Below are 123,503 nucleotides of genomic sequence, written 5' to 3'. Positions count from 1 at the left end.
TCATTTGAACAGATTCATAGCGGGGGCAACCGTCAGTAATTGGACGGAACCTACGTGGTGTTACATGTTCCAAATGACGCTTGTTGGGCCAGCTAGAGCGTGGTTCGATCGTCTACCGGTCAACCACATCTACGACTGGGCAGACTTCCAACAGAAGTTTAGCCAACACTTCAGCCAACAAAGAAAGTATACCGAAGAGCAATTGACAATCCTCAAATGCATTCGAGAGGAAGATGAATCTTTGCCAGACTTCATCACTCGCTTCAACTCAAAGAAGCTAAGTCTGGGTAATATTAGCGAAGATATTGTTCGCGCTGCTTTTATCCAGGGCGCGAACGACCCAGAGCTCATCCGCACCTTAACGGGTAAAGATGGCATGCCATCCACATGGGATGCCATCATGACAGCAGCTAAACGCTTTGCGGAAACGGAGAAGCAACTGGGTAGAGATCTCCCCCAGAGCACAAACCTCTACACCCAGAAAACAAGAGAAGATAACGTCCTTACCGCCCGACTAAACAAAAAGCGGAAGCTAGGCATTTGGCAGTCAAGGGTAAACTTTGACACCTCATCCGGCTTGCAACATCGGTTAGGCGGAAGGGATAACGTACAGTCGAACCAGAACTCCAGATGGACGCCACTCACCAAAAGCGTCACCGAGATATTCGTCACTGAGGAGCTCCCATGGCCAAAGGCTCCAATAATCCGACATCGTCACAATGCTGATCGGAGCAAATACTGTGACTTTCACAGGACAAAAGGCCACAACACTGAAGAATGCACAGACGTGAAGGACATTGTCGAAGCATTTGTTAGAGATGGGACGCTCGCGCACCTCGTGGCGTAACGAACGCTGAGCAGGCTGATGCGTGTAGAACCCCAGTTGGGGAAAACACGAATAAAATTGCAGCTTCAATGTTGGAGACTACATACTGCATAAGCAACGAGATCCCGAACCAGGTGCATATCGGCTCGATGGCACTCCCATCCCAACAACATGGAAGGGAGCTCAATTACACAGTTTGCATGTAGATCAATTCCAAACTTTTAAAGAAAAGGCCCAGAGCCACTTCTAATGGAAATGATTCTCCTTAGAACATTGATGCTGATGATCTTACATTTATACTTATGAACTTTCCACACTGATATGCCGGTCTTCACCGCATACATAAGTGGGGAAGTCGTTGCTTGTGGAAGGCGGAAAAACCCGCATAAACACAAAAAACGGCAAACCTTCAAGCAGGTCAGTCATAGGTAAAGTTTGGTCATCCCACTAAATGAAAGTGCCGGTCCTAACCGCACAAATCATAGAGGAAACCGAACTAACCTATTGACAACCGCGCGTCGAACGGTTAATTTATTCAAAACGCTGATATGCCGGTTTTCACCGCATAAATAAGTGTAAAGAAATCGTTGCTTGTGGAAGGCGGCAAAACCCGCATAAACACAAAAAACGGCAAACCTTCACGCAAGTCAGTCATAGGTAAAGTTTGGTCATCCCACTAAATGAAAGTGCCGGTCCTAACCGCACAAATCATGATAGAGGAAACCGAACTAACCTATTGACAACCGCGCGTCGAACGGTTAATTTATTCAAAACACTGATGCCGATTTTCACCGCATAAATAAGTGTAAAGAAATCGTTGCTTGTGGAAGGCGGCAAAACCCGCATAAACACAAAAAACGGCAAACCTTCACGCAGGTCAGTCATAGGTAAAGTTTGGTGATCCCACTAAATGAAAGTGCCGGTCCTAACCGCACAAATCATGATAGAAGAAACCGAACTAACCTATTGACAACCACGCGTCGAACGGTTAACCTATTCAAAATACTTAGAAAATTTCTAACGAAAAGATGAGGAAAACCTCCACGCAGGTCAGATATAGGTGAAGTTTAGCCATCCTACCAAGTGCAAGTGACGGTTTTACCCGCACAATCACGAAGGAGGAAGCAAAACTTCAACCTATTATCTACCACGTTCAAAGGTTAACTTATTCTAAACACTTAGAAAATTTCTAACGAAAAGATGAGGAAAACCTCCACGCAGGTCAGATATAGGTAAAGTTTAGCCATCCTACTAAGTGCAAGTGACGGTCTTACCCGCACAATCACGAAGGAGGAAGCAAAACTTCAACCTATTATCTACCACGTTCAAAGGTTAACTTATTCTAAACACTTGGAAAGTTGCTAATTTAAACTAAAGTATGCATGAGCAAGTCGTATGACATTTATAAAGCAAGTCATCCAGTGAAAGTAGCGGTCTTACCCGCACAAAGATTTATATTTCATAATAATCCATTACAAGAATGGCCGGGTAACTACCCGCCTACAAGAATATAAATCTATACAATGTAAACCTATCCTAACAATGGGAAGGGATCTTAAGGTTCAAGCTTCAGGACCACTCCCTCCAAACCCACTTGTACCCGCACCATCAGTTGGCTGTGGCGGTTCAAGGAAGGTCTTTAGAATGGCTAGCCCATCATCAGCAGCAGCAACTTCGTTCACCTTCTCCACCACCGGATGCGGGAAGGCGGCATACTGGTTCACTGCTTGGTCATATACAGCTTCAGTATCCACATCATATAAAGGGAAGTTGGAAGGCGGGATGCCTTTCTCAACGAACCCTAGACCAAGCAGGAAGCCGGCCTTTTCCCCATCCTCATGAGAAGCGTTGAGGGCTGCGCTCATGGCATCGTCGTATGATGTGTCCGTGAAGACTCGATGCACAACCTACAAGAAAAAATACAAGTATCAAAACCTTTTCTATTTACAAAGAAAAGCGTAAAGATATTATGAAATTACGAATACCTGAGACAACGCTTCTCGAAGAAGCCATTCCTTGGCAACTAGAGCCTCCTGGAGGGCGGCTTGAGCTTGGTTACGGGCGCGTTCGGCTTCACTTTTGTTAAGGTTGGCGAGCAACACTTCCTTAGCAGCAGCCTCTTCAACGCCCTTTAGCTTCCGCTCAGTGTGGTCAAGCACGCCCCTCTAGTCCAAGATCTCTTGGAGCTTCTTGGCGTCTTCCATAGCCAAGGCATCATGAGCCTGCTGGAGCCTCTCTAGCTTGGCTTTTAGCTCCTCATTCTCAATGCGTAGAGGCTCGGCAACAGCTTCAGCCTTGGTGGCCCTCTCAGTTGCGTTCCGTGCAGTTTCCTTAGCCAGCCGAAGCTGTTCGTTAACAGCCTGGGCAGCCTTGGAACGGGCCTCGAGCCGGGCCTGAACTTCAACCTCGAGGGCCTTGAAGGCCTTCTCCTTTTCCGCAGCCACTGCGGTAAGCCTCTTATTCTCCTCCCGGACAGCCCGCGCCTGAGCTACTTCTTGGATACGAGCTGCTTTTAACTTGTCGTTTTCACGACAAAGCAGCTCGACGCGCGGCTGCATCCGGGCCAGGAGAATCCGAAGCTCATTGGTTAGCCTACCCTCCTGGTAGCTAGCCATTGCTTCCCCCAACGCACCACTGGGAGCTGCGTGACGAGCCCACTCCACAGGCGTGCGAAGGGTTGTTCCTCGGCGGATGTTCCATCGTGGAACATACACTTCATTGGAATCCGACACTGCAAAAGCAAAAAGCAGTTAGGAAAAGATGATAAAGAAAAATATATATAAAATAAAGGCCAAAATAACCCTACGCACCTGTAGGGTCGACGACAGGCCTGTAGCCGTCAAACCCATCACCCGAACCTAACGGATATCCATCCAAGAGGTCAGGCAGATGAGAAGGAGGCAGAGATTGCCTTGACGCCCCAACCCCGGACATACCTGAAGGACCGGCCGTAGTCGCTGGCGCCGGAGGAGGCATAGCGGAGGCCGCCGCGGTAGAAACCAGCGGAGGTGAACTCACCAGAGGTGAACTCACAACCGCGGCCGTGGCTGCGGAAGAATCCACAGTAACATTCACCGCCGGCTCAGTGAAAGAATCAGTGAATATGGCACTGACAGCCGGCGGAGATGTCGTCACAGTTGGAACAGTTGGCTCAACTGGGTGAGCAACTGAAGCAGGCGTAGCCGCCTGGGTCATCGCCTCAGGTAGGTTGACCAAGCCTACCGTCATAGGTCCGGAGGTGCTCCTCCCCGCTCCACCCTGGAATGCGGTAGCATCCACGCCTGTACAAAGAAGATATAAGTATAATGGCGGAAAGATATGAAGTTAAAAGTAAAGGAAGTTTGTACTTACGGGTTTTCTTGAGCCTAAAAGTGCGAACAGGCGGGGACGAACCCGATGGAGCCGGCCTCTTCACGCCGCTCACCGTCGTCGTCCTGGGCTGCTCGGAGGTGACAGTCGTCTCAGCCCCCGGAGCAGTGGTCTTATCACCAACAGGGTTCCCCGCCACCTCCTCGCTTTCGGTCTCTGAATCAGACCGATGCACCGGATCGGCAGTGGAGGCAACCTTCGCCTTCCCCTTCCCGCCGGCAGCCTTCTTTTTCCGCACCAACGGAGGACCATCTGCGGATTCCTCATCAGAAGATGACAAGATTAGAAGAATTCCAGCAGAGGTTTCAGCATTGAGAGGTCGAGGGTTGAATAACTCCTTACCTGGCCGCGTGGCGCTCAGAATAGGGTGGCCTGGCGGGTAGACCTCCACAAACCGATCCCTCGTTTGCTCCAAGATGGGCAACTCGTTCTCATCGAGAGCACGAGTACCCATCCGAGCAGGACCATCACTCTCCCGCGGCTACAGGAGAGACTGCAAGTCGTTTCCCTCTGAAATAAAAAAAGAAACAGTTAGAAGAAAAACCTATATCAACAAAGAAGACAGAGCATACCGTAAGGGACAGAGTTCAAACCGTATTCGAGGACGATGGGAATCTGGGACGCCTCCTTCCACACCCGGCTCATCCCAAACATCACCATCCCAGACTCCGCAAAGCGGTACACCGGAGTCTGGATCCGGGTGGTTGAGGGCGTGAAGGGCGGAGAGTGCTCTCCCATTCTTAAACGTCATCGCAAGGGGGACGACGAGAGCGGAGATATAAAAAAACTCCCGCTTCCACGACCGAAGACTGCGCTCGGTTGCGCAGATCTTCAGACCCTTGATCCGATTGACCAAGGTATACCACCCCTGGATGCACCTCCAAGAATAGAAGGTCATCAGGCGGTCAACATGGGGCTCCACGCCCAGAATGAGGCACACCCACTCAAAGTGGCGGATCTTGACGATCGCCATCGGGTGTACCTCCGTCAGATGCACACCGTGCCTCTCCAAGACACGGTATACAAACTTCGTCAATGGAAACCTGAGATTCCCATAAACGAAGAATGCAGCGTACACCCCTATCTTGCCCTTGGGGGCATCGTACACCGTCTGGTGTGGCTCCGGAAACTCAGGCTCGAACGGCTCGAGCATGAACTTCCGGACGACGTACTGATAGAGGTCGGCCGGAAGAGCACACTGGCACTCGCCAGCAGTACTCTTGTCATCCTTATCGGAAGTGGACGACGGATTCTCGACGAACACGTCAGACTCCTCGACAAAAGAAGACATTCTGGAAGGATGAAAGGCAACGATTTCAGAGAATATTCGCCGGAAATCGCTTAGAAGGAGAAGATAGAAGTAAAAGTGTGGATTACAAAGGACCCTCTCCCCCTTTATATACTCATCGCAATAAATGAGATGAATTTAATGCGGAAGAGAGAGAAATCGCAGGTGCAATGAAACTATGACACGTGGCAAAGAGCAGGCTGGCAACAGCTGTTGAAAGGACACGTGCCATTAATTTCGCGGCCACGCGCCCGAAAAATCGCGCCCACGCACCTGAAAAAGCGTCTGGAATGACCATGTACTGTCACGTCGCCATAACTTCCTGCACGTCCTGACACAGTCAGAAGAAACCGTCGGACGACGTTTCAACAGTTTGGACTGTTCTTATCCTTTCACCAACTCTTCGAATTTCAAAATTTCAAAAAGATTCAAAAGTAAGCGGGAAAATACCCCTTACCTTGGCAACCAAGAAACTATAAGACAGGTGCGAGTACAGTGTTAAGGCAAAACCCTTCACATACTTAGCACCTGCAGGGAATTGAAGCCAAGAACACCTCGGCAACCAAGTAACCATAAGACGGGTGCGAGTACAGTGTCAAGGCAAAACCCTTCACATACTTAGCACCCGCAGGGAATTGAAGCCAGGAATACCTTGGAAGTAAAGTAACTATAAGACGAGTGCGGGTACAGTGTCAAGGCAAAACCCTTCACATACCTAGCACTCCGTAGGGAATTGAAACCAAGAAGGATCTTCTGGGCAGTGCTTGCGGAAACGGGAATAACATCCCCGCATAGCGGGAACGTCGAGAACTAGATTGTTTGAACCTCCAAGATGGAATTGGTTGTTTAAACATAATTGATCACTATGTTCAAAACTACCAAAACCTCATTGAGAATCTACACAAGTGGAACTCAACGCTCCTGACTTGCGAGGAGGTTACAGACCTACCCGCATCATACCCAAAGATCAAGCAGAAAAGTCGGGAATTTCTGCACGTGACATTAGGACTTCCGCGGGAAGAATCCCCATGGAAAACCTTAAAACTAAAACCTTTTCAAAACCCCTTGTTTAAGTCCAAAAGTTCACCTCACTTATTAACAATTCATGAGAAGAACATTGGACTGGGGGGACTTGAAGAGGTAGGTCCCAGCAGGCCCAGTTGGACCCGCAAGACTCACCTTGAAAAGGGACGTCTGCGCATTTGAACCCGCAAGACTCCTTAACGGACGTCTGCGCGGTTGAACCCGCAAGACTTAACTTAAAAGGGACGTCTGCGCAGAGACCAACTGGATCCGCAGGACCCACCATGCTCAGAGACGTGACGTCCTTACGCGCAGTACGCAAGCTGTTCCCGCAGGAAAAGCCTCCCAATGGTGAAGTACTCTGCCTGTCCCCGCAGCTGCGGATACAAGCCATCAGGGAAGGCTACCTGCGCAGCAAAGCTACACGCACAAGGCACTTAACTCATAATAATTCAGTAATGTCACCTGAAGAAGGAATGAGCAAAGCCGGGAATACTCCCGCCCAAATGAGCCAGTTCGTACGATACGGGAGGATCTTTTGTACTGTACCTGACGAGGTATGGACAAAAGATCTGACCAAAGATACGACAGCTCACTGACAACAGTATGACGAGCAACACGCTCTTGTACTGTATGTCACTATTAGCCGCTGCCTACTCACCAACCTGTCGGAGGACGTGCATAGCCTGCAGTTGGTGGAACAGGAATAGTACACAGCCGGCCTGGTCACTATCAGCCGCTGCCTACCCACCAACTACCAGCATAGCATGTGCGTAGCCCACAGTTGGCAGAACAGGAACACTATTCAGCCGGCTGTACCTTCTTGGAAACCTACCTTCGGCTATAAATACTCCAACACCTTGGAATGGTATGATCATCTCATCTTATATCTTATATCTTATACCTGATATCTGCTCTAGTCATTCTCTTAATATACACTTATATTCAAGAGCAATCTAGTCTGATTCTCACACCGGAGGGTGGTCACAAGGAGGTACCCCCCCCCCCTTCTCAGTGACGAGCTCACGGTGTCTGTTTTGCAGGTTGTCAGAAGAACCATCTTTGCCGGATCTAACCCCTCGTGGGAAACATCTATTTAACCCTCAGATTATCCGTAATCTACCCGGGGTCGACTAGTGTTTCTTCATAGACCTAACCACACATTTGCTTTCAATATTTGATCTTATCAAAAGGACATATTTCATTATCTATTTTACAAGAAAAGTATAATTTTTAAAACTTTTATTGATTGGTCAGCCAATAACAATAATATTTTCTTGTTGGTTTTTAATACTTTTGATATTATACTGTAATGACATTAAACGTTTTCCATGATACATAGCTGAATCTCAACAAATGGTGACAGTAACCATAAGAACCAGACAATCCGAATTATTAGTTTAGTTTAAAGAAAACATAAGAATTATGCTCTATGCATATTCTCTTTTAAGAAAGGCAAAACAACCGAAACTAACTCATCTCGGTGGTTGGTGTAACAATGGTCCGCCCCTTCGATGATTCTTAACTCATGGTTGGGTATGATCTTGGCAAACTCCAAAGCATCTTCAACTGGAATGATTTCATCAACTGATCCATGAACGGTCAACACCTTGCAATCTTGGTCAACCTTAAGTCCCGCTTCATGCATGTTTGTGTTCAGGCGTTCCATTAGACTTTCCTCCGTCACACGATACAACAATTCTCCTACATAAGTAGATAGACAGTTGGTGACACACGGATTTAAAATTACATGTAAATGGTTAACCTGTTTCGGATTTGATATCAATAAAACCGTCTTTTTTAGCTCTTTCCAAATAATCTTTTCCCAAACGCTCCTCCAAGCCCCTATCCATCCTATAACGACCAGACAGATTGACAACCGTCTTGATATCTTGATGCAAAGATGCATATAAAACAACCACATTCCCACCTGCAAAGTTTTTTTTCCAAAAAAATAAATCAAGTTAGGGTTTAACATAACCATAAAACTAATATTCATGACTTAAATCAATGAAATAAGCTATGTGAAGCTTGTTTGAGCTCAAGAAGTCAAATAAGCTAAAATGGCATATACCTTTACTGTGTCCAATGATTGCACTTACAGCACGATTTGCTTCAGTGAAATGTTGGATTACCGCTTTCAAGTCATCAACCTCCTTGCGGTAGTTACCAAATTCGAATGACCCTTCACTCTCGCTGAATAATCGTTAAAATAGAAACATTTTGAGTTGTTAGTTATACATTTTACCTTTAAACTAGAAGGTTTTTATAGTGATTTAGATACAAGTTTTATATGCATTGGTTGCTATAATCAATAAAATGTGTACAGAGTTCCGCTCTGATATTAATCTAGTTACAATGTACCCGTTTCCTGAAAAATCAAAGCGAAAGGCACTGATTCCCTGTTTCTCCAACGCAATACAGAGTTCCGCCATCATACTGTACTCCTGGAGACAACAAAACGTACCACAATTAATTAAGAATAATTACAAAGACAAAGATTTTGGATCAGGGGACACACTACCTAACAAAATCTTTTCAAGGGGTGCACTATAATAAAAAGATTTTTACTTTACATTAAAGACACCACAAAAGGCATATAAAGCGCACTAATTCGTTGTCTTTTTGATGCTGTGGCAGCTTAAAAATGATACCTTTGATGCTATATGTTTGTCGCTAATAGTGATAAGAAGCCAACTATTTATCTAAAATTTAATAAAAGCATTGAGTATGAAAAGCAATTAGAAAAGTTGCAGGTACCTTTGTGCCTTGGAAGCCATGGCATACGATTACAATCTCTTTGGATCCTGTTTCATGTAACAATCCCACAAGTTTCTCGCGGCAATTGTTTTTTATAACTATTTTCTCCTCTTTAATCCCTAAAAACAAGTAAATATGAAATGTTATCAGGGTAAAGTAGAAACTGCACTAATGTAAGCTTTAACAACCTTGTTAAAAATGAAACAGATCTAAACACTTAACCTCTTTAACCTTTTTGCTCAAAATAAACTAGATTAATATCTTAATTAAAAAGTTTTTAATCATATTGAAAACATTATAATTATAGTTCTTAACCATTTTCGCGACCTTTTAAGTCCTATATAGTGGGGGTATGCATGAAACCGAAAAAACCGAACTAAAAGAAAAACCGAGGTTTGGTTATATGTTTCTACAAAAACTGAACAGTAGATTGTTTATTTTTAGTAATTAAATTTATGTTAATAAATATGTAACTCAAATATATTAGACCATGTGTATTGGATGGAGTCCCTAATGTGCGCGGTTTGTGCCACGCCACCGGGTTTTTTTTTTGCTAAAAGTGGTGTAGTGGATGGAGCCCCTACAAATCATTACCTTATTATTATTTTTATTATTATATTTTATCAACCCCCCCCCCCCAACACCCAAAGCGCCCCGGGGGGAAGTGTTCCCGCGCTTTGGGGGCTCCATGGGGGTGGGAGGCGCCCCGCTACGCATAGTCTTAGCCATCATGTATTATAATCAATTAGTTACTAATAAACAAAATAATTTAGATCCAAATTCATCATTTTGGGCCAAAAAAAATATTAAAGCTCAAATGGCGAAACCAAAAAAACAAAATCCGAACCGTCCACACCCAACAGTAGTATTGGGGGCTACTCGTATAAAGTTGGTTGAATAAGTTATCGGTAGGTTTCAACAAGTCAGAAATAAATATTAAAAGCAGCAAGTGAATTTACTTATTTATAGGGAAAGATGGCCTAAAAACTAACAAAGATGAAATTTTGATGAAGGGTTCATCTTCAAATCAGTCATTAACCCTAAAAGCAACTAACTTTACTGTTAGTTATATTGAATAAAGATCGCCTGAAAACTGACCTAGGTTTGCAGAGGTCATCTTTAGCTTAATTCGTCTTCTGGTGTGAGAGTTATTATCATTGACGATGGAGATGGAGATGGAGATGGAGATGGAGATGGAGATGGAGATGGAGACTGCTTGGCTTGTTTGAGTGGACTTTTGCTTAAATTTTTCAAATTTGAGGGTATCTATCCACTGAACTCAATGCCCCCATTTTTTTTAATCTTTTTTCTGTAATGGATATTATTTTACTTTGATTTGATTATGGATTGTTTGAAAAGCCAAGCCAGTGGTTCGAAAACTCGGGCTTGTGACTGCTCAATAAAAGTTAGAATAAAGGTAGCTAAAAAAACTTGATTAGAACCAACTTGAGCTTAATTGGCTCATTTTTGTAAGTAAGCCAAACTCGTCACAAGCATAAGTCAAGTTATGGCTTGGCTCGCTGGCTCGATCTTAGGCCCATTTAACTTCAAAATCAAGCTCGAGTCTAGCTGAGTTTCCTTGTTTAATTTTGAGCTCGAGCTCCCACCCTAGCTCAACTGGGCTCGACTCATGAACAATCCTCGATTTAACAAAAAATCAGACAAACCGGAATATACACTTTATAAGGAGTAAATAATATTTTTTTGTCTCAGTTTTGATCAAATTAAAGATTTATCTCTTGCTCACGTGTTGTCAAACTGCTAGACGATCGCTCCACATTCGTTCGAAAAGTACGCGTTTGGTTTCAGCTCAGTTTGTAAACGAGTCAAGACAAGCAGACCCACACTCAGCTCGCGCACAACACTTAATTATTTTGTTAAACCGAAAAACCATCTTTTTAAAATAAATGTTGTCCGAAGAGGAAAACGCGTAAAAAACAATCATGGCCTAGGGACTAAATCCGTAAACAGACCAAGAATACAATCTGTTCTTTAATAGCAAATAAACGTACCCAATAAAATCTCGCACATAGTATAATGTATCTTCAGATTCAACTGGACACAAAATAACTACGCTACATGAACCAAATATTCCAAATTATTAGTTTGGTTTAAATAAAACATGGTTCTTCAGCACTATGAATATTGTCTTTTAAGAAAGGCAAAACAACCGACGCTAACTCGTCTCGGTGGTTGGTGTAACAATGGTCCGCCCCTTCGATGATTCTTAACTCATGGTTGGGTATGATCTTGGCAAACTCCAAAGCATCTTCAACTGGAATGATCTCATCAACTGATCCATGAACGGTCAACACCTTGCAATCTTGGTCAACTTTAAGTCCCGCTTCATGCATGTTTGTGTTCAGGCGTAGAGGTAGGTCCCAGCAGAGCCCAGTTGGACCCGCAAGACTCACCTTAAACAGGGACGTCTGCGCAGAGACCAACTGGATCCGCAGGACCAACCATGCTCAGAGAAGTGACGTCCTTACGCGCAGTATGCAAGCTGGTCCCGCAGGAAATGCCTCCCATGGTGAAGGACTCCGCCTGTTCCCGCAGCCTCGGATACAAGCCATGAGGGAAGGCCACCCGCGCAGCATGGCTACACGCACTAGGCACTTAACTCTCCCCAGTGTCACCTGAAGGAATGAGCAAAGGCGGGAGGGGGAAAACTCCCGCCTAAATGAGCCAGTCCGTATGATGGAGGATCTTTTGTGTGATACCTGACGAGGTACAGACAAAAGATCTGACCAAGAATGCGACAGTTCACTGACAGCAGCATGGCAGACAGCACGCCACAGCACTGTGACCAATAGCCGCCGCCTACCCACCAACTCCTGCCATACCACGTGCCTAGCCTGTAGTTGGCAGAAGAGGAAGAGTGCACGACACGCCTGCTCTGTGTCAGCCGCTACCTATCCACCACTCACAGGCAGGGCACGTGCATAGGTTACAGTTGGTAGCGTGTTGGGCCGGCTAAACCCCTTGGAAACCTACCTTCGGCTATAAATACCCCAATGGTATGATCATCTTATCTTATCATATATACCTGATATCTGCTCTAGCAATCTCTTAATATACTTTTATATTTAAAGAGCAATCTAGTCTGATTCTCACGCCGGAGGGTGGTCACAAGGAGGAACCCCCCCCTTCTCAGTGACGAGCTCACGGTGTCTGTTTTGCAGGTTATCAGAAGAACCATCTTCCAAGGGTTTAACCCCTCGTGGGAAACAGCTCTCCAACCCCCAGGTTACCAGTAATCTGTCGAGGGTTCGACTGGTGTTTCTTCATTGGCGCCATCCGTGGGACAAGCTAGAACTACAATTTTCTCCAGTTTTTTCAAAACTTTCTACAAAAGATGGTTAGAGAAATTCCGGTAACCACAACCCCAGCTATTGGGGGGAATACCGGCAACACAGTTTTTACAAACACTACTCCGGCTACCGAAGCCGGAGCAAGTGAAGTAAATTTTACGAACACTACCCCACTTACTAAAGCAGGGGCAAGAGCAGTAAATGACCGCCTACTGGGATCCACCGATACCCAGTTTGAAAAACGAAGACTCCCCCGCCAGACTCTCGACGAAGTCAAGGCATGGGCGGAGGCACGACAAAAGGAATTCCAGGCTGAGTTGAACGAACGCTTGCGTTCCGTGCAACAGGCCGACGAATTCGAATACTGGGAGGATGACTCGGAGGAATCCGACTCCGACGCGAACCCTCGTCATAAGGCAAAAGGGAAGCGTAAAGAAACGGAAACCCAACCGAAAAGGCATTTTGGACAAGCCTTCAAACCAAAAAGCATAGATGGAAGTCCACGAGACTTCTCTAAAACGTTCAGACCAAACGTTACAAATGCAGGAACGTCCAAATTTGCAAGGGACATTGCTGAAGCAATTGCCCCGAAGAGTGCTAAACAAATGCCTAACATAGGCACATATGACGGCCTATCTGATCCAGACGATCATTTGAACAGGTTCATAGCGGGGGCAACCGTTAGCAATTGGACGGAACCCACGTGGTGTTACATGTTCCAAATGACGCTGGTGGGGGCTGCTAGGGCTTGGTTCGATCGTTTACCGGTTAACCACATTTACGACTGGGCAGACTTCCAGCAGAAGTTTAGCCAACACTTCAGCCAGCAGCGAAAGTATACCGAGGAGCAATGGACAATCCTCAAATGCACACGGGAAGAAGATGAATCTCTGCCAAACTTCATCACTCGCTTCAACTCAAAGAAGTTAAGTTTGGGCAATATCAGCGAGGATCTTGTTCGCGCAGCCTTCATCCAGGGCGCGCAGGACCCAGAGCTTATCCGCACCCTAACGGGTAAAGATGGAATGCCATCCACATGGGATGGCATCATGACAGCAGCCAAACGCTATGCGGAAACGGAGAAGCAACTGGGTAGAGACCTTCCGCAGAGCACAAACCTTTACACCCAGAGGACGAGAGAGGACAACGTCCTCACCGCCCGATTGAACAAAAAACGGAAGCAAGGCATTTGGCAGTCAAGGGTAAACTTTGACACCTCATCCGGCTTACAGCACCGATTGGGTGAAAGGGATAATGTAAAGCCGCACCGGAACTCCAGATGGACGCCACTTACCAAAAGCGTCACTGACATATTTGCTACTGAAGAACTCCCATGGCCAAAGCCTCCAGTAATCCGACATCGTCACGATGCTGATCGGAGCAAGTACTGTGACTATCACAGAACAAAAGGCCACAACACTGAAGAATGCATAGACGTAAAAGACATGGTCGAAACATTCGTCAGAGATGGGACGCTCGCGCACCTCGTGGCAAAATAAAAGCTAAGCAGGCAGGCAGGTGCGTGTGGAACCACGGCTGGGGTAAACACGAATAAAAAATCAGCTTCAATAGAGACTACATGCTGCGTAAAGAACGAGATCCCGAAACAGGTGCGTGTCGGCTCGATGGCACTCCTGTCCCAACATGGAAGGGAGTTCAATTACACAGTTTGCATGTAATCAATTCCAATTTGTAAAGAGAAGGCCAAGAGCCACTTCTAATGGAAATGATTCTCTTTAAGAATATCGAAGCTGATGATTTTACATTTATACTTTTCTGGACACTAATATGCCGGTTTTCACCGCATAATTACGTGAAGTCAGTGAATGGGAAGGCGGTCCTACCCGCACGAACCCAATAACGTGACAAACCTTCACGCAGGTCAGTTGAAGGGGAAAAAGTTCAGCACCCAAAAATGAAAGTGCCGGTCTATCCGCATGAATCATTAAAGAAACTGAATAATAACCTGTCAACAACCGCGCGTCGAACGGTTAAAACTATCCAACACTGGTGACGACATTCACATTACGTGAAGTCGTTGCGTGGGAAGGCGGTCTTACCCGCACGAACCCAATAACGTGGCAAACCTTCACGCAGGTCAGTTGAAGGAGTTCATCCCATTAAATGAAAGTGCCGGTCTATCCGCATGAATCATGAAAGGAAAATGAACACTAACCTATCGACAACCGCGCGTCGAACGGTTCAAAACAAAATTCTTAAAAAGGTAAGAAAACCTACACGCAGGTCAGGTATGGGTAAAGTTTTGCCATCCTAAGTGCAAGTGACGGTTCTACCCGCACAATCACGAAAGAGGAAGCAAAACTTCACACCTATTATCAACCACGTTCAAAGGTTAACTTATCCTCAAAAAGTAAGAAAAACCAGCACGCAGGTTAGATAAAAGTTAAAGTTTAGCCATCCTACCAAGTGCAAGTGACGGTTCTACCAGCACAATCACGAAGGAGGAAGCGAAACTTTAACCCACTATCAACCACGTTCAAAGGTTCTTATTCTAAACACTTGGAAAATTGCTATTTTAAACTAAGTATGCAAGTCATAAGTTTATAAAGCAAAGAATCCAATGAAAGGAATAACAATCGTATATTTCAATGATATATTACAACAGTGGCCGGGTAACTACCCGCCTAAAAGAAATCTATACAAAGCGAAGTCTATCTTAGCAGTGGGAAGGGACCTTCAGGATCAGGCTTCAGGGCCACCTCCGCTTGGACCAGCACCGTCAGAGCGCGGCTGCCCAAGGAAAGCCTTAAGGATGTTTAGCCCATCATCAGCAGCAGCAGCTTCGTTCACCTTCTCCACCACTGGATGCGGGAAGGCAGCGTACTGGTTCACAGCTTGGTCATAAGCAGCTTCAGTATTAACATTGAATAAAGGGAAGTTGGAGGGCGGAAAGCCTCTCTCAGCAAACCCTAGACCAAGCAGGAAGCCAGTCTTCTCCCCATCCTCATGAGAAGAGTTGAGGGCTGTGCTCATCGCATCGTCATAAGAGGTCTCTGAAAGGACCCGACGCACAACCTACAAAAGAATACAAGTTAGAACATTTTCTAATTACGAGCGGAAAGCGTAAAGAAAAAGATAAAGATACCTGAGGCAACGCTTCTCGAAGCAGCCATTGGAGGGTAGCTTGACTTTCTTTGTAAGCACGTTCGGCTCCGCTCTTATCAAGGTTGGCAAGTTGAACTTCCTTGGCGGCAGCCTCTTCGACGCTTTTGAGTTTCCTTTCAGTGCGGTCAAGCACCCCCCTCTGGTCAAGGATCTCCTGCAGCTTCTTGGCATCTTCCATTGCCAAGGCGTCATGAGCATGCTGAAGAGCCTTTAATTTGCATTTAAGCTGCTCATTCTCTTCGCGAAGCGGCTCAGCAACAGCTTCAGCCTTGGCAGCCCTCTCAGTTGAGTTTCGCGCAGTCTCCTTGGCCAGCCGAAGCTGTTCATTCACAGCTTGGGCAGCCTTGGAGCGGGCCTCGAGTCGCGCCTGGACTTCAACCTCGAGGGCCTTGAATGCCTTCTCCTTCTCGGCTGCGGCAGCGGCCAACTGCCGGTTCTCCTCCCGAAGAGCCCGCGCTTCAGATACATCTTTGGCGCGAGCTGCTTTTAACTTGTCGTTTTCACGACAAAGCAGCTCGACGCGGGGCTGCGTCCGGGCCTGGAGAACCCGAAGCTCATTGGTTAGCCTACCCTCTTGGTAGCTAGCCATGGCTTCCCCCAACGCACCATGAGGAGCGGCGTGGCGAGCCCAGTCCACGCACTCCACAGGGGTACGAAGGGTTGTTCCTCGGCGTATGTTCCATCTTGGAACATACACTTCATTGGAATCCGACACTGCAAAAGAAACAAAGGCAGTTAGGAAAAGATGATAAAAATATACAAAGGAAAAAGAACCCTACGTACCTGTAGGGTCAATAACAGGCCGATAGCCGCCAAACCCATCACCTGAACCTAAAGGAAATCCATCCAACAGGTCAGGTAGACGGGAAGGTGGCATAGATCGGCGGGAAGCCCGGCGCGTACCTGATGGTCCGGCCATCGGTGCCGGTGGCGCAGGTATAGTGGCAGCCGCTGTGGTAGCCATTGTTGGCGCCACCTCCTCAGCAACAGTAACCGCCGGCTCCGTGAAAGATGCTGTAAAAATTGCACTCACGGCCGGCGGAGACAACTTCTCAGCTGGAACAGCCTCAGGAAGGCTGGAACCAGCGGAAGCAGGCACAGACGCCTGGGTCGACGCCTCGGGAAGGCTGACCGAGCCTTCCCTCATTGGCGGGGGAATACTTGCTCCAACTCCACCCTGGAATGCGTCAACATCCACACCTGCACAAGCAAAAGTATTAGAAAAATTTATTTGAAACAACAAATCTAGACAAGAATTATGGGGGCACTTACGGGGTTTCTTGAGCTTGAACGTACGGACGAGCGGGGGCGAACCCGATGGAGCCGGCCTCTTGACACCGGTAACCGTCGTCGTCGCTGCCTCCCCGGAGGTAACAGCTACAGCCTCCGGAGCGGTGGTCTCCTCACCACCGGGCTCCCCCGCCACCTCTGCACTATCTGACTCCGAGTCAGATAGGACTACCGGGTCGGCCGTAGAGGCCACCTTCTCCTTGCCTTTCCCGACGGCAGCCTTTTTCTTCCGCACCAGTGGAGGACCTTCTGCGGATTCCTCAGAAGAAGAAATGTCAACTCCAGCAGCAGGCACAGCATTGAGAGGTTCAGGGTAGAAGATAGGCTTACCTGGCCGTCGGTGGCTCAGGATCTCTTGGCCTGGCGGGTAAACCTCCACGAACCGACCCGCGGTCTGCTCTAAGATGGGCAACTCGTTCTCGTCCAGAGCACGAGTACCCATCCGCGCGGGACCATCTTCCTCCCGCGGGTTCAGGAGCGACTGAAGATCGTTCCCCTCTGAAATCAACAAGAAAGTTAGAAAAAATCGAAGTCAGCAAAATGAAACAAGACGTACCATAAGGGACAGAGTTCGAACCATATTCAAGAACGATCGGAACCTTATCCGCATTCGCCGCCTTCCACACCCGGCTCATCCCCAGCATCACCATCGCCGACTCCGGAAAACGGAAAACCGGGGACTGGACCCGGGATATCTTCGAGAACCATTCCGCCTCCTCGTAGTTGAGGGCGGGAAGGTTCGGAAGCGCCTGGCCATTCTTGAACTTCATGGCGATGGGGATGGCGCGAGCGGATATGAAGAAGAACTCTCTTCTCCATGAGCGAAGACTCCGCTCGGTGGTACAAATCTTTAAACCCTTGATACGGGTTGTAAGAGTATACCACCCCTGGATGCACCTCCAAGTGTAGAAGGTCATCAGACGGTCAACGAGGGGCTCAAGGCCCAGTATCCGGCACACCCACTCAAAGTGCCGGACCTTGGCAATGGCCATGGGGTGCACCTCTGTCAGGTGCACACCGTGCCTCTCCAGAACACGGTACACAAACTTTGTCAACGGAAACCTAAGGTTTCCGTAGACAAAGAATGCAGCATAAACCCCGATCTTGCCACTAGGGGCATCGTACACAGTATGGTGGGGTTCAGGAAACTCAGGCTCGAGAGACTCGAGCATGAACTTCCTGACGATATACTGGTACAGATCGACAGGAAGAGAGCACTGGCATTCGCCAGCAGTCTTCTGGTCATCAGCATCATGAGAAGGCATGGTGGAAGAAAGATGAAAAGAGATTTCAGGGTAATGCTTTACTGAACAGAAAAATTCGCCGGAAATTACTTGAGAAGAAGAGATGAAAGTGAAAAGTGTGAATTGCAAATAACCCTCTCCCCCTTTATATACTAATCGCAATTAATGCGGTGAATTTAATGCGAAGGAGAGAGAATTCGAAGGTGCAATGAAACTATGACACGTGGCAAAAAGCAGACTGGCAACAGCTGTTGACAGGACGTGTGCCAGTAATTTCGCCGCCACGCGCCCGAAAAATCGCGCCCACGCGCCTGAAAAAGCGTCTGGAATGACCATATAATGTCACGTCACCATAACTTCCTGCACGTCCTGACACAGTCAGAAGAAACCGTCGCGCGACGTTTCAGAGGTTTGGACTGTTCCTATCTTTCCACCAACCTTTCGAATTTCAAAATTCAAAATTTAAAAAGAAGCGGGAAAATACCCCCTTACCTTGGCGAACAAGTAACCATAAGACGGATGCGGGTACAATGTTAAGGCAAAACCCTTCACATACCTAGCACCCGCAGGGAATTGAAGCCAAGAAAACCTTGGCGAACAAGTAACCATAAGACGGATGCGGGTACAGTGTTAAGGCAAAACCCTTCACATACCTAGCACCCGCAGGGAATTGAAGCCAAGAAAACCTTGGCGAACAAGTAACCATAAGACGGATGCGGGTACAGTGTTAAGGCAAAACCCTTCACATACCTAGCACCCGCAGGGAATTGAAGCCAAGTACCTCGGCAACCAAGTAACTATAAGACAGGTGCGGGTACAGTGTAAAGGCAAAACCCTTCACATACCTAGCACCCGCAGGGAATTGACGCCAGGAATACCTTGGAAGTAAAGTAACCGTAAGACGAGCGCAGGTACGGTGTTAAGGCAAAACCCTTCACATACCTAGCGCTCCGCTGGGAATTGAAACCAAGAAGGATCTTCTGGGCAATGCTTGCGGAAAAGGAAATAACATCCCCGCATAGCGGGAACGTCGAGAACTACGTTGTTTGAAGCTCCAGGATGGAATTGGTGGTTTTAACATAATTGATCACTATGTTCAAAACTACCAAAACCTCATGGAGAATCCACACAACTGGGACTCAATGCTCCTGACCTGCGAGGAGGTTACAGACCTACCCGCATCATACCCAAAGACCAAGCAGGAAACTCGGGCATTTCTGCAAGTGACAAGGACTTCCCATGGAAAACCTTACAAAACCCTTTTCAAAACCCTTTTAAGTCCAAAAGTTCACCTCACTTTATTAAACACGCATGAGAAGAACATTGGACTGGGGGGACTTGAAGAGGTAGGTCCCAGCAGAGCCCAGTTGGACCCGCAAGACTCACCTTAAACAGGGACGTCTGCGCAGAGACCAACTGGATCCGCAGGACCAACCATGCTCAGAGAAGTGACGTCCTTACGCGCAGTATGCAAGCTGGTCCCGCAGGAAATGCCTCCCATGGTGAAGGACTCCGCCTGTTCCCGCAGCCTCGGATACAAGCCATGAGGGAAGGCCACCCGCGCAGCATGGCTACACGCACTAGGCACTTAACTCTCCCCAGTGTCACCTGAAGGAATGAGCAAAGGCGGGAGGGGGAAAACTCCCGCCTAAATGAGCCAGTCCGTATGATGGAGGATCTTTTGTGTGATACCTGACGAGGTACAGACAAAAGATCTGACCAAGAATGCGACAGTTCACTGACAGCAGCATGGCAGACAGCACGCCACAGCACTGTGACCAATAGCCGCCGCCTACCCACCAACTCCTGCCATACCACGTGCCTAGCCTGTAGTTGGCAGAAGAGGAAGAGTGCACGACACGCCTGCTCTGTGTCAGCCGCTACCTATCCACCACTCACAGGCAGGGCACGTGCATAGGTTACAGTTGGTAGCGTGTTGGGCCGGCTAAACCCCTTGGAAACCTACCTTCGGCTATAAATACCCCAATGGTATGATCATCTTATCTTATCATATATACCTGATATCTGCTCTAGCAATCTCTTAATATACTTTTATATTTAAAGAGCAATCTAGTCTGATTCTCACGCCGGAGGGTGGTCACAAGGAGGAACCCCCCCCTTCTCAGTGACGAGCTCACGGTGTCTGTTTTGCAGGTTATCAGAAGAACCATCTTCCAAGGGTTTAACCCCTCGTGGGAAACAGCTCTCCAACCCCCAGGTTACCAGTAATCTGTCGAGGGTTCGACTGGTGTTTCTTCAGGCGTTCCATTAGACTTTCCTCCGTCACACGATACACTAATGCTCCTACATAAGTAGATACACGGTTGGTGACAGTTAAACGGATTTAAAATTACATGTAAATGGTTAACCTGTTTTGGATTTGACATCAATAAAACCGTCTTTTTTAGCTCTTTCCAAATAATCTTTTCCCAAATGCTCCTCCAAGCCCCTATCCATCCTATAACGACCAAACACATTGACAACCGTCTTGATATCTTGATGCAAAGATGCATATAAAACAACCACATTCCCACCTGCAAAATTTTTTCCCAAAAAATAATTCAAGTTAGGGTTTAACATAATCATAAAACTAATATTCATGACTTAAATCAATGAAATAAGCTATGTGAAGCTTCTTTGAGCTCAAGAAGTCAAATAAGCTAAAATGGCATACCTTTACTGTGTCCAATAATTGCACTTACAACACGATTTGCTTCACTGAAATGTTGGACTACCGCTTTCAAGTCATCAACCTCCTTGCGGTAGTTACCAAATCCGAATGAGCCTTCACTTTCACTGAATAATTGTTAAAATAGAAACATTTTGAGTCATTCGTCACAATACTTTATTTTTAGATTAGAAGGTTATATAGTGATTTAGATACAAGTTTTATATACATTTAACTTAAAGTTGGTTATTATGTACCCGTTTCCTGAAAAATCAAAGCGAAACGCACTGATCCCCTGTTTCTCCAATGCAATACAGAGTTCCGCCATCGTAAAGTGTTCCTAGAGACAACAATGCGTCCCACAATTAGTTAAAAAAAAATTACAAAAACAAACATTTTGGATCAGGTGACACACTACCTAACAAAATCTTTTCAAGGGCTGCAGTATAACAAAAAGATTTTTACTTTACATAACAAGACACCACAAAAGGCATATAAAGCACTAATCTCTTGTCTTTATGATGCTGTAGCAGCTTAAAGATGATACTTTGATGCTATATTTTGTTGCTTATTTGTGATAAGAAGCTGCTAAGTATTTATCTAAAATTTTAAAAAAAAGCATTGAGCATGAAAAGCAATTAGAAAAGCTGCACGTACCTTTGAGCCTCGTAAGCCATGGCATACGACTACAATCTCTTTGGATCCTGTTTCATGTAACAATCCCACAAGTTTCTCGCCACAATTGTTTTTTATAACTATTTTCTCCTCCTCTTTAATCCCTGAAAAACATGTAACATTTTTGCAACATTTGAAGTCCTATTTAGTAGGAACATGCATGAAACCGGAAAACCAAAAAATCAAACTGAAACCAAAACCGATGGTTTGGTTTAATGTTTTTGTAAAACTGAACCTATTGTCGGTTTTGGTTTTGCATATAAACCGAACCAAACCGAATTTAAAGATTTTATATTTGAAGTAATTTAAAAGAATTTAATAAGGATGTAACTCAAATATTTTAACCAAATTTAAAATTTAATAAAGATAAACTCAAATAAAGATTAACAAAACAATTAGACCCAAATTCATAATTAGTGTAAAAGTGAGATGGGTAGAGGGAAAGATGGCCTGAAAAGTGAGAAAGATGAAATTTTGATGATGGGTTCATCTTCAAATCAGTCATTAACCCTAAAAGCAACTAACTTTACTGTTAGTTATATTGAATAAAGATCGCCTGAAAGCTTACCTAGGTTTGCAGAGGCCATCTTCAACTTAATGCGTCTTTTGCTTGGCTTCTTTGAGTGGAATCTTGCTTAAATTTATCAAATACCCACTTTTTTTTATCTTCTTTTTTATATTTATTTGAAAAAAAAAAAACTTTTTTTCTCTCAGTTTGGATCAAATTAAAGATTTATCTCTTCCATAAGCTAAACGGTTTTTCGGGTTTTGATCGGTTAGACCAAATCAGTTAAAAAACCGGTTTTAAATAAAATAATAATAAAAAAAGGTTACTAATTGACGGTTAGAATCGGTTAGTAACCGGTTTGAAATAGACTGATTAACTGGGTTCTGTGTGCACCTCTACTAGGGACTAAGTCAGTAAACAGACCAAGAATACAATTCGTTCTTTAATAACAAAAAACCAAACATATCCGGTAAAATTTCACTCATAGCAAGCTACAATTTTTCTTTAATATATCTTCAAATTCAATTTTAAATTGGACGCAAAATAACCATTATGCTACATGCTATATACCATGCACATTCTACATTTATTCTTGTATTATGCAACCCCAACATTTATACACGTTTTTAGTGCGTTCATATTTTTACTTTGTAAACTTCATGCATATCCAACTTCATTTAGGTACAAAAAGAAAACAAAGACCAAAAAACAACCAAAATAACTAGAACTTCAACCCGCTGATCAACCCCGTCTTTTGCTCAACCGCCACGAGTTCGGTTCGTGGTACCTATCATAAAGCGGCTCAATCCGTTCGTGTCGCTTCCGCTTGCTAATTTTTGTTGGGTCAGACACCTTAAAGAACCGTGGTGCCAGTTCCACTAGCCATTTCGGATTCACAACAGCAACCTCACGCATGTATTCTTTTGTTGTCATCACTAGCTCATGATAAATAACCCAATCGGGCTGCCTTTGGAATAAAGCACTGCCCGGGTGTATGTAAACGGGCTGGTTCTCAACTATTGTACGGTACCCCTCTTGTGGGTCCTTTCGGGCCACATGGAAGAAGAAGCCCGCTGTTATCGCCTTTTGTATCTTTTTAAACTTCGTTCCTGCACTCACAACATCCAGTTTGTACCGGTCCATTATGGACAAAAGCTGCTTTCTGACATCTTGGGCCCGTCTCAGTGATCGGGCCTGAACAAAATTCTCGAAACACCACGGGCTCGAAAAGTTCTTAGCTTTCCAAGCGTTGTAAACAGCTAGCAAAGTCAAATGATCACCTTCGGGTTGATAAAACTTAGCCTTCTTTTGATCTGCTTGAGCTTGTTTCTCCTTCGGTCGATAAAACACATTCCCAGTTGTAATCATAGCGATTATTGTCACGATTTCATCACTACAACCCAAATCAACACTCGCTAATAACATCTTAGATAAAGGCGGATCGAGTGGGAATTCCGCCATTTTCTTACCTAATTTAGTTAAAAGCCCTTCTTCATCAAGAGCACCAAGAGTGTACAGCTGGGACAAAGCTGAAACAAGAGCTTGAACCGAAGGCGGGTCCATGAAATCGAAAGAAAACAAATCGTTCATCCCCATAGCCTTCAAGTTCAATGTAATTAACCCAAGATTCACCCTTTGAATCTCTGGAATCGAGGTTGGTGGCATTTCATTCTTGAAAGCGTTTTCGGTGTATAATCTGTAACACCTTCCAGGCCCAGTACGGCCTGCCCGCCCAGCTCGTTGCTTAGCCGAAGCCTGTGATATCGGAGTGATAACTAGCGAATCAAGACCCTGTTTCGGGTTATAAACGTTTTGTTTAGCAAACCCGGGATCGATTACATAAAATATCCCATCGATTGTTAACGAAGCTTCAGCAATATTAGTTGCAACAACCACCTTCCGTTTACCTATCGGTGCAGGTTCAAAGATTCTTGATTGCAATTCACAAGGAAGTGCACTGTAAACAGGTAATATAATCAATTCAGGCACGTTTTTACCTAATGCTTTCATCCGATCATTTAAACACTGGCAAGCGTGATCGATTTCTTCTTGGCCGGTCAAAAAGACAAGTATGTCCCCCTCGGGTTCGGTCAAATGGATCTGCATTATATTAATCAAAGTTGCATCAAGATAATCACTTTCAGGCTGTTTGGTGTACAGAATCTCAACCGGAAACGTACTTCCCGGAATTGTGAATATCTTGCAGTTAAAGAAATATGCAGAGAACTTTTCTGCATCCAACGTGGCGGAAGTGACGATCAACTTCAAATCGGGTCGTCTTTTCACGAGACCTTTTAATAACCCGAAAAGAACTTCAGTATTCATTGTTCTCTCATGGGCTTCATCAAGCATGATAACTGAATACTGAGACAGATTCTCGTCAGTAAGAATTTCCATTAACAGCATACCCTCAGTCATGTACTTAATCACGGTTTCCAGGCTGGTACAATCCTCGAACCGAATTGAGTATCCAACTTCTTCACCTAACCGACAACCGAACTCTTCAGCCACCCTCTTGGCTACAGATTGCGCAGCTACCCTTCGCGGTTGAGTGCACCCTATTTTACCCTTGGTGGTGTAGCCCACTTCGGCTAGATACTGAGTCACTTGAGTCGTTTTTCCTGAGCCCGTTTCGCCTATGACAATCAAAACCTGGTTGTCATGAACAGCTTGAATCAACTCGTTCTTCAACTTGTGTATAGGCAAGCTTTGTCTTTGTTCTTGGAGAGAAAGCTTCGACCTTTGACCAAAAGTCAACGTCTTACCAAAAGACTCTTTCTTCCAATCAGGCATATCGTATGCAGACAACCCGACTCCCATTAGCTCCTGCGCCAGATGCCGCTCACCTGACCCAGGCATCGGGTCTTCCCATGGACGGTTCAGATCTTTCGGAATAGCATCAAGCATTGACCTTTGTTGTTGGTCTCTCACTTCTCGTCTTTCTTTTACAAGAGCCGATTGCAGCTGCGCTGCACGGCTCAACGAACCCTCCGGATTCTTAAAAATCTTCACCGGCGACATATCCGTTGAATAACGTGTATGCCCTCGTAAAAACACCGGCGTGTCCTCGTTTAACTCGACCTCAACATCGTTATCATCATCACCATCTTCTTCACGAAAACAAACTGTATCAATACCTTCTTCATCATAATCTTTCGCAGTAAAAACACCTGATGCAACCAACTGTTTCGCCTCCCATTTCTCGGGAGAAGTCATTCTCTGTAACCGCATACGAGAGCAATCAAAAACATAATCTTTCTCGTTGATCTTTACCCCTAATAACCCTGTCCTAGATGCAACAGTCTTGTTGAAGGGTAACGGGTCCTGTATAGTATCCGTAACAGGCACCCGTACCGATTTCGGGGGCAAAATAGTGTGGATTATTGTTAACAGAGTTTTAAGGAAGTAATCTGGTAGATCAGCACCGTTGTGTTTCAACTTAGTATCGAAATCATTAAGGGTTTGAGAGTTTCGGCCAATTTCGGTGATGAATTCAGCTAAAACTTTATCGGTAAAGCCTAAATGAGATTCGAGTTCTGTGGATACCTTTGAAACAAGTGATAGATACTCGAGTTTCTTAAAGCTTGCGTCTTTAACCATAATTGAACACAGGAAGCTAAGCTATTGAATCAATTGAAGGTTGTGTAATATGGGGTTAGGGTTCAATTGAATTGAATTGAATTGAATTGAGGAACAAGGAATGTCTGATTTCCAGTTATGGATTAGAGACACATAAATAGGTTTCTACTTGGAAGCTACGTTGGTTTAAGTTAGTTAACAAATGATCATTTCAATAAGATACCTTATTTCCAACTAGTCGATCAAGAATTTCTTAGGTTATTTTTTCTTAATAAAAATCTCGGCGCACCTGAAAATATATTAAAAAACACAGAATACCTCTAACTAAATTGTGTCGGTACTTGAATCCCAAAAGCTCCCTACAATGACCTATGAACTACATGTTTCTCAAATGGACCTAAGCACCCCTTGCGACAACACAGTGCATTCCCATCAACCAGAAAGCGATATTTTAAGAATGGTATGATACTCCATAAACGATACGTGTTAACCTAACCCGCCTATCAGAAATTGGAATAGGAAGAAGAAATATTGAACAAATTATTACATAATTTATATATGGTGAAATGTATTCTCACAAAGGTTATGTAAAATCACTTTATATAATTAAAAAGGTAAAATCAAATTATCACTAATATTTCTCTTAAAGTTTTATAAAGGTTAAAGAATTTAAAGAGTGTGATAAGATATCAAGTCAATAACTATAGCTTAACTGGTATTTGAGGGGAAGTGAAGATTTGAAATAAAAGTCTCAAATTTGAATCTGATTCTAACTGGGTTTTACCTTAGCGGGTGTTTAGATTGCGTGTTTGACTGTTTTCCAATGAACGACGAAACAAGAGATAGTGAGTGGGCTTGGACTACCTAGCGCTGTCTGTAATTACAAATGTATGAGGTCACCTTTTATCATCTGGTTACTCCAGATATATTCTTAGTCAAGAAAAATGATAAGATATTATAAATTGTTTTATCGAAAGAGATCAGAGAAGGCGGCTAGTGGGTTTGAAAGTGTTTTATTTGGGGAGCACGTAACTTGACTACCAAGGTGGACCAAGAACAATTCGTGTGGTCTATAATGCGATCTCAAAAAATTATCTACCTATAAATATAAAACATATATAATTTATAAATATTCATTTTATTTTCAATCATATACTCTATTCAAAAGCACTCTCAAATTCTTGTTTTTCTAAAATGATTTATTTATATTTTATTGGATTCGTTTATAAAATTTTTGTTGAATAATCTGAAAATTAAAATATACATAGTAAGATAACATGAAACATATCAGCTTACAAAAAACTATTTAAGTAAGGAAATAGGACAGACTTTGTAACCAACTAACCATTTGTTGGTATGGCTTTCGACCCTAAATAGAAACATGCCTTAACCTGCACCGATGGTGTAACCATTCGGTTTTGCCATTCAAAAGGGAGTGACGGCGTAACTTGTTGCCCGCTTACCTGCCTCTCTATTGTAATTGAATCATTTTATTTGTTTTTAATACTAAAAATTTTCAAAGGAAAAAAAAATCCTTTTAAGAAACAAACACTAGACCTTGACCAAGATGTATTCAACAGGGTCGATCGTCTAACTATTTAGAGTAGGACTTTCAACTCTAACCAAAAGCATAAGAACTGCATCCACTCCACGAGTCCACAGTGTACTCGACTCTAAATGTGGGAGTGTGTCTTGCACAGACCGATTGTGTAACCACACACTAACACTAGACGTTGTTCAAGGACTTTCAATACAAACTGTTTTACCTAAAAACAACATATGTCGTAACTATTATTATTCATCCAACAGTCGTAAGCTAGAAAAATAATTTAATAAACAAAGAAGTTGTTCAAATAAGCAATCCTAAACGCCCCTCTAGTTTTATACACACTATAAAAGATTAAAAGACAGTAAACTAATGCATAATAAGAAAGTTTCAAATCTAATGAAGACCGAAATTACAATAACAGTGATCGCTACAATGTAAAATTTATTATAGCATCAACAATTTACCACATTATAACATTGCAAATAGTTCTGAACATAACCATATAACCAACCGCAAACCCATAAGCATAACTAGCATGCATCAAAAAACTGACAGTTGGGAAGTTGACAGATTATTTTCTTAAGCATCCACTGATTCATTACTAGGTTTGGCTGGTTGCTCGGGGATCAAGACCCGTCCAGTCAACGGGTCAACTGGGCGGGTGTCACGAGGCCCTCCTTTCCGACCCATTGCAACCATTGGTGGTGGTGGTAGCAGCCCAGCTCTAAATAAAAGACGTTGAACTGGATCTGACGGTTGGGCACCAACTGAGAGCCAATATCTGGATAAGCATAACACATAAAAGAGGCGTCAATATAATTTTCCGAATACCAAATTCGTGTCGACTTGGCCACAGATTTAACACCATGATTTCCATGTGTTTTTGGTATTTTGGTTATATAATAAGTTTAGCTTAATATTCACTTTTCAAAACTTTTTAAAATCACTAAAAATTTACCAATTTGACCACAAAAGTCAACATGTACTAGTGTATTTGGTTTGATAAAAAGGTAAGTATGCTAATAATGTTTCTTACATGATCTATCAACTTAATGTAAAAATAATAAATTTAACTACTTAATAAAGGCATAAGCTGCATACAGTCTCTCTTTATATTCTATCAATCAGTGTTAACCATCAAAATTTATGGACCAAATATACTTGGGAAACTATACTGCTATACACAAGATACATTTTTGGTTTTCCGTCAATACAAAAAAATGAAAATTGACAACTTATAAAAAATAATAGAAAGCAAGGTTAAATGAAAGCAAAAGACATCCAGCAGACCAATCAACAAAACATTACATCTAACAACTAATGTATAATGTTTATACAACAAAACAATCAACATCTAACATTCTATATAGTTTTATTTTTTATACATTTGCAATGTCTAACTTGGAACATTTAACAAAAGGAGTATGACTTAATCCTATAATAGTCTTCAGTGACTACAAAATACAAAAAATATTTTTCCGAATTGTTGCAATTTCCTTAGAATGAACCTAGTGTCATTTACTAGAAAATGAAATAAGAAAAAAAAAAGTAACTAAAATTCATCAAACAAACATTAAAAACAAGCCAAGGTTCCCAGCTTATGTGCTATTATAAACTAAAAATCCAAAATTTCATGAACAAAAACCTATCAACTGATATGCAAAACAGAACAAGCAATGAACATGTACAAACACCACAACTAGTTATAAATTATTAACAGCAAGGCTAACAGTATCAAATAATTCACGTCACATGATAATTCATATTAATAGTGTATGTATCAAACAACTTACTTCACTCTTTCAAAATTAAGCCCCATTCTTTTACCACCATCTTGACCTATATTAACCAACCAACAATTAGTCACATATAGATCATACACTGACTTAATATTACAACCACAAATCAATTTACAGTGAAGAACCTGGCAAGGGGTTGTAGTAACCCAAAACCTCTATGTGTTTTCCGTCTCTGGGTGACCGGCTATCGGCCGCCATAACTCGGTCGGTTCCGGCATCCTAATCTCGCTAATCTCAGCCTCACCACCATTGCTTCTTCCTCGCTGTGTTTTGGGTTCGTCAACAAAATCAATTTAGGGTTTTGGGGTTTCCAAAAGAGACATCAAGTTTTCATCTTTTTCACTGTTTCTTGTCAAAAATGGCACCCAAGTTTTCTTTTTTACACTTTTCAAACTGTTTCTTGTTAAAAATGCCACCCAAGTTTTCATTTTTACACTTTTCAAACTTATGACGTTGTTTATGTTTTGTTTGTTATTAAGTAAATAATGTGTTCACGAACACTTACCCAACGAGACTTTATGTTCGTGTTCTTTCATTAAGGAAATGAATATGTTCACGAACACAAGTCAATTCGACAGAGCCTAAAATTCTAGATTGTGTATTTTATTTTAACCCCTTAAGATCGACTTTTTTAATAAAACCAATATTATAAGATAAAAACATATTACTTAAGTTGTTTACACACAGGTACCTAACATGCATGGCCGTCGTATAGGATAAAAATGAATGTGTTATCTTATACTTTTAGGGTTTTGATACGTCGCGATCATACGATTTTACTTATTTACTATATGATTTGGAATCGAATATTTTCTTACGATAAAACCAAGTAGATAGGATAAAAGTAACTGTTTTAGCCTCTATATACTTCTACATATTTTTTTCTACATACCTTGATCACTTGTTTCATTGTCTTATATGTTGAAATCTTGATAAAAAGTAAGTTTTTTTTTTCTACAAATTCATTGACGTGGACAAAGAAGAATAACAAAATTGAAGTTTGATTATTAGTTTGAACATTGGAAATTATTGTAATCCAAAAGAACAAACACAAGAGAGGAAAACAAAGTCTGGTTTGTTAGTTTGGCACTAACCTTCAAATATACTGGGTCGTTAAATATTATGGAGTGAAGTGAGCCCCTAATAGATCTGAAGGGAACCCCTTACAATACTAAGCAAACAGTGTAGTGGATAACCCATGACTTTATAATAAGAGGGTATGTGATTCGATTCTCTTGGTTAACTGTTTTTTTTTTAAACTTTGTTTTAAATATGTTTAGGGTATTATAAGAAAATTTTTAAATGTCACGATGCACGAAGCTCTTGGTTTAAGTTTAGAATTCGTGGTTGATATCACTCCAATTTGGTTTTGGTAGATTCATATTAAAGTTATCGTATGGATTGCTTGTCAAAAGTGTTCACTTATGACTTAACTAAGCAAGTAAATTCTTTTAATTTACCTTAACAATGTTTGGATGGAACTCTTATCTTCCATAAAACATCCAAGTCTATTAAGTATTAATATTCTAATATTCTAAAACCATGTGTTAGATTTTCAACTGGCTACCTTAACTGTCTTTAAGTGAAGTTTGGTTGTCTAAGTGGAGTTTTAATTTCTCTTAGTGAGTTAGTGTTAGGCCATACAAACAACCAAAATTGTGTTATTCTTCTTTGCCGAATCGTTAAACCGACTCGAACTATCAAACCGACCCGAAATTTTTATCTGATCTTATGAAATTGAAACATTTAAAATAGTGAACCCATGAAAAAAAAAACGTGAATCCATCACGATATATAAACTATAATCAACTATTTTACACATTTCACCCCACCACAAGTCTTGTCATTGCAGTGTATTAACTATTATATAAAACCTTTCAAAATTAACATGGCGTTTTCACATTTCACAATTACCCGCATTGGAACGGATAATCTAATAACTTTTTTACTTTTAAATTAATTAATTTGAACACTGTTAACTAAGATAACAAGTCGGCAACGATGTTATAAATAGTGCAACCTATTGGATTCATGTATCTTATCAAAATTGGATTTTGGACGCGTCTGACTTTTTCAGTTAGGCCCACAATAAAAATTTTAATGAGAGAATTTGTTACATCTCTATAAATCATGGTTGTACATTATAAATTGGACTAAGAAGATGATGCCAAATTATAAGTTTGTTTTAACATGTTAAAATTCATCTATGTATTTAATATTTAACCCTTCCGTTTTGACTTTTTAAATAAAACCAATATTATAAGAAAAACATATTACTTAAGTGTTGTTTATATACATTGGCGGTTGCAGAGGATAAAAATAACCATGCTAGTCTCATAATTATGAAAACTTTATATTTTTAGGGTTTTGATACGTGGTAAGCATACGATTTCATTTCTTTATAACTGTGTTGTTTTAAATAGAATATTTTCTTATGATAAAACTAAGTAGATAAATTTACGTGTTTAAATTGCATATTTTTCTCTACATATCTTGATCATTATATATTAAAATGTTGATAAAAATTAGGTTTTCTTTTCTACAAATCCATTGACACCGGCAAAAAAGAAAAATGAAATTGAAGTTTGACTATTAGTTTGAACATTGAAAACTATTGTAATTCAAAAGACCAAAAGAAAAAAAAAGTCTTATATGTTAGTTTGGCACTAATCTTCAAATAAATTGGGCCATTGAATACTAGCTAACTATGAAGTAAACGAACAAATATAAATCTCTGCTAATTAGTATATTTTTAACAGGGTTTAAAACTACTTTTAAATCCTTAATATTTGTGTAAGCTTTCCTGATGAGATGACAAACATTCATACTGATTTTGATGTTTTAAGCTTAACTCATTTAAAGACACGTAACGAGAAAACTCACTACTCTATGAAAAACTCTATTGATTCAATTTCAAATAAGAGCACTCAAAAATCTGAAGCCTAAACTATTACCCTCATATTATTACACCAGGAGGTCAATTGCCGCTAATTAGTGATGATTTAATATAAAATTGATTAATAATTAATCTTAGAAAATATAGCATCTAAATGTAGCACTACGTGTCATGATCTTGGATAGATTTGTGAGGGGCCCAAAGTGCATATATATTTTGTAAAAAAGTAAAGAGAACATTGATGAAGTAGGACCAAGTAAACACAACACATATGCATACATACATGTCTCATATTTGGAGTGTACAAATGGCAGCACCTCCATGAGTCTTTCGACACCTCTCTGTCTTTCTATCTCACTCCCCCACCACCGCTAACCACCGGCAACAAAAACTATCCTTATATTATAATTATACCATACCATCATCTCACACAACCCGGTCTTTATTATTATTATTATTATTATTATTATTATCTTTCTTTCTTTCTTCTTCAAACACTAAACAAACACTCACATATATATGGCAAGAGTTAAAGAAGAACATGTGGAAGATCATGATCATATGATGGAATCAGTGAAAGAAGAACCCATGTTAGCTGGTTTTGATGAACTACAAGCTGATGAGTATGTATGGGCTCCCAAGCCCATCGAAGGGCTGAGAGACGGTGGGCCTCCACCGTTTCTTAAGAAGACATTTGAAATGGTGGATGATCCAACAACGGATGCTATAATATCATGGAGTAGTTCTAACAATAGTTTTATTCTTTGGGATCCTCACAAGTTTTCTACTGATCTTTTGCCGCAAAGATTCAAGCACAATAATTTCTCTAGCTTTGTTCGCCAACTCAACACTTATGTAAGTAATTAATCTTTGCTTAATAACTTTGAATTATTTTTTTATTTTCTTGCATTTGTTCAAATAGTTGAAAGTTCAATTATTTAGAACATATTATTGGTTTGTTTTATTTTGGTTCCTGATTTTAACTTTTTATTGTGTGTTTTCCAATTTCCAGATAGAAAGTTTTGACCTTTGGTCAACTTAAACAAATAAATTAAAGATTATAATATCTTATTATTGTTCAAGCTCAATTTTATTTTGTATTATTATTATTATTATTATTTTTCTTTTCTTTTAATGTGTCCTCAATACTTACTTACCCTACTTATTTTGGGCATGCAATGTTTTCCGGATAGAATTCGGACAAACTGTTGGTAGTTTGTGTGTGTGTGTGTGTGTGTGACTTTGCTATTAACAGAATTCTACTTTAAATGTAAGGGTTTTTTTATATCTAAATATGTCCATATCTTAATTTGATGGGTCCATAACCACAAAACCCTAATTTTTATATGGATTTTGGAGAGCTTATATGAATTAAGTGGAACATAAGCTTCATGCTACATAATTTAATTAATGGTTTAATTCATAGTTGATTTGAGTAAAAATCTTGGTTGATTTAATTTGCAAGTAAAATATGTGTTGACTAGCTAGCTTATTGTAACAGAGATTCAAGAAAATCGATCCCGACCGATGGGAATTCGCAAACGAATTTTTCCAAAAGGGTAAGAAGCATTCTTTAAGAGACATAAAGAGGAGAACAAACCAAACACAACATACACACAAACAGGAGGAATCTAGAAAGCAAGAACAGCAACACCAATCTTGTGGTCATCAAACAAACTCTAACATAGAGTCAGAGCTCAAGATATTAAGAAAAGATAGAATTGCACTTAGACAAGAGATCATGAAGATGAAACAACAACAAGAGCACACCGAAAAACATTTAGAGATGGTTCAAGAACGGATGCTTCGAATGGAGTTCAAGCAGCAACAGTTGTTAGTGTTCATGTCTAAAGCGTTTAGGAATCCGGTTTTCGTTAAGCTTTTGCAGCATCTGGTGCGAAAACAAAAGACGGGTAGCGTTGAAATGTGCAAAAAACGGAAGTTTGAGCAAATGCTAAACACGGTTAATGCTGAAGATATCGATCGGTTTCAAGAAATGTGGAATATGATAGAATCCGATGTGTTTTCGTCGGATGGATCAGTGAGTCCACCTGAAGATCAAAACACTAGTGATAAGTCTGGATCCAACGGTTCGGATTACAATTCGGAAAGCTTTATATTGTGGGAGAAACTAATGGAGGATGAACTAATATTCGGTGGCGAACAATCCGGTAAAACTGATCAAACAGACACTTATCTTCAAGAATGGGAAGAATTGATTCCAAAAGCTTAGGGGGTTAATTCTGATGCATTCATATATATGATCATAATCAGCAGATATATATGCGCCGAGGTGCTCGGGTACTGGGCAGTTGAGCATGGTGAAAAGGAAAGGTAGATGTAGAAACTAATGGGGTACATATGTTTATGTTTGTGTTAATTTTGTGTTTGTTTTGTTGTATTTTGTAATCTTGTAGAGACAATAATGACAATAAACTCCTAGTTTCTATAGAATTTAGGGTTGTAAATTAATCCTGAAGGTAGTTCAGTTCTCATGTAAATGAGTTAATTAGTTGGACTTGGCTTGTTTACATTTTTTTTATATAATTAAGAGATTAAAAAATAATTCTTCTAGTAACGTTTATAATCTATATATGTTTTTTTGTGAAAAAACATATTTTTATTAAAGTTTTATAAATGTTAAAACTTGGAAAGAAAGGAAAGTGATGTTTGGTTTGTGTCTTAATTTGTGAGTGAGACTGGAAATTTATTTAACTTAAAATGAAATAATTGGAAGAAGAAAATATATAATATTTCAAAAGATAATTTATCTGAAGTTACTATATATAGGAATGTTTAACACTTGTTATTACATTTTGGTGGTAAAAAAGAAAAGAACATATATACTCCTACGATACCCACTCATTTAGCTTGTTTGTAGGAAGGAAGGCATCCGTTATAAGATCAAAAATATGAAACAAATGGTGTACTTAAAAACGAGACTGAAACAAAAGTAAAGCATGCAGCCATTAATTGACCGTTTGTCTTACAAATAAGTTGGTCAATTTCTCTCTCACGCGTTGCCCATCGGTTGTAATGTTATATTCATTCAACCACAAACCATCTCTCTCTACCACTTGTCGAGTCTCTCTCTAACACGTAGCCATTCTCCCTCTACAATATGTCAAAATGCAAACAAATTTTACTTCAATTATGTATTACCACAAAAATTGTAATTTAATGATATAGTGGCCGGTATGATGATGCTTCTTAATCAAAGATATGAGTTTGGTTGTGTATTTAAATTCTTATATATGTGTTTGATCGTTTCATTTCTCATAACACTAAATTATAAAATGTTTCTACAATAACTTTTTATATATATGAAAAGTTACTACCAACAACATATTTATACGAATGTAAAAAAGCGAGAAACGTAATAAAATACACATTTACGAATATGATAAATAATAAAATAAAAAATAAGATGTCAGAGTTTTTTCTAAGTGGATAATAAATTTTATAAAAACATTTAAATTATAGTGTAAAATATGATAGAGGAGATGTGAATGCTTTAAGACCAAGTTTTATGAAAAGGGAATAAGAAGATGGAGAAATATGATGTGAAAAAAATAAATATAAAAGATGAATAATTTACCAATAATCTAAAAAGAAATGATAATAATTTTTATATTCTAATGAACCTATTATAAAAATAAAAAAGAAAGTTCAAGAGTTGGAAAAGAATAAAAAGGCGTGGCCTATTTTGATCCTTATCTTTTTATGTGGTTTAAGATTGTTCGAGTTAATGAAGTCATATTAATTAATATTAATTTGGGTCACATTTGTGATACTAAACTCCATTATAAAAAGATACATCTAGAGCTTGTCTCCAAATTTCAAACAAAAGCACAAAACTTCCCATCGGCTCCTCACTATTTTGACAAAGAACCAAATCATCATATCGTGATATTGTATTAATCATGTGATCTTCTCTCTTGCTTTAGGTGCATACGTGTTTGAATCAGAATAAAACTAGTGTTTATTGCAATAGCATGTATCATACTTTCATGTTTTTGTTTTTTTATATATTCAAGTGAAAATGTATTTTACTATTCGATCAGTATACTTTAATGTCATTATTAAGAATGTAACTGACTTACTGTAGCATGAAAAATGTGACACGGCAATGTGTTTTTTGCTTTAATTTGATGCATATATATAGCATGTCACACGTAACAAAATATATTTTTTATAGGAAAATTGGTTTTAAATAATCCAAACTATGGCCTATTGATAAATATCCATCCCAACTTTACACTTGCCTGCTGACAGTACCAACTACTTGTGCATTTATTTTTAACGGGCCGCGACTAACGGATGTTAACTCCGTTAGTCTTTTTCTGACATGGCCATCCCAGCTGTCAAAAATGGTCTTACGTGGAACAAAACGTGGCGCTGACTGTGTATTATTATTATTGTTATTATTATTATTATTTCTTCCAATTCATCCCTGCAAATCAACATACACCTTCAATCAATAGATATCTTCAATCATCAACAGACACCTTCAATTCATCCCAGTTTAGGTTTCCCCGTCGAGCCACCACCACCACCACCCCTCATCCCAGTTTAACTCCTCACCCATTTCTTTCCCACAACCCAACCACCGTCGTCTTCCTTCATACCACCACCCAACCATAACCACCCATCAACCACCACCATCGCTTCCACATGCGATTAATTGTGAGCCGAGCAGATTTGGAGGAGTGTACCAAGCGTCGGGGCTAAGGTTTTACCGAGCAGATCTGGAGAGATAGGTTTGACATAAATTAGGGCTTTTGATAAGGAATTGAATTTGGGATTTTTTGATCTTATAATTGACTGATTGACGAGAAGGTGGTGGTGGTGCTAGGGTTTGGTGGCGGCAGGTGGTGGTGGTGGTGGGTAAATTGCAGGGGAGAGAGAGAGAGAGAGAGAGAGTTCTGCCCTAATATGGTGGTGGTGGTGGTGGGTTTAGAGCGGATCTGGGTTTTGTGAACTTCGGCAAGATTAGTGCAGAACTCCGGCAAGTTGGGGGTCGGAGAATATGGCCGGAAGATGGCCAGTTGCAGGTGGTGGGTTCCAGTGGTGGTTGCTGTGATTGGGCATGGTGGTGGCCGAGGTTTCGGCGATGGTTGCAGGGGTGGTGGACTGGTGGTGTTGTGGGGGCTGTGGGTTGTAAAGAGTATTAGGTTGAAGATGATGATGATAACATATACCTTATACACAGTCAGCCGTCACATAGGCGTTCCACGTAATCTGATATTTGACACCTGGGATGGCCATGTCAGAAAAAGACTAACGGAGTTAACATCCGTTAGTCGTGGCCCGTTAAAAATAAATGCACAAGTAGTTGGTACTGTCAGCAGACAAATGTAAAGTTGGGATGAATATTTACCAATAGGCCATAGTTTGAATTATTTAAAACCAATTTTCCTTTTATCAAGTAATACAAATTTTTTTGCTATATATAAAGGTTAAAACCATAACTTTACCAGATAAAAAAAATACTCAATCAAATTTTAATAGTTTAAAGACTCTAATTATCCAAAATGCATGTATTTGTGAAATGAATTTAAAATAATAAATTGTTTTTTTTTATTATTGGCTGGTAATAAATGGTGATGAGCATTTATATTGTATAAAAATTATAAATTTCACATATAAAATTATGGTGATGAGCAACAAGTCATAAGTAGTTTTCTTTAAACAATTAGTACATGAAATTTAAACAAGTTATCATTGTGTGATTTTTTTAAAATTCATTTTCAACGAAAGACTTTATTAATTAGTTTTTCATATCTACCCAAACCGAATGAAGAAACCGAATCCGTATGGGTGGAAACCGAATGAATACAAAAATAGGCTCGATCGATGACCTGACAGAATGAGCCTCTCTTATTGACCCGCAAATACCTTTTGTTTGTCCTGTATTAAGTAGGTAAATAACTAATGTGGTAAATGTTATTACGTAAACAAAAATACATTAGTTTTGGAATATTCCATTAACAAGATATTTTGAACAACTTTTAACGTGATAAAAATATTTAAAGCGGGTTTTACATATAAATGACTTAACAGTTAAAAGCACTACACCTTAACTTAAAATTATTTGAGTTAAATACTTTATTCAACATAGCTTACAATCACGAGAGTTCACGCAGTGTAATAAAGAAATTAATTATATATTTGGCGTGGATGGCTAAATACGTAAGATGGGCCACTCTTTAACTTTATGTATCTGGAAACTTAACTCTTGTGCCCCATTTTGGCCTACACATATTATATATTGAGTCGGATTTAAGCATTTGAATAATCAATAATGGATTTTGGAGGTTTGAAACATCTGAAAATATTATTTATACATAACATATTGGTATACAATAACTATCTATCTAGTTATCTATAAAAGAAATTGAAATCAACGTTTCTAATTTTATTATAATAAGAGTTGATTAACGAGGTAAATTTACATATCATTGTGTTCATATTTGATTTTCACGCACCCATAGTCCATAAAAGAACAACCATATATATATAACTAGTTCTCCTCTTATAAGAGGAGAACTACTTGTAAAGATTTATTGTGTAAAACATGAATATATATATATATATATACATACATATATATATATCCAAAAAGAATTTGAAAGATTTGCGAAATGAAATGTCAAGCCATTGCCATCGAATGGCACTTTTAGTATCCTAGCATTTCATGCGGACCACGAGCCTTTAGTATGTTTATGGACATGATATGACAACCAATCATCCATTAACACTCGTCACCATCATCTTTGATACAACACTTAGACATCTAAAATGTGCAGGAACACAATAAACGTGTAGGAACACGATAAACATATGTCAAACACCATGTCTGAATTCGGGACATGGAAGGATACCAGATATATAGTCCCAAATAAAGTAATACCCGATGCAAAATATCATGTTCGGATCTGACCCATCATACACGGGCCATGAGGGCACGGTGAGACCTATATATACGTAATCATACCATCAAAATCGATGATAATAATTGTTTTAACTAGCTTGCTATTAATTTAATTTTTTTTTTCTTATCCACAATGGCAGAAATACAAAATAGTCATAAGACACTTGTTTGTTTAATGATGGATGGACAAAGCAGGTGATGTACAGATCACGGTGATATCTTATGACCAATGAGAGACACACAATTAGAATTAAAAAAAATGAAATCTATCTTTGCATGGCTAGATATGGATAATGGGCCATGCTTTTAACTTGCCATATCCGGAAAGTTACTTAAGTGCCCCATTTTGTTTTAAGTATTATATATTGAGTGAGATTTAGGACCCATACAAGTATACAGCACACCAAATGATGCTTAAGGGCCTATGCAACCTCTAACAAATCAATTGAGGGTGGGTCATGTATAAAAACTCATATTTATAAAGAGGCAATGTCGACGGTTTTTTCAAAAGTTTCCTCACTTAGAAAAGGTTAAGAGTTCGAGTCTTAAAATAAGGGTTTTGTCAGCACTTCTTACATGATTAGGAGTGTTTGTCGTTCAGAAAAATTAAAAACGCAAAGGTTTAAGAAAAAAAAAACTTGAAATTGAAAAAACAAAGCAAAAATAAAAAAGAGTACAAGTTATCACAAGTATTCACAACCTCTCATGTCATAAGACTTGAAAAGAAGTTTGATTTGCGACTATAATCCATACACGATATCAAAATATATCATTATATTTTTGAAGAGCAAGTAACTGATTTTTGATTTCGATCTCAACAACAAATTATGTGGACCAAGATGAAGAAGAAATGGGTCAAACCGAGCTAAACATAACCAAAGTCTATTTGATACATACATCACTTTTTAAAAATTTTAATTATTTTTTATTTAATGCATACACCATTTTTAGATTATTATTATTATTATTGTTATTATTATTATTATTATTATTATTATCTATTTAATGCATACAATCATATTAATTTTATGCCTGGACAATTATTATTTTACATTGTCAATTTTTATGTAATCATACCTAGCAACCAGTTATTAATATATACATTAAAAATGAGAATCACGGGGTTAAAAAATAACTAAGATTTTGTTTGTTTTTTTAGAGGTAAAATGTCTGAATTGTGCGGACCACATCTATAGCAGAAAAGGTGGATCAAACATCTGCAGTCTGCAAGAAAAATATTGTTCAATAACATCAGCAAACTAAAACAAACCTAATGAAAGAAAATCTTCATTAAACTACAAACTCTTTCAACTAAAAACTAATAATAATTGAACAATAATTCAAAGATTTTATACCCTTGCATAAAGAATCCTTTGGCTTGGGGTTTGAAGTCAATAGTACTTTTACTGTTTTACAATTTTAGGATTTTTTTTAAAACCCTAAAGTTCATCCTTGTCCTTTAATTGAATTAACTACAATTTGTTGGATACGGTGAGTGACTACTAGATAGGGAGTGGCCAGCCGAGGTGTAGGGCGACCGAAGGTAGGCGTAGGGTGGGCTGTGGAGGGAGTGGCTGTGGTAGGGGAGTGGCGGAGGAGTGACGATGGAGAGAGTGGTGGAGGAGAGGGGTGGGGGAGCTACGATTTGAAGGAAATAACAGATGAATAAATATGTTTCAGGTTTTAGGTCTTAAAAGAGGTTAGAAGATCTTACAAGTACAAGGTCCATGTCTGTTTCGAGAAGAGGCGCCAAACATTTTTTAATAAAATGTCTCCGAAAAACAAATACACTGCAAACCTACACGTCTGCGTGGCGCAGACAAAAAAGGCTAGGAAGAGTTTTTTTGAAAAAACAAACACCTCCTAAGTGTAATCGTTTTAACTAATGATTTGGATTATCGCCGTCAACAAATTAATTGTTGTACAATAATTAAAAATAATGCATATATTATATTTGTAGTTTCTTTGATAAAAGGGTGTTTGTTATTACAAGTGTCTCTACAGTCTTGCTTGAAACCACCTAAATCATTTAGTTAGTGGTTTTCATTGTTATAAACTTATAATAGCTAATATATTGTTTTTGTAATAAAAAAGAAAAAAAAAAGTTAAAAAAGACAAGTGTTTTCAATGCTAGTCTAACCCAAGCCGGTCATCTTGACACATGTAATAATTTAGTTTTGTAACTAGTAGGACTTGAGCTAGGACCTCGATGTTGACTTTTGGGTTGGGTCTAGACTACAAACTACAAAGCAGTGAAGCACCATGGCATAGCATCAGTCCATTGAAATGCCCAAATAAGAAAGGCCTAAAGAGTTTAGCCCTAACACAAGTTTAGGACCTGTAAAATTATTAGCCCGTTTCGTTTTAAGTTTTTGTAAATACTAAATACTTCTATATCAATATAGAGGTGCACAAGCCGGTTCGGTTGAGTCAATTAAATAGTCAAAGCTAGTTTGTGATTGGTTTCGTTCTAAGTTGAAACCAGTTTCGTAACCAGTTTGATCGGTTTTTGTTGGTTTTCAGTTTGATGAACCGGTTTCAGTGGTGAGAATTACAAGTTGATCCTAAACATATGGTTTTCAGCGGTTCCTATACAATCAGTTCCAAACTAGTTTGGTTTCATTATTAGGTGAAAGCCGCTTTACGAGATCCTTTTCTAAAATGAATCCTTTTCCACCGCGGGTATTATTATTTGTTCACTCTTACTACTGCTAAGACTTTTTTTGTTTTTTCTACTATCTATATACCTATTGCACATTTACAATTATCTATTTTGTAAACTTTCTTATGATTTTCTCATGAAATAAACACAATATCTTTATTTATGTTACAAGCAAAATAGACATATCTGCTACGGAAGACAACATAGGTCTTCAAAGGACTATGCCCTATGTATATTATTCTTTAAAAATTCCAAAACAACATGAACTAGTTCACCAATGTGGTTGGTGTACAAATGGTTAGCCCCTTGAATGATTTTTAACTTATGATTGGGTATAATCTTAGCATACTCCAAAGCATCTTCAACAGAAGTGATTTTATCATCTGACCCATGAACGGTCAACACACTGCATTCTCGATCAACTTTAAGTCCCGCTTCATGCATATTGGTATTCAGGCATTCCATTAGACCTTCCTCCGTCGCACAAAGCAACTTTTCTCCTAAACAAGTAGAAGAAAATTATAATAATAATTGTAATTGTTAAGAGATGTTCAATTTGACCCATTTGCTTAAGTTATATATGTTATTATTATGTGTATGGTTAACCTGTTTTGAATTTGAAGTTGACGAAACCGTCTTTTATAGCTCTTTCCAAATAATCTTCTCCCAATAGATTCTCAATGCCCTTATCCATCTTATATCGACCAGACACATTCACAATTTTCTTGATATCTCGATGTAAATATGCATATAAAATGACCACATTCCCGCCTGCGAAAGTATTTTTCAAGAAAAATAATCTTAATGTTAGGGTTTAAAATCATAAAAAATAATATTTCGTAATAACAAATATTCGGATTCACGATTTAAAATGACAGACATACCTTTGCTGTGTCCAATGGCTGCGCTTACAACACGATTTGCTTCAGTAAAATGTTGGATTACTGCTCTTAAGTCATCAACCTCCTTACGATAGTTACCAAACTGAAACGAGCCTTCACTTTCACTGAATGAATAATTGTGAAGAACTATATGTTACGACTTTTGACTTCAAACATACAACTAGATGATCAACTTTTTTGGTTATTTTTTCCCCGAAACTCACGTCTTAACTATTGTCAATTTAGTGTGTGTATAGGGGTTGGATCAAATACAAATGAAATTAACGTGCTAAACGTGAAAATCAAGCACAATAATTATATATACAAGTAGATCGTAATTATGTAACTACATAATTACTCTACTTGATTCTCACTTTTAGCATATTAATTTCATTTGTATGTTAACTTTTCCAAATATATATATATATATATATATATATATATAAATCATGTAAGTTAATAATTTTAGTTATAACATATATGTTTAAATTTTGACAAAATTACAAACTTTATCCTTTAAACATATCTGAGTTATGTGTCCTTTAAAAAACTTAATTTCACTCTTTGTCCTTTAAAAGACGAATTATCTCGTTTTTTGTTCTCTTAATAATGGTCATCTAAAACCTCAGTTAGTTGACAACATGTGCAAGGCACTTGAAGGGCAAAATGATCATTTCACCACTTATTTTTGGATGACCAATATTAGTTAAAAGGACAAAAAAACTAAATAGAGATAAGTGATCTTGTCCTTTAAAAGACTAATTATCTTGTTTTTTGTTCTCTTAATAATGGTCATCCAAAACCTTAGTTAGTTAACATCATATGCAAGGCACTTGAAGGGCAACATGGTTATTTCACCACTTATTTTTGGATGGCCATTAGTTAAAAGACACAAAACGAGATAATCGTGTGTGAAATTATTATTATGCAGCCTATTTAAAAACTAAAAAAAATATATAAAAATAAAAATTGATTAGGGTCTGCCTAGTTATAATATAAAAATATTAAACTTTACCCATTTCCTGAAAAATCAAAACGAAAGGCACTGATCCCTTGTTTCTCCAATGCAAAGCAGAGCTCCATCATCATACTCGATTCCTGGTCACACCATAAATATAAAATATATATTTAAAAAAAAATAATTTACATAACAAGACACCACAAAAGGCAGATGATGCAATCTTTTTGTTGGTTAATAATTAATAAATATGTGAAGCTAAAGTAGTTATAATATTATTCAAATAATTATATACCTTTTTGCCTAGGAAGCCATGACACACTATTACAATTTCTTTGGATCCTGTTTCATGTAGCAGCCCTACAAGTTTCTCACCGTATTTGTTTTCTATACTTATTTTCTCTGAAAAAGATTCATGTTAAACATGAAATTAAACCTTATCTAGTTAGTGTAACATATTGAAATGAAAAAGTCTTACCTATGTTTGCAGAGTCGCTGACATTCATTTTCAGGTACTAGTAAGAATGAGAATGCGTGTAACATGTTGTTGATGGTTAAACACTTATATCCATAACATGGTCCACACTTATAGCCGGTAAATGTTTGGTTGTTAAAAGTTCACCTTTTTTAGAGTTTTTAAAGAAAACCAATATATACAACAAATAAATATGCCAAGACATATACATATGTACATACATGTACACATCTTATACACTGTTTCTATAACGATAGGCTAAATTTAATCAATTTCTTTTGTTAGAGAATAAATATTTGGTTTATCACTGCAAACAAAATAATTGTTTTTCTATAATAAAAAAAATAAAGCATTATATTTACAGTTACTTTCGAAAAAGGGATAAAAAAACGTGTGTGAATGAGTGAATCACAGGAAAACACGTAAAAAACTTGGGGTGGGTATGGTAGTTGTGACTTGTCGACAACGGTTTGTTAGTTAAAACTTAAAAGTTAAAAGTGTCACGAATGCAGACAGTGAGACCATAACTAACTCATCCGTTAACTCGCGCATTGTGATAAACTAGACATTAAATAAAAGTTAAAGAAATTGTGATTGGTTGTTTGGAGTGACCCCATCATTTTCCTATTAAAAGCCTCGTTACTGTGTTAACCCAGTATTCATAACGCCCTCCCTTTAACAAGTCGCCACGATGTAGCTAGCCAATGTTAATGGCTGGCCTCTTTTGCTTTGCAGCCCATAACCAGTGGTGTACCCAGAAATTTTTTCTAGTGGGTTCACTATTTGGGTACGTTCGGGATGTGGCAGTTGGAACACACAATGCTTACCGGTGGACTATAGATTAAGTTTGTTTATGGGTTCACTAACAAAATATATATTGGTTGACTCTCATATTTTATTAAGGCGTTCTATGTAAAATCCGAAATTCAGTGGTTCCCGTAAGTTACGTAGATCCGCCCATGCCCATAACAACCAGCCTAAGCGTCATGGATTTTTAACTTTACTTAACTGACACTAATCCAAGGGGCCAATAAAATGAACAATTCATCAGCCTAATGAAAAGCCCAAATAAGAAAGGCCCAGCCCAAGGAGTAAACACAAATTTAGGAGCTATAAGTTCACTAGCCCATTTCCTTTTGAAGTTTTTATAATATTCTTCCACTCCCATGCAATAAAAAAATTTGTACAACTAAAAAAACATCTATTCCCCACTGCTTGTGTCTAGTAAAGATATAGCAATTAAAAAATATGTGCGACTTTAATTTAATTCTACTAATTATGTTGGAGTCGATCTCTTCCTTTTTTTGACCGGTTTTCTCTCTCTCCATTTCTATATGTTTGTTCATCTCTTGCCACCTTTAGTAACAACATCATATAGATACATAGAATATAATATCACACATGCATCTTCATTCAATGTAAACAAACTACACTAAACACGTGCTATATATTGTGTTTCATCCGTTTGAAATTCAGCAAAAAGTGAGAAACTTAACGACATTAAATGTTTTAGATAGAGAAAAATAGTCGAAAGGTTGAACCGTTGGCAGAGATTTTTAAATGTGAGGTTATTTATTTCTAATTTTCCTTTTTTTAATGGAGACGGGACACCAACAGACCCCCCCTGGAAAGTAAACTAGTTGGACTTAGAATTTGGGTCAGTATTTACTTACTCGAATGAGCAAAACATAATGTTAGTCTAGACTTATTATCTTATTGATACCATCAGGTTATCCTCCTGGGATGCTTCTATAAATAGGTGAAAAATATCATATATACATTTCTAAGTTAGAATTCAACAATGGCTCTGTGAGTAATACTATTTTTTATTTTGAGTATTGTTATCATTAACTCTTTTTTTTTTTTTTTTTTTGGGGGGGGGTACTGTTTTTTAAGATTTCCAATGTATTGAATGTCTTGATTGCATAATATTGAAATTTAAGTGTCATGACTCTTTTGGAGCATTCTACAACTTAAACAAAACTGAATAGAAAGCCTTTACTAAACATGAAATACAGTGAACCCTTAAAGTTAATGCTTGAAACCAACAATTCTTTCAACCATCCAGCTGATCTCCAAAATTTGAATTATAATACGGCAAGTTTGACTTCTGCTGAGTCAACTGCATTATTTTCGCCTCATCCTGATAGTGAGCTCAATGCTGCTGCTGCTACGGTTCAGAAAATATACAAAAGTTATCGTACACGAAGAAATCTAGCTGACTGTGCGTTGGTTGTCGAAGAATTATGGTTAGTTTACGCCATTTTGGATGGAAGATTAAATTTGGTTGACTAAAGAAGTCAAAGATAAAATTTGGTTTTCTGTCTTTTCATGACATGTTGTAGGTGGAAGGCATTGGATTTTGCAGCTTTGGATCGTAGTTCGGTTTCGTTTTTTAACGTTGAGAAACGCGAAACTGCGGTTTCACGGTGGGCCCGTGCCGGAACTAGAGCTGCTAAAGTGGGTAAAGGTCTGTCCAAGAATGAGAAAGCTCAAAAGTTAGCCTTGCAACATTGGCTTGAAGCTGTGAGTACTTTCTTTATTTGATGAGAAAAATATTACAAATTTAAAGATATTTTCTTTAAATGGTTTGAAATGTTTGTATGATGGAATTCATGACAAAGTTATGTACTCAATTCAGATTCAAGATTTTTTTTAAAATAGTTCTATTAGAGCGTTCGTATTCAATTCATTAAAAAATATGAGTGAAGTTTTTATAATGTAGGGAATGTTTTATGATGTGAGTGGATGAGAGATAAATGTAGTGACTTCTCTCTCTGTATATTTGAAAAGTTATTGTTTACATCCAATAATTTTTAATATATTTTGAAAGTGGTTATGAGTTAGAGGAAAGAGAAAACAGTAATGATAAAAGTATAAAAAATATTAATTAATTAGAAATGAGAGAGAAAATATAACGATGAAGTTAGATTTTAAGATAGGAAAACGGACGAGAATGCTACAAAATTCAAAAAGCAAAAGCAATCCTAGATGGCATTTAGGTGGAAGGGGTTATCCAAAATTCCAGATGACGACCAACATAGGATGTGAGAGGAGAAAGGAAAGAGAAGTAAAGTGGATGGTTTCAGTGCTCGGATGCTCTAAGGCCGAGTGTTATACATCCACAGAAAGGTATGGGGGTTGTTGAGACGACATCAAACATTGCGCTCCCTTAGTTGGGGCAACAAGATAAGCCGTGTTGAAACATTGCACCCGCTTAATCGATGCAACAAGATAAATCTCGTTTTTGGTATTGAGTTTCTGTATAATATTCCATTAATATTAACCTTATTTCATTAATAATTTGTGCTTGTTAGCTTTAAGAAATATTTTAGATGTTTGGTGTTGTAGAATAAATAAGCGATTTTAAAGGATGCTTGGAATATGATATGACGTTTTTTTTAAAGTCTGTGTGAAAATCTAACATGCTAAATATAGGATAGGACGTGTTTGTTTGTGGGTGTTTTGATTTTTAGGTCTTAAAAAATGTGCATAGTGAGTCTAACACATGGTCTAATGGTGGATGAACGTGTTTGGGAACAACAAATGATGTTTTAATCCTTGTCAACTTCAAGTTCCTTGCTATCCTTATTCATGCTCATCTAAAACTTCATGTTTGCCAAAGAATACCAACAAAACATGCAAAATTCAAGATTTCTTGAAATACTTAATTATATTTTCTTCCTTTTCTTTTTTCACTTGCTGATTTTTAGATCGACCCACGCCATAGATATGGTCATAATTTGCACGCATATTATGACATTTGGTTCGAAAGTGAAAGCAGTCAACCATTCTTCTACTGGTAAGCTTCTTTCACCAATTGTGCAAAGTTTTAAATCATGACACAGCTAACTGAATTGAGAGATTCGCGACACATGACCTAAGGTTGGATGTCGGAGACGGCAAAGAAATAAACCTTGAAGCATGTCCAAGGTTACACTTGCAACATCAATGCATCCAATACTTAGGCCCCGTAAGTTTATTACTCGTTTACATTACTATAAAACTGAGTATTTATTGCAACACTTTATGACCGATCAAAGTTTTCTAAAACTTTGATTAATAGAAAGAACGAGAATCATATCAGGTGATCATTGAAAATGGGAAGCTTGTTTACAAACAAACTGGTCTGCTTTTGGAAACAACTGAAGGTTCTAAATGGATCTTTGTTCTTAGCACATCAAAAATCTTGTACGTTGGCCGAAAACAGAAAGGTTTGTTTCAACATTCAAGCTTTCTAGCCGGCGTTGCAACCACTGCTGCTGGAAGACTGGTGGCTCATGGAGGCACTCTCAAGGTACAAGTCCATAATGCATTCATACTTGTATTTCCATGATAAAATATTCGAACATTTGTCACTGGTTTATCAGGCTATTTGGCCTTATAGTGGTCACTACCTCCCAACTGAAGAAAACTTCAGGGATTTCATTAGTTTCTTGGAGGAAAACCATGTTGATCTCACACATGTTAAGGTACATTATCTACTCACCTTGCCTCGTTAAGTTGTACCCCGACACATTAATGAGTTGTATAGTATCAATATCATTTTTCGATTTAAAACTTATGCAGAAATGCTCGGTTGACGACGATGTAAGCTTTTTGTTAAAGGTCACCCAGCCCGAAAAAAGGCCCAAACCAATAGTCATTCCGAAAGCTAAACCACAAGACGTTCTGCGTACACCTACTAATGCAGTACATACGATCACACCCAGCTTTGCTCAATGTCACGTGTCAGCCCGCTTATATGAAGATAACCCCATTTCCTGCAAGCAGGGCTTGGGAACTGGGACACGGATTGGCATTGTTCGAAATTACCCAACCGAGTTACAATTTCAAGCCCTCGAACAAGTTAACTTATCTCCCCGTACCGTGCCAGAAAACTTCGGGCCAATCCCATCACCGATACCAGGAAACTTCGGGCCAATCCCATCACCCAGACCCAGCCCAGATGTCAGACTCTCTCCTAAGATACTAGAGTATATATAAGTAATGCTTTATAGGTTTATGTTCTCTTTAATAAGGGGTTCACAACAAGTTAAGATGAATCTATACAAGAAATAAGACGAAAGAGAGAAAAGTGCTGAGTTCAGACGTTTCACTAAATTCAGATTCAAACAGTTTGAAAATCTTTATCAATATGATGACACGTAAACCTGAGAATTCATAAGGTTAATAGCCACCTGTATACCTAAGGTATTACTATTGACACATTAGGTACAGTTGAGTTAAGAAACATCTATCATCATGATATTACAAAAGACACTTACAATTGATTTCACATTAAACTTCCTACAAAAATGCCTTTAAAAACTAGTTTTTATATATACTTTTTGGGAGTTTATTTGCTATTCACCTTTTGATTCATGACATCATGATAGTAGAGTAATACACACATGGGTTGACCAAGGATGCTAAAGAAGCACCAGAAGATTATATTTCCAACCTGAACGAATGAAAAAAAAATTATTAGTTTTAAAAGGCTAAAATTAAGGATTCAAGGAGAATAACTAAGATGAGTTCAAGATAAAAAAAAATGATATACCATTGAGTTTTGAAACTTGTTCTGCAAGTAATTCGTGAGTAGGACCAACGGCACCTGATCCACATATATGAAGGCAAGTGTAGTTATGTTAGTAAATAATTCTATGTGACTGGATCAATTTGAGATGAGCAATCGGTTCAACGGATAAGAACCATTATGGTTCAGTCCAATCTGATCTGGCGCTTATTGATCCGTACTTGAAGATTACCCGATTCAAATCCATTTCAGCATGTTACCCAAACCACTGACTCGTCCATTTCAATAAGTAAAAGAAAGAAAGGAAGTACGTTACCTGAAACATGATCCCGATAAAGGCCCAAAATTTGAAAATGTGGCAGGGTACAGCAATACAAAGCTTAACCAAATAAAAAAAAAATCACAATCAAATATCCAGTATAAATAAATCAGTTCAGCTTAGATGCTTTTAAACTAAATAAAAAATAAAGAGAAAAATATACCTCATGAAACACAGCAGACATGAAAAATGCAATCAACACGGCAGCACCCTGAATCCAAGGGCCACAAACAATCATTCACAAAGAACAAGAACGAATTTAAGAAGGTGAATGAAAGCTATATATATTCAATAAGTCATTACCTTAGGTATCCCATTGCGCAAGCATGGGAAATAAAGGTGTCGTACAATCCATTTGTGAACAGGCTGCAAGAAACGAAACAAGTATATTCAGGTTGCATAATAATAAACAAAGTATGTTACAAACACTGATACAAGGAAAAAACATTAATATCCCAATGAAAAAAAATATATAATATGAAATGAAAAAAAAAATACTTTTGACATTGGGCTTACCATATTCCATAGTCTCCAATACTAGAAGAGCACCCATGAAGAAAGTATGCAAAGATAGCTATATCAGCAAGCAATGGTAATAATGAAAAGGAAAACAAAATTAAAATAAGAATGATCATAGTAAACAAATCACTACCTCTTCAATAGTTTGTGCATTCCACCAATCTTTATAAAACTCACGATCCCCAAAACGAAGAAGCTCGGCAAGTATATTTAACCTACATTACAATAATGCATGCAAATGTGACTAGATGATGACGATGATAATGAAAAAATTTATAAGTAGAATGATTAAATGTTAAAACAGCAAAGACTTACCAAAGGTGGAAAAAACAGTAGAACATACAGAGCCAAACATATAAGTTTGGAACTGAAAGCTTTAAAACACGCTCAATTGCATATAAAATGTCTCCTTTCAATGGATGCTTAGAGTTCTTTACAATTGGATTGATATACTGTAGATAGCACACACCATATTAGCTTGAAATGATTATAGGGAAGCAAAAAGCACAAGTTTACAAAGTAACATCCTTATAAAAGGACAGGCTTACTTGTTCAATGATGAATCCCATTAACCCTGTAAATATTATTAGCTTGATCAGTTGCCGTAACACCCAACCTTTTCGAATAAATGCAGTGCGGGGATAGCTCATCTACAATAAAAAATGTCACATCATAACAAGAAAATAATAATAATAATAATAATAATAATAATAATAATAATAAATAATCCCAAACCATCAGCAGAACCATATAAATCCCAAACCAGCTAAACGGCTGATTTGCTTCGGTTTGACCAGTTCAATGTTTATGAACAAGCCCACCCCACCCCATCCCACCAAACACCAACAACAACACACACACATATAGAGAGAGAGAGTAGTGACGAATTGAGTGTTCTGTACCTGGTAACACAAAGTAGGAGCAGCCATAAAATAAATCAAGCTCTTGAAGTCAGTATCATAAAATAACTCAATATTTGAAGATCTGGACTCTGCTTCTCCCTAACAATTACATTAAGAAAAACACCCCATATGATATAAATTCAGATTTGAAGCACATAACATGATTGCTTTCTGATGAAGGCGAAGCATCACCTCTTAACGTGCCTTTATCAGTTTATTTTCAGCATTTCTACAACTTTAAAAAAATTACCTTATCAGTTGAATTCACAAGTGACCGCACGTCATAATTTGTATGCACAAAAGATACCAGCTTTAACCAATTAATGCAAGCAAAAAGCATCAATGAAACACCTGACAGAACAACTGAATCAAACCTGCACAGTTTTAATCAACCATGTGAGAATGGAGCATGCCTTGCATACATAAGGTCTCAAATTCAATTGTTCGGTTTCATAAGCAGAAACTATTCTTTATGTACTGCACAATCTTAAACCACCACATAACAATGGTTCATGTCATTTATAAGTTTTTTATTTAATATTTTCAAATGAGTATCCAATTACCATAAAGAAAACTAGGTAAACATATAACAAACTTGTACAAGCAATTGAGAATATAAACACACTGACCTCAGAATCATGAAAACTGGGTATAAAATCGCAGTTGTCGTTATCATAACATGGAGAGTGATAACAACCTACAAGAAGAGTAGATCAGACTAAATTTAATTTCTCTCAATTTTTTATAATTTCCTAATAGCAATTTACTTACAGGGTCTGATATACGCTTTTTCCATGCCAATTTTTCAACAACATAAGCAGTAAGAGGGAAGGTGAGAAGAGAGATGCTGCATGAAAAATCAGAAATCCAAGTCACAACTGATTGTATTAACTAAAATGAAGTGATTATGTATTAATTATAGGGTTGTAAATTAATATTAAAAAAATTACCAGCACATGAGAAGGGGCCAATCTCTTAATGATCTTGAACTGAACCAGAAATTGGAATTGATCAACAATCCATACTGCATATGTAATTTTGGATGGATGATGTTTATATTAATGATTCATATGAAAATATAATAAGGTGATATAAAAATTGAATCAGGTTGCTTACCTTCATGAGGTTCTCAATAATTAGCCTACCATTAACAGCAACAAGGACCACAATGCAAAGGTTAAAGAGGCCTGCATGACTCTGCCACCGGTTTCTAATTAACTATTCATGTGTTGAATATTAAAGTAAGAGAGTACAATAATATAAAAAGAAAGTAAAACCTGGTTGAAGATGGCGTCAGAGCTAAGAGGAGACTCTTTAATTCTGCGGTGAGCCGGAGACGAAGGCCGATAAGCATACTGCAACACACTCATCCTAGTTGTTATTGTTTCAGCTTTGTTCTTCTTCTTTTTAACTGAATCATCATCATCTACTATAATATTCTCCTTCAATTCCTCCTCCTTTGTATTAATATTAATATCATCATCATCAGCTCTGAACCTGATCTGTTGATCCTCGTTGTTATCCAAACTATCGCCATCGTCGGAGGAGTTGGTTCTGGAAGACGAAGAAGAATCGTATAAATTGTCTCCGATTCCGGCGTCAGACTTGACACTCGTCCGCCGTCTTATCTGACCGCGTGTACCTGTATCAGGCGTGTCTAATAACAACGACGACGAAGACATTTTTATTATTATTATTATTATTAACAAGTGTGTTGTTGATTCAAATCAAATCAATTCAATTACGAGTATCAGATAAAATTGAACTAAATTGAATTGAATCGAATCTGACGGATGCAGTAGTAATGTAAAGTCAGAACAAGGATGGAAGGAAGGATTAGGCGGTTGATATTATATTAAATTATTATTTGCAAATCGTGTTATCTATATCTATATCTATATCTATCTATCGCTCTGAGTATATATAATAATAATAATAATAATAATAATAATAATAAATATGAACGGTGAAAATCTTCTTCAGATTCACTACGCCTTCCTTGGTGTGTGTCGGTATCAATTTGGTACCTGTTTTGTGTGTGTTTTTAGAGCATCCACAATGGTAAGTGTAGTCCTTGTTTCAAGCTGACACATCAGCATGTCACGTCAGATTTTAAACCAACTTTTAAAACTTTCATTTCTCCTCCAGTGGGCAATAAACAATCCTTATTTTAAACCACCAACTCACCATCCATATCATTATCTAATTTTCACTTTATTTAACTTTTAATCTATATTCATATATATCTTTTAAAAGAAACACATAAAATTAATATTAATAAAAAAAGTTCATTAAATCTATACTCTCTCCGTCCCATTAAAAGTGTCCATATTTTCTTTTTTATTTGTCCCATTAAAAATGTCAACTTTTAAAATTTATTAGTCAATTTTCAAGTTTACTCTTAAACACACACAACTAGCATTAATAAATAATATCGATGGACTCAATTTTCAAGGACATTATTGTAATTTGGTAAACAAAAAAGTCATCATTCAAACCAAGACACTTAGTATTAATGGAAGTTGAAACATGAAAAATTAAGAAAAATATACTTGGATCTTGGAAGATAGATTATGAAAAATAATTAGTATGCTAAAGTGGGTCATGATGTTGTACAGGTTCTGAAGAAACATTAAGTGAACCCTGGACAGATTATAGATAATCTGGGAGTTAAGTAATGTTTCCCACGAGAATGAGGTCCAACAGAGACGGTTGTTCTTCAGGGGACCTGCAAAACAAACACCGTAAGCTCGTCACTGAGAAGGGGGGGTTCCTCCTTGTGACCACCCTCCGGCGTGAGAATCAGACTAGATTGCTCTGAATATAAGTGTATATTAAGAGATTGCTAGATAACAGGATAGCAGATGATCTTACCATTCCAAGATGTTGGAGTATTTATAGCCGAAGGTAGGTTTCCTAGAAGGTACAGCCGGCTGAATAGTATTCCTGTTCTACCAACAGTGGACTATGCACAGGCCATACTGGTTGGTGGATAGGTTACGGCCAACAGTAACAAAGTCGGCTGCACTATTCCACCAACTGTAGATTATGCACGTCCTACCTACTGTGGATTATACGCAGGCCATGCTGGTTGGTGAATAGGTTACGGCCAATAGTAACACTATTCTACCAACTGTAGGCTGCGCACGCCCCTCAGTAAGAGTTGGTGAGTAGGCAGCGGCTAATAGTGACAAACAGTACTAGAGGGTGCTCCTCCTCGTACTGTTGTCGGTAAGCTGTCACCCTGTGATTGGCTCATGGGCTGTTCTAGTCAGATTGTCTGTCCTATCCATACCTTGGTAGGTATAGTACAAAAGATCTTTCAGAATCATACGGACTGGCTCATTTTGGCGGGATTGTTCCCGCCTTGCTCATTCCTTCATGTGACTACTGAAGTAGCTATTGTCTTGTGCGTGTAGCCCTGCTGTCTGCGGGTAGCCTTCCCTGATGGCTTGTATCCGCAACTGCGGGAACAGGCGGGGTACTTCACCATTGGGAGGCTTTCCCTGCGTGTACAGCTTGCGTACTGCGCGTAATGTTCTCTGAGCATGGTGGGTCCTGCGGGAGCAGATGGCCTTTGCGCATACGTCCCTGTTCAAGGTGAGTCTTGCGGGACCAACTGGGCTCTGCTGGGACCTACCTCTTCAAGCCCCCCCAGTCCAATGTTCTTCTCATGAATGTTTAATAAAGTGAGGTGAACTTTTGGACTTTAAGCAAGGGGTTTTGAAAAAGGTTTTTAGTTTTAAGGTTCTCCGTGGGGATTCTTCCCGCGGGTTTCCTAATGTCACTTGCAAAAATTCCCGATTTTTTTGCTTGATCTTTGGGTATGATGCGGGTAGATATGTAACCTTCTCGCAAGTCAGGAGCGTTGAGTCTTACTTGTATATAGTCTCCATGGGGTTCTGGTGGTTTTCAACATAGTGATCAATTATGCTAAGACCACCAATTCCATCACGGAGTTTCAAACAATATAATTCTCGACGTTCCCGTTATGCGGGGGTGTTATTCCTCTATCCGCAAGCATTGCCCAGAAGATCCTTCTTGGTTTCAATTCTCTGCGGGGCGCTAGGTATGTGAAGGGTTTTGCCTTAACACTACCCGCGCTCGTCTTACGGTTACTTTACTTCCAAGGTACTGGGGTCCATTCCCTGCGGGTGCTAGGTATGTGAAGGGTTTTGCCTTAACACTGTACCCGCACCTTTCTTATAGTTACTTGGTTGCCAAGGTATTCTTGGCTTCAATTCCCTGCGGGTGCTAGGTATGTGAAGGGTTTTGCCTTAACACTGTACCCGCACCCGGCTTATTGTTACTTGGTTGCCAAGGTATTCTTGGCTTTCAATTCCCTGCGGGTGCTAGGTATGTGAAGGGTTTTGCCTTAACACTGTACCCGCACCCGGCTTATGGTTACTTGGTTGCCAAGGTATTCTTGGCTTTCAATTCCCTGCGGGTGCTAGGTATGTGAAGGGTTTTGCCTTAACACTGTACCCGCATCCGTCTTACGGTTAATTGTTTGCCAAGGTATTCTTGGCTTTCAATTCCCTGCGGGTGCTAGGTATGTGAAGGGTTTTGCCTTAACACTGTACCCGCATCCGTCTTACGGTTACTTGTTTGCCAAGGTAAGGGGTGTTTTCCCGCTTACTTTTGAATCTTTTTTGAATTTTGAATTTCGAAATTCGAAGAGTTGGTGGAAAGATAGGAACAGTCCAAACATCTGAAACGTCGTGCGACGGTTTCTTCTGACTGTGTCAGGACGTGCAGGAAGTTATGGTGACGTGACAGTACATGGTCATTCCAGACGCTTTTTCAGGCGCGTGGGCGCGATTTTTCGGGCGCGTGGCCGCGAAATTAATGGTATGCTTCCTGTCAACAGCTGTTGCCAGCCTGCTTTTTGCCACGTGTCATAGTTTCATTGCACCTTCGATTTCTCTCTCCTCCGCATTAAATTCATCGCATTAATTGCGATTAGTATATAAAGGGGGAGAGGGCTCTTTGCAATCCACACCTTCACCCTTCTCTTCTTCTTCTTAGCGATTTCCGGCAAATACTCCCCTTTTCAGGCAAGCATTTTCCCGAAATCGCTTTCTTTCTGCAAAATGTCTTCTCGTGATCTTGAGTCTTCGGCCGATGATAAGAGTACTGCTGGTGAGTGCCAGTGTGCTCTGCCCGGCGATCAGTACCGGTATGTTGTTAGGAAGTTCATGCTCGATCCTTTCGAGCCTGAGTTTCCTGAACCCCATCAGACCGTGTACGATGCCCCCAGAGGCAGGATCGGGGTTTATGCAGCATTCTTTGTCTATGGGAATCTTAGGTTCCCATTGACAAAGTTTGTTTACCGTGTCCTTGAGAGGCATGGTGTTCATCTGACGTAGTTGCACCCCATGGCGATCGCCAAGATTCGCCATTTCGAGTGGGTGTGCCGGATTCTGGGCATTGAGCCCTATGTGGACCGCCTGATGACCTTCTATACTTGGAGGTGCATCCAGGGGTGGTACACCCTGACAACCCGGATCAAGGGTTTGAAGATTTGCGCGACCGAGCGCAGTCTCCGATCGTGGAAGCGGGAGTTCTTCTACATTTCTGCCCGCGCCATCCCCATTGCCATGAAGTTTAAAAATGGCCAAGCAATTCTGAGCCACCACGCCACCAACTACCAGGAGGCGGAATGGTTTGCGAAGATATCCCGGGTCCAATCTCCGGTTTACCGGTTTGCGGAGTCCGGGATGGTGATGTTGGGGATGAGCCGGGTATGGAAGGAGGCGTCTCAGGTTCCCATCCTTCTCGAATACGGTTTGAACTCTATTCCTTATGGTATGTCTTGTCTTTCTTGCTGATATGAGTTTGTCTTCTAACTGTTTCTTTTCTTTCAGAGGGGAACGATTTGGAGTCGCTCCTGTACCCGCGGGAAGCTGACGGTCCCGTGCGGGTGGGTACTCGTGCTCTTGACGAGAACGAGTTGCCCATCCTGGAGCAAACAGCGGATCGGTCTGTGGAGGTCTATCCGCTGGGCCACGAGATCCTGAGCCACCGGCGGCCAGGTAAGGCGTTATTCTCTCCTCCACCCCTCAGTGTTGTACCCGCTGCTGGAATTCCTGACATCCTGTCTTCTTCTGAGGAATCCGCAGATGGTCCTCCGTTAGTGCGGAAGAAGAGGGCTGCCGGCGGGAAAGGGAAGGAGAAGGCGGCCTCCACAGCCGATCCAGTGCTTCTATCTGACACTGAGTCAGATAGTGAAGAGGTGGCGGGGAACCCCGGTGGTGAGAAGACTACTGTTCCGGAGGCTACGACTGTTACCTCCGGAGAACCAATGACGACGACGGTGACCGGCATCAAGAGACCGGCTCCATCGGGTTCGTCCCCGCCCGTCCGTACGTTCAAGCTCAAGAAAACCCGTAAGTACAACTTTCTCTTAGCTTTTATCTTCGTAGTTTAATCCTTGTCTTTTAACACTTTTCTTCTTTACGCAGGCGTGGATGTTGGCGCATTCCAGGGTCAGGGGCCGAGTATTACCTCTCCGCCAATGACGGTAGGCTTGGTCAGCCTACCTGAGGCGTCGACCCAGGCGCCTGCGCCTGCTTCCGCTGGTTCAGTTGCTCACTCCTTTGAGCCGACTGTTCCAGCCGAGATGACGTCGCCGCCGGTGGTAAGTGCGATTTTTACAGCATCTTTCACCGAGCCGGCGGTTACGATTGCCGCAGATTCTGCGGCGGCGACCGCGACGGCGACCACGGCGGCCGCTACTATGCCTCAGCCACCGGCAACGACGGCCGGCCCATCAGGTACGCGTGGGGCTTCTCGCATCTCTCCGCCACCTTCCCATCTGCCTGACCTCTTGGATGGATTTCCATTGGGTTCAGGTGATGGGTTCGGCGGCTATCGGCCTGTAATTGACCCTACAGGTGTGTAGGGTTCTTTTGGCCCATTTTTCTACATATATTTTTTATCATCTTTTCCTAACTGCTTTTTGTTTTCTGCAGTGTCGGATTCCAATGAAGTGTATGTTCCGCGATGGAACATACGCCGAGGAACAACCCTTCGTACCCCTGTGGAGTGCGTGGAATGGGCTCGCCACGCTGCTCCCCATGGTGCGTTGGGGGAAGCCATGGCTAGCTACCAGGAGGGTAGGCTAACCAACGAGCTTCGGGTTCTCCAAGCCCGGATGCAGCCGCGCGTCGAGCTGCTTTGTCGTGAAAACGACAAGTTGAAAGCAGCTCGCGCCAAGGAAGTATCTCAAGCGCGGGCTCTTCGGGAGGAGAACCAAAAGCTGTCCGCAGCTGCTGCGGAGAAGGAGAAGGCCTTCAAGGCCCTCGAGGTTGAGGTTCAAGCGCGACTCGAGGCCCGCTCCAAGGCTGCCCAAGTTGTTAACAAACAGCTTCGGCTGGCTAAGGAGACTGCGAGGAACGCAACCGAGAGGGCCACCAAGGCTGAAGCCGTTGCTGAGCCTTTACGCGTGGAGAATGAGGAGCTCAAGGCCAAATTAGAGGCTCTCCAACGTGCTCATGATGCCTTGGCGATGGAAGATGCTAAGAAGCTCCAGGAGATCTTGGACCAGAGGGGCGTGCTTGACCATACCGAGCGGAAGCTTAAGGGACTCGAAGAGGCTGCCGCAAAGGAAGTTCTACTTGCCAACCTTAACAAAAGCGAAGCCGAACGCGCCTGCACCCAAGCTCAAGCCGCCCTTCAAGAAGCTCTGGTTGCCAAGGAATGGCTTCTTCGAGAAGCGTTGTCTCAGGTAAGTCTATCTTCATGTCTTCACGCTTTTCTTTGTAAATAGGGTGTTGACACTTGTATATTTTCTTATGTAGGTTGTGCATCGGGTCTTCTCAGAGACATCTTACGACGATGCAATGAGCGCAGCCCTCAACGCTTCTCACGAGGATGGGGAACGGGTCGGCTTCCTGCTTGGTCTAGGGTTTGTTGAGAAAGGCGTCCCGTCATCCAACTTCCCTTTGTACAATGTAGATACCGAAGCCATATATGACCAAGCAGTAAATCAATACGCCGCCTTCCCGCATCCGGTGGTGGAGAAGGTGAATGAAATTGCTGCTGCTGATGATGGGCTACCTATCCTTAAGGCTTACCTTGAACAGCCACGCTCTACTGACGGCGCTGGTCCAAGTGGAAGTGGCCCTGAAGCCTGATCCTGAAGATCCCTTCCCGCTGCTAGGATAGATTTAGTTTGTATAGATTTACTTTCTTGTAGGCGGGTAGTTACCCGGCCATTCTTGTAACGAATATTTATGAAATGTAAATCTTTGTGCGGCTAAGACCGCTTGATTCGTTGGATTCCTTGCTTTATAAACGTTATATGACTTACATACTTTAGTTTAAATTAGCAATTTTCCAAGTGTTTAGAATAAGTTAACCTTTGAACGTGGTAGATAGGTGTGAAGTTTTGCTTCCTCTTCCGTGATTGTGCGGGTAGGACCGTCACTTGCACGTAGTAGGATGGCTAAACTTTACCATCTGACATGCGTGTAGGTTTTCCTCATCTTTGAGGATAAGTTAACCTTTGAACGTGGTAGATAATAGGTGTGAAGTTTTGCTTCATCTTTCGTGATTGTGCGGGTATGACTGTCACTTGCACTTAGTAGGATGGCTAAACTTTACCCATATCTGACCTGCGTGTAGGTTTTCCTCATCTTTTTTTTTTTTTTTTTTTTTTTTTTTTTTTAGGATAACCTTTGAACGTGGTAGATGATAGGTTGAAGTTTTGCTTCCTTGTTCGTGATTGTGCGGGTAAGACCGTCACTTGCACTTACAAGGATGGCTAAACTTTACTTACATCTGACCTGCGTGTAGGTTTCCCTTATTTTTAACGTTGTGTTTATGCGGGTTTTGCCGCCTTCCACACGTAACGACTTACTTCTTCCCGTTGATGCGGTAAATACCGGCACCAGTGGGAAGTTCATAAGTATAAAGGTAAACACATTATGAAAGGAGAATCATTTCCATTAGAAGTGGCTCTAGGCCTTTTCTTTACAAGTTTTGGAATTGATCTACATATAACATTTGCGTAATTGAGCTCCATTCCATGTTCTTGGGATGGGAGTGCCATCGAGCCTTTCGAGCCGGTATGCGCCCTTTCCCAGGACTTCTTTGATAATGTATGGCCCTTCCCAGACCGGGGCCAGCTTTCCCGGGCGCTCTTGGTTTGAAGCCTCGTTGTTACGCAGTATGTAGTCTCCTATATTGAAGTTGCAGAGTTTTACCCGCGTGTTGTAGTACTTTTGCATTTGTCGTTTGTAGTTCTCTTCACGCACTGCGGCTAAGTCTCTGTGTTCCTCGGTTAGCATAAGATCCAACCGTCTTTCCGCATCATTGTCTTCTGGCTGACTCAAGACCCTTGGTGAGGGTAGACCAATTTCGACCGGGACCATGGCTTCAGTGCCATAAGTGAGGCTGAACGGGGTTTCTCCCGTACTGGCCTTCTTCAGCGTTCTGTTTGCCCAAAGGACGTGCGGAAGCTCGTCCACCCAGCCGGATCTGTGTTCCGATAGTCTCTTCTTGATGCCTTCGACAATGCTCTTATTTGCTCTTTCCACCTCACCATTACCTTGCGGGTGTGCCACTGAGGTAAAGGTGTGGGTGATTTGAAGTTCTTTTAGCCACTGTTGTAGCTTCTTGTCAGCAAAGTTGGTGCCGTTATCGCTCACCAAATTCTGTGGAAGTCCAAAACGACAAATAATAAATTCCCAAATAAATTTTTTGATATGTTTCGCGGTTGTTTGGGCTAAAGGTTTTGCTTCTATCCACTTGGTGAAGTAGTCGATGGCTACCACTAGGAACTGAACATTTCCTGCTGCTGTAGGAAATGGGCCTGTCACATCGATGGCCCACTTCTGAAATGGCCATGAAGAAGTGACTGGAACCAGTTCATTCTTCGGGCGGTGCGTGTTGGGTGCGTAAAGCTGGCAAGACCTGCATTTTCTGATGTATGCCAGTGCATCCGTATGCATCCCCGGCCAAAAGTATCCCGCGTTGTTTAGCTTGGCTACAACAGCGCGGGGACCTGCGTGTACTCCACAGATGCCTTCGTGTACTTCCCTTAGGAGGTAGTCAGCATCTTGGTTGTCCACGCATCTTAAGAGTGGGCCAAGAAAGTTACGTCTGTAAAGGATGTCATTGACGAGTTGATAATTCAGTGCTTTACAGCGTAGTTTTCTTGCCTGTGTTTTTGACTCTGGTAGTGTTCCTGCTGCAAGGTAATTTATTATTGGTGTCATCCACGTTTCTGTACCGGTTTGGATGACACGAATTTCCTTGTGCGGGACTGATGGTGCTTCGAGGAGTTCAATGCGGATGTCCTTTCCCAAGTGGGTGAAGGCTAGTGATGCAAGCTTGCTTAACGCATCCGCAGATTTGTTTTCGCTGCGCTTGACGTGTATGACTTTACAATCATTAAAATCACGCATAAGGGTTTTTGCCTGGGCGAGGTACAGGGCCATTGTGTCGTTCACAGCCGTGTACGTCCCATTTATTTGGTTGGCCACCAGCATGGAATCCACGTGGGCTTCCAAGTTTTTCACTCCCATCTTACGCGCAATTCTCAATCCGGCCAAGAATGCTTCATATTCGGCTTCGTTATTCGTACTTGGAAAATCCAACCGAATAGCGTAAGTATATTCTTGGCCTGCTGGGTTGGTTAATTTTAACCCTGCGCCTGAACCCTCGTTACTGACTGCTCCATCAGTGTAGAGTCGCCAGACATCATTGATGTCCTGTGCTGGGGAAGGTTGAGCCTCCTCCTGGCACTCTTTCTCCCGCGAAGCGGGGACTTCTGCAATAAAATCGGCCAGGACCTGGCCTTTTATGGCTGGTCTTGGCTTGTACTTAATTGCATATTCTCCCAATTCAATTGCCCATTTGGCTAGACGTCCCGATAATTCGGGTTTGCCTAGAACGTTTGAGAGTTTGAAGTTGGTGAGAATAGTGATTGGGTGGCCCTGGAAATATCGTCTTAACCTGCGTGAAGCGTGTATAAGTGCTAAGACCAATTTTTCGAGGGTAGAGTACCGGGTTTCTACGTCTGTTAGTACACGGCTAACATAATAGATTGGCATCTGGATGCCTTTTCGTTCTATTAGCAGGACTGCCCCGGTTGCTCTATCTGTTGCGGAAAGGTATAGAATTAACTCCTCTCCCGCTTGTGGTGCTGTAAGTGTTGGGAGTTCGATCAGGCGTGACCGAATCTCCTGAAAAGCTGCTTCCGCTTCTGGTGTCCAGCAGAAGTGCGTTTTCTTTAAGCAGTTTCTCAATGTTGACACGAAAGGAAACGACTTATCCGCATGGTTTGCCAAAAAGCGATTAAGTGCGACTAGTCGTCCATTCAGTGTCTGAGCCTGTTTGATGGTGGTAGGTGATTCCATTTTAACAATGGCTTCGACCTTTTCAGGGTTCGCTCTGAAGCCATCTTTAGTTACAATGACTCCCAAGAACTTCCCTTCTTCCATCCCAAATGAACACTTGCTCGGGTTGAGCTTCATGTTTATCTTTCTGAGCGTGTTGAAAGTTTCTTCAATGTCTTTCAACATCGCTTCTGGCTCGGGGCTTTTGATGACCAAATCATCCATATAGACTTCCAAGTTTATCCCGATTTGGGCATGAAACTCTTTGTCCATCAGTCGTTGGTACGTGGACCCTGCATTCTTAAGTCCGAATGGCATCATTTTATAACAAAATGTACCATCGGGCGTCCGAAATGCGGTTTTGTCCTGGTCATCTACGGCCATGTGGATTTGATGGTACCCCTTATACGCATCCAAGAAGCATTTAAGGCGAAATGGTGCCAACGAATCCACCTTAAGATCAATTTCTGGTAACGGATAACAATCTTTGGGGCATGCTTTGTTCAAATCTTTGAAATCTATGCACATGCGCCATTGTTTGTCATTCATCGGTACCATTACGGGATTTGCAACCCATGTTTGATATCTACTAACGCGTACGATGCCTGCGTCAAGGAGTTCCTTGACTTGGGTTCTACACGCGTTAGTTTGTTCAGGCCCCATTACTCTGCGCTTTTGTACGACTGGCGTAACAGCCGGATCGCACTTGAGCTTATGCTCCGCCTTACTTCGGGGTACACCAGTCATGTCAGCTGGTGCCCACGCAAAGATGTCAGCGTTTTTCTGCAGTAAGCGTTTGAGTAGGGTGCGGGTGGGATCAACGATTGTCGGTCCAATGGTAACGGCCTGGTCGGGGTATTTGCCATTGAAGGCCCATTTTTCCGGTTCGGTGATGGTTGGTTTAGCCATTTTCGGTTTGGGTTTAGATGAGACAGATGCGATGCATACCTGGGGAATGCCAGTGATCATCGCTACACCCTCAGCTGTTGGCCATCCCATCATGCCGTGGACTGAAGATACCACGGCGTTGAATCTTGCCATCCCGTCTCTTCCGAATAGGATGTCGTACGTGTGGTGTGGCTTTCTCATCACGACAAAATCCACGTCTTCTGTGCGTGAATGATTCCCATCGGTAAGAGTAACGGGGAAAGATAGGATACCCAGGGGGGTTTCTGTACTGCCATCAAACCCTTCCATTGAAGCGTAGACCGTTTCCCAGCGTTCTTTGTCTTCATCATCCAGCTTGTCAAAGAACTGCCTGTACATCACTGTCGACGAAGCGCCGTTGTCAGCAAGAGTGCGGGAAGTGATGTAATGCCCCAGCTGGCTTTTGATGACGATGGGGCCTTCTTTGCTGGGGCCTCCTGGCACTCGCGGGAAGCGCACCTCAGCTTCCTTCCACGCGCATGGTTCTGTCACTCGTCTTTTTCTTCCTCTGACCTTGCCATGAACCATGTTGATGCTGATGTCGACGGGCTTTCGTCCGTTACCTCTGTACCGGTTGTCATTCCTTCCTCCCTTCTTGATTGATGCCACGAGATGTGCAAGTCTTCCATCCTTGACAAATGTCTCAACAATATCCTTCAAGGATGTGCACTCTTCAGTACCATGACCCTTTGTCCCGTGGAAATCACAGGATTTGCTTTGATCCGCATTAGGTTTCTGCCGGATCAATGGGGCTTTTGGCCATGGCAATTTTTCCGTTGCAAATATCTCCGTGACGCTCTTGGTGAGTGGCGTCCACCGGTGTTTTCGGTTTGAAGGGTGTGTGTTGTCCCTTCCGCCAACAAAAGGGCGAGAGCTGGATGAGGTGTCAAAGTTTATCCTTGACTGCCAAATACCTAGCCGCCTCTTTTTGTTCTGCCGGGCGGTCCTAACGTTGTTCTCCCTTGTTCTCTGCGTGTAGAGGTGTGTACTCTGGGGAAGATCTCTTCCCAGCTGCTTCTCCGTCTCGGCAAAGCGCTTGGCTGCCGTCATGATGGCATCCCATGTGGATGGCATGCCGTCCTTACCCGTCAATGTGCGGATAAGCTCTGGGTACTCGGCGCCCTGGATGAAAGCGGCGCGAACAAGATCTTCACTTATGTTGCCCAGACTCAGCTTCTTGGAGTTGAAGCGGGTGATGAAGTCTAGTAAAGATTCATCCTCCTCTCTAACGCAGTTGAGGATCGTCCACTGCTCTTCAGTATACTTCCTCTGCTGGCTGAAGTGCTGGCTGAACTTGTTCTGAAAGTTCGCCCAGTCATATATGTGGTGGACCGGTAAACGATCGAACCATGCCCTGGCTGCTCCGACCAGAGTCATCTGGAACATGTAACACCACGTGGGTTCCGTCCCGTTACTGACGGTAGCCCCCGCAATGAACCTGTTCAAATGGTCGTCTGGGTCGGATAGACCATCATAAGTGCCAATGTTGGACATTTGTTTGGCACTTCTCGGGGCGATTGCTTCCGCAATGTCCCTTGCAAATTTTGACTTTCCTGCATTCGTAGCAGTTGGTCTAAAGGTTTTGGAGAAGTCACGCGGGTTTCTCTCCGCATTTGTTGGTTTAAAGGCTTCCCCAAAATTCCTTTTTGGCTGGGAGTCCGTTTCCTTACGCTTCCCTTTCGCCTTATGGCGAGGGTTTGCGTCGGTATCGGACTCTTCCCTCTCGTCGTCTGAGTACTCGCCCTCGCTGTTCATAATGAGGTGTTGGCGAGTACTGCCGAATTCGTCAGCCTGTTGAACTGAACGCAAGCGTTCGTCCAATTCAGCTTGGAACTCTTTCTGACGTGCTTCGGCCCACGCCTTCACTTGATCTAGTGTTTGGCGAGGGACCCTCGTTCGTTTTTCCAGCTGGGTATCGGTGAACCCCAGTGGAATATTTACTGCACTTGCCCCGGCTTGGGTAGTCGGGGTAGTGTTCGTAAGGATTGTATAACCGCCGGTGTTCCCCCCAGTTGCTGGGGTTGTTACCGGGGTTTCTTGGTCGGTTACTGGCCTTTGGACCGGAGTAACGTTAACCATTTCTTCAGAAAATTTGAAAAAACTAAATTAGTTCTAGCTTTTATGCACGGATGGCGCCAATGAAGAAACACTAAGTGAACCCTGGACAGATTATAGATAATCTGGGGGTTAAGTAATGTTTCCCACGAGAATGAGGTCCAACAGAGACGGTTGTTCTTCAGGGGACCTGCAAAACAAACACCGTAAGCTCGTCACTGAGAAGGGGGGGTTCCTCCTTGTGACCACCCTCCGGCGTGAGAATCAGACTAGATTGCTCTGAATATAAGTGTATATTAAGAGATTGCTAGATAACAGGATAGCAGATGATCTTACCATTCCAAGATGTTGGAGTATTTATAGCCGAAGGTAGGTTTCCTAGAAGGTACAGCCGGCTGAATAGTATTCCTGTTCTACCAACAGTGGACTATGCACAGGCCATACTGGTTGGTGGATAGGTTACGGCCAACAGTAACAAAGTCGGCTGCACTATTCCACCAACTGTAGATTATGCACGTCCTACCTACTGTGGATTATACGCAGGCCATGCTGGTTGGTGAATAGGTTACGGCCAATAGTAACACTATTCTACCAACTGTAGGCTGCGCACGCCCCTCAGTAAGAGTTGGTGAGTAGGCAGCGGCTAATAGTGACAAACAGTACTAGAGGGTGCTCCTCCTCGTACTGTTGTCGGTGAGCTGTCACCCTGTGATTGGCTCATGGGCTGTTCTGGTCAGATTGTCTGTCCTATCCATACCTTGGTAGGTATAGTACAAAAGATCTTTCAGAATCATACGGACTGGCTCATTTTGGCGGGATTGTTCCCGCCTTGCTCATTCCTTCATGTGACTACTGAAGTAGCTATTGTCTTGTGCGTGTAGCCCTGCTGTCTGCGGGTAGCCTTCCCTGATGGCTTGTATCTGCAACTGCGGGAACAGGCAGGGTAGGTTCTCTGAGCATTATTTTGCTTTAGGATTGGTAATTTTACTACTTTACCATTATTTTGCTTTCATTTATCTTTAAATACTTTACCGTACTATATCGTATCAAACAATTTTAATACCTCTATTATTTCTGACGATTTTCTGGATCGATATATTCAGTATCGGTATTTAGCTCATTTCTAATTGATAGCGCGTGTTATATAATTGGTATTATCAACTATTGATCACAAAAGAGGATATCTTGTGATCAGACTTTTTAATATACAAATTCAAAAACTGTACACATTTTTAAACGTTTTAGACTGTGTCGAGTTTGCTGTGAGATGATTCATATATATTGATTAAAAGTTATAAAGTTAGTAGTAATTTTATATTCTTGAAGGGCCCAACAAGTCAATATTCATATACCATTAGCTAATTAACCAACTAATCATTTAACATTTTAACCCATACACCTAGTACCCTTTTAAACGTTGAATTTTCAATTGCATTCCTCAAATCTTTACTTTGAAAGTGTATGTAAGTGTTGATTACTTTACTCAAAACTTTAATCAGTATTTAATAAATATGTATTAGTGTGTTTGTTGTATATATCACTTATCTAATACAATAACAAGAACTAATAACATGTTGAGAGTTGAATTTGGCTTGCATGACGTACGCGTGATACCACAAGTGTCCAAAACCGTGTCGCTTATGGATATATTACACAACCACATGACATTTTTTAAAACATTTATTGTTTTCTTGTGGCATAAGATATACTAGCAAATAGTATTTAAAATTTAGGAGGTTCTCCTTTGTTGGCTTCCCTTTGTTGAAATATTCATAGATTAGAATTAGAACTAATAATATTTCTTAATGTTGATGTTGAGATTGTGACGGCATATGGTCTCAAAACCTTCGAGACTAAGCAAAACTTGAATGGTTTAATGATCAAATTTACCTATTTATCATGCTATTTCACTAAAATCATTTTAACTTTTTTTTTAAGTCAACCATCTTTCATTATCTGTGTCAATCTTATAAAATTCCTTTTTAATGTTACAAAAATTTATTAATTATTCATCTAAGGAAAAATTCCATACATGCTTCTACAAACTTACTTGTAACATATTATACATGTCCTTAAAAACCCATAAAAATATCAAATTTGCTTATTTCATGAAACAACAATTTTTGTAGAACAAAAAAAACTAGTAAATAAGTTTTTTGTTTATGATTAAGTAACTAATAATTGCGACATAAGCTTATATATTATGCCAACTCAACTACTAGATTTAGGATTAAAAAACATGTTTGAAAATCAAGAACAATGCCTCACTCACCTCATCTTCTAACTGAAGAACACAAACAACCAACAAACACTAACCTTAATTATTTAAAGCAAATCAGCAACATTTGATGGCAACTCTTCAACAGCCACATTATAAAACTTTTGAATATCAAACAGCATTCTCTGATCTTCACCAGTCACAAAATTAATAGCAACACCTTTTCTCCCAAACCGCCCGCTTCGTCCGATACGATGAAGATAATTCTCAGGTTGTGTTGGAAGATCATAGTTGATCACAAGTGACACTTGTTGGACATCAATCCCACGTGCCAAAAGATCAGTTGTGATCAACACGCGTGAAGAGCCAGATCGAAACTCACGCATTATGATGTCACGAGTGTTTTGATCCATGTCCCCGTGTGTGGCCGAGACAGTGTGCTCACGGCTGCGCATCTTGTCGGTTAGCCAGTCGACTTTGCGGCGTGTGTTGACGAATATGACACTCTGAGTGATGGCTAAGGTTTCATAAAGGTCGCAGAGGGTTTCGAGCTTCCATTCTTCTTTTTCGACGTTGACGTAAAACTGTTTGATGCCTTCTAAGGTGAGTTCGTCGCGCTTAACGAGGATTCGGACGGGTTTGTTCATGAATTTTCTTGTTATTTCTAAGGCTTCTGGAGGCATGGTTGCTGAGAAGACGCCTACTTGAACCTTTATTGGGAGAAGCTGGAATATGTCATAGATCTGATCCAATGCATACAATAAATAAATTAATCATCATCATCGTACTCAGTATATCCCACCAATAGCAAAGCTATGGTAATTAATATGTTTTTATAAATAAATTAATAATAATCACTGGCCGGACGAGTACAAACATATAATAAACACATGTACCTGATCTTTGAAACCTCTTGAAAGCATTTCATCAGCCTCATCAAGCACAAACATATTAATATAGTCTGGTCGAAGCGATTGCCTCCTTAGCATATCAAACACACGACCAGGAGTGCCAACGACGACATGAACTCCAGCAGAAAGGATCCTTTGGTCCTCGCGGACACTGGTCCCGCCAACACAAGCATGAACCTTGACACCAAGGTAGTCACCAAGGGCCCGCATGACTTTCTCAATTTGTTGTGCAAGTTCACGAGTCGGTGCTAAGACCAAAGCCTGGCATTCGACAATGTTATAATCGAGTTGTTGAAGGATACCCGAGCAAAGGTTGCAGTCTTTCCGGTGCAGATTGAGCTTGTTGGATCACATCAAGACCCTTGGTGAATGGGACAATTCCCCTTTGTTGAATTGCTGATGGTTTCTCAAATCCTACAACATTTATTATATATTATATATAAATTCTTTCACAAAACTGATTTGAATAAGCAGTATGTATCACACTAGCTATAGCAATGTTGTAGCATGTATACCATATGCATAAATACCCCTCAAGAGGTTTTCTTGCAAGTCCATTGCATCAAAACTATCATAAACTTCATCATAACAAGTAAAGAAATTATCTTGCCCATCTGATGATAGTCTGTATAAAAAAACAAATGAACATTATTAGAATTAGAAATAAGCTAAGAAATAACTATGTAACAACTGGTTGTCAAGATGGTTTTCCAAATTAAATTCACCAGATTTGTAAAAGGTTCAATATATATACTTAATAAATGTGTGTAAGAAAATATGTACGTATATGATGATACATGATAAATATATATATATAGAATGGAAATGAGACTCCTTGTCTCTCTCTCATAACTCTCACAAATAAAACTAATAAACTAGACCCTATTTATACACCTACTAAACTTCTTATCCAAGACAACCCCAACTTCCTCTCCAAGGCAAACCTTTACTAAACCTATTATAATTCAAATACCTAAATTAAAACATAATTAAATAAACCCTCAACTTTATTACTAATTCAAGATTAATCCTTCACATGCATGCATAATAAAATTAATTTAATACAAGAGACAAACCTAATTAGAGAGGATATGATGGCAATGTGTTTACTGTTCAAGCAAACTCCTCGATCGGATCTACTACGTACACCGTGGAGTTGTGTAAAAGAAACAAGGTTAATGGAACTGTTTGTTTCATCCAAGATTAACTTCCCATTCAGTCAATTTTACGTTTTTACCCCTACCAGTAATATTCACAAGATTTCTGTTTTTTTTCTTTGTGGCCGGTGATCAGCGAAGCGTTAATAAAACTCTCAAAAGTGATTACTTCTACTATCTGGAAACACCCACGTGTTGCAACGACTTGAACTTTGATTTGTGAAGGACACTAATGCCTCCTTTGGTTACCTCGCTGGAAACCAGAAATGATCCACACCCTCTCTTTCTAGTTGCTTTGAACCGACGCGTTGCGGTGGAAACTTGGTCGGTATTGGTTTAGTTCGTTACGGTACCATAAAAATGTTATGTGGCGAAAGTTGAAAGTTTTGAGTTGGTTTTTATAAATTTGGTGGCAAAAGTTAGTTGTTGACCTATGACAAAAGTTTAAAGTATATCGAGTTGGTTTCATAAGTTTGATTACCAAAGTATAAAAGATAAAGTATAAAACATAAAACAGTTGACAAAGTGTAAAATGAAAAACATTAAAGGAAAAAGTAAGTAGTATGAAGTTCAAATAACCGAACAATGGTGGCAAAAGCTTCAATGCTATGGTGGCAAAAGTCTAAAAGATGAAACTTTCCATGCCTTACAAATTTGACACATGATTATAATCAAATCACGTTCAAACACTTACAATAATAACACATCATTCGAGCTAGGCATGTTCAAAACGGTTTGGGACTAGGAACCGGAACCGGTTCCTATATTCAAAACCCCCTTTTAAACCGGTTCCAGGCTCGAACCGGTTAGGGAACCGAACCGGTTCTCCCACCCTCGGACCCCTAACCTATCTAACCGGTTCTTACCGGTTCCTAACCCGGTTCCTGTACCGTAACCGGTTCCAACCGGTTACAGTGTGAAACATTTGTAAAAAACCCTCACCTAAGGCTAATATTCTATGACATATTCCCTTTAAGAAAATTCAAAGGAATGATATAAAAAAGAACCGGTTCCGGTTCCAGAACCGGTTCCGGTTCGGTTCCGGTTCCTACCCGCCCCCACTCAGAAATGCAAGAACCGGTCACGGATCATCGGGTTGAATCAGATAGGGTCCGGTTCCTACAAAAAACGGGTAGGAACCGGTTCGGGTCCGGTTCGGGTCCAGGAACCGGTTTCGTTGAACATCTCTAATTCGAGCAATGAATTCACACATAGAATGAAAAACTAGACCAAAAACTTAACCAGAAATATAATTATAATAATTATACCAAAAGATGAAATAATAAACAAATCCAGGATCATAAGAGTACACAAATATAAGTTCCAAATATCTTGCAACACCAAGTCACTTAACAATAACATTAAACTTAAAACAACCAACCAAAACCGATAGATTTCAAAATCACAGCTTCTAACTTTTCACCTTCACTTAAAACAAAGCCAACGTCCGTTTCTTTAAATCAGATCAGCGACATTGGACGGCAACTCCTCAACCACCACGTTATAAAACTTCTGAATATCAGCAAGCATCCGTTCATCATCAAGCGTCACAAAGTTAATCGCAACACCTTTTCTCCCAAACCGCCCACTTCGTCCAATACGATGAAGGTAATTTTCAGGCTGCGTTGGAAGATCATAGTTGATCACAAGTGACACTTGTTGGACATCAATACCACGTGCCAAAAGATCAGTGGTGATCAACACACGAGAAGAACCTGATCGGAACTCACGCATGATGATGTCACGGGTGTTCTGGTCCATGTCACCGTGCGTAGCAGAGACTGTGTGGTCACGGCTGCGCATCTTGTCGGTTAACCAGTCAACCTTTCGTCGGGTGTTGACAAAAATGACACTTTGTGTGATCGCTAAGGTTTCGTAAAGATCACAAAGGGTTTCAAGTTTCCATTCTTCTTTTTCGACATTGACATAAAACTGTTTGATACCTTCTAGGGTTAATTCATCACGTTTCACGAGGATTCTTACGGGTTTGTTCATGAACTTCCTTGTGATTTCTAGAGCCTCGGGTGGCATGGTTGCTGAGAACACACCAACCTGGACCTTTGATGGTAACAGCTGGAAGATATCATATATCTAAAAGAAAGAAAATTTAGCATCCAAAAAGATTTAAAATGTAATGTATATTAATGAAAGGAAAGAAAATAACCTGATCCTTGAATCCTCTTGAAAGCATTTCATCAGCTTCATCCAGCACAAACATCTTGATGTTATCAGCACGTAGTGACTGCCTTCTAAGCATGTCAAAAACACGTCCAGGTGTACCAACAACAACATGAACCCCAGCTGAGAGGATGCGTTGGTCCTCACGAACACTGGTCCCACCCACACAAGCATGAACCTTGACACCAAGGTAGTCACCAAGGGCCCGCATGACTTTCTCAATTTGTTGTGCAAGCTCACGGGTTGGAGCAAGAACCAAAGCCTGACACTCGACTACATTGTAGTCAAGTTGTTGAAGGATACCAGAGCAAAAAGTTGCAGTCTTTCCGGTTCCTGATTGAGCTTGTTGAATCACATCAAGACCCTTGGTGAATGGAACAATTCCTCTTTGTTGAATTGCTGATGGCTTTTCAAAACCTAGAAAAAACAAAGACACACATGAACATAACACTTTGCAAGAGTTATTGAAAGAGTTGAAGCTTATATGTACTAACCATATGCATAGATGCCTCTTAATAAGTTTTCTTGCAAACCCATAGCATCAAAACTATCATAAACCTCATCATACGATGTGAAAAAGTCTTGTCCATCAGTAGAAAGCCTGCAGCATCAATAAAAGTCAACAGCATGAGAAAAAACATGTGTATAAACCGTTTGCACATTGCTTTTTAACAAATAAACAATACCAACATCTGAAGTAATGATATACATGAACACTAAAGACACAAGTGTCAAACTTACAATTCGTTCATTTTGGAATCGAAGTGACGAGTATCAAACTGGGAACCTTCGGGAGCTGCGCCTGCCATGACTGCACAAAGCAAAACCAGCAAAAAACAATGAGTTAACAGATTATAAGATGCATCAAAAGATGTCCAATATCACAGATCTACCTTACAACTGACTTACAAAACAAAGATTTACATGAAGGGTGTCATACTAATAAATATAAATTAGTATGCACAACGGAGATAAGCAAATGCATGTGTGTGAAGTATGAGTGAAACATATACATGTATGAATAACATAAGATACAATCATCTATATTCAGTTCATTCTTCCATTCCACAAGCTATAAAAGACCTTTAATAAAAAGACTAAAAAAAGCAGCAGTGAAGCAGAGCATAATCATACCCTGAGCTTATAGAGCCAAGATCCAAATCCTCAGGCATAAACAAAACTTCAAACAATTAAATTCAAAGTACAAAAAGATAAACTTTTTTTTAATTAAGTTTACATGCCTTAGTTATTCTGAAGGTGTTGAGTAGTCCTAACAAAACAAAGTCTTTGTTTATTCGTTAACTTAATAATAATAATAATAATAACTCATTCATCATCATCATCATCAAGTACTATGAATCGAATAATAAACATGTATTCATTCTTTAAAGTTTAAACATCTAGATGAGAAGTCGATTCCAATACAGATTAAAAGTTAGGTTGCTTGAATCAATCAGTAAAAGCAGAACATAGAGATAGAAAGAAACAAAGAAAGCAGCATACATCTAAGCTAAATCATCAACACCGATCTATTATACATAAATATAAATATATGAAGATCGAATATGCATAAATAAATAAAGAGAAAATCAGAGTGATAAAATTAAGGATCTGCTGCACCTGAATCGAAGGTTGGAGGCTTTTTTAGAAAACTCCTCGGAGTGGCCGTGGAGGAGTTGAGACTGATGTTTTGAGATTGAAACACAAACAAATCTTACCCCCTACTACTACTTTTATTAGTGCTACTCTTTTGCCCCTTCTTTCTGATCCTTTTTACCCCTTGTTTCTTTTAGCTAGACGCTTCTTCTATCCATTGGGGTGGACGATTTTGCCACTTCTTCATTCTTTATTGTTAGTTATTATTATTTGGTGAACACGCAGAGGTCACTAATTCTTTATTGTTTTCTTATGACTATCCAATTCATTCACTACGTTTTTCACTTGCATCAATACTTGGTTTATAATTATATTGTTTTCTTTCTTTCTTTTTTTAAATAAACCCTTTATGACGGGACAGACTTAATGCATTACATGTTTGAAAACTATCGTACAAAAGTCTCATTTCCAAAGTTAAGTTTTATAGCTAAAGTTGAGAATGTGAAACATTGCCAAGGAGCAACAAATTTATACCATCTTTGATCAATATTAAAATAGGGTAAAAATATAAATTATCCATTTGGAAAGGGCATATAGGTAGATCAATCTAACAATTTACCAAGGCTTTTCATTCATATAAACGAATTCAGAAACTACAATGCCATTGTAATTATGCACTTCTTAAACATGTTATTATCGGTTATGGATTCTCAACAATGGCTGTTGAACCCACTTTGCCAGTACGGCTACACATTCACACAACATGTCTGAGAAATTGGCACAAAAATATTACAATTTCTATTACATTGCCTCATAGCATATTGGTCAGATTCCTAATCCAAGGACATTGTTAAAACAGAATCAACCATTGCTTTTGTAATTTCATTTATAACAAAATGAACAAATATGGCTTCCAAATTGAGAGATAACATCTACTACACCGCCATAACCAGCAACACAAATAACCTGTAAAACAGACAAAAATAACTGTATTTTTTTACTTTTGTCATGACTTTCTAATATCAGGTTGATATTTATGGTATTTATTACGCCGCTTCCAAATATAGCTTCCGATTTTCAGCTACATAACTCTTTTTATCAAATTTTTGCAAGCTTTTCAAATCAATTAGTATTTTAAATTCATCAAAAGTTGCTTCTCAAAAAGGTGAAATTACAATGTCCTGATTAATAACTGTAGGTCTGTAGTCTCTACATATCTTAAATTATGTGTTTTTGTTTGTGGGCAGTCATTTTGGAAGAGCATAAAGTTAAAATAGTTAAAAATCTTTTCGGAGTTGAATACAAAAAAGGAACTGGAAACGAGGAACATACACCCGATAAATGCAAGGAAACAGAAAATGTTGACCGAGGTACGCATTGTATCTGAGACAGCATAACACCGTTTATGTCATAACGACTCAAAACTGGTTCTGCACCCACAGCTAAAATCTGCAAATGATCGAAACAACATAAGTAAAATAAACAAAGGGAAGATAACTTTCACATAGAGTATATGGCCCACAAACTAAAATAAATAAAAGTAGTTACTTGATTATCATCAAAGCATATATCTTGGATGCAAGCACGTGTCATGATCCCTGAAATTCTTTCAGAAGCTGAAAGATTCCACACTGATAAATTTCGCCCAGACCCACATGCCTACAAATATATGTTCAGTATTACTTAAAAACTAAAACAGAAACACATGTGAAGGCATGTGGTCACAAAAAACTAGAATATATATAAAGATTGTTGCCTTACCAGCCACTTTTCATTAGCATCAAGAGCAATGCAACTGACATATGAAAAGAACTCTTTAGATTTCTTATCTTTTCCTGGCTCAATAACATTAGTACACTTTCCACTTCTGCAATCTGCAATAAACTAACCAAATTAAGAGTTGGCCGGTCGATAACTAATACCTATAATTCGATTGCAGAAACTATAAAAAAATAGCAATCTAATTATTTAACCAAAGTGTTTTGGGATACGTACCCCAAATTCTGGCTGTTCCATCCTCTGAGCCAGTTATAATCTACAAACAGAGCAGTGGAAAACAAGATTAACTAACAGAATACATTAAAAAAAAAAATTAAGTGAGAAGAGAAAAAAAAACGTATCAGCATATACCTGATTACAAGAATTTCGGGCAACAACAGAATGTAGATAACCAGAATGCCCTTTGAAAGTCAGTTTGATTTTAGATTTCTCCTGAAAACGTATTGCACAACATAGAACTCCATTTATCCAAAAAGGGAAAAAGAAAACTAATCTCTGTATTTGATTATTTAATCACATTCAGGAAATACATACCACATCCCAACAATAGGCACATGAATCACCAGCAGCTGCATATATGGAACCTCCCTATGGTACATGAAAAATCAACTCAAATCTTACATACATGTTTATCTAGTTATAAATGCCGACAAATGTTTTTTTTAAGGAAAAGCTTACAGACCTGAGTATCAACAGCAATAGCATTAGTTTCAGGGATAGGAGAAAGTGCACCCCAAGGACCTCTGAGGAGAAGAAAAAAAACATTACTTAGAACTAAACTAACACACTCATAATTTATCATCGTTTTAAGTTTATGTGACTAACTTATGTTGAGGATTTGCTAAGTCAAGTTGCGGCTTCAAAAGGCCACCTGCAAGAATAATGTGTAGAGTGAATAAAAAGTGTATCAAGATTTTGTCAAAGAACGAATATATCACATTTATTGGACTGTAACTCAAAACTTAATAAAATGATAATGAATAGAATTTCGCGTGACAAACCATTCTGCTTTGCTTCAAACATATCCATCCACTTCCATCCTCGAATCCGACCATCATCACCACAACTAAATAAAAACATAAGTTAACAGATATAAGACGATGTTAATCCAACATAAATTGTTTACAGAACGAGCATGAGAAAGACATTATATTAATAACAACTAGTTCTAAGTAATTCTACAGCGTTCATCAATTTATCTTTTCCGACCAAGGGAACATATCATCAATCCGGGAATATGGTCCACTTTAGGAAATAATAGTTTGTATTGTTCTCAAAGTAAAATAGTTATACTTTTTCTTACAAACTAGACTCGATTGTTGAATGGATACTATGAAAACTAAACAAGTCTAAACAAACAAGCAAACAAAAAGGAATTGCCGACACATAATAAGTATATAACTAGCAAGCATCATTAGATGTTTACCTCAACAGCAAGGAATCTTCAGCATCGCCATAGAACTTGACATCATAAGTAGGCCCATCGTGTCCATTAATTAAACAATCTGGTTCAGCTACAAATAAACTAAAGAAAACTACCATAAGCAAGCCGCAAATACACACCCTCATTAAGGGGGTGTTTGGAATCACAATTTTAAAATTTGAAAGTGATCATGTGTAAGGACTAATCAAAATCAGATACTCAATCATGATCATAGAACATGAAGCTGTAACAATAATAATAATCACATATTCAACAAACACAATCTAAATGCATCCTCAAAAGGCTTTGTATAATCACTTTCAATTCATAAACTATGCAGTCGATATAGGTGATATATCACCTATATCAGTTATCGGTCCCTTGGTAAAATATTGGCCAGAATATCAGTACCGATTATATCGGCGATATTGATTGATATATCACCGATATTCCCTATAGCAGTGTTTAAATTCTTCATTATCCATTTTTAGTGCTCAATGTTAGTATTTTAAGTCTTAATTAGTTCCTACTTGCCACAATGGTTAGTGTTTTGGCAGTTGCAAAAGGTTAATCTGTTAATAGTAAGAGAATATATTGAATTTTACATGATATTAGAATTAGCGAAATCCCATCGCGACGATCGATATCTCAAATATCAATCCTTGACCGATATCCGATATTTATCCGCATTCACTACTTAATTCATAAATAAACAATCATAAAATATAAACTACTTACTTTTGAGCCCTAGAACTCCCAACAGCTGGTGACTGTAAGCAAAAGCAAAGAAATGCATATAAAATTGGTTGGCAAGTATAAAAAAATTAGAGAGTAATAGCAGATTGATGTAACTACAACATACGACGGAGGATATTAGAGAGGATAGCGAATACGATGCGATTGAACCGTCGCTAGAGGCGGCGACGATGTAATTAGGGTTTCGGTCATCAGTAGTAGACGGAGGAGAGAAGACCGTACGGAAGATGGTGAGTGAACTGGATTCCAGGTCATCTAGTATGCTGTCTCTGTAGGCATCTTCATCCCACTGCCTACAGTCTCCCGCCATTTTACTTACGATGCTGCAGCTGGTGGTGGTGGTGGTTAATTGCTGCTGCTTCAGCACTTTAGTGTTGATGTTGGTAATTAATAAATAATATGGTCAATAAGAATATAATATTATTAATTAATGATAATTTAAGTGTAGTTTTTGTTCTTTTAAGGCTATGTGTGGTCGATGGATGAACGCGTTTGAGCCACAGATGCAAAACCACCGACTTCCCTTAAACGCTAGTCCCTTTAGGCGATAATGGCCCGTCCTTCGCACTCCACCGGCATGGGTTAACACCCCAAAACGCCCCTTAGCTTGCAAAAGTGCTGCCACATCGGATGAGTTATGAGGCTATAAGTATGCAGCATGAATTATGAGGCTATCAAATCAAACTACACCTACCATAAGTTAATATCAATTCAAAGTTGATATTAACACATCTAATGCATACATTTTTTTTTTTGCATTACATCTACTGTCTTGCATTCTATAAGCATAAACCTCATGCCCAAACTAACTTGACTAACTGTGACAAATTTAAGCAATAGTTGACCCAACGGACCTTAGTTACTCGCCTATATGTGAGGGTTAATGCATAATCCATAATAGCCAAAAATGTGCCAGCCTCCTTGGTGATAAGGGTTAATATGGCATCTAGGAAATGTGGATGTCCCGAAAGCGAAAGAGAAGTGTAGACGTGTCAAAAGGTGTAAGAATAAAATTATAGGTTAGAACATGTATTCATTTTCTGTGTATTGATAGATTGATAAGCATATGGTCTTGTACTTGTATCAAAGAATATAACACATATCAAGGTGTCAATCCAATTTATGTTAAATAAATACATCAACCATAACCCAATCATTTGACCATAAAATCCAATCCTGATGTCAAACTTGTGGAATCTAAATAAAATTAAATTAAATAGTAAACATGCTTGACATGTAATATTAATACAAACACATTAAAGCTTGTAATTTATTTTTTTTAAAGTTGACATGCTTGCCCATTTAATTTTAAGACAACCTAAACATGATCCATTTGCGAAACGAATTAAACATGTCAGCTCAAAATATGATTAGATTTTATGTCTTGTTTTAAACAGTCTCATACTGTCATGAACTGCAACCCACAAAACATATTTGCAGATTTTTTGGTTAGTTTTTTAAGTTATTCAAAAAACAGCTGCAAAGACACTCATTCGCTATTTATACGAAAGATGTCTCAAAGTTTAAAGCAGTTGACATCTAAAGAAATTGTGAGCAAACTTGGATTATATATAAACCTACCACCTCCAAATATGTAATAGGCTAACTAACGGAAAAAAAAAAAAAAAAAAAAAACATCAACAAATTTTATAATCAAATAATGTCCTTGCGCTATGCCACCCTCACAACCTCACCACGAGAACCTGCCAAAACAAGTTAAAACAACCAGTTAGTACTATAAGAGATGTTCATCACAACCCAAACAAAACTTAAGAAAAGTCAGCCGAAAACCAAACCAATCTAAACTGGTTTGATTTGATTCTAAACCAGATTGTAGACCAAACTCAAACTGAGCCAAGGAAATTGCAGTCTAGTTTGGTGTTCGGTTTTGTAGGTTCAGATCATTTTTTAGGACAAGGAATGAGGAATATTACATCTTTCATAAATCTCTTTCGCCAAATGCAGGAAGGCTTCAGTTTCTTCAGCCATTCTAGATACCCTTTCGGCTTCTTTGACAGCTTCTGCTGCAACAAACGACTTGTTTTCTGCTTCAGCAACACTATAGGAGGCATCCTCTGCTGCTTTTTCTAATGTTACACCAAGATGACTACGAAACGTGCCAGAAAGTCTGGGCTGGGTCTCTTTGGGCTTTGGAACAGGGCCCTTGCTTCCATCAACTACCCCCCTTTTAAGTCGATAGCACTTTTGGACCTAAACACTCATAAACTGTTCCTTGTCAAATACTATAACATATAATATGCTAAATAAATACTTTGCAACTATAAGTTGGAAACAAAAATAAAACGCATTCACCTTTTCAAGCTTATCTTGTAAAACAAGCCTTCTTAACCTCCCACTTAATAGCTTCCTGAAATTTGAGGTCACTTCTTGTGTTTTCTGCATACGATCCCGTTTACATTTGCATATCAGCATAAGTTTGAAGAATCATACTTTGGGCATATTAACGATTAATTACCTCAATGAAACTAACAATTGCACTGGTATCTGACCCATTTGGATCCTTCAAGGTTGACAGTGCTTCATAAATCATTGCATCATACCTGAATAATGAAACACGTTTGTTAGGTCAAATTTTAGGCATATGCATCATTAGTTCATTACTTATATTATAACTGGACACTAGCAGAAAACAGGTAATTACTTTGAAGCAGCCTTGCCATCTAGCAAACATTTGGAGGCATCATCCAAATGCACATCTGCAGATACTGGTTCAACAACAGCCAAAGCCGAGGGACCAGGAGTCTGGGTCATGGGTGATGGAGTAGCAGCAGCAGCAGCAGCAGCTACAGGTGAATCAGTGTTAGTTTTTGGTTTCGGTGTTCTTGATTTTTCCCTTGGACCTTGTCCGTTCGCACTCACACTCATATTCCGCCATTTATCCTACAAAAAGGTTAACAGGAGATTATATAAAAAAATGCACAAGTAATAGCCCCAAAAATCTTCAATGCAGTGGTAACAAACTAATAATGAATGGTGATTCAAGATTAACACCAACATATAATAAGTATTTAAAACCACATATTCCTCAAATTTCATAGCACTTGACATGAGAATAACACCACATACAAATTATCAATTGCAGACATCAAGCAACATTAAGCCCTATGCAGTCAATATCAGTGGTATCTCGGTTATCGGTCCTCATGTGAAATATCGGTCGGAATATCAATACCAATAATATAGGCGATATTGACCGATATCAATGTTTTAAGTATTAATTATCAACTTTTAGTTTAATGTTAGTATTTTGAGTCTTAATACTTGCTGCTACAATTGTTACGTGCAAAAGGATAGGATAATTTGTTAATAGTAGGAGAGCATGTATAGTGAATTGTTAGTTTTAAAAGTGCTATATGATATTGAAATTACTGAACGGATATCTCGAATATCGGTATATTTTTACGCATTAACTAGCTTAATCCAAACAGATACATTACAGAGAGAGTAAGGTATAAGCATACCTTGAGATCGATATTGGAACGAGAATAGAGGTATGGATTGAACTCAGGATCTCTTTGGATGTTCTTCCACTTGCCGGCCCCGTGCTTTGCGATGCCGGCGCGTAGAGCTTCCTCCTCCTCCGCCGTCCACTTCTGCTTCGGATTACCCATCCTCAATTCAATTGCTCTGCTTTTCAAGGTCACTCTGGTATGGTATCTCTAAACCCTAATTGATATTCTTATTTACGACTATGACACCAAAACAAAAACACTAACTTGGACATTAAAGCCAAAACCGGTATCAAGTTTTTCCTTTTTTTCTTTAATCTCCTAACTCAATTTAATTTATCTTTCCCATTACACGGGTGGTTAAAAAATAATACAATGTCAATCATTTTTTTATATATTCGATACAAATTATTTATGAAATAAACATGAAGTATATGTCATAACATATAAAACAATTATGATATATACTTAAAGCAAAACATGTTTTCCACATGACTTTCAAATATATCATCTGAGCTAATTATAAATTGTTAGTCATAATTTAATTAAGGTAATTAATAAATATTAAATAGTAATAAATGCATTAGCTGTATTTGATATATTAATTTATTAAATTGAATGAATAGTAATTAATAAATTAGTTAATTGGATGGAATATGTATAAATGGAAATTGATTAGTTGGCATACCATGTGAAAAACATGTTTTGCTTTAATAGATTAGTTAGATTTATTTATCTCTTCTATAATAATTTGATAAATTCTTGTAAAACTATGCGAGTATGTGGCGTTTACTAGTTCAATACTTGAACCAAACGGATTTTATCTCACCGTATTGTTGTGCCTTCGGGCGAATGTTTACGGGCGTTAGCCTTAGCTGAGGGTTTTCCCAATTAGAAAGCGGATGTATTCCTTATATAGTGAATTTAGTCAGTACCACATTTGAAGAATTAGTTGATCGTTTGAAAAATAATCTCTCTCATTTGCATACCCTATTTATCTCTAAATTTCTGTAACACGTAAATTAAGATGTTGAATTATTGGGGAGACAGTATAACCAATATACTTGTTAAATAAGATATTTGTAGATTTAAAAGGTCGTATAAGTTGGATGTATGATGTTTGTTGTAACTTGTATGGTTGAGTTTTTCGACATTTAGTAGATGAATGATAGGAACAGGATTAGTGCCTAACCAGTAAACAATTCGGAAGGTAGAAGCAGTAGCATTTGACGACTGCATTAATATTATATGGTGGGAGAGTAATTTCGAGTAGAATCATAAAGAGTTGGGAATGATAATTTTCGAGTAGAATTATAAAGAGTTGGGAATGATAATGAGTGATTATCAACATATAACACAATGTTAGTCTCAGAAACTGAAATTGTAAAAACTGAAAACCACCATGTGCCGTAGGTAAAAAGATGTGTAGGTACAAAAAACGCTATTATGGATATATTACGTGAACGATAAATTATTTGTTATTCTTTTGTTTTATTTATTTATTTATTTTTTTTGAAAGCGCTATAAAAGAATGATTACCATCTTTGAGTTGACATGAAAAATGTATGTGCATAAGCCAAGCTTGGGAAAATGCTTATTGGGTCTTCGATTAACATAAGATATCTCATAGTTGGTTTTAGTTTAGTTTTTTTTTTCAATTAATATATCTACGCTATAGGTTTATTGTTAAAGCATGTTCGCCTTAGTATGTGACAGGTAAAAATAACAATGCACCAATAAGTTTAGATGCATGTTATCTATAGTTTTAGTAATTGTCAAACCTTCTGAAAATTATTTGTTCTTTCATATTCATTCTGTCATTCATTTCTTTTTTTTATCCTATACAAGAAATTGTAATGGGTTAAATGGATTTTGATGAAATTGCTCACGGTTTAAGTGGTTAACTAAGAGGACCTCATGTAAACCATGGGAAAACATGCACCTAAAAAGGAATGTGGATTGGTACAAGTCATTTTCTTAGCTCCTCTTTTTCTTCATATCATGCTAGTTGTCTTACCCACATCATATTTAGACTAGTGTTCTTGGGGATAATGACTTTTATGCATATTGAACGTTGAGTTTTCTCAGACGTGATGTTTTTGCTAGAAAACACACTTTGAAAATGCTAATATGTGCTAGAAGAGTAAAAGAGGGTTTAGGCGGGTGGATCACTGGATGTGCGTGCTTTATCACACTTCTTTTTATAGTTAATACTTTAATAGCACTAGTTTACAAGTGTATTATTTTTGTCGTGAACATAAAGAAAATGATAGTTATGCATGAGAATGAGCTTGAAATATAAGTATGAAATTTATTTGTGCTAGCTTAGATTCCTAAACTTGTTATATATAAATATATATTTTAAATAAATAGTGTAAGTGTTAGTTATTGATAATAGATAATAGGGGGCAATTTCATATATATACAAGCCAATGTTTTATCCGGTCGTATGAGCTAGTGTTCATCAATATCATACAAACAGTATGATATGTTAACTGAAGAGTGATATGACTCGTATAATTATTTTTATCATGATACAGCCCGTATGATAATGTTAATTGATGGCCTATTAAAATTAGAAAGATGGTTATAATAAGTCATGCTCTTAATTAACAATAGATTAAAATGTTAAGTATAAGAATATAATGAAGTAGATATATCAATTAAATAATATAAAATTTTACAAGGTCACACTCACCTCTAGTTTTGCTCAAGTGATGCAACTAATCACTACTAAAAAATTTAAAGAACTGATAACTTTAGATTAACTCAAAATGAGTTGAATGTGTAAAAGAAAGATTTTGATGATCTAATAGTCACAATCTAAGGTAATTCGTCAAATCATAATAGTTCTTTCTAAAACATATATTAGATACTTCAAAAGAAAAAACACTACCACCAATCAATGTTGATCATGTGTATTCTTCTACATTCGCATGCGTATGAAGTGATAATGCAAACAGTATATAATATATATAACACACACATTAAAGTTAAAATCCATTAACCATTATTCTTTCCGAAAGTCTTATCATACTCCTTATCACATATCACATACTCAATTACCATTAGAGAAAAAAAAACAAATAAAAATAAAATGACCCTTAATGGTGAATTACCTTCCTACCCTTCCCACCCTATTTACCCTTGCCACCCTTCACACGTTCGAATTTTTGAACCCTACTTTTTTGGGGTAAAACTGGAATACTTTGTTCATGCTTGAAGAAGTTATCAGGATCAAACTCAGTCTTGATCTTTACCAACCTAGCAAAGTTATCTTTGAAGTACCTTGTACCCCAAGAACTTGCGGTTTCATAACTTTTAGTGTCATCACCATCTTTATCATTCATTCCAAGATCAAGATCTCTATAATTCACATAAGTTTGTCTTGGAGACACCGAAACATATTGACCCATGTAGTCATAAAGCTTCCTAATCCAATCAACATGCTTGTTCATTGCTTCTTTCTCAGGGTTCATCCAGCTGCTCACATACTGAATCTTGAAAAGTATCCCATTTCTATGAGGAAATGGTGTTGATGATTCTGGGATCCTGCTCATCATTCCTCCATATGGGTTCCAGATCATCAATGGGCTTTCTTCTTCCAAGAATCTTTGCCAGATTCCTTCTAACGCTTGTTCAGGAATAGGGTTTGTTACAAAATCTGATTTTGCTTTGAAATAGTTCAAGAAAGCTGGTTTTCCCGCGAGAAGGACGGCGGTCGGGACGGTTCGTGGGTAGCCGGCGATGAACAAGACAGATTCCAACCAGCTCATTTCAAAGCATTCATCTTTTGTTAGACCCAATTCAGGGAAACTTTCTTTCATGACTGCTTGAAGTGTGTTTACATCTCCAAGAAATAAAGCATTGTATGTTGTAGTAATGGTTTTTTGAGTTGTGTTTGGTATGTTTGAGTTTTGGATCAAAACCCTAATGTAAAGATTCTCATCAAGTTTGTCAGCAACTTGTTGCCACTTGTAAAGAATCTTGGTGGCACCTTGTTCCAATGTTCTTGGAACGTTGAAAGCCGTGACAGTTTCAGGGACAGGTACGAGTTTTAGTTTCCAAGAAACTATAACACCGAAACTGCCTCCACCACCGCCACGGATAGCCCAAAACACATCCTCACCCATGGCTTTCCTATCCAATATCCGTCCATTTGCATCGATAATCTTAGCATCGAGTGCATTGTCGGCTCCAAGCCCATATTTCCTCATCATGGAGCCGTAGGCGCCACCCGTGATGTGCCCGCCAACGCCTAGGCTCGTGCATAGCCCGGCTGGAACCCCATGAGTCTTACTTTTCTCGGCAACTCGATAGTAAAGTTCACCTATGGTTGCACCGGCTTGAACCCAAACCGAACCATCTTCAACGTCAACATCAATGCCACGTAGTTTGGCTAAGTCGATAACGACATATGGAGGGTCCATGATGGATGTATAAGACATCCCTTCATAATCATGTCCTCCACTTCTAACCCGTAGTTGAATCCCGAGCTTTTTTGCACACACAACGGCGGTTTGGATGTGGTTTTCGTTTAAGGGGGTGAATATAAGCTCGGGCTTGGCAGCAAAAGACGCGATGCATCGAAGATTTTGGGCGGTTGAATTCAAAAGGGGTGTGAAAGAAGTGTTTTGTGGGGTGAAAAAGATGTTGGATAGTTGTGTTAAAGAGGTTGTATTAGCTGAAAGACATTGATGGAAGCTATCTTGAATTGGGTTTGAATAACACAAGGGGGAAAGTGATACTAGTAAGAGTAGAAGCACAATGAATCTTGGATAATAAGGCATTTTTAAAGATTTGAGTTTGTGAAGATTTAAAAAAGAGAGGGGTCACATTTATATGATAATGGGGTTGATCTTTGCTGACCAAGCACATGAGCTATTGCAAATGTCATAATCTAGAGTTTTGACACATTTTGGTGTGGTTGGAATTTAATTTTGTTTTTATGAGAATTAAATAATGGGGTCATAGAGTACATATTTTTAGTTGAAACATTCAAGATTTGTGGTCATATTTGACACCCCAAAACTTAACGTTTTTCCAAGAAAGTACCCAACTCTTAATTTTGGGCAAATGTTGGTGGGGTATTGCTTAGTTTCCATTGATATTAAAATGTTGTTTTATCGTTAAAGAGGATAAAATTTTATAAACACGGTACTTCAAATAGATTTAAGTGCTTTTATCATACTATTAAGCGTGTTTAATTATAATTTTCTTTAAGATGTTCATGATACATTTTTTTAACATTAAGATTAAAGTTTTCCAAATTAAAGAAAACAATTATGTAACCGAATTGTACCTTCTTTATTTGACCATTGCTCAACAATAGGTACTAAATTATACAATGCACTCTATAAGCATATATATTAATAAGTTGGTATAACATATACGGATTTGCAGTGATTTTTTTGTAAATTTAGAGATACAAAAGTTGTCCCTATTTATTATTTAATATTTTTTGAATTGGTTGTGATTAGAGGAGATATAAAACTATAATGATAAATGTATAAAAAATATTATTTAATTAAACATAAAAGATAAATGTAATGTTTTTTAATGTAATCATAGAAATGATGATGATGGATAGGTTGAAAATGCTCTAACACCCCCAAGTGGCTCAGCTTGACAAAAAGAGAGGTAGTTTGGTACGATTAGCCGATCAAGGTTGTTCGGAGGAAGTGATGGTGCTTCGGGGCCGAAACATCTTAACAAACTCGGAACCACTAGTAAAAAAACAAATATGTAAAGAGTAAGTGTATAATGATGTACGATTCATATATGTGACCACATGCCACTTCATTACGACTTTTTAGATCATTTTCATGAGTACAAATACATCGCCTATATCATGTACTCTCACGTACCAACGTAGATGTTTATTTTCATGTCAGACTTTGATCGTAAAAAGAAATCTGTCTTGGTAACAAGGATGGCTAATGTTCCTTTGTACAAGATTGACAAAAGAATCACAACCAATTGTTAACATAATTCAAAGCTGAAGAAGTACTTATAATCATATATAAATTTGACAGAGATTATAATGTTACTTTGTGCCTAACGAAACGATTAATTCTAAACAACGATAATTAGAGTAACTTCTATATCATGATATGTGTATCGTAATTTGAATATAAAAAAATATTAGAATATCTATTATATGGTTTTATCATCAAACATCAAATCTAATTTTCAACGTGCAAGTTTTCTAATTATTTTCTTGAATATTGTTATATGTTGACATAACTAACATGAAATCATGTGACGAGTTTTCTAATTGTGTTATGTCATTTTTGTTAGGTTTTCCTTGTTTTGGTTAATATATTGACTTTTCGGGAGAAAAAAAAAACTAACATGAAATAGTTTTTTTTTTCTTTCTTTTATGTGTATAAAGTATTTTTTTTTCTCTTAGATTATAACCAATAATAACCATAAACGCAAACATTAATTATAAGCATGCCATTTATTAATGTCGTTTTATAATATCTATCTAACTGGGTCCGCTTATATTGTTTTTTTTAGTATTTAGACGCGCTAATGAAAATTACATTATTACTTTTAATCAAATTAATTATTCAAATATTTGTATTTTTTACTTCACTACCATATATAGTGGGTGCCACTAAGATGTACATTCTAATCCAAATCAATTTTATTTTCTAGATAACTTATCACAAATCTTACCTAGTTGATACACGAGATCAACTTTTTGAAAAGATGGAATTTCATAAAGTGTTAACAATAGGTGCAACATTAATAACCTACAATGTTTGTTTTATGGGTTTTCCGATTGATTACAGAGATATTGACGGAGAACCCATAAATAATAAGTTTAGTTACATATATGTTTTTTTATTAGAATAAACTAATGCAAGCAAAAAGTAAAGTGTTTACTTAGCGACCTATCATTCTAGCGTCATTTTTAAACCAAATATGTCGCATTATACTTTAGTAAAAGAGTCATATTACTAGATTATAATGGTGAGAATTGATCAAAAACAAATTACAAGCATTTTCAACTTGATAAAATGTGAGAATGTTTGATCGTTATCAACGTGTCCGAAATGTTGTTAACTATTGTATGTTCATTAAAAATAGGTGATATGTATGTGTGATTATCCGTAATGTACAATAGTTATCGTACCCTTCGACAATATATCACATATAATAATAATAATAATAATAATAATAATAATAATAATAATAATAATAATAATGATTTAAATTAAGTTTACTTTTGTTATTCATTATATTGAATAAACATGTGTCTTTTGATCACTTTATGCATAGTTTCCCAAAAGTCAACTGACTCAACTTGCCTATTTCAAACAAAACTAGTTTCCTCGAAGATATTTTCGTTCGATGTTAATTAACCGAGGATGTAATACATATTCTTTTAATTAACGTTTTTTTTTTTTGAAGCGTTTACTTTCTTTTTGATGAAACCACCATCATCGGAGGGATCTTTGCAACAAAGATTGTTACGTGTTTTTTCCTTCAAAAGTTCAAAGGTTTACTTTGAAACCTTATATTGAGTTTTGACTTCCTCAATTGGCAATTATTGCTGTTTATTTTTTATTTTTTTTTCATACAACATTCAAACAAAACGGATTTAGTTAAAGACTTACATAATCTATTAAGTTAAACGACGAATGCATGCTTTAAGCTCATCCCCACATACTTTAGTAACCAACTTGTTACCGACCTTAGACCTTTGATTTTGTTTACATGGATAAACTTAAAACAAGAAAAGTGAAGGATACAATAACATAGTATATGTAGTCACGGGTGAAATAGATAAAATTTGATAAGATATATGTCATATAAAATGATTTATAGGATTAGAGACAAAATAGTCCTGTTTTTTAATTTCAAGGTGAAAAGAAATGAAATTATCAAACTTAACTACTCATATATTGTATACCACCTATAAATCTATAATGTTAAAATTTACAACCCATGTATTATCCTACGTCAGTTGGTGAACATAATGAAATTTTCTTTATAAGAAGCTAGATACCGACACCGCCCCTACTAAAATGCGTTTTCTCTGAGCGAGCAACTCTTCGGGTGAAAACAAACCATGGGCCGATGTAGACGTGCACAAAAAAACCGGTTCCGGAACCTAACTGGTGGAATCGAACCGGAACCGGTTCCAGTTCCTACCCGGTTGGCCCAATACCCGGTTTGGGTATTTTTGTACCCGAAAATCGTACCCGGTTCTCCTATTTGTATGTCCCTCTCGGTTCCAACCCGGTTCCTACCTGGTTCTTAATTGTAACCGGTTTGGTTCCTACCCGAAAAAAACGGTTCTGGCGGGTTTTTTTTGAAAAGTCAAACACAGGTCAGACTAGCCGTTGGAACCGGTTCCAACGGTAATATAGCCGTTGGAACCGGTTTTTGATGCCCGAAGCCTATATATAACTTGTTTTCCACCACTTGTTTCACCACCAAACTCAAAAACAAACTAAAATACTACTCCTTTAGCAAACCCGTTCCGTTACCCGACCATCCAACTAAATATTATTATTGCACCCATCAATAAAACTAACAAGAAGGCTAAGAAGAGTGTTTTTGTTGCCCCCGTTCCTGCTACGGAGGACCCAAGGGTTGTTACGGTAGTCAACCATAACCGCAACGAAGACATATGGAAGAATTGGGATTTGATTGTGGATGACGAAGGTTATCAAAAGGCTCGTTGCAAACGATGTGGTTCACTATTAAAGCACGATTCCAACTCTACTTTGAGAAAGCACATCGAGAAGCCATATTGCAAGGCGTTGAAAGGGATTGGCGCGACCGATCAAATTGACTTGGGTAAAGATGGTACACTATTTCGTTACAACACGACTCAAGTTCAAGATAGAATGGCAAAGTTCGTTATTCAACGAGGTTTGCCGTTTAACCACTTTGATGACCCGGATTTGACGTCGTTGATTCGAGAAACTCTACAACCGCGATACACACATGTAAGTCGTACTACCTTAAGACGTCATTGTATCAGGTTGTGGGAGTGTGCTAAAAAAGAGTTAATCGAGTCTTTTCATTCTTTAGAAGCCATGGTTAGTTTAACTACCGATGTTTGGTCGGCACCACACGGGTTGCCCGAATCATACATATATGTCACCGCTCATTGGGTTGATCCGGTGACATGGCAATTGATGAAACACACCATCGCTTTTGAAAACTTCCCGTTCCCACATACGGCCGAAAAATTGTTTGAATTACTTGATGAAGTTATAACGACTTACAACTTGAGAAATAAAATATTTTCGATTTCGTTTGACAACGCTTCAAACAATACTAAGGCGGCCGAAAAATTTATCATTAAATATTCACCACCTTGTTTCGGGGATTTTGTTCATGTTCGATGTGTTGCACATATCATCAAATTGGTTGTTCAAAAAGGTCTTGACAATGAAAACATTTGTGACGATTTAAAATTCTTTAGACTTATGTTACAAGATGTCTTCAAAAGTGGTAAAAGAAGACATCTTGAATATAAGAACTATTGCAAGTCGGTTGAAAGAAAGTATTTGGGGCCGAATTGGGACGTTCCAACCCGTTGGAACTCAACTTGTCATATGCTAAAGTGTGTTTTTGCCCAACGCCAAACTTTACAAGCTTTTCATAACAATCTTGTTGAAGAACGCGAGGCCGATATGTTTCCGGAAAGTGTTTGGGTCCAAGTCGGTTATTTGTTGGAGTATCTTGACGTGTTCAAAAAGTCAACAACAAAATTATCGGGAGTCTATTACCCTACTAGTTGTTGGGTTTTGCAAGAATTGTACTATATGTCTTGTGTTTTTAAAAGCTTTGCGGATAAGAAAAAACTCTTCAAGAATATTGTTGTGGTGATGAAGGAAAAGTTCATAAAATATTTTGAAAACATACCGCCGGTCTTTACTTGTGTCGCCGCATTAAACCCCTATTGGAATGTTAACGGGGCTGAGACAACGATTGAGGAAATATTCGACAACTTAGGTATGCACGAGATCGACCCGAAGTTGTCGACGGAAGCGAAGGAAAAGTTCAACAAAAACCTTCAAGACCTTTATGACCATTATTTTCAAATGTATGGTCCAAGCACGAGATCGTCTTTTGTGAAAAAAACAACAACTAGTAGGCCGTGCAATGACCCACTTATAAACTTGATGAATGGGATTCGTGAATCGGCATCTAAGAGGCAAAGAGGAAACACACCAACTAGCGAACTTGGTCGATATAGTGGAGCAAACTATGTTGAGGGCGCAACGGTCGACGAAATTCGCAATATTGATTTATTGGCTTGGTGGAAAGGTAAACAAAACGAATTTCCCATTCTATCCGCCATGGCTCGTGATTTGCTTGCCGTACAAGCCTCAACGGTTGCTTCCGAATCAGTTTTTTCTCTTAGTGGGAGGGTGTTATCTATGCGAAGAACAAAATTAACTCCCGAGTCTCTAGAGGTTTGCATTTGCCTAAAGGACCATTTGGATGCGGTGGATCGTGTACAACAAAAGGCGAACTTTGAAGACGAAATACCAATAGAGCGTCATATTCATGATGAGGAGGCGGAGGACGGGGTTTCTTCCGATAACGAAGACGAGGGTGAAGACGAGAATGAAGACGAAGAAGAGTTGTAATTTGTGTTTTTTATTTGTTTTAGTAAAATTATTTGTAACTTGTTCAACTAATATTTAGTTTTGATTTGTTTAATTATAATTACTTTTGTTACTCATGAATAATTTTTTGTTACTTTTTTAATAACCACGAACATTTTATTTATTTAAACAATAACTATTACAAACATTATTAAAACATAAACGATACTAAACATAACAACTAAAACTTAAAAAACAAAGTTCGTCGTTTTAATTCGGGAATACTTATTTTTGGGTTGTAGAGCCGGACGATTCTCCCACTTCCGCTTTTTTAGCATCCAAACGTCTTTTCTATCGACAATACTTATTCGTATGTTTTCGTAATGTCGAGTTGGACCATGCTTTAAGAAACTTCGAGCAATATTTGCAACGTGCCATCTCATGTGAGTCGGTCATTAGACACAAATCGTAATGAACCCAAACATCGGGGCATCTTGTTGTTTCGATCACCATAACAATGTCGTCATTAGTTGCCATTTGTTGTCGGTTTAAGCTTAATTGTGTTTTGGAGTGTGATTTATAGTTTTGGAAGTGGTTTAACAAGTACACACTAATACATTGATATTTATAGGATGAAAAATGTATATAGTAATAAAACCGGTTCCAACGGTCAAAAACGGCTATATAGCCGTTGGAACCGGTTTCTAACGGCTATATTGTTTGAATTTCAAAAAAAACCGGTGGAACCGGTTTTTACGTAATAACCGGTCCGGTTCCAACCCTACCCGGTTCCTAAAAGTTTGCATTTCTGGGCATCGGTTCGGGTCGGGAACCGAACCGGTTCCTGACTGGAACCGGTGTCATTTTCTACCCGGTTTGAAAAAAACCGGTTCCGAACCGGTTCGGGTTTTCAAGGTGAACCCGATTTGTGCACGTCTAGGCCGATGATGGGCAATCCATCGAGACAAACACCGACAATATAGAAAATGTCATTGTCATTTGTCACCTACCATCTATCTAGCCTAGTACGAAAACACATGTTTTACCCTTGACAATAATTCTATATCGAAATGACTAGCAAAAGAAACAAACCATTGTTGTTTTCAATATGTTTTAGTTAAATGTTTGAATAACTTACATTTCATAATTCGGCTACTTGAAAAGTCTTAACTGAACAAATATTTATTATATTAGAGTCGTTAAAAGAATACTTTAGCCTACATATTCGACCTTTTTGCATATTCACATGTAATAAAGTGTAGTCATAAAAATCTACATTCATACTACATTCTCATTGTGTCATATAAATCAACAAGCATATTCTGATGCAAATAACTACTATTTCTGTATTTCATATTAATGGTGATGATAGAATTGTGTTAAAACATTCACTGATAATTGAAGTTTTACAAGAACTCAACAAAAAGGTGAAGTTTACATCTTCATAAACTAGTTGCAAAAGATGAACCCAAGTCGTGATACAACATAAGAGCGAAAACACTTGCTAGCCTAGTAACCTGCAGTTTATACAAAATACAACTTTTAAGGTAAATAACTTGAAACATTGGGCAAGTGACCTTTTTATGGATTTATGGTAGATAGTCCATACATATACGTACGTACCAGGGTATCATTACAACGTAGCAAGAGGTGATCCAGCTTCTGTGAAATAAGAAGATAGATCTACTGCCAGCTCATCATACATACTGATGAATGGATGTGACTGGATTTCAAGACAGAAAAACAAAAGCACCTTAGTCGGATTAGAATTTTTTATTATTTTATGAATTTTTATTTTTTAAAATTTTGTAGGAAAGAAAATGTACCATAAGTTCATTTGCGGATGCTCTATCATTTGGATCTTTCTGCACACTAACATAACAAAAAAATTTCTACTTCTTAGCCAATGGAGATGTGAAACAATAGAATATGGGCCTGGCCCAATAGTAGCCTGGTAATGGGCTTGGAACTCAACTCCCAGTCCAGACCCAGGCTCATATTTTAGCCCATACACTATCACAATAAAGACTAAAGGTGACAATTTCAACACATTTTCAATAAAGTAAATCTAAAGGTTTACTTAAAAGGTTAAACATTAAATGGGGCAAAAATTGCTCAAAGTTATTCAAATTGAAACACCCTCCTAAATTGCTTACAAAAAAAAAAAAGAAAGAAAAAAGAAAGAAAGATTATAGTTGAAGATTATAGTCAATGAACATTATTTTTGCAATTTTGCATGATTAAATCACTAAACTTCTAAAACTGAACAAAAATGTTCTTTTAATAAAAGTTTAGTGGCTTAATCATGCAAAAAAGAAGGTATCTTTTCTTTGAATTGTAAAAACTGAAAAGTCCAGGAACTTAATCAAGCAAAGAAGGACCTTTATGTTAATAAGAAAGTAGGACGTTATATAGTTATATTAGTCAAAATATGAACAAAAAAATGTTTGTGGTTCAACATGACTGACCCGTTTTGACCCATTATACATAGTGCACAACCGCCCAAAAAATGTTTACACTAATTAAGATCATAATTTACCATGCTTCAATAAACGAGCAGAACTGAGGCGAAAACTGGTCAACAGGCGCACGAGGAGGCGGTTGATCAACAATAGTTTCCATAAGCTCATAAACATTCACCCAACCTTCACCTGGTTGCGGTGCAGTGTACGGAAATTTGCCAGTTGCACATTCCAACAAAACCAATCCCAAGCTCCACATATCACTTTTATAACCATAGTTGCCTCCAATAATTCTTTCAGGCTGAAAACATACAAATATAAGCCAAATTTTTATCAACTTTGATACTAGAACATAAATCTAAAGAACATTGTTTAAAATTACTCACCGACATATAATTGTAAGTGCCAACAAAAGTATTAGCCAATCCAGATGTGCTTGCGAGTATCGCGCTAACACCAAAATCGGTGATCTTGACTTCACCTTGGTGATTTATAAGCAAATTTGATGGTTTCAAGTCCCTATGAATGATATGCTTCTCGTGATGAAGGTACCACAAACCCTTCAAGACCTGTTTTTTACATACATAAATTTTAAATTATAATAAAAAGAACTCATATTTGAACACAAATGCAACTTTTCTGACCTGCTTAGAGATGGCTGCAAGATAAGGTTCGGGAATCGATCGAACGGTTTTCAGAAAATCAGCTAGTGATCCTCCATCCATGTACTCCAATATGATAGAAACAGCCCCGTTATCATAAAAAGATTGGTAACACACAACAATGTTTGAGCTTTGTGATGACTGGTTGATTTTAAGCTCTTGTGCAATTTGCTTGCGGATCGACTCGTCAACATTCATTTGAATCATCTAATACCAAACAAACGCATCAAAAAGGACTTTATTATTAAGTACTAACACAGTACAGTCTTTCAGATAAAATTTTCCAACTTACATCTACAAATGTGCATTATATTCATATGATAAAAGAACTTAAATTTCTTTAAGGTATAAAAAGATAATCTAGTTATGACTCAAAACTACCTTTAAAGCAAAAAACTGGCCGGTCCATTTGTGCTGCACCAATCGAACGATTCCACCGTTTCCTTTTCCTACTACTTTAACCGCATCAAAGTCGGCTAAGCTTAACTGGTTGTCTGATGGCTGAATAAGCGGTGGCTGAACCAAAAAGTTGAAGTGATAGAAATGAATAAAAGAAAGAAAGAAAATTGTTTGACACGTTACCGTTTAATAACACTAATGAAAGTAATAAAAATGAAGTCTAGTGATACAAAAACTTAATGTCTCCTCATAGTGTTGTTTCATTAGACTCATATTTACTCACCCAAATTTCAAGAAGCACAACATAATAAAGCTAAAGAACATCACAATAGCATCAATAATTTTAAACAGTGGGATCAAATACAAAAGTAAGCCTAAAAAGCAAGAAACTTTTAGCAATAACATATAAAACCCAAAGCAACCCGGATCTATAAAAGGCAGGTAGCAGAAAGAAGTAATTCTTACAGTGTCAGATTGGGTTTGAGAAACAATTCGAACACCATCTCTGTTGACTAGCAGATCACCATCCATAAACGTCCCAGATTCAGTTCTACACACATAAATAAAGAAATAAAGATCCAATTTTTACGACCCATATAATATAATAGCACAAAAGGATAGATACATACAAGAATTTAGCGAGTGAGGTTTCATCAGGAGGTGGGAGATTTAGTTTAAGAATTGGGGTTAAATTGCCCTTGTTCATGCTTATGATGGATGGATGGATCGATGGATGCTACTGCTTAATTAATTAATTCATACAATTTTCTTCTTCTTCTTCTTCTTCTTCTTCTTCTTCTTCCGGGTGTGAGTGTATGACTGTGTATCTATCTATTCCTATTCAAGTGTTGAAAAGTCTTTGTGAAGTCATGCGTCTGTCTCCCCAAATTGAACCCCAAGAGGGGTTTTGCACAGGACCACAAATTTGAACCCCTAGGGCTGTATTGTATACGAACCCAACACCACCATTGTTCAGCGGAAAGTTCGTTTATCTTTGTTCGTTCGTGTAATAAATGAACCAACATAAATAAGTTAACGAAAGTGACGACCAATATATAGGCTTGTTTAAGTGGTTCAAGTGTAATCAAACTTTTGATCTTTGTATCATACGTTCATAAAAGTATCATACCATATGTTTAACCGTCATTAAAAGTAACCACCGGTTGTCTCTAATGTTAAATCGTTTTCAAAACATGCTTTTATTTGCAAATCATACTCTCTTTTTACATTTTAACACCAAATTGTTTTTTAGTGTATTATTATTTAAAATGATAAAATACATGTAGCTAAAATTACATAAATTTAAAATATATAACAATTATACATTGCATTATTTTAAAACAATACTCAATAATCATACTTGAGATACATAACTAAATTAATTATAGACGTGCAAAAGTGTTTCTATATCAAAATAAATGATTCGCTACTCAAGTTAGCATAGTATTGAATTTTTGTCAACATAATACTAATGAAAGGAAACAATCAGATGACACATTCATTTGGTATTAACTAAAATTAAACATTATACTCTGCCTAGAATGATAATAGAGAGGTGAACTAGACTACACTTCTATGGCATGCTTATGGTAGTATGAAATTGTTCGTAAATAGTAACTTTCATGATTTTCTTTTATTTCAACTCATTCAAGCTTTTAGTGTTTCGAAATTTTAATATTGTCTCGTTGGTTTTATGATTCTGGATTTAGCCTCAAATTCGATTTATTACTAAATAGTTCGTAAATATTAAGCTTTCGTCATTATTTTCAATGGTAGTTTGCTTTTTGTAATGTTTCTCGGTCAAAAAACCAAATAGCATCAAACAACTAATTTGCTTAGGTTTTGGCACACACATGTGTACTTTTGGTGTAACCGACAATCACCAAGTTGGCTTGGCTTGGCTTGGCTTGGCTTGGCTTGGCTTGGCTTGGCTTGGCTTGGCTTGGCTTGGCTTGGCTTGGCTTGATTAATTTCATTCATTCATTCATTCGTAAACAAACCCACCCGTTCTTTCTTTCTTTCTTACTCGATATTTGTCAACAACCAATTCAATTCCGTTGATCAATCTCTTTCTCGTCAACTCAGGTAAGTTTATGATTTAGTTTTGCTATTATTATATGTATATTTGATCTTGATTCCGTCAATTCAGCTGTAATTGCACTTCTGATCATCGTTTTCGCTATTGCTTTAATTTCTGTTCTTTTTCAACTTACAACTCATTAGATTATTTTCACAAGTAATTAGGGTTTACATACTATACTCTCTATCATTTCTTCTTGACTAGATTTAGATATTAGGGCTGTAACCAAGCCGAAGCCCTACCTCCACTTTTTCTCAAGCTCGGTCTCGGCTTGTCCATTATTTACTAATTAGTTTAATTATTCCTATATATTATGTGACAAACCTTAATCTAGCCTGAGCTCGGCTGTGCAATGTGAAATTAGTGCATAGAAGTCCCGTAGGTAAAGCTTAAATATACACAAGACTCGTTAACACTCGAGGGGCCTTAAACGAGCTTTATTTGAGTCTTGGGACCAGCTCGAGCTCGAAAAAGCAAGCTTGGCTTGTTGCACACCTAGATTTAGTAGCAGTTTGTTTGGATAAGGTATCATGTGATCCTATACCCCGGGGACACAAGGATTTAAACAGAATATTAATTTTATTGGAATAGGATTTTTGTGTTAACAACTTTATCAGATAATCAGTTTGATGTACTGCTACGTGCTAGGTTAATTTTGGGAAAATGAATTTACTAAGAGTTTATGATATATGGACCGAATTTGATACACTAGCTCTAATTGAAAATACAACAGCAGGTGCTTCAACAAGTGGTACCTGGGGAGCAGCCTGTTGACAGTTCAACTTTAAACCGGCCTGCAGAACGGATCTGAGTAAATCATCTGCTCTTTTACCTTTTATTTCTTGAATATATTATCTACTACGTAGTCTATGATGCTTGATGCTGTGCAAATAACTCCTTTAAGGTTATGACCTTATAATGATTAATTATTTACTACTCAACTTCTTTATAGTTTGAATAAGGTTTCTGAATAACTCGCCGTACCATAGTGTTTCATTCCAAAATAACGTATTATTTCTAATTCTCACATTTTTCACTCAATACTACCATTATTCATGAAGATACTTGTAAGTCTCAATCTTTACAGCCTACATGAGAACATATGTAGATATATAATCGTACACTAGTGAGTTATCAATACAAAAGATCTTAGGGAGTCCTAAATTTTATATTATTAATATAAACTGGGACTTTCTGGTTTCACAGATGCTGCTATGGAGGAAGGGAAGGTTTTCAAAAATGGCGTAGAATTGGTGAAATCGGTTTCAGATAAACATCTTGATCTTTTGAGGCCATCGTCTCGCCTGTTTTCATTATTTAAAGGTAGATATTAGTACATCATGTGTCAAGATTTATTGAAAATAGGCTGTTATCAACACTGGACTATAAAGCTTTTAGCTTTTGACTTTAAGGCATCTTAAAATGAACAGTAAAAATCTAGGCCATACAATAGTATTCTGATTATGCCCATTATATACGGTAAATAAGGGGATTAATTGTAGGAGACACATGTTGATGGCAGGGCATGCATCAAATAATAATGATCGTGAGAAAGGCAAGTATGCACTGATCAAGAATAATGATGATGATTTCCAACAAGGACTATATGACAAACCTCTCCCGTGTTTTGGCTGTGGAATTGGATGGTTTTCGTATGTATCGTTCACTCTCATCTACCCCACCCCCACCCCCAAGAAAAAGGTAAAATAAATCAATTTATGGCTGACAATATTTTTATTTCTAGATTCTTAATAGGGTTCGGATTCCCTTTGATGTGGTACTATGCTACATTCCTCTATTTTGGAAATTATTATCGGAAAGATCCTCGGGAACGTGCTGGTCTTGCTGCTTCTGCAATTGCTGTAAGTCTCCATGTAACTGTTCCAAATGGGTCAAATGAGTCAAAGTTACCGCATTTTTAAAATACTTTAGCAATTAATATGATCCTATTGCTTGGGGTGGTTGTGATTGCAGGCATTGGGGTGTTCAGTTATCTTGTTTATTGTAGCAATGATCTTATTGTTCTAGTTGATGTCGGTGCTGCGTGCAAGATACTTTGTGTTACTTGATTAAACTGGAACTGCTGGAGCTTGTAGTTACCGATACAAGTCTTGATGAACATGAAAATAGATTTTTATTTTGTGGTTATTGATACGCATCTTTATACCAACCAAATTGTACAATCTTGAGAAGCTTTATAAAATACTTTTGTTATAGTCGATCAAAAAGCTGATATTAGTAATTTGGTTTATCCTAGTTTCAAGTGATGTAAGGGCTTGCAGTTGGAGGTGTATCTTGTTACTTTATTTTCTGTGTGTTTATTGGTATTTTTCCGCATTTTATTTCCGAATTTGAGATTATGTAACATTAAAAATTTGGTTAGCAGCAAGCATGATTTGTCTGATGCAAAGTGCAACTGTCACTCAGTGCCAGTGGTGGCCCAAGTTGTGAGCAATATATATCAGTTAACGTCGGGCGCGCCACCACCATCGTGTCAGAGCGACCAGCCCACCCCCCCCCCCTTTGAGCATGGACAGTCTAGCGCCCCCGTCCCTTTATGCCCCTCTGGCAGGGTCTTTAGAGCCCTTCTATCTTCAAAAGCGTTGCTGACTCAGATTGATGGCGCCCCACACTGTTAAACCATAACACACTGCCTTAACGTGCGGTTCCAGACTCCTAGAGGGAATCAATATGCAAACGCAAAACTTGTCTTAACATTGAACTACTAACTGTACATGCTTCCCATTAACAATAATGTGTGTGGATCATATATAAATGACTTTTATCATGAAAAGTATACAACTAACTATTGTAATTGTAATTATGTTAACACTAAAGTAATTATTATTGCTCTTAACTTTTGAACTAAGGGAGTGTTTGGGATTGCTTATTCTACCCTCCTTTTGACTTATAACTTTTCTAAAAAGTTGTAAGGTGTTTGACAAAGTTGAAAATTGTAAGGGGCATAAGTCATAAGTTACACTTTTGTAACTTATGGCTTATGGCAATAAGTTATAAGGAGGTTGAAATAAGGAATTCAAAACACCCCCTATAGTAATTATTTTTACAATGTATTATTTTTTGTAACATAATTACAATAGTTCAAAACGATAAAAACTCAAGTTATTTATATGTTTAGTAGGTTAATTTTATATGTATCGGATCTCACCCTAACAATAATAATATAAATAATTAAATATAACCGAATGCCGTTAAATTTCATGATCTAATGGCTTATGTAAGTGCCAGGTAATCATAAAGATATTTTAGAAGTTAAAAAAATAATGCCACCTTATTGTGTACACTATATGACTATATGTTACCCAATACTCACCACAATACAACATCAACTCAAGTTTGATTTGCTCTGTGCTCCTACCTTGTTTTTTCCAAATCAAGTGAGATGTATACTTATTTCGCACAACTAAACGAATTATATATTTAACGCAAATAAGAACAATTTTAACTATATAAACAAAAGATATAGTTATTAGATCTTGATATATCTATATCTGATGATATTAGATAAATGTGATTAATATCATTACAACTGCAAATTAAGAGGTTATTACAAAATGTGAATGTCATTGAAAGTTATTTGCCGTTTTGATTCTTTTTAATTTCGAATAGTTTTACAAGGTTTATATTTTTGGTGTTGTAAAACTATTAATATTTGTTTTTATATTTAATCGACTTTATAATTAGTTTGATTTTCTTTTAATGTTTTTATAACTTTGTTTGGCATAAATATTATATTTGATATTTGACTCGTTTTAAAGAAGTTGATGAGAATGTTATAATAACTTAATTTTTATACTTTTAAGTTTTGTTTGTATATTAAGTATTATATTTAATATTTATATATGTGGTAATCAAAGCTTGACAAGTGTGTTTTAATCTAATTATTGGCACTCAATATTATAGGGAGAGTTTGATCATGTGATGAGGTGGTAAGTGTGGCTTCCAATCTAAAAAAAAAAACAATTTGTCGAGTGAAACTAAACAAAGTCAGACTAACAACGTACACTTAAATTTATTTCAACGTAATGATACGTTGATCGAGCTTATATATATCTAGAATGATTGATTTATATGCACAATTGCACAGCACCACATGCCTTAGTCAATTAATTTTTAGTTCTATATATAGTAAAAGAATATAATCATGTTTTTATTCTAATCTAACTTATGTCTACTTTTGTATGACGTCATCTTTATTTATTTAGTTTTCAACTTATGTCTAGTTGTCTACTATGCATATTTCGATCATTCCAAATATTATTGTCATGTTTTCAACTTTTTTAAACAACTACAAATGATAGACTAGTGTTCAACTTTGTAATGACTCATTTAACAGTTACACATCATATTAGTCATCAAATAGCTTGCATCCTAGTGGAACCGGATCCAGTGTGTAATATAGTGTTTATTTTCAACATGTTGGGGATTCCAGTCCGTGAAAAATGACGTGTAAGTTAGTCGTTCTTAAAAAAAGTATCATCTTAAATAATATGAATATGCCATGACTATCTAAAATAAGTATAATGATATTTTGGTAATAACACAATTCACTTAGATTATCCGTATAACTTAACACATAAGTTTTTAACTTTCAAAATAGTTGTATAATGTAATGTAATGTAATCGTGTGTGTATATATATAACAAAATAATGTAATTTAAGGTTAAAAATGATGCAAACGTACAGTAGGGATCAATGCCGCTTGGATTATTTTGCATTGCATCTATGGCTGAAAAATAACACTTGGTGAATAGTTGACAATTAATCAACTCTTTCTTAAAAATCCAACAAAACTGAATTCAGTCATTTCAATCATTGAATCTTCGTAATAATTGATCAATCAGTTTATATCAATATAGTAAGATTATATGAAAACGATTTTAAAGTTATCATTTTGTTTACCTCATATCACATAAACATTTAGTAGAAGAAAAAAAGTTGATATTATGAAAATTAAACAATTTAATTGAAGTCATCAATTAGAAGCGTGCACCATTATATATTATGAAAAATCAGAGCTTGATTCATTTCATATACATGATTGAGACAAGACATTAATTTAAACAATGTCCTAGCTAGCTTATAATAATTTAAAAGTTATAGGAGTCATTCTCTGTTGAGACAAAAAAATATATAAAATTAGAAAGAAAAACGACATTGAAGAAACACTAACCGGACCCCGGGCAGATTACGGGTAACCTGGGGGTTAGATAGATGTTTCCCACGAGGGGTTAGACCCGGCAAAGATGGTTCTTCTGATAACCTGCAAAACAGACACCGTGAGCTCGTCACTGAGAAGGGGGGGTTCCTCCTTGTGACCACCCTCCGGCGTGAGAATCAGACTAGATTGCTCTTTAAATATAAATGTATATTAAGAGATTGCTAGAGCAGATATCAGGTATAATATGATGATAATATGATAAGATGAGATGATCATACCATTTGGGGTATTTATAGCCGAAGGTAGGTTTCCAAGGAGGTGTGGCCGGCTGAATAGTATTCCTGTTCTACCAACTGTGGCCTACGCACGTGCCCTGCTGGTAGTTGGTGGGTAGGCAGCGGCTGACAGTGACCAGGCCTGCTGTGTACTATTCCTTTTCCACCAACTGCCGGCTATGCACGTGGTATGACAGGAGTTGGTGAGTAGGCAGCGGCTAATAGTGACATACAGTACAAGAGCATGCTGCTCGCCATACTGTTGTCAATAAGCTGTCGTATCTTTGGTCAGATCTTTTGCCCATACCTCGTCAGGTACAGTACAGAAGATCTTCCCGTATCGTACGGACTGGCTTATTTGGGCGGGAGTATTCCCCCTCCCGCCTTTGTGCGGGATTGTTCCCGGCTTTGCTCATTCCTTCAGGTGACAACTGAATGAGAGCTAAGTGCCTTGTGCGTGTAGCCTTGCTGCGCGGGTGGCCTTCCCTGATGGCTTGTATCCGCAGCTGCGGGAACAGGCAGAGTCCTTCACCATTGGGAGGCATTTCCTGCGGGAACAGCTTGCGTACTGCGCGTAAGGACGTCACGTCTCTGAGCATGGTGGGTCCTGCGGATCCAGTTGGTTTCTGCGCAGACGTCTCTCTTCAAGGTGAGTCTTGCGGGTCCAACTGGGCTCTGCTGGGACCTACCTCTTCAGACATGTATACATTTTTCACATGCAAACGTTGTCATGTATATTGCCTAATTGTTTATTGGGCCCCTAGCCGATAGACAAAACCATCCTATGATTAAATATGATATACTCATTGACGTGTAATATATACTACGTGTTATTTTGGTAACTCTAGCTGGCTTCCAGGTTAAATGATGATCATGTGTGACTTTCGTACACTCTAATTACTTTACCATATTAAAATATAACAGTTTAACAGAGGATAGAAACTCTTGTAATTTTATATCATTTTAAGATAAGTTTAAACTTGTCTCGACGAAATTCTGAATTGATTCCCGATATTTTCCAAATAGTTCATTATGTACTTGAAAAGTGACAATAATTCATGATGTATAAAGTTAAGATGTCAACTTATCCATTAATCGTAAATAAGAAAGCTTTCTTTTCTTATTGTTTGTGATCTAGTGTTTTTTAACGGCAACTTACAAACTCTGTAATTTACTTCTAAATTTCACAACTTTTTTACAAGTAGGGGAGTTGAACCTTGCCTGAATGAAAAGGTAAAGTCTTATTTGGTACCACGTACTAAACCAAAAGAAGAAGGGTGTTTAGTTAGGGTGTGCAATCAATCTATCAAACTCTATCTAAAACATATGCCCTTTTAGCAAGATTTTATTCACGTTATGGTGATTCAATGATTTTTGTGTAAATTTATGGATTCCAAAGGTTACACATGCTTAAACATAGATTATGTTAAGTTGTCAATCATAGTATTAATCGCTACACTTCTAGTGACTATATGTAATCGAGTAATCATTTGAAAACGTCACATCGCCTAGAATAAATTTCTTTATTTAATTTATTATTAGAATAGCATAGTGTTTGTGTGTGTGGTTTTAAACAAATAATATTATACATATGTTGAGGCCAGCCTCAAATTACCAAAAACAAAATGTTGGTTATAATGGCATAATTTTTATTTAGTAACGTACGTTTTCATTTACATATATTTTAGATATTCATTTTTTGAAATAGCTAAATATTGCATACTATCAATTGACAACTAAATTCACATTCAAATCATCTTATCTCCCAGCCAAAATGGGAATGACTTTTAAATAAAGGGATTACAAAATTCAACAAGGAGATAGAAAATTATTATGAATATAATTTAAAGCATAATCCTAAATACCATAAATTAAAATTTATAATTTATAAGTGTAAATATAAAAACGGAGTATCATGAGGAAAAGAAAGTCAGTTTTTCCTTTTAATTAACTTAAAAACACTATTAAGAGATAGACATGGCAAATGGCATTGGATGGGATATAAGTTTTAGTAACATTATAACATAGTTATAAGGATATATGTTTCACAATACTCATCGAATTCATGGATATCATGCACAACCGTTAATGATTATATGTAGTTAAATATTATCTATTGGAATGTTCATTATTCGACGTCGATCATAAACTAATCACTACAACCGACTTGTAATACTAGTTATTCATTCAGCTCCGTATTTTGCACGCGTGACATGCGAGAACTCGAAAATATTCAACTTAACAATATATTTGCTATATGTGGATCGACTGTAAATACTTGTATCAGTAATATTGGGAATTTTATTATACGTATTGGTTTTTTGCCTGCGTATGCTAGATTAGTCTTAAGAATAAAGAAATGGAAACTGGAAAGCTTAATTGGATTTGTACATGATGATATGGAACAGCACGTGGAAGGAGGCCAGCTGTTGAGGTAACCTGGCAGACGAGATATATGTACATGTCATTTTCATATTTTGTAGTTGTCACTTAATAATTAATACGTTGTTTGTTTATACTTTATACATAATGAAGGCGGGTCCTTTGTTTGCTACTTCAAGTTATTGCCACGAAGTGCGGAGTTGAAATCTTCTACCATTTAATAATGGAGCCTGTCATATTTTTGTAACTTATGAAAAGCATGTTACTATTATTTATATTATAAAACAGTTTAAATGTTTTACGTTTACTTGTTTAAAGTAATACGATACTTTACGCCTTCAGCTAAGTTCAGGAATAACAACGTAATACCAACATTTAGGATGAAATCGAACTGCACGGCTACAAACGTGACTTTGTTTGTGTTCTTTCGTCTAAATTTAGGCTAGCATGCATTTGAACACAGTTACATAAGAACTAGTGATATTAGGTTATGCTTGTTCGCCTAGGAAATGAATTTGTATATACTATATAGGAACATGTGATTTATATATATGCATGTAAACGAACATAAATGCATAAAATGATAACTACTATAGTGTTTTGTTTTAAATAAGAAACATGTTAGTTTACTTATTAAATAAACGAATTATGAAATGAAAGATTCATGTACAATATGCTTTACCATCCGACTTTTGTTCGTGCGGGAGTTGTGATCATGCAATAGTAACTGGGTTACGACTTACTAAAGAAACAAATAATATGTAATTTATATTGTATGTGGGAAGAAGGAACAATACATCATGAAATATACACACGTAAACACGGGGTGATAATCGCATTGGATTTAGTAGTATATCAACGTAGCATTTGGATTTACAACGAATTGAATTTGTAAGCGCTAAACATATAGATTAAGCATTAAAAAAACTACTTAATTTTAAAAAAGTCTGACTTCAGCTTCCAAATAAAAATTATACAAAGTTTGATATAGGCGGTTTTACTGATAAGGAGACCGCCCCCAAGAAACCTCAACAAACCTTGGCGAGTGCTCTTTATGGTAAACACGTACATGATTTGGAGGAGTGATTCGATATGACCCCGAGACAAAAGGCAGTTTTAGCTTGTCTCAAGGGGGCTCATGCCCAGGATTTTTTGACTGTTGTGCCCATTGAAGGTCTTGGGCAATGGATGTCGGCAGTTGAATACAGAGCCATCCTTAAATATCGGCTTATGATTCCCCTTTTCCCTCCAGATGAATTATGCCCCATTTGTAAAAAAGCTTGTTTGGATAGATTCGGTGAGCATGCCCTCCACTGTAAGGAATTGCCGGGATTCAAGTATCGTCATGACTGGGTTAGAGATGTGTTATGGGATGTGCTTAAACGTGTCGGGATCTCAGCCAAGAAAGAGGCACCTGTTAACTTTTTGACTGATCCGCGTGAGGGAAGATCTACCCTGCGTCCTGCGGATGTTCTTGTGTTTGGCTGGGCAGGGGGGTAAGCATGCGTGTGTTGACCTCACTGGGTGTCCCCGTTGGTGGGGCTGAGAGACAGTGGCTTCATACCGGGACAAGCGGTTTTGAGAGCGGAGTCTAGGAAGGTTGCTAAGCATGAGACATCGTGTTTGGAGAATCAGCACGTGTTCATTCCATTTGCCTTCGACACTTTTGGATCCCTAGCTCCCGAGGCGGTTCGCTTCTTGGAGCTGGTGCAGAAGGTGGTCCACAGTGACTCGCAGAGCCCGAAGAACCAAGGATTTATATTTAATAGAATAGGCTTTGCGATTCAAAAGGGGATAGAGGCGCAGCTTGTTGCTCGCTTACCCATTATCCAGATGTAGTTCGGTTTGTGTTATATATAAAAGGATCAATATTTTCTACAAAGTTCAACCTTCACATAAAAATTATACAAAAGAAACAAAAAGAAAAATAAAAGGTTTCAGTTATAATTTGAAGGAGGATGTACAGATAGTAAAATTGAAGTAAATACTAAATAGTTACGTTTAGCAATTAGCACAACATTATTTAATTTGTTTTGCTACTTTCCTTTAGCTTGGTCTGTTTTTTATGAAACACTTCTAGCTTCATAATCACGTGTAGAAGCCTACTAATAGGCATGAAGAATAATTTTGACTCATTGGCATAAACAAATAAATGTTTGTATCACACATATTTGATAATCAATGAACTCGAACCCTTACCACTTGAAAAAACAAAGATATGTATCCAACTTCTTAAAACTCAAACCCAATTAAACCTTATTTTTAAATATGCATCGCCCTCAAAAGAGAGAAAAAGAAAAGAAAATAGTGCACCGTGCACTTCATTAAAGGAAGTTGCTTTTAATTTATTAATATCAATGGAATATTTGAAACAACTCTAAAAGGGTAAAAAGAAACAGAAAAGGTGAGTTGATGTTAATCTTATAGGCCAACACCCTTAAAACCAATGATATTAGTTAAAGTGTTATTTTATTTATTTTAGGAAACTTTATATGACAATAAAGTTTAGTTACGAGTGAAAATGAAAAATGGTCATTAAAACTGAAGTACATAAAACACTTATACAACAGTAATTAATACACGCATAATAATTTAGTTACGAGTTCCAATTACAGGATGGAATGTTTCAAACCAAGCTAGATGTACAATTAATCATGACACATGGTTTGAAATTTTCAAATCATTGGAGCTAGAGATACCGTGATGTGTCCGTATAATCTAAGAGGCTGAGGTGTACATTAATATACATTTCTTAATATTATTCAAACATATTCTTGCAAATTATTTGATACAAGAAACAAATGTCATGTTTTATTGCCTAAACAATCAATTGTTTTAAATGATTGTAAAATCTACTAACGTTACACACACCACCACTATATAAATCCCTTGTCCTCCAACTTTCTGTTTACAAAACCCCTCTCCAACTCATACCCATGGCCATGGACGACTCTCCACCGGCCCTCTGGTCACAACCACCACTAGCCACCAACCACCGCCGTACACCTCCCATCGACCCGGTGTTTCTCATAATTCTTATCCCAATCCTTGCACTGATATTTCTCTTCTTGTTACTCCCACCTATTTTGTATCATACTTCACATATTCTAAAACCGGGCTATGTAAAGTCTACGTGGGATTCGCTTAACATTTTCCTTGTACTTTTTGCGATTCTTTGCGGTCTTATGGCTCGTAATAAGAATGATGACGTTTCATCTCCTGGCAGTTTTGTAGCAGAGAGTAGTAGTAATAATAGTAGCAGTGTTCCATCAGGTTATTTTGACGTGGATGTGTATTATAACAACACTACAACGCGTACAGTGAGTGAAAATGAGAATTTGTATCCACCAATCCCGTTTAGTTCTTCTTCGCTCCGCCCTGATTACCAGCTACCGCGGTGGAGTGAAGAAGAACACAAAGAAAATTCAAATGTAAAGGAAATTTCAGTGGATACTTTTGTGGTTAGTTCACATGTAGTACCCGAACAACCTCTAGTGCAGACCCCACCCCCACCCCCACCCCCACCTCCACCACCACCACCACCACCGTCTGCTTCATCATACAAGCATTCGTTCAAAAGTATTGGGAAGGATAAACTGAGATCCTATCCTCCTCCACCGTCACCACCGCCGCCGCCACCGCCACCACCACCACCAAGAGTGCACCGATCGCATCATAAACACAAGTCGTTGGAACGGAAAGTAAGTGACGCTACGAAAGAGATAGCCACCGCTATATCCTCAATCTATAATCCGAGTAAACGAAAAAACAAACGCAAATTAAGAAATAAATCGCCAGAAACCGAACGAATACTTGCACTGCCACCACCACCGCCTCCACCGCCACCTCCGTCCGTGTTCCACAATCTATTCAAAAAAGGAAGCAAACACAAGAGAATTCACTCCGTTCCTGCACCACCACCTCCACCACCACCACCACCGAACTCAATTTTCAACAACATATTCAAATCTGGCGGCAAAAGTAAACGGTTTCAGTTACAATCACAACCACAACCACCAGTACCTCCATCATCAATCATGAACACCTTATTCAAAACCGGAACAAATAGTAAGCGTTATAATAATACTACCGCCATCGTTCCTCTAAAATCGAAACCGGAGCCTCAAATCGGGCGATCTAGGAGCAAAGGCAAGCCACCTAGACCGACGACGAAAACAAGCAACGGTGGTTACAATGAAAAGGAGGAGTTTGTAATGAATAGTGGTTCACAGTCTCCATTGATTCCAATGCCTCCGCCTCCACCACCGCCGTTTAAGGTGTCCGATATGTTGTTCGAGGTCCGTGGCGATTTTGTTAAGATACGGAGCTGCCACAGCTCGGTGTGTAGCTCACCGGACCATGATGGTGTTGATCTGTTGCATGGTGGTGATCAAATTGGGCCGAGTTCGGGTTGTGGGCCGATATGTTTTCCAAGCCCAGATGTGAATGCTAAGGCTGATAGTTTTATATCGAGGCTGAAAGATGAATGGAGGATGGAAAACAAAACATAATATAATGGGCTCAACCCCAAAACAAACAGCGTCTAGTCTGTCTAGCGGGCCTATGGGCCATGGGGAATTGCTTTTGCTGCTACTTTACGAATTTGCCCTTCCCTTGAAATACAAACTTACGAGTTTGTACATACATCATCATCTTGGATTTGGATTTGAAGGGGTATTGTGGTCGTTTCAAACCCTGAACTAGCTTTCAAGTCACGATACCTACTTTAGTTATGCTAGTGAGTTAGTGTTTGTGTGTGTAGTCATATAATAAAAACGTTGTAGAGAAGGTTTTCCATTAGGTTCAGTTTTTATGTATACCTATATGTATGTTGTTCAAAACAAAAACGATTGTAGTATGGATTTACGCTTTTCTGTACCATTTGTCTTACAAAAATAAATATTCGATATGCAATCAAACAACACACTTTCAAAAAATAAAGTGCATTCAGTAATTCAAATGCGTCCCGAAACTTAAACGTACCCTATAACAATCAAAAGGCTCAGTGACAACAAGCGTGCAACAGTAACAAAAGGCTTTCTTGCTCGCTATGTAACACCCAAGCCAATATTATAAGATTTTCCGTCTTGTAACCAGTATCTCAATATTTTTTTTTTTTTTTGTAACCTAACCATTCATCACGATTCTTACCAAAACGTTATTTATTGCGATGGGCTTTGCTATGCATCATATAGAATTTCTCTTTGACCAAGCATGTATCAAGGAAGTGTGCGCTCATATTTTTCAAAGATATATTTACATTTTACACAAAAACTAAGAGACGGAGCATTGCACTGTGACCTTGGGGGTATTCTCTTGGTGGTTTGTGAGGGTTGGGTTGGGAAAGGCGACAACAGGCAGGGCGGGGAGGGGTGATGCTGTTGGACACCATCGATGTAGATAGTTTTAACTTCACTAAAAATTGAACTTGATGATTGTACGTCCATCTACCATTATTTCTACTTGGGACCCCAATTTCCTTGGTCAAATTTGAAATGATTTTGTTTGTTGTACTGAAGTAAGGTGTGGCTTTGAACATGTCCACAGCTTATCATCCACAAACGGATTGCCAAAACGATGTACTATATTGTCTCTATCGTCCACAGACATATTGCCAAACCGATTTACTAAATTGTCGCATAGAGACATACACACGTTACTTGGCTATGAATAGACCTACTCCTATAGCAACCATTGACTGGCAACTTGTTAGAAGTGTTTAATTGTCATGTGGTTAGGTATAAGAGACTCAATGTGCAGAATCAGCACATAACTACTTTACTTAATGCTCAAAAGTTAGTTAAGCAAGCATAAAGCATGAACAAATGAGTACACATTTAACAGCATAATACATAAACATTTTCCTTTCAACCAGGTCTATAACTATAATTATAATTATAATTATAATGTACACAAAACCAAGCAACCACTAACAATATAAGCAAAACAAATAGAACACAAAATGGAAGTTCAACTATCATGTTGAAACATGCATTTCAGAAACATGGTTTACCTCAGCTGCTGGTGTATCATGACTCGGGTTTTGTTCATGTTCTTGTTCTTGTTCTTGCATAGGCGGCTGCACCACCTTCAGTTTCTTCTTCTCCTTGAGAACAACTTGTCTTGGCATGACTTCAAGTAAGAAGGAACCACCATTCCATACGGTTGCTGAAACCTTGAGTATTTGGAAAGCAAGGTGCAATTCATATGACAGAAATATAGGGACCGTCAGTGCGGTTGTTGCAACAGTGAAAAGGCCTTGCAGAAGAATATACATAAAAGGACGGTTTTGATCTCCAAGCAAACCGCTTAATCGCCACCACAAGTTGTTCGCCTTTTGTGCCTTTTTAGAAAGCTCCCTGTTATATATTACCATCAGTTATTATTCATTTTTTTTCAATTAGCCCCAAAAGTCAACATAATGATCCACTTGCGAAAACAAGTCTTTAAGGCTATGTGTAATGGGGCGTAGATTTGGGCGATTTTGGGCGCGAACACCCCCCCCCCCCGGGCGATTTTTGGGTGAAAAGGGGCGGGGGCGGGGGGTTTTTATCGCCGTGGAAGAAGAATAAATATTATTATTATATTATATGTATGTGTGTGTATATATATGTATATGTATATATGTTGTGTGTGTATATATGTATATGTATATGTATATGTATATGTATATGTATATATGTTGTGTGTGTGATATATATATATATATATATATATATATATATATATATGTGTGTGTGTATATGTATATATGTTGTGTGTGTATATATATATGTATATGCAAAATGAATCATAGAAACAACCCGAACCAACCGAACCACCCATTCCCTCCTTTCGGTCAACATCATGGTTCGCAAAACCAACCGAACGTGAACTTACAATGGAACCCAATGAACCTAAACCAACCGAGCTATCCGTTACAATTTCCCGACCCAAAACTAAACATGTACGCCAACCGAGCTATATGTTTTTTTTATATTTTTAGTTATGTATTTTTTTTAGTTATGTATTTTTTTTGTATTTCTTTTTAATTTTAATGCATTTTTAATTAATTATTTGAAGAAATTGGTTTTTATTTGATTAGTTTAATTATAAAAAGAAAATAATAAAAAAAAGATACTGTGGGCCCAACTTGTAGCCCCTACACCATTACACCCCAAAAACAAATTCGCCCCCTTTGCTGACTGGGCGCCACGTGTCACAATTCGCCCCCAATTGTAGCCCCTCCACTACACATAGCCTAATTATACCAATAAATATACAATGATAATGGGCCAGGTAAAGTCTAGTTTAATGTACTTTACAAATACTAGTAGTGTTCACTGCATTTACTGAGTAGCATCCCATATAGGGCAGCATTTAAGAAGGTAGCTAGCTACTTATTTGTGATTATATCATATATCTGGTCAATTGTTGACAAAAAAAATGTGTACTTCTGCTGAACCAACATATAAGCCCCTGACCGTTACCGTATTATTTTTAACCAATTAACTAAATACATAAAAAATTAAAGGAAAATTAAGAAAGATAACCTGTAAGAAGTCATGACTTCAGGATCTCTTAATAACCTCTGTCTTCGAAGAACATTGACGATCAGAAAATAAAGAGCTTGCCAGAGGCAATAAGCAATTAACGGGACCATAAATAACCATTGCCACAAAAATGATTTGTTTCCAACGTAAGGCCATGAAGCCCTACGTGCGGTTCCTTCCGGGTGCATTGCTTCAAAGAAGGCTGGGTCCCACCACCGTATGGTAAAGAAGACAACGCCTGTAATAATGAAAGCATACACATAACTGATTCAACATTTATAAGCTAAAAACATGCAAACAGATAACAAGCGTAACATATGAAATTGAGTATTAACTAACCTGGTAAAAGATGTATGAGGACGCTTACGAGTTTGTCCACAGAGCTAAAGACTAGACTACAACGCCAAACGATTAACGCCCATGCTAGTGGACCCTGCAAATAACCAAGATGATGATAGATGGATAAGTTGACGAAAACAAAATGCAAATTAATATCAATACATAGCTAGATACCTCTGCAAAGGAGAAGCAAACCATGAAAAGCTTTTCATTTCTAGGATAAAACAAAAGCATGATCAAGAAGATGGTATTAGCATAGTAGCAAAAATCCTGCAAAAGATATGAAAAAGAGTTAAACTGTGGAACAAACGTAATATTAAAAGTTAGGAAACAACTTACGAGCAAGTAATAATGCCACTTCTTGTAGCGATAATAAATCCACCTAAGTGGAACAAAGGTAATATAAAACAAACAGTAAACGTATCGGATATCTTGGGGTCCTGAAATGTATTGGAAAATTTCAGAATGGTAAATGAAGAAGAAAGACATTATTATTATTATTATTATATAAATATTTGACTTACTTGCACCGAGAATAAAGCAAAATCCCCCAAATGCAAAGACACCCATAAAGTGAGTAACCTGGTAGTATTAAATTGAAGATACATGTACATGTTGTTGTTGTTGTTATGTGAATACAGTATTATTAATCTAAGATAGATAAATACAAGGAAAGGAAAGGAAAGAATTAAATAATTGGTAAGAGTATATTAACCTTAGTGATGAAGCTTTCATGTTCTTCAGCGATCTTAACAGCTTGTTTGGAGAGGATCTCCTTGGTTTTCTCTTTAGTCTCGGCAACTCTCTATACAATCAATCAATCAATCAACAAAGAGAAGGTAGATAATAAAAAGCAGAAGCAGAAGCAGAAGCGTATACCCTGGATCGATCTTTTAACCTCTGTTTGAAAGCCATTGGTTGGTAATCATCAGTGTCTTCATTGCTCAACGACATGATTTCTTTTTGGGAGTTGAAGTTGAATATGATTTGCTGCTGGGCCTTTTTATTAATTATTAATCGAAGAAGGGTCTAGAGATTGATAAAATGATATGGGCGGTGGGGTTGCTTACTTTGGGTTGCTTCCGGTAAAAGGAGGAGGTTTTAGATTGCTTCTTCACTCATCCAGATTCGATTGATTTATTTATTTATGTTGTTGATATTCAGCTATTATTTATTTATTTATTTATTTGATTTGTGTTGTGGGTAATTGCAGTGTTCGTGGTGGATTGATTACGTACAAAACAGGTGTCAATTTAATTGATACATTAGTTTTACAAATTATTATTATTATTATTATTAACTTTGACCCTGTCTGTCTCCCTGCCGCGGACACGTTATTATGTTCTCACCACCCGCTTTTGTCTTTGCTCTTCATAAGTAAAGTACCCAACCCCTAACAGAACTAAAGATAATATTCTACTTTATTTCCTTCCTTCCGTTTACCAATAAATAAATTAATCAATTAATTGAGGCCATGAGCCCGTGACAGGATAAGCCCATCCTCTTTCTTTCCCAGGCCTCCAACTAAGACACATGATGATGCCCTGTTCATTTTTATTTGACAAAATATGTCTTTTGTGTTTTCATGTTTTTTCAATACTCATCATTTAAAAAACTTAATAACTAAAATCATATTTCGCATCGTCCTGCCACCACCACCATCTCCGCCTATCACCACCACCACGGATATCACAACTGGTGCTACAGATGCGGCCGATTCACTGAATCTGTCTTTTGCTCCGATTGCAACGGTGCATTCATTGAAGAGATTCATAACCCGAACCCACTCTCTCGGACTCTCACCGAACCCATTTTCGGCATCTGATATGTATAACACCCTTGACAATAAGAGCTCCGGCGACCCGGTTATCGTCTTTAGTGGCCGTCCGCATACCGGATATGAGATGTTTTATGAAGATGGATTTGGGTCGGGTTTACGCCCGGTACCGATTAGTATGTCGGATTTTTTATTGGGTTCTGTCTTCTGGATTGTTTATTGAGATTTTTTATTTGGCCGTCCACATTCCGGATATGAGATGTTTTATGAAGATGGATTTGGTTTTGAGCAGTTGTTGGATCACCTGCGACAACTTATCGGCTTTCCGGTGAGGCGTTATCATATGGATTGTAGAGAGATTTAACGGTGAGGCTTTTCGGTTGATGGTCGCTGTGGCAGGTGAAGAGTGGTGGTGGCGAAGGTGGCATGTGGTGCTTGGTGGGTGGTGGTGGTTTTCGATGTTAGAGAGACAAAGAAGAAGATGATGATGCATATGGATTGTAGAGAGAGAGAGTTATTTGTTTTTAAAATATATATTTATTTAATTCATTTCTAATTAATAAATAAATATGTAAATTTACAACACTACCCTCACATGCTTGCACATGCTCAAAGTTAACGAAAAAATTTAACTGGGTTAATGGAAAATGACGTAATGTGAAACATTTTGGGAACACAGAATATAATTTCAGTCATTAAGTTTTTCAAAGAACGACTATTGAAAAACTATGAAAACATAAAGGACTTGTTTTGCCATTTTGTCTTTTTATTTCAATTGTTTAGGGATGGATTAACAACTATCTTTATAACCAAAACCATAGCTACCTGCCTATTAATAACGACAATAACAAAATCATATTTACATCCATACTGATTTTTTACTGATGTTTGAAATTTTACCTCTATGTAATTTTTACTGTGTTAGATAGAGGTAAAGATTGTTCTTTCAAGATATTCAACTGATGTTTTAAACAACTTAATAAAACCACTAATAACTTGATAAAACACTACCTTTAAGGGACCACTTTTCCAAACTAACACCACATCCAGATGAATTTCTTAGATTTGAAAACCGTCCTCCATGGAAGAATTTCTTCAACCACACAAGTCACAACACCATTCACACGAACCAACCCAGGCTAAACCAATCCGGTCCTTAGGTTTAGTGTTTATCAAGTTTCTGTGTTGCTATGGTTTGGTTTCAGAGCACTTAGCACAGATTCAACGCTTTAAAAATTGATGGAAATCAAGACAGTTAACACATAGATAACATGCAAAAGAAGACATTACTTCTAAGTTGTAACATAAGTTTCAAAGAAGAGAGACTGTTATCATAAACTAGGACTCAACGAGTCTAAATAGTAGATCGATCATACTAGAAGCTACAAATACAGTCTCAAAATCATCTCAGTAAACAAGACAAGAAGACGATTAAATAGGGATGCTGGTGGCAATCATGGGCGTGCTCGCTTATTGCTGCTACATGAAGGACACTTGTAATGTTTTATGTGTTCAGCTCTCGCAGGTGTGATTTTCACACACTTGCCATGAAACCACCTCTCACATATGTCACAGCAGATCCAGAATTCATCAGATGCATAATTCTCCCCACAAGCTCCACACAGCGTATCTCCATGTTCATCTTCATCTTCATACTCCGGTTCATCATCTTCTTCTTCTTCTTTTCCTTGCATCTTTGAGTATTTCATCTGAGATTCAGATCCTCTCTGCACGGAGTAACATAAGCAGCTTGAAGTTATGATACGCTACAAATATTATTAAAGAGAAAGTAATAACTTTCCATAACCAAGTTGAAGTTAATATTTCCTATTAACGTGCCTAAGAGGATAACAAAAAAATGCACAACTAACATGCATGAATGACTGATAGTTAATGAAATTGAACTGCAAATTAAGGTTGTGTTGATGAGAGCGGCAGCAGGTAGGTAAATTACTAAAAAGTATGAACAAAAAATTCTATGGAAGTAAGGATATTTACCCCTTTTGTGTTTGACTTGGATTTAGTGCTGCTATGATTAGAGATGGAGGATTTTTCAATTGTCTGTTTCTTGCAATGTCCAGCCACAACCTCAAAGACAGTTGGGAGATCATTTATCATATTAAAAAGACGTTTCCTGCATTAGAAAATATAACAATTACTCGTAAGAAAAGTAATTTGGCCCAACCCTTCAAGAAAATTAAACATATGTATATGATATTAATTTCCGCAAAATTAATTCACTGCATTCTAATTCAATAGTTGGAGTATAAAACATAATAAAGTACTAAACTGCAAAAACTGAACATAAACAAAACATGATTATACAAAAACATAACATAATAATCTATAATAAAACTTAGTCAACAAAAAACTGAACCTAAACAAAACACACTTTTTCAAGAAGCCATTAAAGGTTACTGTGATTTTACAATAAATTTCATCAAAAAAACATAATAACCAGCAACGAGAAATTGAAAATTCACAAAAAAATCAAGAATGGCTACATCATACTTCGATTTTATTTTACTTTTTTTGTTGTCAAAATAGCAACATTTTTTTTCTAGCAACCAACTATGATTGTTTTTTATAGCAAATAATTTTTTTAATATACTAAATCTAGATATATTAATAATAACACTAAATTGTTTATTTATTTATTTATTATTAGATGTTATTTGATGCACTTTTCTCTTTTTCAAATGGTTCTTTTTTTTTATTTTTTGGTTTATTGCAATTCCTATTTGAAAAAAAGATATACCTGTCTGATTTGTCAAAACCGAACCTTGCACCAAAATAATACGCCACAGAAAGTAGCCATGCATCACTATGGACAGCAACCAGAGACAACCATTCATGTTCCGGCATTCCATCTCGTGCAAAGTTGATTCCTAATGCTGGTTCCGGGAGCTCTGGAGGCACCTCTTCAGCTGGTAAGTTGACTTCCCATTGTTCACTAGGGAACCCATACAAGCAAAGGTTTTTTTTCTCTGAAAAATGGATTAATACAAAGTACAAACAATTATAAAATTAAAAAAAAATAGAACTTTTAAGACAGTTGAACTAAAAAGAATCCAAGTGTATGTTACATATATGCAACGAACCTTATAAGGTTCAGAAAACAATAATTTTGAACGATTTAGTTGATCTTCTAATCATTTTCCCTATTCCTAACATTTATTTAAGGTTCATTTGGTTGACTGGAATGGAGCTACAAAGATCTAAACTTGACAATAATAGAATGAGCATAAAGGAACAGAATGAGCATTAACATACACGTTTTATACTATGCATAAACATTTAGAACAACATCTAATCTTGTTTCTACTTTATACATTATTAGATAAAAGTTACCAGAATTTTGTATGAATTATACAAACTAAAATTAACAAAAAAAAAAACAAAATAAAGCCTTAACTAATATAGTAAGATTATTATAATATAAAAAGGAAATTTCATGGTTATTGAAGAAAAATAATAACTAGTTTAGTTAAAAGTTTTGAAATTGCATGAAAATATATGTTACGAACGATTTTATTTGAACAAAGCGAAAAAAATGTGATCTTTGTTGTCTAGTAGAACAAAGACTAATACCTTAATGCATTATATAACCGAATTACATTGTAATTTGTAATTCCATTCCATGACGGAATGAAAAAAAACAGACCTTGCCTGTGAAAAAAATATCAACTAAAGAAACGAAATTACATTGCTTCAGAAATTTGTAGCTCCATCAAATCGAAAAAAAAAACAAATTTTTTTCTTGGGGTGCTTGGCCTAGTTTTTAATTTGTTGCTTATGCTTATATTTTAAAGTAGCTTATAGCTTATTTTCTATTATTTGATAAACTCTTTTTAAGTGTTTAAACTAGCTTACATTCTACATGTTAATTATGCATCTTAATAAGTTGTTAAATCCACCATTATTTAATTTGTAAGACTAATAAGTTGCTTCAATAACTATTAATCCACCACCAATTGAGGACAAATGAGTAACTTACTCCCTTACACAAATAATCTTCTTCAAATAAGCTAAAAAACATCTTCAAATAAGCTTCTTCAAATGAGCTTATATAAGCTAATAAGCATAAGCTTAAAAAGATAAACCAAACACCAAGTTAAGCTTATTTGTAAAACAAAGCTAAAAAAGCTACAAGCTTTATTAACGAAACGAGTAAAATAGATACTTCCATATCGGTTTAATAGTTATCAAATAATTCAAATTCACTCTTCTGATTTGCTATCCCAACAATTCACTTAATATAATATAGAATCATTCAGTGTTAGGAGATGCAGACTAGCAATCTTAGAGATAAGAAAGAAAAGAGTATAGTAATTAAAGAGGTTATATTATATAGGTATATACTTTGTACCTCAACGATATAACTGTATTGTACTAGAATGTTAAATTAAATCGGAAAATTAAAATAAAACAGACTTGACATTTATATATATATATATATATATTTATTTTCTTCTTTACAAAATCCGATTAATTATAATAGGCAGAAAACAAAAACCCTAAGGGGTGATACAAACCTGGATCGCATTGGCGGTAAAATCGTTCAACATCTGCAGGAGGAGAAATAGGAATACAAATTAGACAATCAGAATTGTAGTAATAGAAACCCTAAATAAATTGATGAATAAAACATAATAGCAGGCAGCAGATAAGTAATTGATGAGGAAAGGCTTTACCGGTGGTGAGAGCTTTAATGAAGGCGTTACGACGGCCTTGATAATCTCTGTAAACTTCTTCCACAGTCCTCGGGTTGTATACGCCGCCACGTCCTCCGCCGTCCATTGCCGCCGTCGTAGATTTGAGATTGAACCAAAATCAAATAATTTTTAGAGCAAAATTGAATTGAAGGAGATCGTAATCAATTGAAAGTAAGAAGGATTTGGGGAGGTTTATTTATATTTATTTTCTCAAAATAAAAAACAATCAAATTGTATGTTTATTTTTACTTTCCCTTGAAATTCGCCTACGTGGATGTTATTCATTGGTTTACCTATCATGACTTGGTAATCAAGTTTCAAACCTCCCTTAATGTAAATAAAACAAATCTTTTAGGGGTGTTTGGTACAGAGAAAGGAAATGGAGAGAAAATAGAAATGGAAATGGAATTGTAGAGAAAGAGAATTGGTATGGAGAATGAGAATCATTTCTCTTGTTTGGTACACGAGAAAATAAACAGAGAACTCTACCATACCCAACCCCACCTCCACCCAACCTGACACCACCCACCACCGCAGCCCCACCACCACCAGCACCACCACCACTGCTCTTTCTTCAGCCACAGCCCACCACCACCGGCTGCCGCCACCAAACCCCCTTCTTCAACCACAGTACACAAGAAATTAAAAAGATTCAAATTTTTGGAACATAAGATATAGAAAAAGGAGGCTCAGATCTGTCATCACTGCCTCTTTGGAGATTTTGTGGTGGTGGTTGTGGTGGCGATGATGATGATGATAATCAGAAGCCACCTGCAACCACCGTCGATTACCACCACCACTGTCACCCACCTGCGACCACAATCAACCGGTTACCATCTCTGTGTTCACCACTGCGAACGGCGGAGACGGGGTGGTGGTTGCAGACTTGGAGACGAGGTGGCGGTTGCAGACTTGGAGACGAGGTGGCGGCCGGAGACGAGGTGGTGGCCGGAGACGGGGTGGTGGTCGGAGACGAGGTGGTGACATGCTATGAGGAGGCTGCTGAGAAATGGATTCTCTTTGTTTTAAAGAGAAATGGAATTCTCTAGTTTTAGAGAAATAGAAAGAGAAATAGAAATGAAAAGTGGAAAACAAACAAAAGAAATATTTCTAATTCCATTTCTCCCCAATCAAATCCCTCTACCAAACACCCCCTTATTGTATTAAGGTTGAAATAATATAAATTGTTGTTAAGTTAGTCGATTTGCGAGAGGTCGGTCAAGGAATAATGACCGAGAGTTAACAAGTTATGAACTATGTAAAGATGACTTAATAGAGACCAACTATAATTTAATAGGTGGAAAAGAAAGATTTCATAGTTGAAAAACAACATAACGCATTTGTGTGAGAAGATCATCGACTAAGTACTATATGTATGGAGATAACATAAGTTTTTTTTTCTTTTTTTGCAACAAGGCGGGTCACTATCTGTGTGGTGATCATTCAGAGAAATTGTTAACTGACAACGATCAAAGACAACCAAAGACGGACCCACGACTTTTTTTTAGTTGTATGAACTTGGATGTCAACTATTGTGCACAAAGGAGATAAAATAAATATAAGCAAACAACCTACTTGAAAGTCTAGCACATATACCGAGATAATAATCACATGTGCGTTGTGTTTGTTTAAAGGTTGACAGAAATTCAAGAATCACTCACTATAAGAGGTTAAGTATGACAGGTCAAAAGCACAATGCATCAAAATCCAAAGATGGGTTGCTTAGTGATAAGCATGTTGAGATTAATCAAGGTAATAGTTTTGATGGCAAAACAAGGATCTTAAGTCGGGAAGATAAGCAAGTAGCAGGTATGATGGGTGAATATTAAAAGCAAGTGGCGACTCCTGTTGGCGGGTGCAAGAAGTTGAGGATTCTTAATGGACATGTAGATTATATTGAGAAGTACCTTAAAATAAATTATACACTTGATACTTTTAGTTAAGACCACTAAAACATCTTATGCGGAGAATAGAATATAACAAAAGAAAAGTAATGTCTTGAGCTGCCAAACATCCCCTCTTAAGGCCCTCAAACACCCACTTTCATCTTAAAAGACTCCCACAAAGATGAAGCTTGTAGGAGCCCACTCTTTGACGATGCGAGGTGACAAACGGGCCCTCCTTGAGTGAAAATCTGATAGGTTCAGGTACATGCAACATTTTACATACTTGTCCAATAACCTTTTTTAGTGCAAAAACCTTAAAAAACTATGAAGCACTAAACAGAACCTAACATTAGCATAATTATGCTCAAACTATATAGTGCCTTTTAGCATTCTTTTTTTCCTTTGCCTAATAAGATTTTCAGTTTGTCACGTTATCTCTTGTTTGTTCATGGATTCAACAACAATTTGGAAAGTGCACAAGACTTTTATCTATATGAGGTATGTAGTGAAAGCCCAAGAAAAAAAAAGAGTTTTTTTGGGGTATATTGAAGAAGAAAATAGCGATTTTTCTATATTTAACAAAATGAATAGTTCTTGTTTTGGATAAAAATATGTTAAGGATCAAGTATCCAAATCTGTTAAGTGAGGTAAGGTGCTAACTTGATAATGACAAGTGTGTAATCGGAATATTAGTGAACACAAAGGTTTAATCACGAGGGAAAAAGCCCTTAACCAAAATATTTTTACTTCGGTCAAAACTTATCAAGGTAATCTTTAGTAAAATAACTCCGGTCAAGGATTAATAAGATAATCTTTGGTCGGATTACTTTAGTCAATGATCAACAAGGTAACCTTTGGTCGATGAGTATATGATTATCGTGGTCTCCGGCACAAAAAACCCCCGGACGGTGAAAACTATCACCGTCGATTATATAAATAGAACGAAAGGTGGTTACAAATGTAGTGGAGAATACGATCGAGGTTACATAGTATGCTAGTGTGTAGAGAGTATTAATTTCTGCTCTAGTGTGTGTGTAAGTAGATGATTCTTGATCTTTGAAGTTTAAAGATCCAAGCTTTATAGTGTATAAACGACCGAAAACTGTTGGGGAACGTAGTGGGTGATGTTGAACCATAGCAAGGGTGTTAAAATCGCCAAAATGCTTGATAGAAACCAAACAGCGGCTGGACTGGGCAACTTCGCCGCGAACTGGGCAACTTCGCCTTCAAAGCGATAACTTCGCCTTCAAAGCGACAACTTCGCCTGAAACCAAGTTCGCCTAATTGATAACTTCGCTTACGGCCAAGTTCGCCTAACTGGTAACTTCGCCTGAGGCCAAGTTCGCCTAATTGATAACTTCGCTTACGGCCAAGTTCGCCTAACTGATAACTTCGCCTAAAGTCAAGTTCGATTAGAAAATAAATTAAAAACCTAATGAAAAATGTGTTAAGACAGTTAATGGAAATAAAATTTTTCCAAGCTGACCTGGCAGCTCGACCCCAGCCAGGGGCTCTGCCCCTTGGACCCTACTAGGGGCTGCCGCCCCTAGACCCCGCTGCCAGGGGCGCTGCCCCCGGACCCCCGTTCGTTGTGGGTCATATAAAGATAGAATTACAACATGAGTAGTAGTAGTTAATTGATACGTGTAACTTATACAGTCAGCCGAGCTCAGTTAAAGAAGGGATTTACAAATATCGGAGGAAGAAGCAGAGTTCAGGTGAGTTTCTAGCCCCATTCCTTGTTATGTTTTCGGGGCTGTGTGCATACTCGATGTGAAGTGTGAATACACTTACCTTAAGTGGTAAGTGTATGCTATAGATGTTATACGAAGTATATGTTTTATAATGCTTGTCGGTACGTGAACGATCTTCGGATATTGCACGTATCGCCAAGGATAGTAAATTCCAAGTGGTTGATAGTGTGTATGAATGTTATGATGTGACTTGTTTATTACGTAAATACCGAACTGATATGAAGTGTGATATAGGCAGGTAGAGGTAGAGTGTGTTAAAAGTGGCAAGAGTCTAGTAAGGGCGTTAGTGGCATAACGTGAGCGCGTGATAGGGAAAGCCTGTACGTGCCATCGTTATTATGTGTGTATGATTGTTGATGTGACTTGCTTATTATGTAAATGATATGAAGCGTGTTGTAGACAAGTAGAGGTAGAGCGTGTTAGAAGTGGCAAGAGTCTAGTAAGAGTGTTAGTGGCATAACGATAGTACGTGGTAGGGTAAGCCTATACGTGCCTTCGTTATTAAAGTGGCAAAGTGGCATAACGATATTCGTTATTAAAGTGGCAAAGTGGCATAACGTTATACGTTATTAAAGTGGCAA

General features: G+C 38.3%; 12 protein-coding genes and 4 pseudogenes across 16 annotated transcripts; 4 read left to right on the top strand and 12 right to left on the bottom strand.

Moving 5' to 3' along the window:
• Positions 1–7,890: 7,890 nt before the first annotated feature.
• LOC143539902 (putative uncharacterized protein YDL057W) lies at positions 7,891–22,209 on the bottom strand. 2 transcript variants are annotated; one of them, XM_077033089.1, is made up of 6 exons: positions 22,149–22,209; positions 9,267–9,385; positions 8,871–8,953; positions 8,581–8,702; positions 8,272–8,436; positions 7,891–8,210 (listed from the first exon to the last, which is right to left on the bottom strand). In XM_077033089.1, the coding sequence occupies exons 1-6, from the start codon at positions 22,165–22,167 to the stop codon at positions 7,930–7,932; spliced, it is 789 nt and encodes a 262-aa protein (XP_076889204.1). In that variant the 5' UTR covers positions 22,168–22,209; the 3' UTR covers positions 7,891–7,929. The 2 variants fall into 2 exon arrangements, with proteins under 2 accessions (XP_076889204.1, XP_076889203.1); XM_077033088.1 differs by lacking the exon at positions 22,149–22,209 and adding an exon at positions 10,365–10,454.
• A 530-nt stretch (positions 22,210–22,739) lies between these two features.
• LOC143539900 (putative pre-mRNA-splicing factor ATP-dependent RNA helicase DEAH5 pseudogene) lies at positions 22,740–25,799 on the bottom strand (annotated as a pseudogene).
• A 1,659-nt stretch (positions 25,800–27,458) lies between these two features.
• On the bottom strand, positions 27,459–29,322 carry LOC143539881 (small ribosomal subunit protein bS16m/bS16c-like; annotated as a pseudogene). The gene is made up of 4 exons (XR_013136507.1): positions 29,141–29,322; positions 29,010–29,055; positions 27,648–27,997; positions 27,459–27,540 (listed from the first exon to the last, which is right to left on the bottom strand). The product of XR_013136507.1 is annotated as a small ribosomal subunit protein bS16m/bS16c-like (transcript).
• Positions 29,323–32,434: 3,112 nt separating this feature from the next.
• LOC143539880 (heat stress transcription factor A-7a-like) lies at positions 32,435–34,450 on the top strand. Its single transcript, XM_077033067.1, has 2 exons — positions 32,435–32,766; positions 33,413–34,450. The coding sequence occupies exons 1-2, from the start codon at positions 32,473–32,475 to the stop codon at positions 34,142–34,144; spliced, it is 1,026 nt and encodes a 341-aa protein (XP_076889182.1). The 5' UTR covers positions 32,435–32,472; the 3' UTR covers positions 34,145–34,450.
• A 7,236-nt stretch (positions 34,451–41,686) lies between these two features.
• Positions 41,687–43,904, bottom strand: LOC143539904 (uncharacterized). Its single transcript, XM_077033090.1, has 6 exons — positions 43,825–43,904; positions 43,642–43,748; positions 43,404–43,486; positions 42,392–42,513; positions 42,114–42,278; positions 41,687–42,007 (listed from the first exon to the last, which is right to left on the bottom strand). The coding sequence occupies exons 1-6, from the start codon at positions 43,850–43,852 to the stop codon at positions 41,727–41,729; spliced, it is 786 nt and encodes a 261-aa protein (XP_076889205.1). The 5' UTR covers positions 43,853–43,904; the 3' UTR covers positions 41,687–41,726.
• A 1,906-nt stretch (positions 43,905–45,810) lies between these two features.
• LOC143539865 (IQ domain-containing protein IQM1-like) lies at positions 45,811–48,807 on the top strand (the record flags this gene model as incomplete). The annotated part of the gene is made up of 7 exons (XM_077033058.1): positions 45,811–46,070; positions 46,167–46,347; positions 47,535–47,623; positions 47,707–47,794; positions 47,888–48,118; positions 48,192–48,293; positions 48,391–48,807. Coding segments are annotated over 7 exons (1,368 nt in total), but the record flags the coding sequence as incomplete, so codon positions are not given.
• A 232-nt stretch (positions 48,808–49,039) lies between these two features.
• On the bottom strand, positions 49,040–52,796 carry LOC143539879 (diacylglycerol O-acyltransferase 1A-like). Of its 2 annotated transcripts, none has more exons than XM_077033066.1 (16): positions 52,357–52,791; positions 52,196–52,276; positions 52,030–52,103; positions 51,851–51,926; positions 51,709–51,776; positions 51,330–51,453; positions 51,080–51,178; positions 50,726–50,827; positions 50,493–50,629; positions 50,311–50,392; positions 50,175–50,195; positions 49,962–50,024; positions 49,822–49,869; positions 49,656–49,718; positions 49,364–49,417; positions 49,040–49,264 (listed from the first exon to the last, which is right to left on the bottom strand). In XM_077033066.1, exons 1-16 carry the CDS (start codon positions 52,759–52,761, stop codon positions 49,160–49,162), a joined length of 1,602 nt encoding a protein of 533 aa, XP_076889181.1. In that variant the 5' UTR covers positions 52,762–52,791; the 3' UTR covers positions 49,040–49,159. The 2 variants fall into 2 exon arrangements, 1 of the variants encoding a protein (XP_076889181.1); XR_013136506.1 differs by having other exon boundaries at positions 49,245–49,264; positions 50,175–50,232; positions 52,357–52,796.
• A 14,777-nt stretch (positions 52,797–67,573) lies between these two features.
• Positions 67,574–70,415, bottom strand: LOC143539864 (eukaryotic initiation factor 4A-8-like; annotated as a pseudogene).
• A 514-nt stretch (positions 70,416–70,929) lies between these two features.
• LOC143539896 (eukaryotic initiation factor 4A-15-like) lies at positions 70,930–77,746 on the bottom strand. The gene is made up of 19 exons (XM_077033082.1): positions 77,531–77,746; positions 77,407–77,438; positions 76,672–76,770; positions 76,247–76,311; positions 76,071–76,116; positions 75,928–75,988; positions 75,780–75,833; positions 75,597–75,677; positions 75,462–75,501; positions 75,228–75,340; positions 75,015–75,125; positions 74,799–74,915; positions 74,360–74,432; positions 74,200–74,233; positions 73,491–73,552; positions 72,612–72,681; positions 72,365–72,471; positions 71,857–72,287; positions 70,930–71,783 (listed from the first exon to the last, which is right to left on the bottom strand). Exons 1-19 carry the CDS (start codon positions 77,732–77,734, stop codon positions 71,148–71,150), a joined length of 2,436 nt encoding a protein of 811 aa, XP_076889197.1. The 5' UTR covers positions 77,735–77,746; the 3' UTR covers positions 70,930–71,147.
• Positions 77,747–78,828: 1,082 nt separating this feature from the next.
• Positions 78,829–81,086, bottom strand: LOC143539878 (telomere repeat-binding factor 4-like). The gene is made up of 6 exons (XM_077033065.1): positions 80,907–81,086; positions 80,087–80,325; positions 79,901–79,985; positions 79,738–79,821; positions 79,359–79,635; positions 78,829–79,127 (listed from the first exon to the last, which is right to left on the bottom strand). The coding sequence occupies exons 1-6, from the start codon at positions 81,054–81,056 to the stop codon at positions 79,096–79,098; spliced, it is 867 nt and encodes a 288-aa protein (XP_076889180.1). The 5' UTR covers positions 81,057–81,086; the 3' UTR covers positions 78,829–79,095.
• Positions 81,087–83,944: 2,858 nt separating this feature from the next.
• LOC143539898 (monolignol oxidoreductase AtBBE-like 13 pseudogene) lies at positions 83,945–86,021 on the bottom strand (annotated as a pseudogene).
• Positions 86,022–92,845: 6,824 nt separating this feature from the next.
• Positions 92,846–95,782, bottom strand: LOC143539899 (mitogen-activated protein kinase kinase SIPKK-like). Of its 2 annotated transcripts, none has more exons than XM_077033084.1 (9): positions 95,630–95,782; positions 95,466–95,550; positions 94,983–95,117; positions 94,584–94,808; positions 94,326–94,508; positions 94,017–94,240; positions 93,304–93,349; positions 93,097–93,200; positions 92,846–92,981 (listed from the first exon to the last, which is right to left on the bottom strand). In XM_077033084.1, the coding sequence occupies exons 1-8, from the start codon at positions 95,704–95,706 to the stop codon at positions 93,111–93,113; spliced, it is 1,065 nt and encodes a 354-aa protein (XP_076889199.1). In that variant the 5' UTR covers positions 95,707–95,782; the 3' UTR covers positions 92,846–92,981; positions 93,097–93,110. The 2 variants fall into 2 exon arrangements, with proteins under 2 accessions (XP_076889199.1, XP_076889200.1); XM_077033085.1 differs by having other exon boundaries at positions 92,847–92,994; positions 93,101–93,200.
• Positions 95,783–97,702: 1,920 nt separating this feature from the next.
• LOC143539877 (uncharacterized) lies at positions 97,703–99,706 on the top strand. The gene is made up of 5 exons (XM_077033064.1): positions 97,703–97,891; positions 98,287–98,403; positions 98,603–98,732; positions 98,825–98,942; positions 99,055–99,706. The coding sequence occupies exons 2-5, from the start codon at positions 98,295–98,297 to the stop codon at positions 99,106–99,108; spliced, it is 411 nt and encodes a 136-aa protein (XP_076889179.1). The 5' UTR covers positions 97,703–97,891; positions 98,287–98,294; the 3' UTR covers positions 99,109–99,706.
• A 7,864-nt stretch (positions 99,707–107,570) lies between these two features.
• On the top strand, positions 107,571–109,580 carry LOC143539876 (uncharacterized). The gene has a single exon (XM_077033063.1). It carries the CDS (start codon positions 107,856–107,858, stop codon positions 109,428–109,430), a length of 1,575 nt encoding a protein of 524 aa, XP_076889178.1. The 5' UTR covers positions 107,571–107,855; the 3' UTR covers positions 109,431–109,580.
• A 1,163-nt stretch (positions 109,581–110,743) lies between these two features.
• LOC143539875 (glycerophosphocholine acyltransferase 1-like) lies at positions 110,744–113,744 on the bottom strand. Its single transcript, XM_077033062.1, has 8 exons — positions 113,670–113,744; positions 113,506–113,595; positions 113,315–113,372; positions 113,130–113,230; positions 112,965–113,060; positions 112,791–112,884; positions 112,452–112,689; positions 110,744–111,278 (listed from the first exon to the last, which is right to left on the bottom strand). The coding sequence occupies exons 1-8, from the start codon at positions 113,742–113,744 to the stop codon at positions 110,897–110,899; spliced, it is 1,134 nt and encodes a 377-aa protein (XP_076889177.1). The 3' UTR covers positions 110,744–110,896.
• A 2,142-nt stretch (positions 113,745–115,886) lies between these two features.
• On the bottom strand, positions 115,887–119,494 carry LOC143539897 (PHD finger protein ALFIN-LIKE 3-like). Its single transcript, XM_077033083.1, has 5 exons — positions 119,262–119,494; positions 119,103–119,135; positions 117,326–117,554; positions 116,566–116,701; positions 115,887–116,294 (listed from the first exon to the last, which is right to left on the bottom strand). Exons 1-5 carry the CDS (start codon positions 119,365–119,367, stop codon positions 116,022–116,024), a joined length of 777 nt encoding a protein of 258 aa, XP_076889198.1. The 5' UTR covers positions 119,368–119,494; the 3' UTR covers positions 115,887–116,021.
• Between the last annotated feature and the right edge of the window lie 4,009 nt (positions 119,495–123,503).

This window comes from Bidens hawaiensis, unplaced genomic scaffold (genome assembly GCF_021521415.1).
Source record: "Bidens hawaiensis isolate Kalapana, Puna unplaced genomic scaffold, B.hawaiensis_p1.1 tig00012085_1, whole genome shotgun sequence".
In the NCBI taxonomy this organism is placed as follows: Eukaryota; Viridiplantae; Streptophyta; class Magnoliopsida; order Asterales; family Asteraceae; genus Bidens; species Bidens hawaiensis.
Note: the sequence above shows the minus strand (reverse complement) of the source record. Positions and strands in the feature narration are given on the sequence as shown.

Bases quoted from the DNA above. Each gene is read 5' to 3' on its own strand.
- LOC143539876 (XM_077033063.1), top strand. From the start codon at position 107,856: ATGGCCATGGACGACTCTCCACCGGCCCTCTGGTCACAACCACCACTA.
- LOC143539878 (XM_077033065.1), bottom strand. From the start codon at position 81,056: ATGGGTAATCCGAAGCAGAAGTGGACGGCGGAGGAGGAGGAAGCTCTA. The intron at 80,326-80,906 runs GTATGCTTATAC...ACCTTTTTGTAG, and splicing joins GTTCCAATATCGATCTCAAG to GATAAATGGCGGAATATGAG. The intron at 79,128-79,358 runs GTAATATTCCTC...TTGTTTTGGCAG, and splicing joins GAAAGAGATTTATGAAAGAT to GTTCTCGTGGTGAGGTTGTG.
- LOC143539897 (XM_077033083.1), bottom strand. From the start codon at position 119,367: ATGGACGGCGGAGGACGTGGCGGCGTATACAACCCGAGGACTGTGGAA. The intron at 119,136-119,261 runs GTAAAGCCTTTC...CTCCTCCTGCAG, and splicing joins CATTAAAGCTCTCACCACCG to ATGTTGAACGATTTTACCGC. The intron at 117,555-119,102 runs GTTTGTATCACC...TCCATTTTTCAG, and splicing joins TTACCGCCAATGCGATCCAG to AGAAAAAAAACCTTTGCTTG.
- LOC143539899 (XM_077033084.1), bottom strand. From the start codon at position 95,706: ATGAACAAGGGCAATTTAACCCCAATTCTTAAACTAAATCTCCCACCT. The intron at 95,551-95,629 runs GTATGTATCTAT...TTATGTGTGTAG, and splicing joins ACCTCACTCGCTAAATTCTT to AACTGAATCTGGGACGTTTA. The intron at 94,809-94,982 runs GTAGTTTTGAGT...GTTTGGTATTAG, and splicing joins GCCAGTTTTTTGCTTTAAAG to ATGATTCAAATGAATGTTGA.
- LOC143539879 (XM_077033066.1), bottom strand. From the start codon at position 52,761: ATGTCTTCGTCGTCGTTGTTATTAGACACGCCTGATACAGGTACACGC. The intron at 50,025-50,174 runs GTAAGCCCAATG...CGTTTCTTGCAG, and splicing joins ATTGGAGACTATGGAATATG to CCTGTTCACAAATGGATTGT. The intron at 49,870-49,961 runs GTAATGACTTAT...CCTTGGATTCAG, and splicing joins TGCGCAATGGGATACCTAAG to GGTGCTGCCGTGTTGATTGC.
- LOC143539896 (XM_077033082.1), bottom strand. From the start codon at position 77,734: ATGGCGGGAGACTGTAGGCAGTGGGATGAAGATGCCTACAGAGACAGC. The intron at 74,234-74,359 runs GTTATAAATGAA...CCAATTTCTCAG, and splicing joins AAGCCATATTTGTTCATTTT to ACATGTTGTGTGAATGTGTA. The intron at 73,553-74,199 runs GTGGGTTCAACA...TCAAAACATCAG, and splicing joins TGTGTAGCCGTACTGGCAAA to TCTCAACTCCTCCACGGCCA.
- LOC143539877 (XM_077033064.1), top strand. From the start codon at position 98,295: ATGGAGGAAGGGAAGGTTTTCAAAAATGGCGTAGAATTGGTGAAATCG. The intron at 98,404-98,602 runs GTAGATATTAGT...TGTTGATGGCAG, and splicing joins CCTGTTTTCATTATTTAAAG to GGCATGCATCAAATAATAAT. The intron at 98,733-98,824 runs GTATGTATCGTT...TTTTATTTCTAG, and splicing joins TGTGGAATTGGATGGTTTTC to ATTCTTAATAGGGTTCGGAT.
- LOC143539904 (XM_077033090.1), bottom strand. From the start codon at position 43,852: ATGAATGTCAGCGACTCTGCAAACATAG. The intron at 42,279-42,391 runs GTATGTCTGTCA...ATACTTTCGCAG, and splicing joins AGCCATTGGACACAGCAAAG to GCGGGAATGTGGTCATTTTA. The intron at 42,008-42,113 runs GTTAACCATACA...CTACTTGTTTAG, and splicing joins CAACTTCAAATTCAAAACAG to GAGAAAAGTTGCTTTGTGCG.
- LOC143539875 (XM_077033062.1), bottom strand. From the start codon at position 113,744: ATGTCGTTGAGCAATGAAGACACTGATGATTACCAACCAATGGCTTTC. The intron at 112,885-112,964 runs GTATCTAGCTAT...GGTTATTTGCAG, and splicing joins TTTGCTTCTCCTTTGCAGAG to GGTCCACTAGCATGGGCGTT. The intron at 111,279-112,451 runs GTTATCTTTCTT...AATATATAACAG, and splicing joins GAAGTCATGACTTCTTACAG to GGAGCTTTCTAAAAAGGCAC.
- LOC143539902 (XM_077033089.1), bottom strand. The intron at 8,954-9,266 runs GTACCTGCAACT...TGTTGTCTCCAG, and splicing joins ATGGCTTCCAAGGCACAAAG to GAGTACAGTATGATGGCGGA. The intron at 8,211-8,271 runs GTTAACCATTTA...CTACTTATGTAG, and splicing joins TGATATCAAATCCGAAACAG to GAGAATTGTTGTATCGTGTG.
- LOC143539880 (XM_077033067.1), top strand. From the start codon at position 32,473: ATGATGGAATCAGTGAAAGAAGAACCCATGTTAGCTGGTTTTGATGAA. The intron at 32,767-33,412 runs GTAAGTAATTAA...TTATTGTAACAG, and splicing joins TTCGCCAACTCAACACTTAT to AGATTCAAGAAAATCGATCC.